Source organism: Mchenga conophoros, linkage group LG20, assembly GCF_057382185.1.
Source record: "Mchenga conophoros isolate Kocher_MC1m ecotype Shallow Benthic linkage group LG20, M_conophoros_male_GT1.1, whole genome shotgun sequence".
Taxonomy (NCBI): Eukaryota; Metazoa; Chordata; class Actinopteri; order Cichliformes; family Cichlidae; genus Mchenga; species Mchenga conophoros.
Genome location: NC_140545.1, coordinates 19,311,211 through 19,421,891, shown reverse-complemented (window position 1 = coordinate 19,421,891; position 110,681 = coordinate 19,311,211). Strand labels below are relative to the sequence as shown.

Here is a 110,681-nt window from a genome sequence, read left to right as displayed (position 1 = left end):
TGTTATAAGTCTACTTCACGATCTTCTGAAGAGTCCTGAGTGTTTGGTGACTTCTGACTGACTTTTAAGTTTAAACAATACTCTGGCACGGAAAAGGTTACGGCTTTCTTTGGACTTTTATACCCCTGAAAAAATGCTTCCTCTCTCTCACAGAATCTGTTGATTTCGGAGCCTTGAACTGGTTCAAAGGCCTTGACTGTCTTACTCGCCACATATTGACAAAAATATTCGTACTGATTTATTTTAGTATTATTATCGATATTACAATATTTCTGAGACTGTAATAGCTCGTTTTTAAGCCTCCCAGTTATCAGTATTGTGATCACACTATTGCTTTAATATTATTGAGACTACACAACACATTCATCCCTTACCTCCACATATCCAGCTGAACAGGATTACTATACTCTGTGTAGATTTACACATTCTTTCGTGGAACATTGAAATAACTGTGTTGTGTAGTTTTTTAACATATCTACTGGATCATTACTAACTGTATGTTTAGTTTTACTTGTAGAGTTGTTGGTAAGACCAGACAAGGAGCTCGAACAATTTCATTTTATGGTTCCCAAAACAAAACAAGCCGAAAAACAATGAAAATAATGTCAAAAACGTTTAGAAACAACTGTGTGGAAACGGTAAGAGTGTGCAGATCATCCAGCAGAGGGCACCATTATATCAAAAAATCGTTCAAATGTGACTTAAAGCTTTATTAAATGAAGCATGTCTATTAAAGTATAGTTACTACTTTTGGTGGTGGCTGTAAATGCTGCACTTGAAGCACAGTCCTTACCAGTTAGAGCATTTTAAAGATGTCGAGGTGAAATATTGAGGACAATTTTTTCAAACTTGCTAAATGTGTCATTTATAGAAGAGAAATAACAGCTTTTGAAAAACTTTACGTTGATCTGAATTCTGAGAAAGCTACAAAAATCCAGCTGGAAAATGAACAGTGCAACAGATTTCACAGAATCTGGCGGAAAAAAAACAAACTAAATTCATTGTGGTTGGAATCTGTTTTAATCAAGATTTGCATGGATTCATGCACATTCTCCACTTCCTGGTATCAAACAACAAACATTTTACAGTGCTCAGGATGACTTCATTTACATGCAACAATTTTGTCTTTTTCTTTAAAAAAAAAAAAAAGCTTCAAATTCATATTTTGAATGATCACTCCCCCCCCCCCCCCCCCCCCCTAAACCTCTCTGATATAAAAAGCTTACATTTAGATATGATAAAAACAACTGAGTCACTGACTCAAAGCAAATAACTGTAAAATATGATACAAATTCATTTCCAGTGTAACTAAATTGTCTGCTAAGCACCTCAATAACAGAAGTCACAGCTGCATAGAGCTGCAATAACAGAGTCACTGGATGCATCTGTCACACTGCTTGTGAGCTATCCTATTGCAGCTGTGTAAAGTAACAAACTAGAATCGTTAAATGCAGTAAAGTTATGAATCTAAAGTTATTGTTTTTTACAAATGTTGTAAATCTTTAATTCGGGAACAAATTCACCCCTTTTGAATATGGTTCTCTGGCATGCAGCCTGACCCTGCAAAATAGTCACATGTAAATTTAAAAAAAAAAATCTTCAAAACATTTAATGTGATTTATGGGCGTCGGATGTGCTGATTAGGTGCATTGTGTTACAGCTGGATAAAGCCAGACTGGCCTATGCTATGCAAAGCTAACCCTGTTCAGATAGGCAATTGCTCTTCTCATCCAAACTTGCTGGACACTCCATAAGACGGCGAGCGCATTTCCCAAAATGTTTCCTTTTAAGTGCATGCACAGCTGGTAGGGGGGTTATATCATCACAAAGATCTGTATAGACTGAAGTTGTACCAAAATCTGAGCCAGCTCATCATCGACGGGCTGCGGTATGAAGTGATTTAAAGCTGCAGGACAAATGCTAAACAATTCATTAATTATCTCATCTGCAAAGTTGTCTGCCTTCCTTCAACCACCCTTTGTTTTACATTCCTAACTGTAGGGATATTAAGTTATCGCCAAAGAAACTATCGTCCTGTGCAACTTTTCTGCCTGTTTTTTTTCCCTTCTTTTCCTCTGCCTGTAAAGAATTCCCACTGGGATAAATCAAACAATTCACATTCTTTTTTTTTTTTTTTTCAATCCTTTATTTGTTTCCTTACTGTATATACATATATGTAGGTATATAATTTGTGCTCACATAGGGCATTTTGTATGTGATATTCATATTAGGCCTAATGGAGGTTAAAACATAAAGTTCATTAATTTCTTCCAGTAAACCCTTTGTCCATCTTCTCAAAAACCTTTCTGAGACAACTGTAAACTCAAGTGCCTTTTTCTCTTTTCCCACTGATTTATCAAAGTCCCCTCCACCAGAGTATGGACCAAAGACATCAACCGTCCCCAACTACCCAGCCCTCTTTCTCCCTCTCTCACTGAATGGCACACTTTCCATTTACTACAAATAAACAGTTTGCAATACTGAGTGTGTATGCTTTGTTTTTTGTTTTTTTTGTTTTTTTTTATTTATAGAGTTGCATTATAGAGTTTTCCATTACTCTGTCTAACCAGACCAGGACCTTGTGGCTTAGATTTCATGACTTCATAAGAAAAAGAAAAAACCATACCCAAGGATATCATGGTGTACATCTAACACCCTTCACATGCTACAAGCTGTTAATCCCTTAAATATGTACCATTAAATCTACAAGAGTGACAAAAGTTGAAGAATAATGTTCCCTACTCCTTTGTTGGTAAATATGGACAGAACGGATGGCAAACAGATAAATGACATCTCCATGCAGTACCAGAAACATCAGGTAGAGGGAACCATTACATTCAGAATAAATAGACATGATTTGGGAAGGTTTGAGAGTCATTGTGTGATAACTGAGAGCCGTGAACTGAGTATCCTGAGCTGATATCTGAAGGGCACTTATGCCGAATTAGTGAGAGGGTAACTTAAAGAGAGAGTTTTAAAAAGCTGCACGTCTCCTGGCTTCCTTCAGACAATGTTATTCACTTTCTCCTCTTGCCTTAGCAGTGCAGGTTTTTCTCCTTCAATTTCATCAACACTTTGTCTGCAGTAAAGGTATTTCCTTATCTACAAAAATTGGGGTTAAAGGTATGAAGATTGTGTTGCGAGACCACATGGCTGGTTCCAAATTATTCAGATTTCCTGTGTAATATACTAAAGATTATTTTTTTTAAACAAGTCAAAGGTTTCCACGCAAATGTTGTTAGGATGCCTGGGTCGTTGACCCAGGGTTTTTGAGTGTATGATATTATTCATATTTTCTAGTTTTTTGGTTTCTTTGAGTTCTGTCTCATGGTTTATGTCTCTGTCTTCTTTAGTTGCTCTGTCTCCCCTATCACCTGCATCCCCTTGTCTAGTTCGCGTCTATGTGTATCCTTAGTTCCTATATCCCCGTGTCCACTCAGTGTTTGTGTCTGCCCTGGTCCCACGTCTCTGTTCCCTCTGTAGTGCCTACATGTGAGGCTGTGTCTTTGTTCAGTCTGTGTTATGTGTTTCCTGTTTTACTTTGAAGGTCTCTGTCTTTTCTCAGTGTGTTCAGGTTACGCTTCTTTGGTCTCGTCAGTTCTGATTTGTCCCAGCTGTGTTTCCCTCCTGTTACTCATTCCCTGATTGCTCCCTCTGTGTATTTAAGCCCTGTGTTTCTCTGTGTCCGTGTCGCGATCTACCGTTTATTTTGCTGTGTGTTTTGTCTGTCCACTGGTGTAAGTTTATTTTGAGTTTTTTCAAGTTATGTCATGTTGCGTTCAGAATTAAAGCCTTTTTTGAGTTCACGTCTGTCTCCGGAGTCTGCACCTTGGGTCCTATTCCTGCCTGCACACAGCCCCACCTAACAGAAGATCGCGACCAGAACATGGACCCTGCAGACTCTTTTTCCTTTGAGTTCAACGGCGAGATGGAGCGGCTGGTGCGCCTGCTTGACCGCATTGCTCAGGCCAATGATTTGAGGACCATGGCAGTTGGGCTAAGTTCTGTGGATGCCATCATTCGGAGCAACCCTCGGCTTACTCAGTTTTCTATGGACACAGTGCTGGGCAGCTCCATAGCACACACTCACCACCTGCCTCGTCGCTACCTCAGACTGCCTCTCCCTCCTCACACCAGCCAGGACCTTGTTCGCCTGCCTTTTTCCTGGCGGCCATGTGGTCGGATGAGGAGGAGGTCTCCGTATCTCTACCAGTTTCACTTCCCTCATCTAGAAGGAAGCGACGCCATCGTCACTCCTCTCCTCTGTCATCCGTTCAGCCTTCTGCCACGTCAGCTGGAGGGCCCGAGGAGCCCGTTCAGCCTTCTGCCACGTCAGCTGGAGGGCCCGAGGAGCCCGTTCAGCCTTCTGCCACGTCAGCTGGAGGGCCCGAGGAGCCCGTTCAGTCACCTGTCTCCGCTGGAGGGCCCGAGGAGCCCGTTCAGCCACCTGTCTCCGCTGGAGGGCCCGAGGAGCCCGTTCAGCCTCCTGTCTCCGCTGGAGGGCCCGAGGGGGGGCCCGTTCAGCCTCCTGTCTCCGCTGGAGGGTCCGAGGGGGGGCCCGTTCAGCCTCCTGTCTCCGCTGGAGGCTCCGAGGGGCCCGTTCGGCCTCCTGTCTCCGCTGGAGGGTCCGAGGGGGGGCCCGTTCGGCCACCTGTTTCCGCTGGAGGGTCCGAGGGGCCCGTTCAGCCACCTGTCTCCGCTGGAGGGCCCGAGGAGCCCGTTCAGCCACCTGTCTCCGCTGGAGGGCCCGAGGAGCCCGTTCAGCCACCTGTCTCCGCTGGAGGGCCCGAGGAGCCCGTTCAGCCTTCTGCCACGTCAGCTGGAGGGCCCGAGGAGCCCGTTCAGCCTTCTGCCACGTCAGCTGGAGGGCCCGAGGAGCCCGTTCAGCCTTCTGCCACGTCAGCTGGAGGGCCCGAGGAGCCCGTTCAGCCACCTGTCTCCGCTGGAGGGCCCGAGGAGCCCGTTCAGCCTCCTGTCTCCGCTGGAGGGCCCGAGGAGCCCGTTCAGCCTCCTGTCTCCGCTGGAGGGTCCGAGGGGGGGCCCGTTCAGCCTCCTGTCTCCGCTGGAGGGTCCGAGGGGGGGCCCGTTCGGCCTCCTGTCTCCGCTGGAGGCTCCGAGGGGCCCGTTCGGCCTCCTGTCTCCGCTGGAGGGTCCGGGGGGCCCGTTCGGCCACCTGTCTCCGCTGGAGGGTCCGGGGGGCCCGTTCGGCCACCTGTCTCCGCTGGAGGGCCCGAGGAGCCCGTTCAGCCACCTGTCTCCGCTGGAGGGCCCGAGGAGCCCGTTCAGCCTTCTGCCACGTCAGCTGGAGGGCCCGAGGAGCCCGTTCAGCCTTCTGCCACGTCAGCTGGAGGGCCCGAGGAGCCTGTTCAGCCTTCTGCCTCTGCAACGCCTGGTCCAGCTTCTGCCTCTGCAACGCCTGGTCCAGCTTCTGCCTCTGCAACGCCTGGTCCAGCTTCTGCCTCTGCAACGCCTGGTCCAGCTTCTGCCTCTGCAACGCCTGGTCCAGCTTCTGCCTCTGCAGCAGCCTCTGTTCCTGCTTCGCCTCAGCCTGGTCCGGTTTCGGCCTCTGCAGCTCCGCCTGGTCCAGCCTCCGAGTGTTCAGCTTCGTCTGCTCCAGAGGTCTCCATGCTGTCTGTTCCTGCTCGGCCTGCACGGCCTGCTCGTCCTGCTCGGCCTGCACGTCCTGCTCGTCCCGTCCGGCCTGCACGGCCTGCTCGTCCTGCACGTCCTCTCCGGCCGATGACTGGACATCATTGCTGTCATGGACGGCCCCCTGAACTACGTCGCCGTCGGTGCCTCCCGCCCGGCCGGCCTCCTGATCTGCCCGCCCGGCCGGCCTCCTGATCTGCTCGGTCGCCGTCGGTGTCTCCCGCCCGGCCGGCCTCCTGATCTGCTCCGTTGCCACCGGTGCCTCCCGCCTGGCCGGCCTCCTGAACTGTTTTCTGGGCTCTTGGGCCGTCAGCCTCCGGGCCGCCCCCCTGAACTGCCCGGGTTTGGACTATTGTGCTGTCAGCCTCCGGGCCGGCCCCCTGAACTTTTTGTGAACTGTTTTTCCTGGCTGCCTGTGCCTGTCATGAGCCTGTTTTTTGTTCTGTTGCTTTCCGGGCTCCAGTGTTTGCACTTTTTTTTTTTTTTTTTTTTGTTTCTGGCTCAATGTGTTTCATTTGTTTCGAGCCCTCCATCCTGTTTCCCCCGCCGCCCACCCTGGTTGGGTTGTTTTTGTCTTTTTTATTTTTTTTATTTTGAGGTTTTGGTTTGGGCTGTCTGGAAGCCAGCCCTTAAGGGGGGGGGGGGTACTGTTAGGATGCCTGGGTCGTTGACCCAGGGTTTTTGAGTGTATGATATTATTCATATTTTCTAGTTTTTTGGTTTCTTTGAGTTCTGTCTCATGGTTTATGTCTCTGTCTTCTTTAGTTGCTCTGTCTCCCCTATCACCTGCATCCCCTTGTCTAGTTCGCGTCTATGTGTATCCTTAGTTCCTATATCCCCGTGTCCACTCAGTGTTTGTGTCTGCCCTGGTCCCACGTCTCTGTTCCCTCTGTAGTGCCTACATGTGAGGCTGTGTCTTTGTTCAGTCTGTGTTATGTGTTTCCTGTTTTACTTTGAAGGTCTCTGTCTTTTCTCAGTGTGTTCAGGTTACGCTTCTTTGGTCTCGTCAGTTCTGATTTGTCCCAGCTGTGTTTCCCTCCTGTTACTCATTCCCTGATTGCTCCCTCTGTGTATTTAAGCCCTGTGTTTCTCTGTGTCCGTGTCGCGATCTACCGTTTATTTTGCTGTGTGTTTTGTCTGTCCACTGGTGTAAGTTTATTTTGAGTTTTTTCAAGTTATGTCATGTTGCGTTCAGAATTAAAGCCTTTTTTGAGTTCACGTCTGTCTCCGGAGTCTGCACCTTGGGTCCTATTCCTGCCTGCACACAGCCCCACCTAACAGAAGATCGCGACCAGAACATGGACCCTGCAGACTCTTTTTCCTTTGAGTTCAACGGCGAGATGGAGCGGCTGGTGCGCCTGCTTGACCGCATTGCTCAGGCCAATGATTTGAGGACCATGGCAGTTGGGCTAAGTTCTGTGGATGCCATCATTCGGAGCAACCCTCGGCTTACTCAGTTTTCTATGGACACAGTGCTGGGCAGCTCCATAGCACACACTCACCACCTGCCTCGTCGCTACCTCAGACTGCCTCTCCCTCCTCACACCAGCCAGGACCTTGTTCGCCTGCCTTTTTCCTGGCGGCCATGTGGTCGGATGAGGAGGAGGTCTCCGTATCTCTACCAGTTTCACTTCCCTCATCTAGAAGGAAGCGACGCCATCGTCACTCCTCTCCTCTGTCATCCGTTCAGCCTTCTGCCACGTCAGCTGGAGGGCCCGAGGAGCCCGTTCAGCCTTCTGCCACGTCAGCTGGAGGGCCCGAGGAGCCCGTTCAGCCTTCTGCCACGTCAGCTGGAGGGCCCGAGGAGCCCGTTCAGTCACCTGTCTCCGCTGGAGGGCCCGAGGAGCCCGTTCAGCCACCTGTCTCCGCTGGAGGGCCCGAGGAGCCCGTTCAGCCTCCTGTCTCCGCTGGAGGGCCCGAGGGGGGGCCCGTTCAGCCTCCTGTCTCCGCTGGAGGGTCCGAGGGGGGGCCCGTTCAGCCTCCTGTCTCCGCTGGAGGCTCCGAGGGGCCCGTTCGGCCTCCTGTCTCCGCTGGAGGGTCCGAGGGGGGGCCCGTTCGGCCACCTGTTTCCGCTGGAGGGTCCGAGGGGCCCGTTCAGCCACCTGTCTCCGCTGGAGGGCCCGAGGAGCCCGTTCAGCCACCTGTCTCCGCTGGAGGGCCCGAGGAGCCCGTTCAGCCACCTGTCTCCGCTGGAGGGCCCGAGGAGCCCGTTCAGCCTTCTGCCACGTCAGCTGGAGGGCCCGAGGAGCCCGTTCAGCCTTCTGCCACGTCAGCTGGAGGGCCCGAGGAGCCCGTTCAGCCTTCTGCCACGTCAGCTGGAGGGCCCGAGGAGCCCGTTCAGCCACCTGTCTCCGCTGGAGGGCCCGAGGAGCCCGTTCAGCCTCCTGTCTCCGCTGGAGGGCCCGAGGAGCCCGTTCAGCCTCCTGTCTCCGCTGGAGGGTCCGAGGGGGGGCCCGTTCAGCCTCCTGTCTCCGCTGGAGGGTCCGAGGGGGGGCCCGTTCGGCCTCCTGTCTCCGCTGGAGGCTCCGAGGGGCCCGTTCGGCCTCCTGTCTCCGCTGGAGGGTCCGGGGGGCCCGTTCGGCCACCTGTCTCCGCTGGAGGGTCCGGGGGGCCCGTTCGGCCACCTGTCTCCGCTGGAGGGCCCGAGGAGCCCGTTCAGCCACCTGTCTCCGCTGGAGGGCCCGAGGAGCCCGTTCAGCCTTCTGCCACGTCAGCTGGAGGGCCCGAGGAGCCCGTTCAGCCTTCTGCCACGTCAGCTGGAGGGCCCGAGGAGCCTGTTCAGCCTTCTGCCTCTGCAACGCCTGGTCCAGCTTCTGCCTCTGCAACGCCTGGTCCAGCTTCTGCCTCTGCAACGCCTGGTCCAGCTTCTGCCTCTGCAGCAGCCTCTGTTCCTGCTTCGCCTCAGCCTGGTCCGGTTTCGGCCTCTGCAGCTCCGCCTGGTCCAGCCTCCGAGTGTTCAGCTTCGTCTGCTCCAGAGGTCTCCATGCTGTCTGTTCCTGCTCGGCCTGCACGGCCTGCTCGTCCTGCTCGGCCTGCACGTCCTGCTCGTCCCGTCCGGCCTGCACGGCCTGCTCGTCCTGCACGTCCTCTCCGGCCGATGACTGGACATCATTGCTGTCATGGACGGCCCCCTGAACTACGTCGCCGTCGGTGCCTCCCGCCCGGCCGGCCTCCTGATCTGCCCGCCCGGCCGGCCTCCTGATCTGCTCGGTCGCCGTCGGTGTCTCCCGCCCGGCCGGCCTCCTGATCTGCTCCGTTGCCACCGGTGCCTCCCGCCTGGCCGGCCTCCTGAACTGTTTTCTGGGCTCTTGGGCCGTCAGCCTCCGGGCCGCCCCCCTGAACTGCCCGGGTTTGGACTATTGTGCTGTCCGCCTCCGGGCCGGCCCCCTGAACTTTTTGTGAACTGTTTTTCCTGGCTGCCTGTGCCTGTCATGAGCCTGTTTTTTGTTCTGTTGCTTTCCGGGCTCCAGTGTTTGCACTTTTTTTTTTTTTTTTTTTGTTTCTGGCTCAATGTGTTTCATTTGTTTCGAGCCCTCCATCCTGTTTCCCCCGCCGCCCACCCTGGTTGGGTTGTTTTTGTCTTTTTTATTTTTTTTATTTTGAGGTTTTGGTTTGGGCTGTCTGGAAGCCAGCCCTTAAGGGGGGGGGGGGGTACTGTTAGGATGCCTGGGTCGTTGACCCAGGGTTTTTGAGTGTATGATATTATTCATATTTTCTAGTTTTTTGGTTTCTTTGAGTTCTGTCTCATGGTTTATGTCTCTGTCTTCTTTAGTTGCTCTGTCTCCCCTATCACCTGCATCCCCTTGTCTAGTTCGCGTCTATGTGTATCCTTAGTTCCTATATCCCCGTGTCCACTCAGTGTTTGTGTCTGCCCTGGTCCCACGTCTCTGTTCCCTCTGTAGTGCCTACATGTGAGGCTGTGTCTTTGTTCAGTCTGTGTTATGTGTTTCCTGTTTTACTTTGAAGGTCTCTGTCTTTTCTCAGTGTGTTCAGGTTACGCTTCTTTGGTCTCGTCAGTTCTGATTTGTCCCAGCTGTGTTTCCCTCCTGTTACTCATTCCCTGATTGCTCCCTCTGTGTATTTAAGCCCTGTGTTTCTCTGTGTCAGTGTCGCGATCTACCGTTTATTTTGCTGTGTGTTTTGTCTGTCCACCGGTGTAAGTTTATTTTGAGTTTTTTCAAGTTATGTCATGTTGCGTTCAGAATTAAAGCCTTTTTTGAGTTCACGTCTGTCTCCGGAGTCTGCACCTTGGGTCCTATTCCTGCCTGCACACAGCCCCGCCTAACAAATGTAAGTGAAATAAAAATATTGTAGTAGTGAATGAGACATGCAGTAGCAACGATAGCATAATGCCAGAAATGGTATACACATTGCAACAGATTCAAAGGTGGATGGTGAAAAGAACAAACTAAATTAATTGTTAAATTTAAATGATTCTCTGAACATCCATGGATTATGGTTTCAATTTGTTTTAATCAAGATTTTCATGGATTCGTGCACATTCTCCACTTCCTGGTATCAAACAACAAACATTTTACAGTGCTCAGGATGACTTCATTTACATGCAACAATTTTGACTTTTTTTTTTTTTTTTTTTTTTTTAAACAAAAATCCGTCAAATTCATATTTTGAATGATCACTTTCCCTCCTGCAAACCTCTCTGATATAAAAAGCTTACATCAGACAGTCTCGGTTGTTGACAAGACACTTCACCTACCGCCTACTGGTGATGGCCAGAGGGGCCGATGGCGCGATATGTACCTACCCCAGGGCAGTTGTGGCTACAACTGTAGCTTGCCTCCACCAGTGTGTGAATGTGAGAGTGAATGAATAGTGGAATTTTACAGCGCTTTGAGGGCCCCGAAAAGCGCTATGTAAATGCAATACATTATTATTTTTATTATTATTATTATATTTTTGCATGCTGTAGCGCCATTTGTGGGAGCATTTCAAGTTACTATACATTATATCAATTCAACCGTTATAGCCCAAATTTTAATACTATGTATGCATTAAGTCCATAGAAACTATATAAATTGCAAAAAAGTGCAATAAACTACAAAAAAATTGAAAATTGTTTTTGTTTTTTTAAACATATATTTCTAGTTAGAGAAATTTAAAAGGCTTATCCCTCAAAACTGTAAATACAAAAAAGTTACACAAAATAGTTTCCAACAATGGGAAATTTATGTGTCTTAGTTTTATTTTTGAGATACACCAATTTTTATATACAGGAGGAAAAAACGAATAATGCAAATATGCAAAAAAACAAAACAAAAGAAAAACAGCATGTGCATCAAAATAAACTATTTCCAGCAGTGCAATTTGAGTTCTAAGCATCACAGAAACAATACAGTCAAAGTCAAACATAACTTTTAAAAACATCAGTATAGCAAAATGACCCAGAACCGTGACAACTGTGCTAAAATCACTGCGGAAACGAAGCCCGGTATTGTCACGGGAACATCCATTCATCCATCCATTTTCTTCCGCTTATCCGGTGCTGGGTCGAAGGGGCAGCAGCCCAAGCAGAGAAGCCCAGAGATCCCACTCCCCAGCCACCTCCTCCAGCTACACCAAGGTGTTCCCAGGCCAGCCGAGAGATATAATCTTTCCAGTATGTCTTGAGTCTGCCCTGGGGCCTCCTCCCGGTGGCACATGCCTGGTAAACCTCACCCAAGAGGCACGCAGGAGGCATCCTTATCAGATGCCCGAACCACCTCAACTGGCTGCTTTCGATGTGGAGGAGCAGCGGTTCTACTCTTAGGCCGAATGGCTGAACATTTCACCCTATCTCTAAGGGAGAGGACAGCCACGGTTCGGAGGAAACCCATTTCCACCATTTGTATCCGCGATCTCATTCTTTAGGTTACTACCCACAGCTTGTGACCATAGGTGAGGGTAGGGACGTAGATCGACCGGTAAATTGAGAGCTTCCCTTTTACACCCAGCTCTCTCTTCACCACAACAGACCGGTACAACATCCGCATCGCTGCAGCCGCTGCACCAATCGGTCTGTCGATCTCCCACTCCCTTCTCCCGTCACTCGTGAACAAAACCCCGAGACCTCCTCCACTTGGGGCAGGAACTCGTCCGGAGTGGGCACTCCACCCTTTTCTAGCTGAGGATCATGGAGGTGCTGATTCTCATTCCCACTGCTTCACACTCGGCTGTGAACCGTTCCAAGGCGAGCTGGAGGCCATCACCCGGAGAAGCTAACAGAACCACATCATCTGCAAAAAGCAGAGATGAGATCCTGAGACCACCAAAGTGAAAGCCTTCCGCCACTTGGCTATGCCTAGAAATTCTGTCCATAACAATTATGAACAGGATCGGTGACAAAGGGCAGCCCTGGTGGAGCCCATCACCCACCAGAAACGAGTCTGACTTATTGCCAGCTATGCTGACCAAGCTCTTGCAACGGTTGTATAAGGACTGAATGACCCATAGCAACGGGCCAGAAACCCCATACTCCCAGAGCACCCCCCACAGGACCCACCGAGGGACACAGTCAAATGCCTTCTCCAAGTCCACAAAACACATGTAGACTGGTTGGGCAAACTCTCATGCACCCTCATTGTAGAGACATGTCAACCAAGACAGCCCTACAACATCCAGAGCCTTCAGGAACTCAGGACGGACCTCATCCACCCCAGGGGCTCTGCCACCAAGGAGTTGTTTAACTGCCTCAATGATCTCGCCCCCAGAGATTGGCAGGTCATCCCCTTCGTCGTGTCACGGGAACATGCGTCAATTAATTTGGTGATTTATTAAATGTATAAATGATATTATACTTATAACATTATACTTATAACACTTATATTCTAATCTGCTGCTGAGTCTCTTATGCTGATGGAAATGCAGATAACACAGAACATGCAGGAACACCTGTTCAACCAATCATGTTCATTCCACTATGCATTCCTGAAGCGTTCATTTCTTTTACAACAGTGTTGTGTTTGGCTGGTATGTCTTTATTTTCTTTATTCCAGAGATTTTCACTTCTCTGGAATAGTTGGCACTAATAAGGATGATTTTCTGTAAAAGAGTATTTATATGACCAATTAATCAGACTCTTAGATGATGTTAGATTAGTTTGATGCTGCCAATGCTTTTATTTAACCATGCTGGGAAACACTGGGTTAACTTAGAGAGCTGAGAACCAGCTTTGTGTGACTGTTTATCCAGTTCCCAGTGTTAGGGTCAGTGATTCCAGATAACGGAAAGATATCCTGGATATGCTGACCTCACTCTGTAGTATGCAGGGCTCTGAGACAGCAGCTCGACTCTACATTACCCTCATGCTTAATATTCACAATGAAAATATTAGTCGAACATCGTGAAGTCTGTATGTGTTTCTAACAAGCTTTGTATAGTTAAACCTAACAGTTACTACATGATGGAAACAACAATGTTATCTGTTTTTATAAAGATTATGCGTGAATACACAGGGCACACTGATTATTGATTATTTATTTCCTCCCTCTTAAACATATTCTTATTGTTAGTTTAAATTCAGAATTGGCAACTGAAACAAAGTATGTCACATACGAACATCAGGAAATAAAGACCCAATAGATATATTCTCAGTAAATGAAGTCGGTGTTCAACCTGTGAGAGGTGACAGTCAGCGGGGGCTATGACAGTTGTGTACCGGGACCTGCACTTTGCTGGCGGTATAACAGCTTGAGCGCTATTTCAATAATTATTGAAATATTTATTTAATATAATTAATTTAAATTTAAATTAATTAATAAAATATTTATCAATTCATTCATTTTGTCACTCCTGGCCCTCCATAACGATAAGCGATGACAATATTTGCAAAACTATTTGAACAATCAAATAATGTGTTTGTACATTTGTACAAAACGTATTTGCTACTCAGATTATTTCTTTCAGTCGCTATTGAGACATTATGTATGTGATGCTTCAGGTAGGGTTCAGTGGCTGTTTTATGTTTGTTTTTACTGTAAGATTTGTGAAATGTGTATATTTTATCAAGTCATATTTGTGTTGGTAAAATCCCCTTGGAATATTTTCCCGCAAATAATCATTCTGATGGCTGACCTGAACCAGCTATAAAAGAAAGCATAAATAAATGGATTTAGCATTGAATTTGCCAATGTAAGCCAGTTAAGAGTTTCAATTACAGGAACTGGTACAGAATCACTGGTAAATGGTGGGAATGTGATGCAAAGAAAAAAAGGACTCCAGCAAAATATAAAAACTCCCAAAACAATAGCCAGAGTTTTGGTCGCCTTTCTCTCCTTGATACTGGCAGTTTGTCCACACTTTGTGTTCTGGATGCTTCTTGCTTGCCTCAAAGCAACAAAGAAAATCTTTAGGTAGATACAAAGCATTATGGTCACTGGCAGGTAAAATGATAACATGGGTCCAACAGTGCTGTACATTAGAACGTCAATCAAACATGATTCCTCACATTTTTCATTATTAAATCCAGCAATGGTGACACTAATTCCAATTATCCCAGAAACCCCCCAGCTCATCATGATCATGAACACAACAACACGATGGCTGATTTTAGTTTGATATGTCAGAGGCTGGCAAACAGCATGGTATCTGTCAATAGAAATACAGCAGAGGTTCAGGATGGAACATGTGCTCAGTGAAATATCAAAGGTCCCTCGCACTTTGCAAAACAAACCCTCATGATAAAGACATGAGCTGAGAGAGAATGCCATGCTGAGAGGAAATGCTATAATCCCAACGAGCAGGTCAGCCACAGCAAGAGAGAGGATGAGAGAATTAGTAGGAGTATGGAGCTGTTTGAAGTAAATCACAGAAATTATTACAAGGAGATTTCCACATATTGTTATAACAGACAATAATGCAAGGAATGCATACAAGAATACACACATAATGGAAGGGCTGTTTGTCAGCATGTATTTGGAGTCTTGTATTACATAACAGGGATGTAGATCATTTACAATGTTGGTCATGTTGATACTGACCTTTTGTTTCATAATTAAGCAGCTTAAACCAACAATATGATTTTTTCTGCTGCACTAACCTGGGACTTGACTTGATGTAGATTGTCCTTCAGTGCAGGTCAACTACTGATTGCTAAGAAGAGCGAGAGTCCAGACTGAGTTAAAAGAGGTTGTCAAAGAGGGAAACAGCATTGAGATTTGGTCAATTACACAAGCTCAAAGGATAACAAACAAAACTGGGAGCATCCAGAATACCCGAAGGACTCAATCAGGAGTCTCTTGTCAGAAAAGGTGACAAAAAATATATGAATGAAAAACAAGGTAACGTGTAAACAACGTACTGGAAGGATGAATCATAATTTATTCAAAAGCCATTCTCTCATGCAATTTTCTGGTAATTGTGGTGTTTTGGCATATTTTCTAAATATTAAAGCCATAACACAGGATTCACATTATTTTCATTTTCATCACAGAACTCACCAATAGATTCAAGCTTTGTAAATGGAAACAGGGCCATCTGCATAGAAACTGTTTATCACTGGATATAGGAAGATCCAGCGCATCATGCTGGTTTTGTAATGACTCTTCTTTGCCAGGGAAGTGAACTTACTCTACTACCTTATCCACCAATTGATCTGAAATTGGTGGATAAGGTAGTAGGGTAGATAATTGATGGATAATTCCTTCACTTTAAGGACTCAAAGGTTTTAAGTTTGATTTGTCACCTTCCTTACGTACTCTTTTGGTACAGGAAGTGCTGAATGAAAACAGACCAACCATCAACTAGGGTTAGGGTTAGGGCACAATTCAGTGTTGCTTAAAGAAATATCTAAATAACTGATCACTAATCAGTGCCAGTGTATTTAGATTTAAAAAATATTTAGATTTAATATCAATTTTATATTAGTAAATATTTCAATTTAACATTCAGTCATAACACTTGAATTCAGATGTAAATGTTTGTAAAATTTCCTGTGAAAAAAGGGTGTGTTGAAAACATAATAATCAGAGCCCCATATCCTAAAGATTTTTTTAAACTGTAATTGCTAAAGTTAAGACATATATGGGATGGGTGGGGTTGAGTTGATAATAAATCAGTGCTATCCAGTGACCAATAATAAAAGTTGTCATGTTAAATATAACAAGAAACTAACATCTAACCAGATTATTATGTTTGCAAAGATGGGAATTTCTGCAGAGTAATACTTTATCAAAGGCTGTGTGAATGAGGAAATGAAACCAAGTCAGTCAGCTGGATCAGCTGTAGCAGGACAGGAGGAGTCAGAGAGAAACTCAGAGTTTGTTGAAGATAACTTGCCAGCATGCAGCTTCACTACTCAGGTGACTGTCTCAGAGATCTAGGTACAGTGGGGCAAAAAAGTATTTAGTCAGCCACCGATTGTGCAAGTTCCCCCACTTAAAATGATGACAGAGGTCAGTAATTTGCACCAGAGGTACACTTCAACTGTGAGAGACAGAATGTGGAAAAAAAAATCCATGAATTCACATGGTAGGATTTGTAAAGAATTTATTCGTAAATCAGGATGGAAAATAAGTATTTGGTCAATAACAAAAATACGACTCAATACTTTGTAACATAACCTTTGTTGGCAATAACAGAGGTCAAACGTTTACTATAGGTCTTTACCAGTGTTGGGTAAGTTACTTTAAAATAGTAACTTAGTTACATTACTAGTTACTTCTCTCAAAAGTAACTCAGTTACTTCAAGTTACTCATTACTTTCAAAGTAACTAGTTACTAGGGAAAGTAACTTTGGTTTTACTCAGAATTCTCTTGTTAATGTGTTTCTTCCATAACTTTGCCAGTCTTCTAGCTTGCTTACTTGCCACAGTGCACTGTGCCACCTACCAATAGAAAGGAAAAGATAATGTGCATATTTCCACGAGAGAAATCCCACGCCTGGACCGTCATTGACTGCTGCCATGATTCTAGCCTACGTCACAGCGTCATGTGCGCCTTTTACATCCAACACAAAAACTGCAGTCGTGGTGCTTTCGATTGTACTCAGAACTCGGAAATTCTGCCTTCTGAATAGGAAGATGTAGGCAACACCAGACTGCAGATAAGCTGCATACAGGGCTGGACTGGGACAGAAAATTGTCCCGGGCATTTTGACTAGAGACTGGCCCACCATTATAGGAAAAATCATAAAGCCTTTGAATGAAAATAAACACTGTTGTGACAGTGATGTACACTGTTCTGATGGTATATATGCATCAATCTATCAATCGTTTGTTGTAAGATTCAGATAATTATTTTTTTAAAAGCTAGACATTTTAAATGAGAATAAGAAAGAAAAGTATTTCTTTGTGCCCCCCTTTCCCTGTTAATGCCCTACATGCCCCCCTGGCAACACTTTGCTAGACCCGCACCTGCACATTTACCAACTGTCAGCTACCTAAAAAAGGATCCTGGGGTTATTTGTCTCTCAGAAACAGTTCATAACTTCCCTTCAACTCATTCATGTCACCTAAAAGGTAAACCTGTTTCTCCATCACCTGTTCAGCTCTGATGATTCAGTAAGGACATCTCCTGGTTTCATCTTCATGTTTCCCTCTCACCAGATAACCAAACCATATCATGACCAGCAGCTTTTTTGCAGCTGTGGCTCCAGCAAACATCAGCTGATACTAGAAATTAATATTAAATAAATTCTAACAACAGCTGATCAAGCTTAAACGTGCTGCTGTTGTTTAGCGCGACATCCGCTGGTTTCCTCTTTCGGCGCAAAGTGAGCGATAAACAAACAAGAGAGCCGATCAGCTGATCATTGATCAGTTTTCATGATTGAAGCAGAAACTGGAGACGGAGGGGAGAGGATGAGAGAAGAAGAGGCAGCTGTGCAGCAAAGACAGAATAACTCCAGCTTTGTGCCTTTTTCATTGTAGCTGAATTACGGGACAAACTGTCCCTTTTCACCTCAATAAGAAACGCGTAATATTTTCTCTGAATACCAGACGGGACGGTTGGCAACTCTAATAACTTATGAACAAAATAAAGTTCAACATCATTAACATCATAGCACCCACCCAGCTTGTATAGAAACTCCGTCATGCTAGCTAGCACGCAGTACGGAAAAAGTCAGAATAACGAAAATAAACTCCACCTAAACTTGGTTTATATCTGACCCAGAGAGACTGCAGGTCATAACTTCTTACCTGAAGTTCAGTTCACACTTGGACCGGCGGCCGCCTCGGGTCTCTTTTCCTTCTGCGTCCCCTTTCCTTCATCCACCTGCTGGCTTCCACCACTTGCTAATGTTATTGAATCTGTGGAAGCTCCGCGATAGCCACCACACGAAGTAACGAGTAACGACCCTATCTAAATCCCAGTAACGACTAACGCGTTCCTGATTTTGGCATAATAACTAGTTACCGTGCTCGTTACCACAATAATAACGTAGTTACTGTAACGCGTTACTTAATAACGCGTTAGTCCCAACACTGGTCTTTACCAGGTTTGCACACACAGTAGCTGGTATCTTGTTTAAAAAAAATAATATTTTTATTAAATTGTTGGTAATCAGGTAACAAAGAAAATGATAAATTTAACAGTTACATATCAAAAACAATCACACTTTTAAAGAGTCGATTGTGCCGTTCGAAATATAGAATTAGGGTAGAGTTAGGGTTACAATTGTCACCTATGATGGCTCAAACCCCAAAAGTTAAAAAAAAAAAGTCTAAAATTAGATCAAAGTAAAATTCATTAACAAATAAGGAAATTTACTTTTTCATTTATTTGTTGAGGAAAATTACCCACTAGTGACTGACAAAGGTTTGTAAATCTCTCTCTATATATATTTTAAAACGTTCTCGCCACTCGCCATGCAGGTGGTCTTTATCCTTTAAGCCTGGATCTTCTACCAAAGGCTTGGGAGCTTGAGGGTCCTGCACAGGATCTTTGCTGTTCCTAGGACTGCGCTCTTTGGGACAGAGATCTTGGATGTTGTTCCTGCGATCTTTTGGAGCAACTCGCCCAGCCAGGGGTCACTGTCCCAAGTGCTCTGACTACCAGGGATCACTGTTGCCCCACTGTTGCCTTCACCCTCCACCACGTTGTTTCATCCTGGATAGTGGTTCTGACACTCACTAGTTCTCAGTCACCTTCCTTAGCATACAATCTCAGGGTACTGGATTTGGGGTAAAAACTTCCGTGCACGGTAAAAAGCTTTCTTATTTTGATGATAGTGGCTTCTACCTCTTTCTTTGGTCATCTTATTATCTAAGCAGGGTATCTGATAACCGGCAGGACGTAGGTGTTAATTGTGTTCTTTCCATTCAGCTGACTCCTCAGGACTTGCCGGACCCTCTGCAGGTATGTTGCAGCTTTCCTAGCAGCCTTTTCATGATTTGCCTTTGTGATTGGATTTGCCTTCCAATAGCACAATGCCCTTTGTTGTGACTACTTTCCCTCTAATTTTTTTTTTAATTTTTTTTTTGCCTGTCCCGTTTGGCTCTTTTGCCATCAGAATTGTTGTCTAAAGGCAAAGAAAGATGCCCAACGGATTTACTTTACCAAATTGACCATGGGGGAAAGAAGGGGAGAAAGAAAGAGGGAAATAGAAACAGCTGAGAAGAGGGACGGGGGAGAAGGGCAAAAGACAAAAACCAACAGAATGAGCAGAAAAAAGAAGAAGAAAAAAAATGCATATATCAATCACCTGGATCACCTGCTGAGAAAGAAAAAAGAAAACAAGCAGAAGAGAACAAGAGTAATAGAATAAACAACATCACAATGATATATGGGAATATGACAGTAAATACTAAATATTAAACATTATTGTGCAGCACATAATATCAACAGAACACAGTGTGCTTTGAGGTAGGAGCCAAAAAGGGTGTAGTTTTTGGGTGTGATCACCCGTGTGTACACCTGTGAGCATGGACACACTTGTTTTTTTTTTTTTTTAAAGGTTCCTTCATGCAATGATCTGCTAGAGGGTGTGTCCTCCAGGGCATGAAGCAGGTATGGAGGAGATCAAAACTCCAGACATCCAGAGGCCCCCAGAACACAAGAGACCAAGGAAGACCAACAGAGGGGCAGCCACGCCACTGTACCAGAAAGAGCTGAGGAGAGTCCCAGATGAGGGCTCACTCAGCAGCCGCGGAGCAGAAGCCAGGGGGAGTTGCAGTGACGCGCCCGTGAGCTCCGCCGGCAGCCAGCCGTGCCTGAGTGACCGAGCCCCAGGCCGAGAGGCCGGGGGCACCCCACCTCCGAAGTGGCCCGAGCGAGCCCCGGGCTCCAGGCCCCGATAAGCGGCCGCCAAGGAGTGAGCCGGTGTGTACCTGGACGTCCATCCCCGGACACAAAGAACCACCAACGCACCGATGTCTGAGGGAGTCCGCCACTGGCAGGGGAAGTGGTGGTAGGGGGAGATAGGCCTCCAAACCTTGGAGGGCCTAAGATGTCCCCAGAGAGGTGGCGCCTGACACCCAACCTGACATATAGACACAGAAATACAGGCACACACATATACAAACATCCATTCCCACCCTCATGCTCTCATATGCACTTACTCCACACTCAACCAACGTGGAGACAGACATAAAGAGACGCTGTACACACGATCACACTCTACAAACTCTACTCTACTCTACAAACAGGGTCTAGGTACCCTTGCCCCTGGAGGGGGGAACTGCACCCAGACCCAGGTGGTGTTACCCTTTTCCCTGCGGTGGGGGGAGGCAGACCACCCCGACTCCGCAGCAGCAGGGAGGCTCCACACTCCAGACCGCAGTCGGACGGCCAACTCCTCCTCCTAGCCCCCCCGCTCCAGCAGGTCGCAGAGAATGGGGGTGAGAGAAGACTCCAAACCTCCCTCCACCCGCTCATTGTAGTGTTGATGCATGTGTGTTCTAAGGTGCATTTAAAACCCAGGAGGGCATGGAGCTACCTGCCAGAGAGCAGCAGGTAAGCGCATGGTCCCTCCTGCTAGCCCTCAATGTCTACGTGTATTTAACATTGAGAGGTGGGCAACGACGCCAGGGGTGGGGTGTACACCCTGATGGTACTTTGGATTCCGTGTATCGAGCCCACCCCCAAGATCCTATATGTATGTGTAATGAGAGTGTGAGTAATGTGAATGTCTAAGTTGTGGGATAAAATTGAGGCAGAGGCAGCCAGAAGGGGACAGGGGGGGGTGGCCTCCTCTGCACCCTGGTGACATACCCCTACTCCAAGGTCCTGCATGTGTGGGTGGTTGTGGTGGAGCGGGTATGGTATCTCATTGATACCATACAATTACACTCCGATATCATTGCGATAAGTGCTCGTGGTTGTGTATCATTTGTTTGATATCACATTCACTCCTTAATGTCATGAGGTTAGCTTCTAGAATGAAAATGTCATGGTCCGCGGCCCGGCGTCCAAGGTGCTGATGGGATGCCCACTCCCGTGGGCGTGGCTGCTAACTCCACACCTGCATCCCATCCCAGGCGATCACCAGGTGGACTATTTAATCCTGCCCAGCCTGCTGCTCCACGCCAGTCCGTAGTCGTCCTTCAGCGGTAACGTACACCTGCGGGAAAGCCCTTATGCAAACCTATCCGTGTGAACTAACACTAACTCTGCCCTGTGTACTCAGATCACAGCTCGGCGTGTTTGAGCCACCAGCCTGTCCACCTGCCTGTCCGGAAATTTGGATCACGTCAGCCCCAGCTGCCTCGACCTTTCTGGAGCTTCTCCCCACGGACCCTCACCCCTCCCTCCGGTTCCCTCGGCCCCGCTATCATCCCTCCCACAGTCCCGCTCTCGGTGTTCCAGCGCGACTCGCCTCCCGGTCCCTCGGTTTCTCTGGTTCCGTGCGTTTTTTCCCTTCTACCCTCCCGGGACACCGTCAGTTATAATAAAGTTTATTTTTTGTTCTCTCGTACCACTGTGTGTGTGTTCTGCTCCTGGGTCCAGCTTGTGCGTGGAACTTCGGTTCATGAAAGAAAATTTTCATCAAACAAATTGAATGACATATAATGATTAAAAAAACAAAACAAAACTGCATGACATCTGAAGCAAATATCACAAATTTTAAAAAATGAAGCAAATATGTTTCTGGATCCAGGAGCAAAATGCATGCATATTATGAATTTAGTTCCTGACAGCCCTGTTTGGTTTTCTGTTTATTTTTGGATGCCTCATTTCATGAGCTGTCTAAAAGAATAGTGTACTTTCTAAACATATGTTATCAGCCAATTTGTAAATAACAGATTAGATCGTGTTACAGTATTAGCTAAGGTGAGAGCACAGATTGAGCTCAGATAAAAGCACTATAAAGTTAGCCTTGCAGATCTCTAAGGGAGAGGACAGCCACGGTTCGCAGGAAACCCATTTCCACCGTTTGTATCCGCGATCTCATTCTTTAGGTCACTACCCACCAGAGATGGGCAGTAACGCGTTACTTGTAACGCATTACTGTAATCTGATTACTTTTTTCAAGTAACGAGTAAAGTAAGGGATTACTATTGCAAAAACGGTAATTAGATTACCGTTACTTTCCCGTAGTAACGCTGCATTACTGCGTTACTAAAACCGTGATTTTTTGCGAGAATGTCTCACGACAGTGACGTAAGCGAGTGCGCCGTTAGTGACAACAGCTGTCTGCAGATCAACAATGGATCATATATCGATTGTGGGAGACAGTATGAGCGTGCAGCGTTTAAAGCGTGGAAGTACTGACCTTTGAGTTTGATTCCATAAAAAGTGACAAAAACATTAGCGTCCATCGTGCTTGGGAAGAAAACTTCTTTTTACAGCGAAAAAAACCCTAAACTTCCAATCAAGCACCGAGTGCGCAACGACGTAATGGGGAAATTCACAGAGAAACTTGCGGATTCTTCAACTGACCGCGGCACACCTGCACCAGGGTAAGCCTCAACCTACCACAGTCCTGCTTTACAGGTGAAAATAGAGCAACAGGACCGCTAGTCTTTGACTTTATTTATTTTCTGCTGTGTTTTACTTGCATCTATTTGAAAGAGTGAGTGTAAACACGAAAAATATTTAATTTTATGTGCTGGAATGTGTAGAAAATAGGTTTAAATGTTAAACTAATTTATTCAAGTCAGAGAATGTTGCATATGATTACATTTTTGCTTAAATTTTTGCTGAAAGATCTATCGCTTTATCACCTCTTCAGGTTGCAAATCGTGTTTTTAAAAAGTAACTAAGTAACTAAGTAATTAATTACTTTTGAAAATAAGTAATCAGTAAAGTAACAGGATTACTTTTTTGGAGTAGTAATCAGTAATTAGTTACTGATTACTTTTTTCAAGTAACTTGACCAACACTGCTACCCACAGCTCGTGACCATAGGTGAGGGTAGGGACGTAGATCGACCGGTAAATTGAGAGCTTCACTTTTACACCCAGCTCTCTCTTCACCACAACAGACCGGTACAACATCCGCATCGCTGCAGCCGCTGCACCAATCGGTCTGTCGATCTCCCACTCCCTTCTCCCGTCACTCGTGAACAAAACCCCGAGACCTCCTCCACTTGGGGCAGGAACTCGTCCGGAGTGGGCACTCCACCCTTTTCTAGCTGAGGATCATGGAGGTGCTGATTCTCATTCTCACTGCTTCACACTCGGCTGTGAACCATTCCAAGGCGAGCTGGAGGCCATCACCCGGAGAAGCTAACAGAACCACATCATCTGCAAAAAGCAGAGATGAGATCCTGAGACCACCAAAGTGAAAGCCTTCCGCCACTTGGCTATGCCTAGAAATTCTGTCCATAAAAATTATGAACAGGATCGGTGACAAAGGGCAGCCCTGGTGGAGCCCATCACCCACCAGAAACGAGTCCGACTTATTGCCAGCTATGCTGACCAAGCTCTTGCAATGGTTGTATAAGGACTGAATGACCCGTAGCAACGGGCCAGAAACCCCATACTCCCAGAGCACCCCCCACAGGACCCACCGAGGGACACAGTCAAATGCCTTCTCCAAGTCCACAAAACACATGTAGACTGGTTGGGCAAACTCTCATGCACCCTCAAGTATCGTTGAGAGGATAAAGAGCTGATCCAATGTTCCACGACCAGGACGAAAACCGCATTGTTCCTCCTGCATCCGAGGTTCAACTAACGGACAGACTCTCCTCTCCAGCACCCTGGCATAGACTTTCCCAGGGAGGCTGAGGAGTGTGATTCCCCTGTAGTTGGAACACACCCTCTGGTCCCTTTCTTAAAGATGGGGACCACCACCCCGGACTGCCAGTCCAGGGGTACTGAACCTGATCGCCACACAACATTGCAGAGACATGTCAACCAAGACAGCCCTACAACATCCAGAGCCTTCAGGAACTCGGGGCAGACCTCATCCACCCCAGGGGCTCTGCCACCAAGGAGTTGTTTAACTGCCTCAGTGATCTCGCCCCCAGAGATTGGCAGGTCATCCCCTTCGTCCTGTCACAGGAACATGCGTTAATTAATTTGGTGATTTATTAAATGTATAAATGATATTATACTTATAACATTATACTTATAACACTTATATTCTAATCTGCTGCTGAGTCTCTTATGCTGATGGAAATGCAGATAACACAGAACATGCAGGAACACCTGTTCAACCAATCATGTTCATTCCACTGAAGCGTTCATTTCTTTTACAACAGTGTTGTGTTTGGCTGGTATGTCTTTATTTTCTTTATTCCAGAGATTTTCACTTCTCTGGAATAGTTGGCACTAATAAGGATTATTTTCTGTAAAAGATTATTTATATGACCAATTAATCAGACTCGTAGATGATGTTAGATTAGTTTGATGCTGCCAACGCTTTTATTTAACCATGCTGGGAAACACTGGGTTAACTTAGAGAGCTGAGAACCAGCTTTGTGTGACTGTTTATCCAGTTCCCAGTGTTAGGGTCAGTGATTCCAGATAACGGAAAGATATCCTGGATATGCTGACCTCACTCTGTAGTATGCAGGGCTCTGAGACAGCAGCTCGACTGTACATTACACTCATGCTTAATATTCACAATGAAAATATTAGTCAAACATCGTGAAGTCTGTATGTGTTTCTAACAAGCTTTGTATAGTTAAACCTAACAGTTACTACATGATGGAAACAACAATGTTATCTGTTTTTATAAAGATTATGCGTGAATACACAGGGCACACTGATTATTGACTATTTATTTCCTCCCCCTTAAACATATTCTTATTGTTAGTTTAAATTCAGAATTGGCAACTGAAACAAAGTATGTCACATACGAACATCAGGAAATAAAGACCCAATAGATATATTCTCAGTAAATGTCTGTGTTCAACCTGTGAGAGGTGACAGTCAGCGGGGGCTATGACAGTTGTGTACCGGGACCTGCACTTTGCTGGCGGTATAACAGCTTGAGCGCTATTTCAATAATTATTGAAATATTTATTTAATATAATTAATTTAAATTTAAATTAATTAATAAAATATTTATTCATTCATTCATTTTGTCACTCCTGGCCCTCCATAACGATAAGCGATGACAATATTTGCAAAACTATTTGAACAATCAAACAATGTGTTTGTACATTTGTACAAAACGTATTTGCTACTCAGATTATTTCTTTCAGTTGCTATTGAGACATTATGTGTGTGATGCTTCAGGTAGGGTTCAGTGGCTGTTTTATGTTTGTTTTTACTGTAAGATTTGTGAAATGTGTATATTTTATCAAGTCATATTTGTGTTGGTAAAATCCCCTTGGAATATTTTCCCGCAAATAATCATTCTGATGGCTGACCTGAACCAGCTATAAAAGAAAGCATAAATAAATGGATTTAGCATTGAATTTGCCAATGCAAGCCAGTTAAGAGTTTCAATTACAGGAACTGGTACAGAATCACTGGTAAATGGTGGGAATGTGATGCAAAGAAAAAAAGGACTCCAGCAAAATATAAAAACTCCCAAAACAATAGCCAGAGTTTTGGTCGCCTTTCTCTCCTTGATACTGGCAGTTTGTCCACACTTTGTGTTCTGGATGCTTCTTGCTTGCCTCAAAGCAACAAAGAAAATCTTTAGGTAGATACAAAGCATTATGGTCACTGGCAGGTAAAATGATAACATGGGTCCAACAGTGCTTTCCATTAGAACGTCAATCAAACATGATTCCTCACATTTTTCATTATTAAATCCAGCAATGGTGACACTAATTCCAATTATCCCAGAAACCCCCCAGCTCATCAGGATCATGAACACAACAACACGATGGCTGATTTTAGTTTGATATGTCAGAGGCTGGCAAACAGCATGGTATCTGTCAATAGAAATACAGCAGAGGTTCAGGATGGAACATGTGCTCAGTGAAATATCAAAGGTCCCTCGCACTTTGCAAAACAAACCCTCATGATAAAGACATGAGCTGAGAGAGAATGCCATGCTGAGAGGAAATGCTATAATCCCAACGAGCAGGTCAGCCACAGCAAGAGAGAGGATGAGAGAATTAGTAGGAGTATGGAGCTGTTTGAAGTAAATCACAGAAATTATTACAAGGAGATTTCCACATATTGTTATAACAGACAATAATGCAAGGAATGCATACAAGAATACACACATAATGGAAGGGCTGTTTGTCAGCATGTATTTGGAGTCTTGTATTACATAACAGGGATGTAGATCATTTACAATGTTGGTCATGTTCATACTGACCTTTTGTTTCATAATTAAGCAGCTTAAACCAACAATATGATTTTTTCTGCTGCACTAACCTGGGACTTGACTTGATGTAGATTGTCCTTCAGTGCAGGTCAACTACTGATTGCTAAGAAGAGCGAGAGTCCAGACTGAGTTAAAAGAGGTTGTCAAAGAGGGAAACAGCATTGAGATTTGGTCAATTACACAAGCTCAAAGGATAACAAACAAAACTGGGAGCATCCAGAATACCCGAAGGACTCAATCAGGAGTCTCTTGTCAGAAAAGGTGACAAAAAATATATGAATGAAAAACAAGGTAACGTGTAAACAACGTACTGGAAGGATGAATCATAATTTATTCAAAAGCCATTCTCTCATGCAATTTCCTGGTAATTGTGGTGTTTTGGCATATTTTCTAAATATTAAAGCCATAACACAGGATTCACATTATTTTCATTTTCATCACAGAACTCACCAATAGATTCAAGCTTTGTAAATGGAAACAGGGCCATCTGCATAGAAACTGTTTATCACTGGATATAGGAAGATCCAGAGCATCATGCTGGTTTTGTAATGACTCTTCTTTGCCAGGGAAGTGAACTTACTCTACTACCTTATCCACCAATTGATCTGAAATTGGTGGATAAGGTAGTAGGGTAGATAATTGATGGATAATTCCTTCACTTTAAGGACTCAAAGGTTTTAAGTTTGATTTGTCACCTTCCTTACGTACTATTTTGGTACAGGAAGTGCTGAATGAAAACAGACCAACCATCAACTAGGGTTAGGGTTAGGGCACAATTCAGTGTTGCTTAAAGAAATATCTAAATAACTGATCACTAATCAGTGCCAGTGTATTTAGATTTAAAAAATATTTAGATATAATATCAATTTTATATTAGTAAATATTTCAATTTAACATTCAGTCATAACACTTGAATTCAGATGTAAATGTTTGTAAAATTTCCTTTGGAAAAAGGGTGTGTTGAAAACATAATAATCAGAGCCCCATATCCTAAAGATTTTTTTAAACTGTAATTGCTAAAGTTAAGACATATATGGGATGGGTGGGGTTGAGTTGATAATAAATCAGTGCTATCCAGTGACCAATAATAAAAGTTGTCATGTTAAATATAACAAGAAACTAACATCTAACCAGATTATTATGTTTGCAAAGATGGGAATTTCTGCAGAGTAATACTTTATCAAAGGCTGTGTGAATGAGGAAATGAAACCAAGTCAGTCAGCTGGAACAGCTGTAGCAGGACAGGAGGAGTCAGAGAGAAACTCAGAGTTTGTTGAAGATAACTTGCCAGCATGCAGCTTCACTACTCAGGTGACTGTCTCAGAGATCTAGGTAACCCTCTTTGTCGAACAGAAAACCCAGTCGCCCCTATCTTTCACTAAGTCTCCTGTTTAAAAATAATAATATTTTTATTAAATTGTTGGTAATCAGGCAACAAAGAAAATAATAAATTTAACAGTTACATATCAAAAACAATCACACTTTTAAAGAGTCGATTGTGCCGTTCGAACTATAGAATTAGGGTAGAGTTAGGGTTACAATTGTCACCTATGATGGCTCAAACCCCAAAAGTAAAAAAAAAAAAAAAAAGTCTAAAATTAGATCAAAGTAAAATTCATTAACAAATAAGGAAATTTACTTTTTCATTTATTTCTTGAGGAAAATTACCCACTAGTGAGTGACAAAGGTTTGTAAATCTCTCTCTATATATATTTTAAAAAGTTCTCGCCACTCGCCATGCAGGTGGTCTTTATCCTTTAAGCCTGGATCTTCTACCAAAGGCTTGGGAGCTTGAGGGTCCTGCACAGGATCTTTGCTGTTCCTAGGACTGCGCTCTTTGGGACAGAGATCTTGGATGTTGTTCCTGCGATCTTTTGGAGCAACTCGCCCAGCCATGGGTCACTGTCCCAAGTGCTCTGACTACCAGGGATCACTGTTGCCCCACTGTTGCCTTCACCCTCCACCACGTTGTTTCATCCTGGATAGTGGTTCTGACACTCACTAGTTCTCAGTCACCTTCCTTAGCATACAATCTCAGGGTACTGGATTTGGGGTAAAAACTTCCGTGCACGGTAAAAAGCTTTCTTATTTTGATGATAGTGGCTTCTACCTCTTTCTTTGGTCATCTTATTATCTAAGCAGGGTATCTGATAACCGGCAGGACGTAGGTGTTAATTGTGTTCTTTCCATTCAGCTGACTCCTCAGGACTTGCCGGACCCTCTGCAGGTATGTTGCAGCTTTCCTAGCAGCCTTTTCATGATTTGCCTTTGTGATTGGATTTGCCTTCCAATAGCACAATGCCCTTTGTTGTGACTACTTTCCCTCTCATTGATACCATACAATTACACTCCGATATCATTGCTATAAGTGCTCGTGGTTGTGTATCACTTGTTTGATATCACATTCACTCCTTAATGTCATGAGGTTAGCTTCTAGAATGAAAATTTTCATCAAACAAATTGAATGACAAATAATGATTAAAAAACAAAACAAAACTGCATGACATCTGAAGCAAATATCACAAATTTTAAAAAATGAAGCAAATATGTTTCTGGATCCAGGAGCTAAATGCATGCATATTATGAATTTAGTTCCTGACAGCCCTGTTTGGTTTTCTGTTTGTTTTTGGATGCCTCATTTCATGAGCTGTCTAAAAGAATAGTGTACTTTCTAAACATATGTTATCAGCCAATTTGTAAATAACAGATTAGATCGTGTTACAGTATTAGCTAAGGTGAGAGCACAGATTGAGCTCAGATAAAAGCACTATACAGGGAGTGCAGAATTATTAGGCAAGTTGTATTTTTGAGGAATAATTCTATTATTGAACAACAACCATGTTCTCAATGAACCCAAAAAACTCATTAATATCAAAGCTGAATGTTTTTGGAAGTAGTTTTTAGTTTGTTTTTAGTTTTAGCTATTTTAGGGGGATATCTGTGTCCGCAGGTGACTATTACTGTGCATAATTATTAGGCAACTTAACAAAAAACAAATATATACCCATTTCAATTATTTATTTTTAACAGTGAAACCAATATAACATCTCCACATTCACAAATATACATCTCTGACATTCAAAAACAAAACAAAAACAAATCAGCGACCAATATAGCCACCTTTCTTTGCAAGGACACTCAAAAGCCTGCCATCCATGGATCCTGTCTGTGTTTTGATCTGTTCACCATCAACATTGCGTGCAGCAGCAACCACAGCCTCCCAGACACTGTTCAGAGAGGTGTACTGTTTTCCCTCCTTGTAAATCTCACATTTGATGATGGACCACAGGTTCTCAATGGGGTTCAGATCAGGTGAACAAGGTGGCCATGTCATTAGTTTTTCTTCTTTTATACCCTTTCTTGCCAGCCACGCTGTGGAGTACTTGGACGCGTGTGATGGAGCATTGTCCTGCATGAAAATCACGTTTTTCTTGAAGGATGCAGACTTCTTCCTGTACCACTGCTTGAAGAAGGTGTCTTCCAGAAACTGGCAGTAGGACTGGGAGTTGAGCTTGACTCCATCCTCAACCCAAAAAGGCCCCACAAGCTCATCTTTGATGATACCAGCCCAAACCAGTACTCCACCTCCACCTTGCTGGCGTCTGAGTCGGACTGGAGCTCTCTGCCCTTTACCAATCCAGCCACGGGCCCATCCATCTGGCCCATCAAGACTCACTCTCATTTCATCAGTCCATAAAACCTTGGTAGTAGGCTTCCGAGCCTATACAGCTTGGAGTAAGACAACATGCATGAAGAGGATGATGTGGACAAAATACTCATTTGCCTAATAATTCTGCACTCCCTGTAAAGTTAGCCTTGCAGATCTTTATTTATTTTAGCACCACTGGCAAGAGTTTCTAAATTAATCTTACTGACACCAACCATTAGTATGACACTGCAGGCGTGTTTTTGATTTTGATATTCTGTAACAGAGGCGCACAAAGCACTTTGTGAATAGACAAACAGACTGGCCACACAGTAAACACCTGTCAGCCAGTTTGAGATACTGAACAAGGACCATGAGGCACTGTCTGCCTTAACAAGGACAATCAACATAGTTTTTTACACATTCAACAAATGTATCAACCTACATTCGTCTCAGCGAAACCAGACAGACAGGTGTGTGACTCACACAAAGCAATGAAGGAAGTTTATTTTCTCATGTGGTGCTGTAGTCTGTATGTGAAGGTGTGCTCTTGTATTGTTCCAGGGATTTCTTGATCCATGTTTGAGGTACTGAGTCATAGGTTTTCTTGTAGTGAATCCAGACTACAGTTTGTCAGTTTGATCTATCTACTAGTAGCAGGTGTTCTGCCCCTCTGATGTTTCTGTCAATTCCTTTCTGTGCCCGTTTCATGTATTGAGCCATGTGCCTGTTAATCATAGTCACTATGTTGCTTGACAAGGGCTTCCATACTAAGGCAGGTTATTGGCCAGTAGATGGCTGGTAGTTGGATGGGACCAATGCCTTCTGGCGATCCTTGGGGACCAGGACTGTCCGGCATTTGGTTAGCCACTCTGGATGTGTCTTCTCCCTTACCAGCAGGTTCATTTGTGCCACCAGACACTGGTGCCTCTTTAGCTTGTAAGTGCGAATCATGTCAGGGAATGGTTCTGTCCAACTCTTCATACAATATTGGCGACTCTGTCTTGGATGTCTGCCACTGCGATGGTTATTGGATACTATTCAGAGAGTTTGCTCTAGTCTGCTCTTAGATCTACTAGCCACTGAGCAGTGTCGCTATTAGTGGTGTGCGGATCGATGTTGAAATATCAATTCTTCCGATACCAGTAATTTATGTTCTAGAATCGATTCTCATATTAAAATATTGATATTTTAGTACTTTGGGAAAAATTTGTAGTTTTTTATTAACAGGAACACAGTGGAAAGAAACTGTATCATTCGGATCGTCTAAATTGGAAGGAACTACTTCCTGGCCAGGGGCCTTTCATAGTCATATGCAAAATATGGCTGTATAAATGTGTCGCAGCCCCTGGCCAGTGTTGCCAACTCCTCAGTAAGGAAAATCACTATTGGCTATCCTAAAAATCTCTAGAAGTCGCTATAGCATAATCGCCTAATTTGCATAATTGGTCATGCTAATGCAATTGTAACCCACGTTGTAGGAGAGAAAAAAAGAAGAGACATAAAGTGAGTAAAAAAACGTCCTAAATGCATTTAGAATTTATTTAGAACTACAAATTAAATTTCTTTCAGCGATTATTGTTTTTTTTAATGTCCCAATTCTAACCCTGCTCCTTTATCTGGGCTTGGACCGGCAAAAGTGACCCGAAATAGGCACTCTGGTGGAGTTACTTTGTGCGTGTGTGTGTGTGTGTGTGTGTGTGTGTGTATTAGAGATGGACTGATCCGATATTACGTATCGGTATCGGTCCGATACTGACCTAAATTACTGGATCGGATATCGGAGAAAAATAAAAAATGTAATCCGATCCATTAAATATCACGAAAGCACCTCACAAAACTTGCAACACACCATAACTCACCTCAGAACGTTAGCACGTCGGAGCAGTATGCATCACGTGATAGAGCGGCTGTGGCATGCGGGACCTGTCGGTGGTCTGGATAGCATTTGGAGCTTCGCTAGCAACCCGGCATTTCATCTCCGACAAAGTTATCCCGAGAGAGCGCGTGTGTGTGTTTAAGTAGTTTTAAACCTTGTGAGCCACAAAACAACATAACAGTAAAAGAAGAATTGATTGCGTTACAGTCATTGCGGGAGCAGAGGTTTCACTCATGCACGATCATTTGCAGTTTGGACGCATAGGTGGGAACATTTCCTGCCCTGATAGCAGCTGGGGGAGGACTATCCTCTGCCCGTGAGCGCTTTGGCACGGGCGAGGTGCCCACGGCAGCACCCACTGCTTGTTGAGAAGAGCAATACATACTTTCACGTCAAAAGTTGTCATAAATAAGTCTCCAATAACACCAGAAAAAGTCACCAGATTTGATTTCATTTTGTAATTTTGCAAACAGGTTTTAATCAGGTTCGTACAGTTTTTGGGTTCGGGGACCTTAGTTTTACTGCAACTTAGTATAGTATGGTACTGTAACATGTAGCTGACTTCACTAATGAACTGAATGAATCAAAACATGTAATAATCACAACCTACAGTTTTGAGATTTTCTTTTTTTTATTATTTTCTTGTAATATTACATTTTTGCTTCATTTCTATTTTTTCCTAAAATTATTATAAATAATAGCTCTAGTAATATACAACATGATTTAAAATAAATAGTTTAATATGTGATATCGCAAATGCAAACTCATGTGTTAATTATGTCTCAAAAGCCTTCAATTAAAGGTGTGATTATATAGTGTGAGTGTTGCTGGGCCCTGAGTTAATATGTTACCAAACAACAAAACACAAATATATTCTCCTTCCCCAGATCATCTGAGGTGTTCAACATGGGGCCTCACTCTTTTCCAGCAATAAGAAAACTAAAAAAACAAACCAATTAATGGCCATTTAATGATCTGAATAAAGTGAGATTATACCCACAGAGTCCAATTAACATGAAAAAAGGAAAACAGACAAGGGAATACATTCTGTGTATTTACAGGAACACATCAGAAGTTCACTTCATCCACTTTATGATGTTAGTTACACAGATATCTAAACAAATAACTGTCAGATGAGTACCACAACTTTGGAACTTTTATAGCACTGGTAATATGTATAATAATACATAATACATAATAATTCACATAAACTTACCACAAAACATAAACCATGTTTGGCTCATTGTTTCTTTTCTGCAACAATGGTTCTTGGCAATAAATTTTATACAACTGGAAAGCCCATTTATTTGCTTTTTACCAATGAACAATAAAATGTGAAATTTTTCATCAAACAAATTGAATGACAAATAATGATTAAAAAAAAAAACCTGCATGACATCCTAAGAAAATATCACAAACTAATAAAATAAAGCAGATATGTTTCTGGATCCAGGAGCTAAATTCATGCATATTATGGGAGAAATTTTCAGATTTGGCACCCCTGTTTGGTTTTCTGTTTGTAAACACCAGTCAGCCAATTTGAGGTACTGAACGAAGACCATGAAGCACTGTCTGCCTCAACAAGGACAATCATCAACACATTGAAGTTTATCAAGTGTATGATCTACATTTCTCTCAAAGAAACCAGACAGACAGGTTTGTGACTCAGAAAAAGCAATCAAGGAAATTGGTTTCTCATTTGATGCTGTAGTCTGTATGTGAAGGTGTGCTGCAAAATGATTATGCTCTCCTGACAAGAGGCTTTACAGACGGCAACAACGGCAAAAGGTAATCAACTTAATGTAGAATTTCCATTACTCAGTGTCTTTTATATTGTATTATTATTCCTCATATCTTCAGACCAATTTTAAAAAAGTATCCTAGAATGTTTACCGACATATCTAATATCTAGCTATTTTGCATTTACTGCTATTCAATAAGCAGTATTGAATAGCATACTGCTATTCAATACTGCTAAAAACAAACAAATAATTAACTTTGCAAGCAAACAGCAATAAATTAAATATTTTGAATGTTTGCTATCTGTTATCGTATGACAGCTGAGACAAGCTTACAACTCCTGCTACCCCGAATAGGGTATGTTGAGGAAGACGGATGGATTAATGGATGGATGACTGGAGATAATACACTTTTCAATTCAGGAACAAACATCAATAACATCAATAACAGATCTGAGACAGTCTCAGAGGTACACATGCGCATTAACTTATTAGTTTCCTTTTAAAATAAATTATAAGACAAAAATCTTATTAGTAAGGTTGAACTCTTGGGGTATAATGCTGCTAAGAACTGTGAAACATTTATCGAGTTCATGATCCAGAACAACTAATAAACATAGGCACATTTCAGCAAACCAAACGCCATCTTCACCTAAACTTAGATTAATCTCATTGTTATGTTTTTATGTCTGTGTCATTTCTCTAACTTAACGAAATTCTACTCACACTGTGCTGCTAAAGTCAAAAGTGAGTGTTTAAATTCTTTACCACTGCTGTACATATAAACTTTATTTTAATGCACTTAGTATGTATTGCACAACACAGTGTCTTTGTTTCAAAGTCTGACATAATTAGGGATGGGTATCGAAACCCGGTTCTTGTTGAGAACCGGTTCCCACTGTTTCAATTCCTTGAAATTGTTTGCCATTTTTGCAAATGATTCCCTTATCGATTCCAGTTACCGCGAATGATGTCACCACGTTGCGGAGCGTCATTTACCTGTCAGGAAACACGGCGCCTAAGCAGCTCAAACGCTCAAATGTTTTGTTATACTTTATGAGAACAGGGCAACTTGCAATACTTGCAAAGTAGATATTTCATTTAAGGGAGGAAACACTATGAATATGCAAAAGCATTTGCTCGCGATGACCTTAAATGAATATCATGTTTTTAACCCTTTCAGGCTCAAATTAAGTTTTTTGTTGCTAATGCACAACCAAGTCCTGCAGTGGTACTTCTGAGTAAAACAAACTCATAAAATATGTATGTGGGGTAATCAGATTGTTAGTTTTTAACTGTTGCAAATCGGCAACGCCTGCCTCGAGACGGTTAATTCCGCCCCGGACTCGTGAATCACAACCCAGCAGCAGCGGTGACGTTGCACGTCCTCTCCCGTTAATGCAGCAGGTAAATAATCAACTAACAGTGCATATTATGTTAGCGCGATCTGCCTTATTACAAAACCTGCCATTACTGTGTGTTGCATTTAGGTGACCATGATGAGAGAGAGCCTCTCTCATCATGGTCAGAGTCTGGCTGGCTCAGATGCTGGCAGTTCTCGCTGCAGTCTACGGGTAGTGTCTCCTTTCAGGCCAGGATAGACGAATGTCACCGAGCAGTGACTAAGTTTGAGGTAAAAGGCTTGCACTGTTAGGAGTTGGGTTCTGGTTATGTGGTGTTTTTGTCTGTATGTGTTTTTTGGTGCCTCCCTTTTTGTATAGGTAGGCGGGGCAGTGAGTCACTGAACCTGGCACACCTGTTAATCATCAGATGCAGTAGCGGTTTTTGATACGGGCAACACAGGCGGTTGCCTCCCAGTCAACACACATATGTGGGGCCTAAATAGGGAGCAGCAGGGCTAATATTTGGGGCCCACTTGGGAAACCCAACTAGGGTCCAGCTAATTTTGTCCTCAGTTTCCATGGTGGCCCCAAATGTGTTTTCCTAGATGGGTTTATGCTGGGTCCGAGATAAGCCCCAAATCAGGCCCAGCCAACAAATGAGTATGGGGCCCAGATGGGTAGAAGCGGGTCTGATGGTTGGGGCCCACTTGGGCTACCCACCTGGCACCCAGCTACTTTTGTCCTCAGTTTCCATGATGTCCCCAAATGTGTTTTCCCAGATGGGTTAATGATGGGTCCCAAATCAGCCCCAGACAACAAATGAGTATGGGGCCCAGATGGATAGAAGCAGGTCTGATACTTGGGGCCCACTTGGGTTACCAACCTGGGACACAGCTATTTTTGTCTTCAGTTTCCATGGTGGCCCCAAGTGTGTTTGTCCAGATGGATAATGAAAGTAAGCTATAATTTAAATCACCTGTACAACAAAGCCAGTTTATCTTTTTTTCCCCTACAGTTTATAGGAAAAACAAATGCAGCAAACCACAGCTTCTCACTCATTCACCAATCCATTGGTCCTGAAAGAAATAAAATAAAATAAAAAATTAGTGCATTTTTACAAACAAAATCAGATTTGCGATAGTACTGGAGTTGTTTTGGAGGTTGTGCTGTTCAAGTTGTTTGACCTCCTACATTGAACTCTTTGAAGACCATGAGTATTCATGGAAACAGAAAAGCTATTTACAAAAGGATTTACCAAGTAGGCACTCAAAAATACATACATGAGGTGATCAGGGGAAGTGGAGACACATGAGGACACAGCTGACTAGAATGAAACATAATGACATTAAAGGGGAGAGTAAGACTAAACACGTAGTACAAAGAAACACAAGACCTTTCAAAGTAAAATAGGAGCCATGGGGACACGAGCCAACAGGGAATACTTAACACAGGGATGACTACATAAATGGATCTACTAAAATGGCCTGTATTTATATAGCGCTTTACTAGTCCCTAAGGACTCCAAAGCGCTTTACATATCCAGTCATCCACCCATTCACACACACATTCACACACTGGTGATGGCAAGCTACATTGTAGCCACAGCCACCCTGGGGCGCACTGACAGAGGCGAGGCTGCCGGACACTGGCGCCACCGGGCCCTCTGACCACCACCAGTAGGCAACGGGTGAAGTGTCTTGCCCAAGGACACAACGACCGAGACTGTCCAAGCCGGGGCTGGAACCGGCAACCTTCCGATTACAAGGCGAACTCCCAACTCTTAAGCCACGATCGCCCGTACTAAACAAGGACTAAAGAAACCTAGAAGCTAATACCAAAGAAAGAAACAATGAATATCAAAATACAAGGAAAACTCAGAACGCTGGGTCACACGACCCAATACCGTGACACAACTGTGATAAGAAAATTAAAACTATTTTCTTATCTAAGAACAGGAAAGATTATTGGCACTCGAAAATTCTCATACTGTATATAGACCATCAGTTTTTTGTTTTTTTGTTTTTTTGCTTAGTATTACAAGTTGTTGACTTTGACAATGTTTGAAGTTAAACATTTTTAAAACTCTGTTTGCATGCTAACAAATAAACATTGACAGGCTGGTATGATCCAAATACATTTAAACAAGTTGAGCAGCACATTATCTGGAAGGCAGAAAACCTTTTGCCTTCCTGTTGGCTCCCATTTACAGAAGGAATGCCAGCAGCATGACACCGTGAATAATGACTGATTTTATTAAAAGGACTTGTGTTCTTTTCTCTTTAGTTAGGATGACATTACGAAAGGTCTCGTTATGCATCGTTATTCTCCTAGTCATATGGAACTGTCTTAAGTATGAGAGACACAGAGAGTTTCTAAACGGCTTCTTTGAGGTAAGAATAAAAATGAATGAATGTATAATGATGAAAAAATACAGTGAAACAAATCATTTTCCTCCTGGATTTTCTTCCAGGAGTTAATGAGTGCAGAAGAATCCAGCATTCATCTAAGACAAAAAAGAGAAAGTGAGTAAAATTTTAGCAGTGTTACTACAACGTAACACATGTTTGTTGACTAATAATATAATTATATAATAATTGTATTTATTAAAAAAAAACATGCTTTGCAAAGTGCTTTGAAAAACTAGACGAGGGAGGATATTCAATGAACAAGCAGAACTGAATAGCAATAACAGTATCTGACCAAGTCCAGATTATCAGTGTTATCATTGCTTTATGGTTTGTTTGGGTTTTTCTTTTTTTTCCTTTTTTTTTACCTTTAGCTTCATCAAATTCCACTGAGTATGAGTTCCAAGCTGTTATAAGCGTCTCAAATCTGGAACAATTCCAGTCGATACTGAACACTCTCAGTTTTCCTTTATTGATCAACGCCACTGGTGAGATTACAAGCATTAATACAACAACAGGTAAAACATCCATTTATGTTGCATCTCCATTGCTTGCCAATCTTATTCACTCAAAGTGTCACATTGAACCATTGTGTTGTGTTCTTCTCAGTGTGTTCACCAAACATAACTGCAAACATAACTGGATACCAGTGCACATGTGAGGAGAGCTTTGCTTGGTCATATAACAAATGCATTGACTATGAGGCCTGTGATGCCATCGTTGGTGATACGTGTGGATGCATTAATGGACTTCCAGCAGATGGGCAATATTGCCAGTTAAAAACCAGGACCCAGGTAGGACTAGGCAAACATGTATCACATGTGATAGGTAAGTAAGTATGTAATGTAAATGTAAGTACATTTATCCAGCATATGTAGTTAGACTGAGGTTTCTACGTCTGTGTTCTGTGAAAGGATTTAATAATGTAATTTTTTTTAAAGTGTAAAGGATGTTGATTTGAATTCTATCCTAAAGCCATAACTTTGTATAAAAATGGTAAATGGCCTATATTTATATAGCGCTTTACTAGTCCCTAAGGACCCCAAAGCGCTTTACATATCCAGTCATCCACCCATTCACACACACACATTCACACACTGGTGATGGCAAGCTACATTGTAGCCACAGCCACCCTGGGGCGCACTGACAGAGGCGAGGCTGCCGGACACTGGCGCCACCGGGCCCTCTGACCATTTGTATGAAATTTGTTTCAAAGGTTCAGTTGCTGTAGTCGCAATTTTCTTGTTTACGAGAGATATTTAAAATTTATGAAATGTTTGAGAAATGTTTTCTCAGTGTCAACACTAGCTACACCAACAGCTATATCACTAAATGATATATCACATGTAATTTAATATACATGTGATATATGTATTTCACATGTATATTATATATATAAAGTTGCAACAGAAGTAGAAACATCTTAAATAAATGGGGTGCTTGTTTTTTGTCTCCTCTACAGTGCCAGTGGAGTATGATATAGACTTTAACTTGCTCTTGCCAGTATCCAGCCTGCCCCCAAATTTCATTGATCTGTTCAGAAACTATGTGGGAAATTTGTCATTCCCCAAAACCATCACTCAGTCTTTAATAATTGAAGACTTGAACTTCACCACATGTAAGAATTTTGTACTCGGACAGATTTAAATGTGTTCATACTCTGGTGCATGGTTTATGAGGTGTGTTTTGTCATTGTTTTGAATGACTTTAACAGGGTGCTATCCAAACTCCACCGGAGGAATGCAGTGTCAGTGTGAGGACCACTTTGGTTGGTCATGTGAAAAGTGTGGCCTATACGGTGTATGCAGTAATGTCACCTCACAAGCCTGTGGATGCATCAAAGGGGTTCCTCCTGATGGAGAGTTCTGTGAACCAAACGCAAGTAAGAAACTTGCAGCTGAAGAAATAGAAGCATTTTAGAAGCATATTAAAGAAACATTAACAGATCTAACATTGCGTTCAAAATCCTTACTGACATTGCTATGACATAACCAAAAGTTATGGACTTCCTCTGAGTGGGGGGTTCTGTCAACCAATCACAAGTAAGAACTGCAATTGTCTAGCTGTTGGATGAACAGACTACTTCCTTTATCAAATAGATGAATGAACTTTTCAACTGTCTGATTACCTAACATTGTGTTATGAGAGTGATTAGATGATTAGACATTAGATATGAATTGCTCTGTGGAAACACACTGCAATTAATTCTATACTCACTGTATTAAAGAAACATTAACACACCTAACACTGCATTCATTATCCTTGCTGACATTTCTATGACATAACCAAAGTCATGGTGTTTAGTTTCTGGCTTGAAATTTAAATAATTAAACATGTAATGTTTTTCCACAGGTGTCGCTCCTTGCCCAACACCACCTCCTGGTATGACAAACATCTTTGTTATTCATTTGAGGAAGCACAGTTCAATTCATTCTATACACACTGTATTAAATTATCTGATTGTTTGTGTTCAAAGACACAAATGATCTTGTTATGTTTCATTTGTATTTTGGGTGTGTTATCAAATATCAATATGTAAGAAATTATTTTTACAATGGAAAGTGTATACAATATGTTATTTAGAGAGAAAAACGTGGAGGCCATCAATTTGGCAACAAAGAAAACACTTTCAAAAGATATGGCTACTGTTGTGCTTTAGCTCAGCTGCTAATTTTCTAAAACTTACCAAGTAGCTTTTTAGGCATTGACCTAAACCCATGTGTTGGTAATGGATAAACCTGGACAAGTAACATACTTTAATAAGTAATGCATTCTTAAATGATAAAGGTATTTGAAAATCTGTAACATGCATGAGTCGAACTTGGGTCAGTTTTACATTTTCACGTAAATATAGTTTCCCATCATTGCAACAGTTGTATGTGATGGATTTCCCCTTTTCTCCTTCACAGCACCAGTGGACTTTGATATAGACCTTGAACTGCACATCCCAGCATCTAGTGTGCCCCAGAATTTCAGTGTTGTGCTCAGAAATATTCTGAGAAATTTCTCCTTCCCCAAAATCATCACTGGGTCTTTAACACTGAAAGACTTGAACTTCACCACATGTAAGGACCTGATCTTATTTGACTTCCAACACTCCAACACATTTAATGCTGTTCATATGGTGCTGTATGACTTGTGAACTGTGTTTTGTTATTCTTTTAAATGTCTTGAAAAGGGTGCTATCCAAACTCCACTGGAGGACTCCAGTGTCAGTGTGAAGACCAGTTTGCTTGGTCATGTGGCAAGTGTGATGAGTACAGCACATGCATTAATGTCACCTCACAAACCTGTAATTGCATAAAGGGATTTCCTCTGAGTGGGGAGTTCTGTCAACCAATCACAAGTAAGAACTGATATCATCTAGCTGTTGGATGAACAGACTACTGCCTTTATCAAATAAATGAATGAACTTTTCAACTGTCTGATTACCTAACATTGTGTTATGAGAGTGATTAGACATTAGATATGAATTGCTCTGTGGAAACACACTGCAATTAATTCTATACTCACTGTATTAAAGAAACATTAACACATCTAACACTGCATTCATTATCCTTGCTGACATTTCTATGACATAACCAAAGTCATGGTGTTTAGTTTCTGGCTTGAAATTGAAATAATTAAACATATAATGTTTTTCCACAGGCGTCGCTCCTTGCCCAACACCACCTCCTGGTATGACAAACATCTTTGTTATTCATTTGTGGAAGCACAGTTCAATTCATTCTATACACACTGTATTAAAGAAACATTGACAGATCTAACACTGCGTTCATTATTTGCAAATTCTTTAAATGTGACACACATTTATACATTCTTATTCTTTAAAAGAATACTGTACAGGATGTTCTAAATATCACCTCTATTGTTTCTTTGTATGCCTGAGATATAGTGTAAACTCTTAAAACATAAAAAATTTTATTTGAAGAAACACCAGACGAACTGAGCATCCCAGTCTCATGGCAGTTTGTGAAGTCATCACTACAGAATTATCTGATTGTTTCTGTTCAAAGACACAAATGATCTTGTTATGTTTCATTTGTATTTTGGGTGTGTTATTAATTATCAATATGTAAGAAATTATTTTTACAATGGAAAGTGTATACAATATTTTATTTAGAGAGAAAAACATGGAGGCCATCAATTTGGCAACAAAGAAAACACTTTCAAAAGATATGGCTACTGTTGTGCTTTAGCTCAGCCGCTGCTAATTTTCTAAAACTTACCAAGTAGCTTTTTAGGCATTGACCTAAACCCATGTGTTGGTAATGGATAAACCTGGACAAGTAACATACTTTAATAAGTAATGCATTCTTAAATGATAAAGGTATTTGAAAATCTGTAACATGCATGAGTCGAACTTGGGTCAGTTTTACATTTTCACGTAAATATAGTTTCCCATCATTGCAACAGTTGTATGTGATGGATTTCCCCTTTTCTCCTTCACAGCACCAGTGGACTTTGATATAGACCTTGAACTGCACATCCCAGCATCTAGTGTGCCCCAGAATTTCAGTGTTGTGCTCAGAAATATTCTGAGAAATTTCTCCTTCCCCAAAATCATCACTGGGTCTTTAACACTGAAAGACTTGAACTTCACCACATGTAAGGACCTGATCTTATTTGACTTCCAACACTCCAACACATTTAATGCTGTTCATATGGTGCTGTATGACTTGTGAACTGTGTTTTGTTATTCTTTTAAATGTCTTGAAAAGGGTGCTATCCAAACTCCACTGGAGGACTCCAGTGTCAGTGTGAAGACCAGTTTGCTTGGTCATGTGGCAAGTGTGATGAGTACGGCGCATGCAGTAATGTTACCTCACAAACCTGTGATTGCATAAAGGGATTTCCTCCTGATGGAGAATTCTGTGAACCAGTCACAAGTAAGGACCTTGTCGTTTTTATAACAAGATGTATTTTTTTTATTCACTTTAAATTCATCAAGTTTGCGTCATGAGTGTTCTCCGTGTCACTAAAACAATATAAGGAATTCTTGAATGTTTCTCCACAGATATCATTCCCTGTCCACCAATGCCAAACACAACAACACCAGATCCTACAACTACAACACCAATGCTAAACACAACAACACCAGATCCTACAACTACAACACCAATGCCAAACACAACAACACCAGATCCTACAACTACAACACCAATGCCAAACACAACAACACCAGATCCTACAACTACAACACCAATGCCAAACACAACAACACCAGATCCTACTACTACAACACCAATGCTAAACACAACAACACCAGATCCTACAACTACAACACCAATGCCAAACACAACAACACCAGATCCTACAACTACAACACCAATGCCAAACACAACAACACCAGATCCTACTACTACAACACCAATGCTAAACACAACAACACCAGACCCTACTATAACAACACCAATGCTAAACACAACAACACCAGATCCTACTACAACAACACCAATGCTAAACACAACAACACTGATTCCAAACACAACTACACCAGATCCTACTACAACAAAACCATTACCAACAACTGCACCAACACCAATTCTAACCAATACAACAATTCTGATGCCAAATACAACCACACCAACGACAGACACAACAACAACACGGGTTTCGAGTACTACAAGAGTGCCAACTACTACAACCACAGCGATGTCAACTACAACAACAACAGCAAACACAACTACTACAATAACACCAACTACTGCTTCTGTTACAACAGATCAATTGACCATAAATGTGGAATTTAGTGACACATACAATAATCCAAACAGTGTTTTTTTCAGAAATGTTAGCACTGCTGTAAGTCTCAATTAGCCCCATCTTTGTGTCATTCAATTTTCACATAATTCGCAGAATTCGTCAATATTTGTTTATGTATTTTTAGTTTTTTGCACTAAGTAATCCCAAAATACAAGAATTTGTATACACACCATCCACTGATACACATACAATAGTAATGCTAATCTACTCGGTCTTCTCCATTTGGCCACAGGTTCCCATCCACATCACATCTTATGTCATCTAGGGCAATACACCTAGGAAAGAATCTTCTGGCATGCCAGAATTGAAGGAGTTGAAAAATTGAAGGAGTAACACCTGTGTAGATGTTCATCTACAATGAGAATCAGCTGTGGCTGGTTAAACTGCATTTTTAGATTTACAGTTTTTTCTGATTGCTTAAGCACATTTTTTGTAACTATTGGCTAATTTTGCAAAACTCTTCACACAAATAAGAAAACCTGTCACCCAATAATCAAAACATTGTAGTTCTCTTGCAAAAGCAAACACAGCTAGATTAACTCTTCATACCTTCGTAAAAATGGTGTTTCCGTATCAAACAGTACACACAAGCCATCATCTACTAAGCACACAATGCGCCAACTGCACATTGATGGTATGAATACAAAACACATCTGGCTTTTGCTTTCTCTGTGCACAAGATAGGCTATGTCAGTTTGAGCTCATACTTCTGTCATAGATCCATAAGCATGGAGGGATCCAAACTTCAAGTACTGGGCCCTGTGCTTCGTACGTCGCTTACTACATCCAAGATCAAATGAAACATCCAAGACCAAATCATCGCGCTAACTCTGAGCTCGCTATTCCGGTTCCCCGAACACACCTGTTGTTGACGATTAGTATAGCTGGATGAAGTAATGTGAGATCACTGGGTGGCCCAACAGGGGCTACGCATCGATAGTAGAAACATTGATCGGCAACCCTTTGATTGGTCGGCGAAAATGTCGAAGGAGCGCGCTCGGTATTTTTCGGCAGCAGAGCAAGAACTCTTGAGTGAGGGATTTCAGGAGTTTCAGAGTTTAATTAAAACGCAAGGGAACACTGCAAAGGCTGCAAAAGCAAGGAGAGAGGGCTGGCAGAAAGTTGCTGACAAATCAAACTCGTAAGTAATTCAATAATAATGGAGTGGATTTATATAGCGCTTTTCAAGGTACCCAAAGCGCTTTACAATGCCACTATTCATTCACTCTCACATTCACACACTGGTGGAGGCAGCTACGGTTGTAGCCACAGCTGCCCTGGGGCAGACTGACAGAAGCCAGGCTGCCATATTGCGCCATCGGCCCCTCTGGCCAACACCAGTAGGCGGTAGGGTAGATTTATCATATCACACCATATTATCCAATATTATATTACATTATATTATATTATAATATGTTATATTATATCCCCTTTCACATGAGAGCCACAACAGGACCCACTAGAACATGGGAACAAGTAAAAGTGAAATATAAGAATATTCTACAGAATGGTAATATTTATCACTTATATTGCTTGTCGTCTCTTGGAAAGAGACCCTGGAATACTCTGTTTGTTTGTTCATAACAGCAACCAAGAAAAGGGCAGAGCAAAAAAAAAGACAGGTGGTGGTCCTGCACCCCCTCATCAACAAGTTGGTTAAGTGAATAATACCCTCACGGGAAAATCGATATCTCTCTATGAGCACACTGTCGCGCTGAGCTAAAGGATCCTGTCTGTCCCGCAATATACGCTGAATTCTGAGGACTCTCCTTATCAATCTTGCACCTTCCGCAATGGGTTGCTCGCGTAAACGGACAGGATATGACTGCGACAGACTTCCCAAATCCACCTTCGCTTTTATAGCCGTGGTCTCTCATCTTGATTACACGAAGTAATTTACAATTACTACTCTGAAATATGAATTACATCTGTAATAATCACATACATGTAATAGAATGTTAATAGTACATTTCCCTTTTTTAGGGAATGACCTGTATGTATCTGTGTGAAATCAATAAAAGGATCAAGTGCTGCATTATCTTTAGTTACATTGATGTTATTTATTTATGGTGAAACAGTGGTGGAATATCGCTGAATGACGCGGACATACCTGCGTGGCCGCGATCTAATCCTGTTTACATAAAGTAAACCTGCTCCCCAGCAGGTTTACGCTTACGGCTCTGTTGCTATGACAGCAAGTCCCGGATGGGCTTCGGGGAACCGAACGATCCAGGATCACGCGAAATCGTCAACAATCTCATCCAGCTAACTCACTTAGCGCGGTACGAAGAACAGGCCCCTGGTGTTTATTCAAACACATCAAAACAAACACAAGTGTTTATTTCCAAGTATAGGATTATTTGCAATCGCCATAATGACTATATGGGTTACTTGGTCTGCAGTGAACATGCTTCCTCTGCCCCAGCATCTGGTCATCTAGCAATTCTGTAAAGTAACAATTTCAGTATTTTTACATCAATGGTATTGGTGTGTTTCTCATTGGCATATGGCAGTGCTACAAATCTTTGTGCGAAGTGACTGTACTAACCGATTCTCATTTCAAGATGTCCTTATAGTGCTTGCTACAGTGTAGCGGCTCGAGTTAGGCTGGACCCGTTGGCCAGCTACCCTCAGGGTCATTCCACGGTTGATTACATGGTCCACTATTGTAGCTCTGATGTCATCAGCAATTCTATTTCTTACTCTTCCTACCCTTCCTCTCCCCCTCCTCATCTTCCTCTCCCCCCTCCTCATCTTCCTCTCCCCCCTCCTCATCTTCCTCTTGCTCCTCCTTGTCCTTGTCATCCTCTTCATCCTACTTCTTCACCTCCACGTCCTCTTCCTCGGCTTCCTCTACTTCTCACTCTTTCTGCTCCCTCCATTGTACTCCGCACACACAGCTTACCTGTATTATAGTGCTTAGGCTGATTGCAAAGTGAACTAATTATCTAAAAAAGTTTTCACATGTGAAAGTGTGCCAGACAGTTGGCAAATTAGTGTTAATGATAGCCATACATGTGTATACTTTTGCTAGGAGTGTGTTGGAAATTTGGTAATTGAGTGTTGTGCAGTGAATTGTGCCTACAGTTTTGCAAAGTGTGTGTTACAAAATTGCAAACTGAGTGCAAAGCAGTTTTTGTGCTTTTAGTTTTGCAAACTCAGTGAGTGGTTTTGCTATAAGTCTGAATAGTTTTAGAGATTGTGCTACAGGAATCACAGTTAGGGTTTAAGCATTCAGAAAAAACTGTAAAATATGTTTCAATAAAATATTGCTGTTGAATTTTGCTGTCTTATTCAGTTTTGCATTATGTTATTGTTTTGGCCATAAGTTTAACAGTTTTGAAAACAGTATGTAAGTACATGCAAAATGTCCTGTACGTACAAAGATTTTTGGCAGTTGTTGTGTCTGAGTGAGAAAATAATTCATGAAATTTGAGAGATGTAGTCATTGAATGCATTTTGTGCCAAAACAATGATAACTGATCCTCAGTTTAGCCCACATAGACTTCTGTTGTGCTCACTGTGTGAGGAGTTTTGCAAAAGTGACCTAAGTATTGAGAAATGTGTCCTAGTGTCTGTAAAAAACTGTAAACCCAGTCCACTTAGTCTGTCATTCTCTAGTCTATAAGAGCCTAGCATCAGAATGGGAAAGAAAAGTAATTTATGTAACTTTGAACGTGGCATGGTTATTGGGGCAAGACAGATTTGTCTAAGAATTAAGAAAATGCTGATCTACTCACATCTTCCTGCACAACTAGCTCCAGGGTTTACAGATAATGGTTTGAAAAAAATATATATATATTCACTATATTGCCAAAAGTATTCTGCCTTCACACACATATGAACTTGAGTGATATTTCCCTCTTAATATAATATCGACCAACTCTTTACAGCTATAATAGCTTCAGATCTTCTGGGAATACTTTCCACAATGCTTAGGAGTTTGTTTATGGTCATTTTGGACCATTCTTTCTGCAGCACATTTTTGAGATCAGACACTGAAACTGGAAAAGGAGGTTTGGCTCAAAGTCTCCGCTCTAATTCATCCCAAAGGTGTTCTATCAGGTTGAAGTCAGGACTCGATGCAAGCCTGTCAAATATTTCCACACTAGACTTGTTCATCCATGTCTTTATAGACCTTGCTTTTTGCACTGGCGTACAACATGTTGGAAAAGTAAGGGGTCATCCTGAAACTATTTCTACTAAGTTGGGATCATGAAATTGCATAAAATGTCTTGGTATGCTGAAGCATTAAGAGTTCCTTTTACTAGAACTAAGGGTCTAAGCCTTCCTTCTAAATAAAACTACCCCACACCAAAATCCTATCTACACTTGGCACAATATATTCAGTTAGGTACCAGTTACCCCTGTACAGGAAGTCTCGACCGGATCTGTGTGTTACTGATCCTAGGGATATTATGCTAATAGGTTATCAGAAACTGATCTAAGGCCAAGTCCACACTTTTCATTTAAAAATGCATATTTTTCTCTCCGTTTTGGCCTTCCGTCCACACTGAGACGGTGTTTTTGGTCAAGGTAAACTGAGCTTTTTGAAAACGCTCTCCAAGGTGGATACATTTAAAAACGCCGTTTATGCGTCGCAGTGTGGGCTGCGAAAACGGAGGCTTTTGAAAACGATGACGCATTTTAGTCATATGATGCAGTCATGTGACCGATTCAACTAAGATGGTGGACGGCATTGTACAGCAGTTGTTTGTTTGCTCTCAATTTTGACAGCCCTATTACAGTTTTTTCTGATTGCTTAAGCACATTTTTTGTAACTATTGGCTAATTTTGCAAAACTCTTCACACAAATAAGAAAACCTGTCACCCAATAATCAAAACATTGTAGTTCTCTTGCAAAAGCAAACACAGCTAGATTAACTCTTCACACCTTCGTAAAAATGGTGTTTCCGTATCAAACAGTACACACAAGCCATCATCTACTAAGCACACAATGCGCCAACTGCACACTGATGGTATGAATACAAAACACATCTGGCTTTTGCTTTCTCTGTGCACAAGGTAGGCTATGTCAGTTTGAGCTCATACTTCTGTCATAGATCCATAAGCATAGAGGGATCCAAACTTCAAGTACTGGTGTTTATTCAAACACATCAAAACAAACACAAGTGTTTATTTCCAAGTATAGGATTATTTGCAATCGCCATAATGACTATATGGGTTACTTGGTCTGCAGTGAACATGCTTCCTCTGCCCCCAGCATCTGGTCATCTAGCAAAAAAATAATTTCCCCCAGGGATCAATAAAGTATTCTGATTCTGATTCTGATACTGTAAAGTAACAATTTCAGTATTTTTACGTCAATGGTATTGGTGTGTTTCTCATTGGCATATGGCAGTGCTACAAATCTTTGTGCGAAGTGACTGTACTAACCGATTCTCATTTCAAGATGTCCTTATGGTACTTGCTACAGTGTAGCGGCTCGAGTTAGGCTGGACCCGTTGGCCAGCTACCCTCAGGGTCATTCCACGGTTGATTACATGGTCCACTATTGTAGCTCTGATGTCATCAGCAATTCTATTTCTTACTCTTCCTACCCTTCCTCTCCCCCCTCCTCGTCTTCCTCTTGCTCCTCCTTGTCCTTGTCGTCCTCTTCATCCTACTTCTTCACCTCCACGTCCTCTTCCTCGGCCTCCTTTACTTCTCACTCTTTCTGCTCCCTCCATTGTACTCCGCACACACAGCTTACCTGTATTATAGTGCTTAGGCTGATTGCAAAGTGAACTAATTATCTAAAAAAGTTTTCACATGTGAAAGTGTGCCAGACAGTTGGCAAATTAGTGTTAATGATAGCCATACATGTGTATACTTTTGCTAGGAGTGTGTTGGAAATTTGGTAATTGAGTGTTGTGTAGTTAATTGTGCCTACAGTTTTGCAAAGTGTGTGTTACAAAATTGCAAACTGAGTGCAAAGCAGTTTTTGTGCTTTTAGTTTTGCAAACTCAGTGAGTGGTTTTGCTGTAAGTCTGAATAGTTTTAGAGATTGTGCTACAGGAATCACAGTTAGGGTTTAAGCATTCAGAAAAAACTGTAAAGAATAATATAAGTTTCTACATGCTCCAGAAACCTTCAGATAAAACTCAGCACTTTTCCTCGACATTTTGCCGCAACATTTCAAAGAGCCGTAAAGTAAATAAACGGCAGACGTTTCATGCATACGCAGTACAGGAACGTAGCTTTTTCAGTGTGGATGAAAACAACTGAAAATGATAGTGTGGACGCGGAGTGTTTCTAGACATAAACACCGTTTTCAAATTTATCCAGATTAGTGTAGACGTAGCCTAAGCTGGTGGTGAGGAAATTCACATAAATCTAGATGAGGCAACCCAGGAGCAATCATAAAGGTAGGCACATTCAACTGCCACATCTATAAAATCAGTTTTCCTGAGTCATCTATGGACTTGGTGAATAGCAAGGTTAAACTTTAGTGCCCAGGAAAATAGGTCCCAGAGATCTGTTAATTTTAAGAGCTAGAACAACCTGTAAGAAGCATTATGAGATGTGATATTCATACCCTAGTTTTACTTTTGATGCTTCACAAAGAGTTAAAAGAAAAAAAAGGATTGTCCACAATATTAGACTTTAAATGGAGATTGGCATTTGCTTTGCCATGCTTAATCCTTCAGTGCTCCTCACTTTAAAAACAAAGCAGATGGAACATTTTGAGGAAGAGTTTGCTCTCTAAATGGTTCATCTGCTTGTGACAAAATCCGGAGAGCAGTTCTTTATTAAGAGAAACATCACTTTATACGCTTTCACAAACTTTACTCTCCCCTTTCCCTAGTCCTGTTGAAATCACTTTTGACCCAAATGACACCAGTTGCACCATGCTTAAATCCTTTTTTTACTGTTCATCGTGACCTTTGTACAAAAACACCTCCTATTCATGATACTATTGCACTTCATTCATTCAGAATCATTACAGAATGATTACTTCCACTTATTTTGTTACATTTATAATCCTGAATTTTAAGAAAATAACCATAGCGCAAACAAATTTTATATATTCCAGAACTCCATACTTTACCAATAATTATACGGCTAAAGATTCAGCACCTTATTTAGACCGACTCAGGCGGATGAGGCTTTGAGGATTTCAGTCTCTTCAACAGTCAGTCGTATACAGTTTTTCTGGCAACCACCAGAGCAAGATCGTATACAGAGAAGCGTTATTAATCACTCCAGTGCTCTTGAGTCTACTGGCAGCATGCTTTACACCACCACATCCTACACTTTGCATTGCAATTGATGATGTAAGGCTTGGCCATGGAAACCCATTCCATGAAGCTCTCTACACATTATTCTTGAGCTAACCTGGAGGCCACATGAAGATTAGACAGATTTGTCTAAGTATCTGACAAGTCATTGGCTGTAACAATTGACTCTGCTGAAACTTGGCAACATCTGAGCACTATTTTATATTACCCATCACATAAAATCCCCACTGATTGTTTGCCACTAATAATTGTCTCTAGAATATTCAGTACTAAGAAAGGTTCACAGCTGTACCATTCTAGAATTCACTGAGAATGACCCATTTTTTCACAAATGCTAGAGTTCAAATTCAGATTTTATTTGTCACATACACAGTTCAACATGTAGGGAAATGCTTGCGCCCAAGATTTAAGTGGGGGAGTGAAAACCTTTGGCAATATTGTGTATCTAGTGAGCGACAGTTCTCTGTAATAAATAAATAAATAAATAAATAAATAAATGAATGAATTTTAAAAATGCATTGCTAATATCAAAGCTCAGAGGAAAGTGCCCTAACTGCTTTGAGCAGATAGGAGGGAAACAGCAACTCAAATAACCACTTGTTGCAACTAAGCAGTGCTGGGGAGTAACGGAATACATGTACCAGCGTTACGTATTTGAAATACAGAATATGAGTAACTGTATTCCATTACAGTTACCATTTAAAATGATGATATTCAGAATACGGTTACAAATAAAGGAATTACACAGCGGTCTTTTCCTGTTTCATATGTTAGGCAATGCCCTCTCTATTTTTGGTAATTCCACGCCAGTGGAAACCCAAACAAAAATGCATTAAGAGGATCTAATGCCTGGGTCTCAATCTTGCAGCCCATGTCACCCCTACTTGCGGCCTGCATAATGACATGAAGAAATATTTTTCAAAATTATTATTCAAAAAATTATTTAACCCACTGGGGTCGACGGACACGCCGGCACGTCAAAATCGCATGACCAATTTAAGATGAAACAGCAACAAGATGCAGCAACCCAGAGTCTCCTTTTCAACCAATACCAATACTTTGTTCAAAAACTTAATGTGTTATTGTATTTCAAATTATAGCTTCATAATGATTACAGGACATCAGACTACTTGTTCTCATTGTTTAGTTATAAGAATAATCACATAGAAATTAAAAAACCTGAAGTTGTGTGTTAATTGACGCTATTTGAACACGTATATCTTTTCATTTTACATGTATATACTTGCCTGGATATTTCAACAAAAACATTCAACATTCACACTTTCACTCATTCACAGAAGTGCTCTGCCACACTACAAAGGCAATCAGGCAGCTAACTGGGGAAAGGGTAGTGTGCCGTGACTTATGAGATGAAATCTCTGAACACATTTTAATCACCACTATATCACTGTGATTGTGATCACTGTGATCTACATGTGTTTTGAAACTGGGTTTTTGGCGACCTGGTATATGTCAGTGTTTCTGTCTGTAGAGCACACAAAAAGGTTCAGACATTTTTCATTGTGCATGGTTGAGGTTTATTTTTTCCAAAGGAAAAAAGGTCTACATATTCAACTTGAACGATAAAAGCAAAGTATCGATCCAATTTCCTTTCCTTCCTTAAACAGCTCCATTTCCTTCCAATTCACCTCTGTGTCAATTTCAAGATCCTGCTTCTTACTTTCAAAGAGCTTCATAACCTCGCTCCTCCATATTTATCTGATCTTCTCCATATGTATGCCTGACTACAGACCTGTTGGGTCTAACACTTAAACGCCGCTGGCTCAGAGACCAATCATTTGTGTACGACCACAGTGCTTTTTGTCTTTTACTTGCTGCAAGGGGAGCCTGAGCTCTTCATCTGATCTCAGCCAACTCCAAACTCTGGGACCCCTCTCACAGTCCTTTTATTAACATCAGTATTTACACAAACATCTCATTAATCATGCGACAGATAAGACACCCACCTGTGAACATGGGACGTGTGTGTCTGCGATGTGTGAGCATGTGATGTCACCAATATCCTCAGTCACCCCATATATGGCGTAACATTTTAACGAACCAGTGTTTAGAAAACAGAGCTGAGCATTCTTGCTAAAGATCTAATCACCTTGCTAAAGATCTAATCATCTTGCACAATGACAACCATATTGATGCACAATTCTCTAACAGGACTTTTAGTTGCTCTGCCCCAAGACTTTAGATGCACTTCCACCAGCTCTTCAAACTACAAACTCTCTCTGTACTTTTAAAACACGTCTCAAAACCCATCTATTCAGAACTCCATACCCTTTTATACTTGTTTATATACTTTCATGCTTGTTTTTTTTTTACCTTATGTTTAAATTTTGTTTTGCTATACTTTATTATATTGTATTGTTGTATTATTGTAAGGTGACCTTGGGGGTCTTAAAGGCACCTATAAATAAAATGTATTATTATTATTATTATTATTATTATTGTTATTGTTATTATTAATAATAAGGCAAGGCAAGGCAAGGCAAGTTTATCTGTATAGCAGAATTCAACAACAATGTGATTCAAAGTGCTTTACAGAGACATTAGAAACAAAAACAAATAAAAAGCATGATTTAAAATTGATTAAAACAAGCAAACAAACAAACTAATTAACAAACAAACAAAACAGTATATAAAATCAAAACAGATAAAATCAGAACAATAGATAAAATCAGTAGTTAAATGTAAGTTTTGAAATTTAAGCTTAAAAGTTTTCTTCTACAACATCAGCTGTAACTGCTGCTACTTCACTGATGAACAGTTTAAGCACACCATCAACACGGAAAATAAATTATCAATAATCCATTTTAATAGCAGAAGTCTGTATGCCAACTTCAACAATATAAAGGAATATCTAAATGAGTTGGCAAATCCATTTGGAATTATTGCCATTTCTGAAACATGGATCAATGCGGAGAAAGGAATGGACTTTGGACTGGAGGGATATGAAGTGAATTTTGTAAATAGAAGGAACAAGAGTGGAGGGGGAGTAGCTGTGTATGTGGATAAAAACCTAAACTACAAGGTGGTAGAAAGTATGACAACTGTAATTGATAATTTACTAGAATGTATAACAATTGAAATTTATAAGGAAAAAGAAAAAAATGTAATAATTAGCTGTATATATAGAACACCTGGCTCTAGTATTCAAGTATTTAATGACTTCATAGAGGAAATATTCTCTAAAACAGATCAAAAAGTTATGTTTATCTGTGGTGATTTTAATATTGACCTGTTGAATCCAAAAAAGCATAAAATGACCGACGAATTCCTAAACACTATGTACAGTTTGAGTTTACATCCTAAAATAACCAGGCCTAGCAGAATTACACCACATTGTGCCACCTTACTTGACAATATTTTCACTAACAATATGGAAAACAACATTGTGAGCGGATTATTAATTAATGACATCAGTGATCACCTACCAGTTTATGCAGTTTATGACACTAATTATAAGAAAAATCAGCATGAAGAACAACTGAGATACAGACGTGTAAGGACAGAAGAAACTATGTGTCAAGAACCGAAGTTCAACACACAAGCTGGACCCAGGAGCAGAACACACACACAGCGGTACGAGAGAAAAAATAAACTTTATTATAACTGAGAGTGTCCCGGGAGAGTAGAAGGGAGAAAACGCACGGAACCAGAGAAACCGAGGGACCGGGAGAAGAATCGCGCAGGAAACGCCGAGAGCGGGACCGTGGGAGGCTGAAACAGAAAAAGAAAAAAGGATTATTGGGGTGCGGGTAAACCGGCAGCATACGAGGGGAGGTAGTGTACGCGTCTTACGATGATAGCGGGGCCAAGGGAACCGGAGGGAGGGGTGAGGGTCCGTGGGGAGAAGCTCCAGAAAGGGCGAGGCGGCTGGGGTTGATCGTGATCCAAATTCTGGACAGGCAGGTGGACAGGCTGGTGACTCAAAACACGCCGAGCAGTGATCGCTGAAGGACGATTACGGACTGGCGTGGAGCAGCAGGCTGGGCAGGATTAAATGGTCCACCTGGTGATCGCCTGGGATGGGATGCAGGTGTGGAGTCAGCGGCCACGCCCACGGGAGTGGGCATCCCATCAGCACCTCAGACGCCGGGCCGCGGACCATGACACTATGACTGCATTTAAGAACGATCTATTAAATCAGGACTGGGACAATGTGTACAAAGAAGCTGATATTGATATTGCATATGGCATATTTTTAAGAATATTCATGGAGTTGCACGATAAAAACTGTCCAACAATAAAATACAACAGAAAGCACAAATATTCAGATAGACCATGGCTCACTAAGGGTTTACAAAATGCATGTAAAAAGAAAAATACACTCTATAGGGAATACCTAAAACAAAGAACAAAAGATGCTGAAAATAAATATAAAAAATACAAAAATAAGTTGACCAATATTATACGTGTATGTAGAAAGGAGTATTATAGTAAAATATTGAACAACAATAAACATAATATGAAAGGAATATGGGATGTTTTAAACGGTATCATTAAAAATAATTCTGGACAACAAAGTTATCCACAATACTTTATCGATAATGGCAATATTATGGAAAACACTGCTGATAAGGTCAACAGCTTTAATCATTATTTTGTAAATATTGGACCAAAACTGGCAGAACAAATTCCTGAGTCACTGCCATCAGTAGAATGTAGTGAAAACCTGATTGATAGGAACCCTAACTCAATGTTCCTCACATCAGTGGAGGAAAAAGAAATAATTGACATTGTACACATGTGTAAATATAAAACGTCTACTGATTGTAATGATATTGACATGAAAATCGTCAAGAAGGTCATTGAAGGAATTGTAGGACCTCTAACATATATTTGCAACTTATCATTTCAGACGGGAAAAGTGCCAAACAAAATGAAAATAGCTAAAGTTGTGCCGCTGTATAAAACCGGGGATAGACGCCACTTCACAAATTACAGGCCTGTTTCTTTACTACCACAATTCTCCAAAATCCTAGAAAACCTGTTTAATAAACGATTAGACAAATTCTTAGATAAATATAAATTACTCTCTGACAGTCAATATGGATTCAGATCAAAAAGATCAACATCTCTGGCATTAATCGAATCAATTGAGGAGATTACGAATGCTATAGATCAGAAACAGTATGCAGCTGGAGTATTTCTGGATCTCAAGAAAGCATTCGACACAATCAATCATGACATATTAATTAATAAACTGGAACGGTATGGGATTAGGGGGGTTGTACTGCAATGGGTGAAAAATTATTTAAGTGACCGGAAACAATTTGTGAAGCTGGGTGTCCATTCCTCATCATGCTTGGACATTGCTTGTGGTGTTCCACAAGGCTCTGTACTGGGTCCAAAATTATTTATTATTTATATAAATGATATTTGTAAGGCATCTGATATATTAAAATTTGTATTATTTGCAGATGACACAACTATTTTTTGTTCTGGGGGGAATCTAAAGGAGCTGCTGGATACAATTACTTCAGAAATGTGCAAAATTAAAAAATGGTTTAACAGGAACAAACTATCGCTAAATCTAAGTAAAACTAAAATTATCTTATTTGGGAATTCCCTTAGAAATGCACAAGTGCAGATTCATGTAGATGGTGTGGAAATTGAAAGAGTACTTGAACATAAGTTTCTTGGTGTGATTATAGATGATAAATTAAACTGGAAGTCTCATATAAATCATATACATAACAAAATTTCAAGAAGTGTCTCAATCTTGAGTAAAGTAAAACACATTCTGGACCACAAATCACTCCACATTCTCTATTGTTCCCTGATTGCACCGTATTTGAATTACTGTGCAGAGGTTTGGGGCAATACTTACAAATGTTCGCTATCATCAATCTTTATATTACAAAAAAGGGCCATAAGGATAATCCATAAAACTGGTTACAGAGATCATACAAATCCACTATTCTTAAAATCAAAAATTCTAAAATTCACAGATCTGGTTCATTTTCTCACAGCACAAATTATATATAAAGCAATAAATAACCTGCTTCCTGACAATATTCTAAAAATGTTTTCTAAAAGGGAACGGGGATACAATTTGAGGGGGGAATTAAATTTAAAACATCCTCGTATCCGTACAACATTAAAAAATTTTTGCATCTCTGTGTGTGGAGTGAAGCTGTGGAACAGACTAAGTAAAGATATGAAGCAATGTCCAAGCATGGCGCAGTTTAAAAAGCGGTTTAAGGATACGGTTTTTACAGGGTACAGGGAAAAGGTAGAGATTTGATAGGGCGTTCTTGTCTAATATTTTCATGTGTGTGCGCATGCACGGGTTTGTTGGTATGGGTATATAAAAAAACACCCAGCACGCCCCTGCGGGCGGTTTATCCTTCAAGCTCGGGTCCTCTACCAGAGGCCTGGGAGCTTGAGGGTCCTGCGCAGTATCTTAGCTGTTCCCAGGACTGCACTCTTCTGGACAGAGATCTCCGATGTTTTTCCCGGGATCTGCTGGAGCCACTCGCCTAGCTTGGGAGTCACCGCACCTAGTGCTCCGATTACCACGGGGACCACCGTTACCTTCACCCTCCACATCCTCTCGAGCTCTTCTCTGAGCCCTTGGTATTTCTCCAGCTTCTCGTGTTCCTTCTTCCTGATATTGCTGTCATTCGGAACCGCTACATCGATCACTACGGCCGTCTTCTTCTGTTTGTCTACCACCACTATGTCCGGGTGGTTAGCCACCACCATTTTGTCCGTCTGTATCTGGAAGTCCCACAGGATCTTAGCTCGGTCATTCTCCACCACCCTTGGGGACATCTCCCATTTTGACCTCGGGACTTCTAGGTTATACTCGGCACAGATGTTCCTGTACACTATGCCGGCCACTTGGTTATGGCGTTCCATGTATGCCTTGCCTGCTAGCATCTTGCACCCTGCTGTTATGTGCTGGATTGTCTCTGGGGCATCTTTACACAGCCTGCACCTGGGGTCTTGCCTGGTGTGATAGACCCCAGCCTCTATGGATCTTGTACTCAGAGCTTGTTCTTGTGCTGCCATGATTAGTGCCTCTGTGCTGTCTTTCAGTCCAGCTTTGTCCAGCCACTGGTAGGATTTCTGGATATCAGCCACCTCCTCTATCTGCCGGTGGTACATACCGTGCAGGGGCCTGTCCTTCCATGATGGTTCCTCGTCTCCCTCCTCTTTCTTGGGTTTCTGCTGCCTGAGGTATTCACTGAGCACTCGGTCAGTTGGGGCCATCTTCCCAATGTATTCTTGGATGTTCCTTGTCTCATCCTGGACTGTGGTGCTGACACTCACCAGTCCCCGGCCCCCTTCCTTCCGCTTAGCGTACAGCCTCAGGGTGCTGGACTTGGGGTGAAACCCTCCATGCATGGTAAGGAGCTTTCTTGTCTTATATATATATATATATATATATATATATATATATATATATATATATAATTGTAGGCTGTGTATCCTTGAGGTGTTAATGGGGTTATTGAAAATGTGTATATGTGCGTATGTGTGTATATACGTATTAGGGGTGCAACGATACACAAAATTCACGGTTCGGTTCGGTTCGATACTTTGGTGTCACGGTTCGATATTTTTTCGATACAAAAAAAAATGCTCATGCCTTTTTAATTTGTCATTTATTAAAATTATAAATATATATTTTAACACAAAAGTACAGTTTTTAAATTTAACCCTAACCCTTGTGCGTGTTGTTTTTTAGCTCGTCATATTGCAGCCACAGAAATTCTTTTGTCCATGAAACCATAAAGCTGCACTTTCTTTTTGCCTTATAGTCTGATTTGTCATAACTTCTCCGTTTTGTGGTAAGCTTTTCTTTGGCTGTCACTTCTTCACCCTGACCTGTCTTATTTGGCTCAGCAGAACTAAAATATATATCTGTCTGTGAAGGTTCTCAATCATCCAGGTCATTGTAGTGAAATATATATCCTGCCGCACTCACATAAGCTCAGCGATTCTCTGCGCGATCAACCTCTCACATGTTTAAGCTGCGGGAGATTTCACTTGTCATGTTTGCATAGTAAGCTAACAATTAATAAGACGATGTCAGAGGAATTGGTGCACAAATTATCATCACTCACAGATCAGTGCTGTCGCTCTCTATACACAGTTCGCGCGATTGCAAAGTGAAAGCAAAAAAACAAGCGCAAATTCAAACACGATTTCAATATGTCACATATTGACAGTGGCTCACCCAATGACATAATTACCCAGCTACATTTCTGAAAGAATGCAAAAGCATTGACATATATTTTTCCTTCCTACAATAGCCCGACGGGCAGGGGAGAGATAGCCCCGGGACATCGGGCTAGCGATATTGCGAGCCCTGTATCTGATTGAGGAATCACTCATCTTTGGAAAAGAGAGTTTATTACAGAGAAATGTCTCTTTCCAAAATAAAAGCTATACTATCCGCTTCTTCTGGGCTATATTCTCAGCAGCATATTAAACATATCAGGTCTCCATAAGGAGAATCCTGTGCTAACAGCTGTCTAAATGACTCGGCTAAAGTTTGTAGCATGCATGCTTGTTGTTTTTGTCTTTGCACTAGGATGATGTCGGTGTAAATGTGCAGTCATATTCGTTGTGTTCCCACTAGTGCTTTCAGGTTAATCTCGTTGAAATAACCTTAACGCCACAACACGGCAAATCTCCGTTAACGAGCTACCCTATACAGAGGGGCTAGACGGCCAACACGTTAACGAGCTAACTGCGCTAACACACTAGCTCCCACCCATGTAATTGAGCATTGCATGGCACATCCAACATACTGTTTTACTTTAGTCCATGACTCGCTTACCTTCAGGGTCATACGTCACATGAAAACCAAAGTAATTCCAAACGCCAGATCTGAATGAGGGTGGGGAGGTCCACTTCTGTCTCGCTAGCTTGCCCTGCGCTCTTCCTTCTGACGATGCTGTCTGTGTTGAGTGCTCAGTGAATCTGCGTTCGACTACTCCGCCTAGGCTGCACTCTCGAGCCTAGGCGGAGTAGTCAAATGCAGATTCACTGAGTGCTCAACACAGACAGCATCGTCAGAAGGAAAGTTGATAAAATAAATTACAAATTTTGTATTGTTCTTTTTTTTTCTCCCCTTTGGTTTTCTTTCTTTCTCTCCCCCTCTTTCTTTCATTCTTTCCCCCTGTCCTATCCCACAGTCATGTCTGTCCCGTTTGCAACTGAAAATAAAATAAATTCATAATTATAATAAAGGTCAATCAAATGGACCAATATGATGATCCACTTAAAATAAATCCTCTTGGCATCTTTCTTGGCCTCAAGACAACAATTCTGATGGCTATAGATCCAAACGGGACACAAAAAAAAAAAAAATTGAAAAAAATTTTATTGTTCGATACATATGCGTACCGAACCGAAAGCACTGTATCGAACGGTTCAATATCGATACGAATATCGTTGCACCCCTAATACGTATGTATGGATAGATAGAAACATATATGTGTATATATTTAAAAATTAAAAATTACACATAACATATAATGTAATTGCAAGGAGGTATTTCTGTAGTCTATTGATACTAGATAGTGGAAAAGGGGTGGGATTAAATAAGCTTATGCTTCTTCCTGCTCCTTTTTGAACATGGACGTTATTTGGAGTTGTGGTTGCTCGTTTTCCTTTTGTTTGCTTTGTTCATTTGTCTCTTTTAATTCTATTTTTTTTATACTTTTTCAACATGTTCAAAATAAAGATTCAATCAATCAATCAATCAATCAAAGTGTGGATTTGGTGCTTTATTAAAATGTAGCTGAGAATAGGTGAGTCTTCAACCTGGATTTAAATAAACTGAGTGTTTCAGCTGATCTGAGGCTTTCTGGGAGTTTGTTCCAGATATAAGGAGAATAAAAGCTGAATGCAGCTTCTCCGTGTCTGGTTCTGACTCTGGGAACTGATAAAAGACCAGATCCAGATGACCTGAGGGATCTGGAAGGTTCATACTGGGTCAGGAGGTCACTGATGTATTTTGGTCCTAAACCATTCAGAGCTTTATAGGCCAGCATCAGAACTTTAAAGTCTATCCTCTGACGGACAGGCAGCCAGTGTAAAGACCTCAGCGCTGGACTGATGTGGTCCACTTTTTTGGTCTTAGTGAGGACTCGAGCAGCAGAGTTCTGAATGAGCTGTCTGACGGATTTTTTAGGTAGACCTGTAAAGATGCTGTTACAGTAATCAAGCCTACTAAAGATGAATGCATGGACTAGTTTTTCCAGGTCCTGTTGAGACATCAGATCTTTTATCCTTGAAATATTCTTGAGGTGATAGTAAGCTGATTTTGTTATTGTCTTAATGTGTTTTTCTAAGTTTAGGTCTGCATCCATAACTACACCCAAATTTCTCGCCTGGTTTGTGGTTTTTAGGTGTATAGATTGAAGTTCTCTGGTGACCTGTAATCGTTTTTCTTTGGCGCCAAAGACTATTACCTCAGTTTTGTTTTTCTTTAGCTGGAGAAAATTGTGGCACAACCAGTCATTAATTTCCTCAATGCATTTACCAAGAGCCTGTACAGGGCCTCAGTCTCCTGGCGACATTGTGATATATATTTGTGTGTTATCTGCATAGCTGTGGTAGTTTATTTTGTTGTTCTTTATAATCTGTGCCAGTGGGAGCATGTAAATGTTAAACAGAAGGGGTCCCAAGATGGAACCTTGGGGAACTCCACATGTGATACTTGTCTGCTCAGATGTGAAGTTACCTATTGATACAAAGTATTTCCTGTTTTCTAAGTATGTTTTGAACCAGTTTAGTACAGTTCCTGAAAGACCTGCCCAGTTCTCCAGTCATTTGAGTAATATGTTGTGGTCATAATAATAATAATAATAATAATAATAATAATAATAATAATAATAACTTGATTTTACCAAATGGTAAACTACTAACTCGTAAATTGAAGAAAAATGTGAGGTTTTTGGAGAATTCTTTTTAAGTTAAGTATAGTGCAAAGCTATTTAGGGGATTGGATTCCAAGTGCTAGTAGACTGAAAATATAAAACTATGACTCAACTATCATTGACTTATCTGTAGGTGTGAGAGTGAAAATGTACATTACATGCCAGAAATGTTAGCGTTTCCAATCCTTTTCCATATTATAGTAGTGGAAGCACCATCGCTGAATATAATGTCACTGCTGCTACTACAGTCATCCAAACACTAAACAATGGAATTTTTGACCAGCTAGCAAAAATCTACTCTATGATATCAGATGGTAAGCACTTGTCTACATTTGTGATTTTATTCAATTTTACATATATGTTTAATGTCATATCAAAAAACACATGAGATCAGATGATTGTTTAATCATTTTTTTATATTTATGTTCATTTTTATAGAGCCACGTTTTCTGGATTTTAAAATTGAAGGTAGTGGATTTTGGGAGGATAAAGTCAATGTAACATGTGGCCATCCACCATTGGATCTCTTTGGTACTGACTGGAGAGCAGAGTGGAGACGTGATGGCAATGTCATAGTTGCAGATGGAGTACATACCATTTCAAAAAACAACAGTCACTCAGTCTTATCTGTGTCACAGTTCATTCGTGCTGACAGTGGTAAGAAGCAAACAACTGCATTCCATGGGGAAATTCACAAATCATATACATTTAAAATGCGAGTGCAGTCTCAGCATTTTTTAGTGATTCAGCAAGTGCAATTACAACATTCTGATTGGCTTAAGGGTAAAACTTGTTTGGTTCAGAAAAAAACATCACATGTATCTTTTATCATAACTCTTTTACGTGGCCTATCGACACAATTTAAAATCTGGTATATAGTTTGAAGTCCGCACTTCTGACCCAAGTTGAAATGGAGTCGCTGGGTCGCTGCAACCCCAGAGGGTTAAGGAAAACGTTGTTACTGCAATGGAGCAATCAATATTAGTGCAGAAGGACTGAAATCATTTGATTTAAATAGTTAAACCATTGCTGTTGCACAAGCCTTTCTCAAGAGAAAGAAATACCAAATTACAAGTGCCAGTGTAAATGTGTACTTGTGTGAACACAGATGTCAACTAATTCATATTAGAAATCCTATTTAAATTTGGAAATAAGTGGTTGCTGAGCTCTTAATAATATAACAGTAAAATAAAATGTTGCTAGACAGAGAATGGTATTCTTGAAACAAAATGGAGCAAAAACTCATTATCAGCTACATTATTGCTTTTTTGTAGGAAACACTGAATCTGCATAGGAGAACCAGCCATATTACAACTGTATAATACAGAAATAAGTGACACTGTCAACCCATATATTATTTTTTTTGTTTGGCAACACTATTTTATTTATGTATATAATAATTTACTTTCATTCCAGGAAATTATGAATGCAGGCTCATACGGGAAAAGGATGAATCATTTTATCGCCAACGATCCAATGGAGCCTTCACACTCAAAGAGAAACCCTTGATCAGAGTGGACCCAATTCAAAAATTTTTGAATTGTAGTGGTCAAAATGTGCCACTAAGCTGCACTGTCAACAATGACTACAATATTAATTTCACAAACGTGAATATTAGCGGTAAATCTGAAACAAAGAATCAACAAAATGCAAATCAGCTATTGGGAAATAATTTCTCTGCTCATCTTGCAATACTTACGTTATTTACTAATATGAGACAAAACTTTTTAAAAACTAGTCTGATTAATATTACATCAGATCTGAATGTTTAGCTTGTATTGCTATTCATATTGACTTTGTTGTTTCTGCGATTTATCCAAAGGTAAAAAAAGCATTTCCTATCAATATAAAACTGATAGCTGTACAGACAAAGAGCAGGATACAATTACCTGTCAATCAACTACCTATCCTGAATTCAAAGAAACAATAACACTCAGGTTTTACAAAGGAAGTGAGTATTAACACATTATAAAGCAATTTATTAAATTCAGGTTAAAAATTATCTACATTTAATAAGGTCTTTTTTTTGTTTTTGTTTTATTAGATCCTCAAATGTGTGATGATAAAGAATTTGGAAAGGCAGTTAGTGACTCCAGAGCCAGAATACCCTGTGCAAACAATGAGGAAGGAGAAAAGAGTGCATTGTGCAACATCACAACATATACTGAAATACGAGACACCTGCATACTGCAACCCATTAAGGAGCTGCTTGACCAATCTGAGGTGACTTATATAAACTGCCATGTTCTTTTTAGTTCTTTGTATTGTGGAAAATGTACCTTAGAGATAAATCACAATATTACATATTTTAAAGAGTTTAGAAAGTTCACCTAAGTGAAGCCACAAAAATATTACACAAACCTCTCTTTAAGTTACTCTTTTAATTAAAGTTAATTTGCTATGTGTTTTAATTGACAACTGTGACAATAAATTTCAAAACTAGATTATATCAAATGGTAAGATAGGCTCTTAAATGACTAATTTTTTCTACTCTACATTTCAATTTTGCTGATGATGGAAATGACCATGTAATGTAATGTAAAATATAAATGGTTCTCAACACAATCCTGTTGATTCTATTCTGGGCTATAATGGAAGATGAATCCACCTCTCAAATTATTACAGCTCCTTCAACCAGTTTCCAAATGGATGGTATCCTGTTAGACAGCAAAACGATCATGGTCTTAGGATTAAGTGGTGTTTTTATTTCTTGGTGAACATACTTGAGTTTTAGTTGACTTTAGTTTTCTAGTGTTAGTTTCAAGTTCCAGGGCTCTATGTACTACAAAGTAAGTTAAATATATACAGGGATTCTTTCCATTATTTGGATTCAATTGCCCTAACGTCAAACATCACAACTACTAAGTTAACTAAGTTTCAGCTATAAAATTAGAGATATAATTCTCCTCTTTCAAGGAACATTTGAATTCTCTCTCTAGCCCAAAATGGTTAAAGCATTACAGTGATGTGAACTGCACATGTTAACTAGTATCTAGAAGAAGCTGATTTTTCTGTCTGTGTTCAGACAACAGTACCTTCTGAATGCGTTGTGCTAACATGATACTTAAAATATCACCATAAAGCTTGTCTTCTCTTCCTTCCGAAAGCATCAGAGCTGGGGCAGGTGCTGTGCCAATGGTGAAAAAAAAGAGTTAAATAAATGTTTAAATTTGCATAACGCAGTTTTAGTTATTATTCTTTCAGCTGGAACCTTGATGTTGTTTAATAGTCTGAGAATAAGTAAAATACAAATACAAAATGTAGGAAATGTAATATTCCCTAATTTAAAGTAACCAATTTATATTGTCCACAAGTACAAATAGATGCCCCTAAATTGTACGTGCTTTGGAGTTTGTATGTGCTTTTCGAGTTTTGGGAGCTGAAAGAGCCGGTTCTCTAAAAGGAGCCGGAAATCCCATCACTACAGAAAACCCTGGTTCACCCCAAAGTTACCCGGATAAGACAAAGTTCTGCTTCATAGTACAAACCTCAGAAAGTTAAAAAGAAAAAAAAAGATAAAAAAGGATAACCACTGCACCAAAAAACCCCGCACAACAGAAATTAAAGTAAGCTGCAATGAGTCAATGCTTATCAAGTCCTTTAACTTTGTGCAATACATGTTTTACAGTTTTATACCATTTGTGATGACAGACAAACTGTTAATACAATTTGTGATGACAGACAAACTGTTAATACAAAATAAACTTGTCACCCATTTAATAAAAATAAAACTTGTCAAATAAATAACCACAAAGTAAGCAGGTAGTTTAAGTTTATAAAGTATGCACAAAAAAACACTTTTTCAATAAATAACCACAAAGTAAGTAAGTAGTGTTTCTTTGTTTTGCCACTACAGCACTATTTACAATTTGTGATCAGAAGACATGGAAGGCACAAATGAAACACGGTATTAGCGATGGTAAATTTGATTCTTTTTACTGAATCGAGTTTTAATGAGTCACTTACCAAAGTGAATCGGTTTTTTAGTCATTTGATTCACTGTGTCAGTTGACCAGAGAGTGCAAAAAATGTACATTTTCAATCAAACTTAATTTGTTTCCCTTTTCATGTAAATCCTACTGCTAAGATGAATGATTCTAAAAGAAAACAACAATTTTATAGAGCAAAAAAGAGCAAAAACATTTCTAAAATTAAGCAATTTCCTATCAAAGTTGCTTAATAAACATTTATTTTATTTTATTTTATTTTATTAGTATTTTCCTTAAATGTGTTAAATATATATTTTCTCATCTAAATGTCCACTGAGCTGTGAGCCAGGGGGCGGTAATGCGCCTTAACATTGGTTGCCAACCAAGAAGAAGAAGAAGCTGTGAGCCAGGAGGGAGGGGGTGAGCGAGTCCTAAGTGATTCGCTTAGGCAGAGCGATGCTACTGTGAACCGAGGAGCTATTTTCTTGATGTGAGCTTCTACTCAGGGTTTTTTCTTCCAGTTCAGAGCAGAAGTTTTTTTGTTACGATACTGGATGTTGTGTTTTTCTCCACAATTTTAATTATAAGCTAGATACATTGCTGCTAAAAGCAACAGGGATGAGTCAGTGAGTCAGTTGGGCTTGTGAATCATGATTCATGAGTCAGTAAAGTGATTCTCGAGTATTGAACGATTCATTCATGATTCGCGCATCACTACACGGTATTCACTGTTCGGTTTATAACTGCAGGCAGATTAAGGTTAAAAGACTGTAGTAAACGTAAGCCAGATTCTGTGAGGATTTCTACAAACAAAAACCTTTGAGATAGGAATTAGTAAATAGGAAGCCCAAGTTTGTCATTCTAACTTAAACATTGAGTTAAATTGTGAAACTAAATACTTTTTCTCTTCAACTCTTGCAGGTCTTGACTGCCACTACACTGCCAGCATTTTTGCAACAGCTCAGCAATGTTACTAATGGGAATTCTGAGCAAGTGGTTAACTCACCTAAAAATATTGATGCTGTTGTTCAAATCCTCAGAAATGTAGCCAACAGAATAGAATTATTCAATATCTCAATCAATGAAAACTCAATGAAGGTACATGCTAGTTTACTGAAGTTTGAGTATTCTAAATAATACATGCTTTTTTTTAATTTTGTATTTGTTTATTCAATCTAATACTTTTTTTTTACTGTAGGATATCCTGATAACTGCAGGTGTTCTCACCACAGATCAGGCAAGGGACTCATGGAACTTTCTGAACAAAAACAATGAAAGTATCTCGTATAGCATCTCTAACCCTGACGGTGTTAGTTCATCATTATTGCAGTCTCTTGAAATAATAACAAAACACCTTGCCAGTTTCAATAATTCTGGTATTGACACGCCTTTTATCATCTTGAACAGAACTATATACACAAACCCTATCATTGGTGATTTTAATTCTTCAGTGGTGATAGAAATACCACAGAATGAGGGTAAAAATAAGTCAATCACAGTGATAACATTTGCCTCGCTGAATAATGTACTCCCTGCAAGAGAAATAGACAATTCATCGATTAAGGTCATCGGTGGCAGGGTTGTACTTGTTCAGTCCAGTGGCCAAATCAATAATATCTCTTTGACATTTGATATTTTAAATGATACACTGAGAGATCCAAAATGTGTCTTCTGGAACTTCAGTCTCCTTAATGGTCTCGGAGGATGGGATGATGAGGGCTGTGAAGTGGTAAATACAAATGAAACTGGAACTGTCACCTGCAACTGCAACCACCTGACCTCATTCTCTATCCTGATGTCACCAAACAGTCCAATTAGCCCAATTTTGGACTATATAACCTACATCGGAGTTGGCATTTCCATGGGTTCCTTGGTCATATGTCTCATCATTGAAGGCCTCATATGGAGAAAAATAAGAACGAATGAAACCTCTTACCTGCGTCATGTTTCCATAGTTAACATTGCTGTGTCCCTCCTGATTGCAGATATTTGGTTTATAATTGGAGCAGCCATTTCAGATGCAAATCATAAAAACCACTCAGCATGCACTGCAACTACCTTTTTTATCCATTTGTTCTACCTAGCTCTGTTCTTCTGGATGTTTGCCTCAGCTTTGTTGCTGCTCTACCGTACAACTAATGTCTTTGGTGGGGGTTTGTCTAAAGCATCTATGCTGGCCATTGGATTTTCTCTAGGCTACGGAGCTCCTCTAATCATAGCAACAGTAACTATAGCTGCAACTGCACCAGACAACAAATATATCAGAGAAAATGTAATCTGCTGGCTCAACTGGGATGAGTCCAAAGCTCTACTGGCGTTTGTGATTCCTGCACTTTCAATAGTGCTGATAAATCTCATTATCCTGGTTGTGGTTTTGTACAAAATTATAAGGAGAAGGGTTGGAACAACTGCTGCACAAGCAGGTGAAAAGAGCGTTTTACTGGTTATTGTCAAGAGCTTGGCTGTGCTTACACCATTTTTTGGAATAACTTGGGGTTTGGGAGCTGGACTTCTGGTGCATCCAAGAGACATAGGAATCAATATTGCATTCGCACTCTTCAATTCGCTACAGGTAAGAAGTAATAAACTTTTTACCTTTTTATACCATAATAGCAGAATCTTTAATCACTGAATCCTTGATAACGGACATTACTCTGTCTTTTAAAAAAGGGCTTCTTTATTTTGGTGTTTGGAACACTGCTGGATGGTAAGGTATGTACAGCTCAATTTTAAGTCAAGTTAATGAATAAGTGCTTATTGTTGAATTACTTTAAATTAATGTTAAATGATATAATTTGGTTTAACCAACAAAGTGCTTAATGTCTACAAACCTTTACTGACAAAGGAATATGAATTGTAACTAGAAAGTGCATTTTCTGAAGAAACTGCAGTGTGAATGCTTGAATCTGAATGTATGCACTGAAATGAATTAATTGCTGAATTTTGAGTTAAAAATATTGAATGAGATTAAAAAACAACAACAAAAAAAACCGAATTTAACCTGAAAACAAAGGTGCTGAACTGCTAAAAGCTGAAGGTTACACAGAAGGAGGAGTTGGAAAAAAACTGAAAATGTTTTAAATGTAAATTAGAAAACCCTAAGAAATGAGAAAAGAACATTTAGAGTCAGAAAACATCTGAATGAATATTAAAAGGTCATATTCTTTGAATCACTGAATGACTCAAATGTGATCCCTCCACTTTGATCCACACAGTTTAAAAAGTTTAAATGCCTGAGCTTTGAAAGATACGGTGTTGGAAAGAGAACAATAATGGGGACAATTTGAGGGTAAAATGATGGCTGTAACACTGTGGACACAGCAGCAGTTGAAAGAGAAGTGCTTAAGATGAATCTTGGTACAGTGGCAGGCAGAGCTCGTTAAGCAGGCAGGTGTGAGCCTGGTTGCTATAGTGACCGCACCCAATGGCTCCATACACACGTACACAGACATGCGCCTCACTTTTGCTGCTTAAAATGAACAGAAAAGTCAGGCCGAAACAAATCGCTCCCAAATGAAAAGTAAAAGTCGTATTGACAAAATTCTTTCACCGTGAGCGACAGCAATGTCTAGTCTACCTAATTCTCAGTTTTCATGCCTGTGGAGCTTATTATATGGACGTGGTGACAGTGGAAAGACACCATGCTCTTCTGATTTTCAAACGAACCTTCTGAGCCATTTTAACATTAGAGTCTATGGAAGAGTTGGAGGGAGGAGGCTGTGCATTGGTGACATTTATGAAAGAACCATAACACCTAGTACAATAGTAAACACATTGGAAGAAAGAGGACAGCGATGGCTACGTTTTGAGGGTAAAATCATACCTGTAGAGCAAACGCTGCGGACACAGCAGCAGTTTTAAAAAAGATTTTAAGATTAATTTTTTTGCTCCTCTCACTCTAGCAGTTGAGCTGCCTCACTCTAGCCCCAACATTCCGTCCCATACACACCCATTATAAACTCTGAAACGGGTGAAAAAACATCATGAAACTTAAACTGGAACTGAAGAAAAAGTATAATAGATATTGAAAAGATAAATACAAGTTGAATAGTTGAATGTCTTGTCTTCGTTTTAAAGTTTGAATGGTGGCTCTATGTCAATGTATGTGGAAGTAGTAAGAGTTTAAAAATGAGTAAGTTGAATGAGAATTTGAAGGGTCTCCCCATTGAAATACATGGGAAATTTTTGTTGAATAAAGTTGAATAAAATTAAAAATATAAATGTTAAAAATGAGAAAAATACAAGCAATCATGTCCAAAAGAATAGGAATCTAATGGTGTTTGAATGGTTTTTCTAAGTTGAACGGTTTTGAAGGAGTAGGCTTTCAAAAAACGTACGGAATAGATAATAAAATATAAGAATAAAGATTAGAAGAACAATACTGTGAATGCTTTTCAAGCATTCACACTAATAATACTACACTAAAATCCTCTTGTCAAGTCAAACTTCTGCCTTTTAGTGCCATTTCATGGTTTCTCTGTAAATCCATATAAATGACTAATTCAGACTTGATGGTGAAAGTAGCAAACAGCAGGTGGGCCCACACTTCAATAAATAACAGTTATATGTATGTGTTCGTATCCCACACAAGCACACAAAAAAGCAAGATAAACATCACCATAGACTTACAAAAAGATTCCTTTTAGTGTTTGGCTGGGCATCATGAATTAATTTACTTTTACAGCTAACTTGTGCAACTTCCATTGTAGTGTAACATTTGAGATTTCACTTACCAGGTGCGGTCAGCAATATCATCATATGCACGACCGTCCAGAAGTGGGACAGGGGTAAGAACAGTTTTCGTGTTCCTTTTTTCTTTCCTTATTTTTGGATCTCAGCCAACTTGTTTTTTGTTTTGTTTTGTTTTTTCAAATATTGCATGATTTGTTTTTTGTATTGTATTTTAGAGCACAAGTGCTGGAAACTCATCGTCAAGTGGACTTCGATTTTTAAGGAACTGGAGACGTGGAAGAGGTAAATAACAATTAAAAAATTAACATAAAGATGCAGGAAAAGCTGTGTGTTGTTAGGTGTGCTTGTACCTTAATCAGGCAGTCCAACACAGAAAACAATTGGATGGGTTGCACATTAACACAAATTAATTTTTTTAATTTTATTTATTCATACAATTATTTTACTTCTTACTTCAGTGTCTACTGTGTATTATTTTTTGCCACAGATTAACTATACTGCTCTGTTTTTTTTAGATGGCTACAACATGACATCCATGACAACATGACAACATTATTAATAGCTTATATAATATTTAATCCCAGAAGAATTTGGCTTGGTTTTTAAGGAAAACAAATAAAGAAAAATATGTGTGATCACCAAAATATTTTTGAATGGCATAATAAATTTTGGAATTGTAATCAAACTTTTAAAAAAAATTATGTCATCGTTTTCATCTTTGATTTTGATTTGCATGCATGATTATCAACACAGCACAGAGCATAGATTTGTAGTTATACTAATAGATTTTTATCAATCTATAGATGTTTTTAAAGAAAAGAGTTGAGTGTTCTTATATTCTAAAGAGTGAGTAGATTTGATGTCTGATGTAAACATAAGTAAAACATTGTACTCGCAATATACACAGAAATACAATCTACCTTTGTTTAAAAAAACGTTTTTGTGTTGGGGACATCTACTCAAAATCTTGCCGTTTCATTCTGTGTCAGTATGTATCATGGCACACAGTCCCACAAAGATCCACATGAAAACTGTTAATTGAGCTGTAACAATTTCATTCATTTGTAATTCAATAATTTCTGGTAATCTTTTATTTTGTGCATTTTGTGAAGTAGCCATGTGTTGTAAAGATGAAACAGATGTCAGGGAACTGTTGCACATTAGGTAGATCTTAATGCTGAAATTTCTCATACTCATGTTAATTTTACCCATATTTATTTTTTTCTTTGCAGAACAGATAACTGTTATTCTAATTAGCACCTTCATAATCTTTACTGGCTACTCAAAGATTAACTAAGTATGCTTTCTGTGCGCCTTTTGTGCATTTAATGTGGTATGTTTTTGGATAGCTTTGACATGCCTTAATTTTGATCCTGATTAATAATGTATACAACTAGCTTTCTATTACTTTCTATTACTAATTATGTCCTGAATTTGTTAAACTTTTATTCAGAATTTGGTGATTTAAATCTTTTAAAAATACCAATCTTGTGTCAAACTCCAGCTTCACACACCCTGTTAATCTTGCAGATTTGTTTGAAGTATCCTAAAATCCAAATTCCTAAAACAAATAAATAAATAAATAAATAAATAAATAAATAAATAAATAAATAAATAAATAAATAAAATAAAATAAAATAATAAAAACCTGAATTGGAATGACACACAGACGAAGTTCCTAATAGTGGTGTGCGGATCGATATTGAAATATCGATTCTTCCGATACCAGTAATTTATGTTCTAGAATCGATTCTCATATTAAAATATCGATATTTTAGTACTTTGGGGTAAATTTGTAGTGTTTCATTAACAGGAACAGTGGAAATAAACTATATCATTCGGATCGTCTAAATTGGAAGGAACTACTTCCTCTTACGCCTTTGTCATTTGTGAAATACGGCTGGATAAATGTGTAGCAGCCTCTGGCATGCACACTCACAGCAATGGCTGAGCATAAACGGAGTCATGTGTGGATGTATTTTACCTCCACAAACAGCTAAGACGCGGTTTGCGATACATGTGGCAAGACAGTGAGGTGTTGTGACAGCACCATTAACCTCGTCAAACACCTGAGAGTAAATCATAGAATATGATGAGCTTATGTTGAGGCGAACTGAAGAGGAGTAGAGGGACAGACTCAAGCGCAGAACACAAACTCCTTTCGAACAAGAGTGAATTTATTTACAGTGATCTGCCACAGTGCAATATATATACAAAGGTGTTTGGGGGAAAGGGCCAGGGTTCCAGGGTCCAGGAGTGAAAGGGGCCGGAGTCCAGGGGAGGGGGTTTCCACACACAAACAGCTCCTCTTTTCTCCACCACTCTTCTTGCTCAGTCACAGTTGCACAGGGAACGGGTCCGGTGCCGATCTGCGATGCGTTTGTTGTTCTCTTTTGTGCGTAGTAGGGCCGCTTGAGTGGCCCGCCAAACTCGACAACACCTGTGTAAATTCATTTCTTTTGAATTAATCCCTTCTTCTGAAAAAGAACCTCTCCTGGTTTAAATGGCACTTTGGATTTCCTTACTTTCTGTTCCGCTCCCAACCCCAAATAGATGCTGACAAGCTGACACAGTAACATGGAAGAGGAAAAGAAGTTGGAAGGAAAAAAAAATAAACCTAATGCCTAACAATGAAAAATGTAAAATAAGATCAATAATAATAATAATGATAATAACGGTAAAAGATGAAGCAACACGTTTTTAGTTTCTTGTTTATTCCAAATGATCATCCAGATGTATGTGACATGTGATGACAAACACCATGTTTGTCATCACATGCTTAAACTCATCATATATTTTTACATATGCTGAACAGGCAGTCAGACATGCTGTCACTGTGGGGTAGATAACTGCATGAACACCATACGGCAGGGGTCTCAAACTCCAGTCCTCGAGGGCCGCCGTCCTGCAACTTTTCCATGTGTCCCTGTTGCACAACCCGTTCTCACTCCCGACGCGTAACACACCTAGTAGGTCATTAGCAAGACTATAGAACTTGACTGCATGCTGAGTTGGAAATTCAGCCATTTGATTCATGTTACAGCAGCTCATGAGTGAATGAACATGGTGCAATAAAAGTATTTTTAGAAGTATATGTTTCCAAATACATGCATTTACTTACTCGATGTTACAATATTTCTGAGAGCTCGTTTTTAAGCCTCCCAGTTATCAGTTTTGTGATCACACTATTGCTTTAACATTATTGAGACTACACAACACATTCATCCCTGACCTCCTCATATCCAGCTGAACAGGATTACTATACTGTGTAGATTTACAAATTCTTTCGTGGAACATCGAAATCCATTGTGTTGTGTAGATTTAACATATCTCCTGGATCATTACTAACTGTATGTTTGGTTTTACTTGTAGAGTTGTTGTAAGACCAGACAAGGAGCTCGAAAAATTTTATGGTTCCCAAAACAAAACAAGCCAAAAAAAAAACCAATGAAAATAATGACATAAACCTTTAAAAACAACTGTGTGGAAACGGTAAGAGTATGCAGATCATCCAGCAGAGGGCACCATTATATCAAAAAATCGTTCAAATGTGACTTAAAGATTTATTAACCCTCTCAGGCTCAAATTAAGTTTTTGTTGCTAATGTACAAAAGAATACCTCCAGTGGTACTTCTGAGGGGGAAAAAAAAAACTCATAAAATATGTATGTGGGGTAATCAGGTTGTTTAGCTTTTACTTGTTGCAAATCTGCAACGCCTGCCTTGACAGGGTTAAATTAAACACATCTATTAAAGTATAGTTACTACTTTTCAAAGGTGGTGGCTGTAAATGCTGCACTTGAAGCACAGTCCTTACCAGTTAGGGCTTTTTAAAGAGCTCGAGGTGAAATATTGAGGACATTTTTTTCCCCCAAAAATGTTACATGTGTCATTTATAGAAGAGAAATAACAGCTTTTGAAAAATTAAAAATCGATCTGAATTCTGAGAAACCTAAAAAAATAAAAATAAAAATCCAGCTGTAAAATGAACAGTGCAACAGATTTCACAGAAGCTGGTGAAACAAACAAACTAAATTCATTGTGGTTGGAATCTGTTTTAATCAAGATTTGCATGGATTCATGCACATTCTCCACTTCCTGGTATCAAACAACAAACATTTTACAGTTGTTACACCCCAGCCCAGGGAAAACTGGCGTGCAACAGAAGAAAAATAAAAATAAGGAGAAATGCCCCCACACTCCCTGCTCTCAAGGAAGACGAACCAACAAAAAACAGCTACCACGGATTTCACAACAGCCTGTCAATTTATCAAGTCCCAAAAGGTAGCAGGCGTCAGGGTGAGCATGGCCAAAACAACAAACAAAAACTCTAGAAATGAAATGCAGCTGGCTTACCTTCACAGAAAACCCCAAACGAAAATTACAGGTGTCTTACCTGCCTCCCTAACCAAAAACAGGAGAAAAGGTTCCCAAAGAAAAATGGCTTCTCACCCCTACAGCTACCAAGTAAGACAAAGTATCGACAACTATTTACAACAAACTATTTACAACACAGGGGGAGATCGCAACAATCCATCCATCCATTCGCTACCGCTTATCCTTTTCAGGGTCGCGGGGGGTGCTGGAGCCAATCCCAGCTGTCATAGGGCGAGAGGCAGGGTACACCCTGGACAGGTCGCCAGTCTGTCGCAAGGCTAACACACAAGGACAGACAACCATTCACACCTAGTGGCAATTTGGATTATCCGATTAACCTATCCCCACAAACTGCAAGTCTTTGGACGGTGGGAGGAAACCGGAGTACCCGGAGGGAACCCACGCAGACACAGGGAAAACATGCAAACTCCACACAGAAAGACCCGGCCTGATGGTGGAATTGAACTCAGGACCTTCTTGCTGTGCGGCAACAGTGCTAACCACCGTGCCACCGTGCTGCCCACAACAGCAACAATGACAAACTGAAATATAGGGCTTAAATACATAGAGGGAGCTATCAGGGAATGGACAACAGGAGGGAAACACAGCTGGGGCAAATCAGAACTGACGAGACAAGGAAGCGTAACTGAACACACTGAGATAAGACAGACCTTCAAAGTAAAGCAGGAAACACATAACAGTCACGCCTAAACAAAACACTGACAACATTGGATTGTAACACAGTGCTCAAGATGACTTCATTTACATGCAACAATTTTGTTTTTTTCTTTTAAAGAAAAAAAAAAGGTTCAAATTCATATTCTGAATGATCACTTTCCCCCCTGTAAACCTCTCTGATATAAAAAGCATTTAGATATGGAAAAAAACAACTGAGTCACTGACTCAAAGCAAATAACTATAAAATATGATACAAAATAAGCAGCCCGAGCATCTTCAGGTCATGGTGTTGCTCACAGTCCTATCACAGAGGGAAGCACAGCAGCACCCGTGGATGGAAGGAGAGTGCATTCAGTCCACTCAGACGGACTATCTCATGTCCGAATCAGGGACTTTCCAGTTCAACTGGAAGCCTTTGTCGTAGACTTCGTAGAGCACCTTCGTCACGTAATGATTCCCTCCTTCCTGATACAGCTCCAGGTACTTCCTGTAAAGCTTCAGGGCCGTGCATGAGTCCTCCGTGCTGTCGTGGGTTTCTCCCTGGATGTTGAGGCCTGTGGACATGAAAAAAAAGGTCAGGAATGATTAAAATGAAAGTGTTCAGCTTCAGATTACAGTGTGGATATGAGGAATTAACACGTACGCTTTAGTGCATGAACTCAAAAAAGCCTCTAAATACTTTGTTGTTCAGATTTAATTCCAAGATGAGTTTGATGACAACTAAAACATCATGAACTATACTGACTTAATACTGAATACTTAACTTAATACTGACAGTAATATGAGCGGATTATCCAGTTTACATATTTAAATCCTAATCCCTCTCACTGTAATAATGTGATTTAATTCGATTACAGACTCATATTTGGATTAGATTTTTGTTTTTTTTATTTCTACTAACTTACCAAGAAAATACCAAGCAAGGAATTTCGTGTCGATAACTTGATCTTTGGGAACCTTAAGAAACAGAAAATAAAAAACATTAAAATCAAAGCACATCTATAAAAAAACATCTCTAAACTATATGAACTAATTTGAAATATATAACAGATGAAATAACGTACCACTAAATTAATGACACGAAAGTCATTCTGCAGGCCGTGGCCGACGAAGCGAACTCCTGCATTGATGAGGAAGCGTAGCTTCAGGTAGGTCGACTTCAGCGTGGTCACGTGCTTAGAGGATACTGTGGTCTCCAGGTTCGATTCCAGAGTATTTTGTCAAATAGTCGACCACCTGGAAGAACAAATTGACAAGTTAGCGGGTGGATCCTTGAAACATTATATATTCATTCTTTCAGGTCATCGTGGTCTTTTCTCTCTGCAGCTTCTCACCTGCTCCTGAGTGGAGATGTAGTCATCGATGAAGGGGACCCCCTCGTTGGGCCCCTGACCCCTCACACAGGTGATCCTGGCCACAGACATCTGACTGGGCGTGATGGTCGATTTGGTGCCGTCGCTATGCAGCACTGCTTCCTCCTGCAAACGCACACATTCAGGGGTCAAATTTGTTTTAAATACTTGAGTCAGATTAGCTGAACTACTGAAAATATGTATTAGGAATATTTAAAATTGTTTTTGATCCTATATTATAATTAATGATGGTATCATAGCCAGACTTACCTCACTGAGCTTTACAAACTCAGCGTCCAGCCCCACCAGGTCACCAGCCTGCGGCATCTCACTGACTGTGAGTGGGATGAAAGTGGCGTCTGTCTTGCTCTGCTTCTCAGTCCGATATAAGTCAGATTTGACTTCAGACTGATTGTGCTGACACTCACTGCAGAGGTCGTATTTGGTGTGGTAGTTTCTCTTGGCGTAACACAGGATGGCTGGCACTTTCCAGCTCACATCAAACTGTGCAGCCTCAGTCTGAAAACAAAAGGAGAAACATTTTTAAATGACTGCACACATTAAAGTTAGCATGAATAAACAAGCAGGAATCTTATCTAGGATCCTTACCTGCTCAATCGGCTCAATGAGGAAGTCATTGAAGAGGTACCACTGCTGGCGAGAGACTCCCTGAAATAATAAAATCATTTTGAATGTTAAAAATGAAACTTTTTGTAGTCAGCAGATGTCAAATTTTCTTATCTAAGCGTCGCTCACCTCTTTTCTTTGATGGTAGGTCTCACCCACTTTGATGTGTGCGACCATATTACCACCCGCGCCAGCGTCCAGGATGTGCGGCACTGTGGCCACCAAGTCATACAGAGAAGCTCCCTCCGCCTGTTCAGCAGCACTTAACTAGTAACAGAAAGTGCAAATAATTGTAAGATAAACTTTTTCATTTCACAAAATTCATGTGTTACAGAAACAAAAACACTAAAACCAACCTATAGTTCAATATCTACAGATTAGTGTAATAATGTTTTAAAAATATTGCTCCTGGAAATATGGTTTTAATCTTGAAGTGAAATTTTAACTTGGTGATGAAAAGTTACTCAATTATTTCTTCAAGTGCAAAGATCAGCTGAAAATCTAAAGTCCTCACCTCCTCGCCCTCAGGCCAGCTGCTGATCTCCAGTCTCTGACTTTTGCTGAGGGACATCTTGAGAGTGGCGGGGATCCACACGTGACGCTGATCCTGATCTGTCTTCTGCATGGATTTGTTGAAGGTGTACTATAAAAACAGAAACATGGGCAATCATGTAAATAATGAACAGATAAATCAGTTTCTTTGTTTCTTTTAACTGTATTTAAACACGGTGAATCAGTGGCTTACCTCGGCCTGAACCTTCCAGAATTCGGCCTCTTTGCTGCTGTTCACCTCACAGTTTATCACCAAAACATCTGGGAGACATCGAATGTTGCGTGTCTGCACCTACAGTGTAACACAAAGAAATGATTACCCTGCACAACAGGTAACAATCAACCATAAATGAATTGTCATTATGAGTGAATGAAAGCTGTAACTCACTGTGGGCTGATACTTGTCACAGTTTCCACACCATGTGTGAGATCTCTGCTGCAGGCAGATGCTTTTCTTCAGGATCTCAGCAAAGTCGTGCTCCTTTATTCTTTCTCCTGAAGTGTCAAAGTACAATGAATATCAGTGTATACATCAAATCAAGCAGATATTTCCCTCTGCTCATTCAAAAACTAAATTAATTCAAACCATTATGTAATCATTAATAGTTCAAGTTTCAAAGACAGAGTAATTCACAGTCACAGATATCCATGCTCTCAGTGCTCTCAGACTCACCTTGAGAGTCAGGGTAATGCATGTTGAACAGCAACATGAGGGAGGAGTAGACTGTTTCTATGCCACAGAGACACGGGCTGCGGTTCTCAACTTCAGAACAAAACAGCTCTCTAATGACAGAGTCGCCAGAGGAGCCCAGAGAACTGCAACACAAACACAAATCACAGTTTCAGAAACCAGAAGGAAAACTCTGCATTTATAAACAAACATAATGATAAGACTGGGACAGTGTCCAGTAAGAATGCAGGTCAACAACGATGTGTTTTACCTGCTCCTGGTCGTCCTGTAGGCCCGTGGATCCTCCTGCTCCTGTGTCTCCTGGAAGAGCTGGTAGAGGATGAAGTGATTCCATCTCTGGATTAAGCGACCTAGCTTGACTGTTCCTGTCGTCTCCTCATAGTTTGAGAGGATCAGGCCCATCTCTTTGGCTTCAGGGACGTTTCGAAGTGCTCTGAGGAAGTTGCTGGCCTTAAGGAAGAAGACATTAGAGGTTACTTTGGGCAGTCACAACAAAATGAGATTTCAAAGTAAGAGCCTTGTAATCCCCAACAGATTGAAAACAAAGAAAGAAAGAAACTTACCTGACATGGATCTCCTTGTGACAAATCCAACATGTGGAAGAGGAAGCCGAGTTCACAAGCCAAACAAAACTCCTTGTGGCACAAATGATTCTGAACAAGGCAGCGAACTGGCTCCAGGAAGTATAACACCTAAGATGCAAACATAAAAGACCCATGGAACATTTGACAAATTGTCTCATATTAAAAATTAAATGTACACATTGTGAATCTTCAGCTTCTTACCTGGATCATGCAGTTACAGTAGGCGTTGGGAATCTGCGGCTCCAGGCCAGCAAACAACGTCCTGTTGTAATGTTTGAAGTCAAAATCTTCCCGTCCACGTTTAGAGTATTTAATTGTCACCTGAAGCACAACAAACACATCTTCGTCACATGTTTGGGAAATCAAAGCTTGTAGCAACACTCTAGAAATTGTTACATCTTAAAATTAACTGTATCTCTATGAACACCAGGGTGAAACGTAGCAAGTCCAACCTTTCTGTACTTTTCGGGAACAATGTGAAGGAGCGGCTCTTCATCACTCTCTGTTGGAGATTCAGGGATGTGGTTGTAATAACCAGGTGACCCTTCTTTATTTGCAGGGACCTGCAAACAACAAACAGGAAAAAAAACTTAAAATACACCATGTGGAGATGGGTTTAACTTTTTTTGTAAATTTATTACAATATTGTAAAAATTACAGTTTAAAAGAGCAATAAGTTTTTTACATACCTGGTTACAGGGGCAGGCAGAAGGATTTTCCACATAACTGTTGAAGCCAACAGTTTCAATAGTTTGTGGGATTTCTGGGTCCATCCCAGGAACCCACCTGTTGAAAAGAAACATGTTTTAGATGGAAACCTTTAATGGGAACTACGTGAGACTCTAACCATTTATATCAACTGGGGAAGACTCGACATTATCTTACAAACTTTTATTGAATCTGAAAACAATATGTATGAACGCTCTAATGCAAACTCTTCAGTCTCGTTAGTGATTGTGTTACCTTGAGCTGGGTGTAGCCTGGGCAGTGGGGATGGGAGAGCAGGGCTGCAGGTTATGATTCCAGGCCAGCTGAGGCTGTGCATCCACAACGCAGGGCTCTCTGGAGTAGACGTTAAACATAACGTCCCGAGTATCGGACCAGAGACGCACACACCCCCCCGAATCTCCAAAGGCTAAGGCTTGTTTGCTGGATGAGACCTCAAAACTTGTGAGAAAGTGGCCGTTTGTGTTGACGTGGAAAATATCCGCCATGTTGGCGAGGCCAGTGGGCTCACAGAACTGACACTCACCTGGAAAAAGACACAGAATGCAGGCAGTTATAGCAAAGCCACAAATCACACAAAGATTTTGTATGTCACATTTATTGGCCAAAGATAGTAAGACTATGCTACAGAAAACTGGACTAAAGAATCCTGAAGCCAGCTTCATACCTGTCTGTGAGATGATTGCGAGCCGTGACGTGTAGGTAGGAATGAAGCGCACAAAGAATGGATCCACATGCACCCAAAGGGGGGTTGCAGCTCGCATCATGCGGAGGTCATACACCATCAGGAAACGTTCATTCAGCCCTCGGCTGGAGAACCCACTCACAGCCAAAAGGTTTCCATGAACATCAAAGTCTGACAGGCCGCCAGGAAATGCGTCAAACTTTTGTGTCCTAAATGTGCGCAAGTCTCGAAGGGTCACCTGTTATCAGCAGAGGGTCAGTGTTAGAGAGATATAAACCAAACCTCATCAAACTGATCCAATCAGGGGATACTTACTTTGCCAGAAGAATGCCCAAAGACGAAGAAACGATTGGTCTGACGCATTATTGTCACTCCAGGTGCCTCCACTGTGAACTGAAAGGACAATCAAGACAGCAGACAGTCAGACACTCGCTGTGAAGTCAGTTGTATGATGTGCCAGTGGTGTAAGCATAGATAGTTGTGGATTTTGATAAACATAAGCCTGGTGTCTTACTTTTTGAGTTTCTTGAAGTGTGTTCATGTCAATTTCAACCACATAGTTTTGTAATCCCCCCATGAGCAGCATGTTATCAGTCATGAGGAGACTGTGCATATCAGCTCCTTCTTCCATCCTGCAAAGCACCAAAAATGGCCATTAATTCAATAACATAAAGAATAATTTCACAGCTTCAGCTCATCAACAGTCAATGTAACACTTACCGATAATCAAACATGACGAGGCCTCCACGAGTGTAACATCTGAGGTTGCACTCAGAAAGGAACAGCACGCCTGTTTCCAAACTCTGTATGTGTCTGATGGCATCAGTTGCGTGCACTTGGAAAGAAGAGTAGTGTGCCATCGTAGGTCCAAGGAAGGATTTTACATGACCCTAAGAGAAGGGCACAAATATTATTACAGAGTGCAACGTTTAAGGTGAATGTAGAAGAAACAAACTCTGCTGAAGCATCATTTTGGCTCTTACCGTGTAGTTTCCCATCCAGAGCATTTCCCGCTGCAGGTCAAAATGTGTTGCAGTGACGGGGATGCCAGCTTCTGAAACTTTACTGTGCAGCTCAGAAAAAATCCCCTTCCTTACGTGCACAGGTTTAGGAACGGTCACAGCCAGCTCCTGTGTGTACACTCCCACGTCTTGGTGGAGGTTTGGATTCAGATATGAGTTCATGGAGGGCTCCAGTCCCCCAGGAGTCCACTGAGGAGACCAGTGAGGAGTCCAGTGAAGAGAGTTCATAGTCCTGTGATGGTTGGCCCAGTATTCACCTAATCTTGTGCTGAGAGCTTCAAAAATCTTCTTCAGCTAAATCAGCCTGCAGAGGAACTGGAACTTCTGTAAATAGTAGTACTTGCAGGTTTAATCCCAATCTCTTGAAATGCAGAAAACTGGAGTCCAGATCTAAAGTCTGATGGATAGAGCCACGTATTTAACCTCCACTGGGATTCAAGGCGGTCCTAAGAGTCGTTGACTGTCCCTGCATTAAACGTTAGGCTCACAGGTTTCAGGGTCTGAATCAAGGTGGGTGTGGCTGAGTTTACATGAATACAGGTGTGAATTCTTTAGGAGACGTGGGCATCTTATCATCATTAAGCCCACATTAAGGTGTCAGAGGGGGGTCGACCCAGTTTTTGCCTGAGCGTATTGTTTCTGAATTGCACCAAGATAATGAGTTTGATCAGACTGGGAGGACCTCGTTTAGCACGCTTAATCCACACCTTGATTAACAGCCGTCGTCAACAGGTCGTCAAAAGCACCAAATTCCTTGGTGTCCGAGATGCACCAGATGTTGAGTTTGATTCTTCTGAGCTTCTCCAACAAATTTGCTGCATGTTGGACAACAGTTATGTTACACATATTGTAACAAACTAACCATGATTTAATCAATTAAATGGTCCTTTAGCGTGACTGTTGTTAAAATTCACTGGATTAATGTCAGAGTTCAGTCTTGATCCTGTGTATCCAGGTAGTTGTTGTTCTGAAGTGGTGATCAAAAAGTTGTGGAAATGGATCCATATAGATGAAAAAGATTATCATCAGTGGTGAATTCAACATTTCAGTAACAATTAAAATAAAAATTTACTGGATTAATCTCAGAGTTCAACATTGATTAAATGAAATTAAAGTTTTAAACTTTACAGGCTTTATTTTCTCATCCACTTAATGAAAAATACAACTTTTGGTTTAGTCCTAGCTGAAACCATATAATCCAAATTTGATGCTCTCATTGGTTGAGTCAGTTTAATTGAAGCTAATAGTTGACTGTTGATTAAAGATAGTTTCAGCTATTGTCTGTTATCTGTTTCCGTGGTATTGATTAATCTTGGAATGGTGATTGTTTGGTTTTAATTAACAAAGGACCATCAGCACTTATCCAAACTGCATTTGTGTGAATAAAATAAATGACAACCAACATTCAAAAACACAAAAATGAGCACTTTTATTGATTTCATCATGTTCCTGTTTCCATCAGTTTATTCAACAAACTAGTTATAACAAGTTTATGATCTTACAATAAAGACACTTAAGTCATTTTCCTCAGCCTGTGCTTTTCTGGGTCAACTTCCTGTTTCGTGTTTGACCCACTCACCTGTGTCACAGCAATAGAACATGAAAATTTAAGCTTTTTAACTTTTTTAGTAAAGAATTTAACTCATCGGGCGAGGAAATAAACCCTGTGTAGCCTTAATTCAGCTTTTAACATGTTTAGTGTTACTAACAAAGAAAAGATCCACAGACATGATTTGGGCCGAAACAAAAGAAAAAGTCTTTTATGGGGCAGGCTCGTTGGAGACCAGGCGGGGCTCATTTAACCCTTCTGATTCACACCTTGATACCAGCTTGAAACCTGTGACCCTAAAAAACAAAGACAAGCTCAACGACTCTCAGGACCACACTAACCATAAAATTAAACAACAGTTTGTCCCATTTTTGGAAAACATCTTTTGCTCCTGGAGTAAAATAAAACAAATACTATAAAGATTAGTTTCATGTGGTTTGAGCGACTTCCTGTATCTGTCCTTGTGACAGCAGAGTTAGAGAAAGTGTGCAGCAGATTAGTTTGAGTTTCAAACACAATTTGTCTAAATGTTGAAAAAGCCTGAATATTTAAATACTGTTTAAGTCTTCTTTGATCTTTTATTTCACAGTCTGACTTACACTGCAGCTGCCATCTTGTTGCCCTCCAGGAAAAATATAATACATAAATTTGTATTACATGAACATTGCCAAGTCATTTACTGGCTAATAACTTATATTTATCAATTACATTTAGTACATTTAGGACCTCTGAAGGGTAATATCCTCTAGTGTCTCAAAAATGTTTTTACTTGCTGGTTTGACACAACCTGAGCTGTGATCTGATGAATGTTAACATTCAGTTCAACCTTTGTCCCATTTATCTACATTATATTTCATCCATATGCACAATGAAACAAATTGTTTATACATTTCTCATTTTACTCAGCTTTTCAATCAGGTCCCAATCAGATATTCTTTCATTGATGTTTTGAATATGAGAGAGGGATCGAAATAATAATGATCGAAAGGTTGCGCTCCCTCTCTGTCTCTCTGTTTCTGCTCATCAGGAATAATTCTGATCAGTTATGGAACATCAAAACTGAGCTGAACTTGTCGGTCTTGCATTCACTGTAATGTACGGTTATGTTGGTTGTTGCTGTAGTTTCCCTGCTTTGTTGTTCTCTTCTTGCATGTTTTTCCCCTGGCAGGTGATCCAGTTAATTTTAGTGTCTTTTCTCTCTGTTCCATCTATTTTCTTTCCATCTCCTTTGTGGAGCCTCTTCCCAACTTCTCTCGTCTTTCTCTTCCTTGTCCACCGATCTAAAACATGTTTCTTTTCAACAGGTGGGCTTCTGGGATGGACCCAGAAATCCCACAAACTATTGAAACTGTTGGCTTCAACAGTTTTGTGGAGAATCCTTCCGCCTGCCCCTGTAACCAGGTATGTAAAAAAACTTGTTGCTCTTTTAAACTGTAATTTTTACAATATTGTAATAAATTTACAAAAAAAGTTAAACCCATCTCCACGTGGTGTATTTTAAGTTTTTTTTTCCTGTTTGTTGTTTGCAGGTCCCTGCAAATAAAGAAGAGTCACCTGGTTATTACAACCACATCCCTGAATCTCTAACAGAGAGTGATGAAGAGCCGCTCCTTCACACTGTTCCCGAAAAGTACAGAAAGGTTGGACTTGTTATGTTTCACCCTGGTGTTCATAGAGATACAGTTAAATATGATATGTAACAATTTCTAGAGTGTTGCTACAAGCTTTGATTTCCCAAACATGTGACGAAGATGTGTTTGTTGTGCTTCAGGTGACAATTAAATACTCTAAACGTGGACGGGAAGATTTTGACTTCAAACATTACAATAGGACGTTGTTTGCTGGCCTGGAGCCGCAGATTCCCAACGCCTACTGTAACTGCATGATCCAGGTAAGAAGCTGAAGATTCACAATGTGTACATTTAATTTTTAATATGAGACAATTTGTCAAATGTTCCATGGGTCTTTTATGTTTGCATCTTAGGTGTTATACTTCCTGGAGCCAGTTCGCTGCCTTGTTCAGAATCATTTGTGCCACAAAGAGTTTTGTTTGGCTTGTGAACTCGGCTTCCTCTTCCACATGTTGGATTTGTCACAAGGAGATCCATGTCAGGTAAGTTTCTTTCTTTCTTTGTTTTCAATCTGTTGGGGATTGCAAGGCTCTTACTTTGAAATCTCATTTTGTTGTGACTGCCCAAAGTAACCTCTAATGTCTTCTTCCTTAATGTGACCCTGACCAAATGCTACAGCAGCTGGACCCACAACAACAACCTGAAAATGTCAACAGTGCTGCAGGAAAACGATCTCATGCAGCGGAGACGGAGAGCGTTAAATCCAAGGCCCGTTTCACTACACGGGGGAGATTTCCAGACAGCTTCAGCTGACAGAGCTGTGACGAGACGCCCATTAAGCCCGGAGGAAAAGTGAGGCCGAGCAAGACAATGCTGACCTTAACAACTCTGCATTAAAACTGTGCAGGACAGTGACGGACCAACACGGATGATCGGGTAGCAAAAAGGGCGTGCCAGAGACAGGAGGAGTAACTGAGGTCAGGAGGCACCTCGGAATGAACAAAAGCACCAGGAGAAAATAAGCTGAAGGCACAGGTGTCGGGGCTTGGCCAGGAGCTGACCTCTGAGAAGAGCCGAACAGCAGAGCTGTAGAAGGCCGTGGAGCAAAGCAAGGGAAACATCAATGGACTTCAATCTGACTTGTACGGAAAAGACTCTGAGGTTTCTGCCCTCAGTAAGAGCTCAAGGCATCAGAGCAGGAACTGAGCATGGCTCAGAAGGAGCTGGCTGATAATCGAACCCATCAGGCTTGGAGTCCCAGACACAGGACTTGAAATCAGGCCGGAGCTTGCTGGAGCAGGAGGTCGCAAAAGCTCCAACAGCAGGAGCAAGCCCTGAAGGAGCTACAGAAGCAAAAGGGTCAAGTTAAGGAGGAGCGGAACAAGGAGAAGATGCAGGACACTGGAGAAAAGCACTGCCTCAATTGGGGCCAGAACCAGTATGGACAGAACTTTGAGCAGCAGCACCAACGGATGCAAACGGACTGAAAAGGAGGAGGGCAGGACCCCAGGGCACGCTTCAGGCCGTGGTTTACCCAGAACACCAGAACAGGAAAGTGATGAACACAAACACCCACACAAACACACACATCCACATGCACTGACTCAGAATGAAGTGAAACACACATATGCACTCGTTGATTGAGTGAGAAATGACACACACACACGTGCACAAATCGAAATGCTGATTCAATTCACTGAGAAATGACACACACATTCACAAGCTTGTGCAATGAAGAGTGATACACACACACACGCTGATGCAATGAACTGGACTTTGGTTTTGCACAACACTGGTCACTATATTCTTCATTTCCGGTTAATACTTGTACAGCTGCTGTTATTGTGTATATATTTATTTATATTTAGATTTCTTCATACATTCTTATATAGTTCTATATTGTGTATTGTGTATTTTGTTGTACAGTTATTTTATTTTCAACTTTAATTTATATATTTATCTTTATCTTATTCTTCCCAGTTAAATTTACCCTTCATTCTAATTTGTGTTGTACAGTTATTTCATTTTTAACCTTAATTTATATTTTATTCCTTCCTAGTTAAATTTACCCTTTTTAATTTTTCATATTTATTTCCTATCTTATTCATAGCCTTTTCCTTTTTTGTTCTCTTTAGGTCACGAGCAGTTGTCCAAGCATTTCACTACATATCGTACTGTGTATGACTGTGTACGTGACAAATAAAATTTGAATTTGAATTTGAATTTGAATTTGAAGAATGCTTTCCTAACAAAAGCTGCACACAAACATCCAAATACGGAGTCGGTTACAACAACAAGAACCCATTGATTGTTTATTGGTTAAATGCATTTCATGCCACCCAGAGGGCATTTGTGTAGATTTAGGGGACAAGGTCTAAAGCAGTTGGGTTGTGAAAACAATGTCTGTGCGTGATGTCTGTTTATGGCTTAAGGCCTCCACTGAATTGTTTACTGTGCTTCACACAGCCTGATAAGGAGCAGTGGTACAGAGTGAAAATGATGAATTAACGGGGTGAGTTTTATTTTGGAGAGAATATGAAAAGGTTGTGTTGATTTGACTCAGTTGTTTACGTTTCTGCCAAAGCAAAGCATTTGTGTGCAACCAGTGTCCACTATTGAATTAAGTCAATCCAACATGTTTTTGTCAGTGCAAAAAGGAGTTACGGTACCTGTATGCTTACACAATATTGTCCCGGGAGGGAGAAAAACTTTCTGGTGAAGTTTTGGTTGATCTTTGGGTTTTGTTTGACACTAGGTTGATTCTATCAGTGAGGTTTGGATTGTTCTCTTTCTCTAAGAGAGAGAAGGATGGTTTTATGCTTGGACATGTTTGCAATGGGCCCCAGTATTTGTTACTATATGAGTATTTTATTGTTTACGTTTGTTTTTGCTTTTGTTACAGTGCACTGAGATAAGAACATCAGAGAGGTGTGATCCACCGGTGGTGATATTTTGGTATTTTGTGAGTTCCTGATTTAACAAATCAGCTCTTTAATCCAGGCCTGAGAGATTGAACTTTAAAGCGCTATAAAATATTCTTACTGAAAACAGTCGCAAAGTATTTTTCTCCATGATTATAATGGGCTTGGGAGAAATTCACTTATATGGGACACTGATCGAATGAGAAGTCCTGAGCTTAAAAGGATTGCAGCGAGTCAATCCAGTCCAAAGAAGGAAAAAACAAACAAGGAACTGTTTCCTTTAAAATGATGACGTCATCTTGCTGGTGATGGAGCCTCGAATAGGTTGCGCGTGAGACTCCATTATCAGCAATATCTGGTATGAATGTGTGTGGATGTATGCATGTGACTGGACTGGACTGACGACTAAAAGTTTTAACTGACTTGGTACTGAGACAAAAACGGTACTGACTTTAGGATTAGTAGATGTCCACAGACAATTCACCCAGCCTGTAAAAGAAGGGTGGATGTTTTGTCTTGCTTTGTTTTGTTTTTGCAAGGACAGAGGGTTGACAGAGACTAAGGGGGCTAATGCTGTAGCTTCACAGGAGTGTGAACTGCAGACTTAACCCTTTGGTTGCTAAAGTGAAGAAAAGGTTTGATTCCACTCATGACTGAGCATGTTATTATTAACCATGGCGGGCCACTGTAAAGAGTCAATCAACTTTTATAGAGGTAAAAAAAAACAAAAAAAAAAACCTCCATTGAGGTCTATGAATAACAGGGGAATGATAGACTTGCCACACTCAAAATGGAGATATGTAATGATAAACACTGGTCCCCGCCTTTTGGGTGCTTTCTTGAAATAGTCAGCAATTTAAAAGTAAGATAGAACCGACAGGGGCATGTGCTGAGGGGTGGTGCTGCACAAGAACAAGAGCAAGATAAAGAAAAATATTCTGTTTAACTTTGAGAAATTCAAATTCAAATGTACCATTACACTTAGGGGATCAATATAAAGTTCGATATATGCTAATTTCGTATGAAGTACATGACTGGTGACTGTTCTGTCCTGAGCTTTTGTTTTTACAGCACCCACTTGACCACACCAACAGTTTCTCACCACCTAAAAGGAGTACTTGCAAAGAATAGAGAATGGGGAGGAATATCATCAAAACTGGGAAAGGTAAGCCCCAAAGGGGGTGATAACGCCATAACTTTCACTTATGGTCAAATTCTTAAAATGTGTCCCCGAACTTGAAAAATTCTTCAAACATTTAGAGACAGAGTGGAGGTTTAGATAAACATAATGTCACACACCACATAAGGATGGAGCACTTGAATCGATAAGATGGTGCATTGACACGCAGTAAAATGTGGATCATGTTGATTATGTTTATTCCAGTGTGCAGAGCAAGGTTATTATTATTAAAGAAAAAAAATGAAATAATGAAAACTACAAGTGAAAAAACATTTGCGTTAACGGAAATAAAATCAAAACAAAAAAGGAAAACTAACTAAAACTGTAATGAATGTTCACAAAACTAACTAAAATTGACTGGATTTATAGCAAAATGTGTTTAGTTTCATTGATGTGCGCGTGCCCTGCAATAGAAGTCAAGGCAGTACGTTAGTCGAGTCGTCTGTGTTGCTGCTCCGTCCACGCGCAGAATCATGTCAGGAAAAGTCAGGAGAAAGCTCCAGAGTCCAATTTGGGATTACTTTGAATATGACTGTTTTTTAGATATAGCAAGTGGCTTGTAGTGGAAAGAGACACAATGTCCTCCTGAGGCCCAGGGAAAGAAGAAAAAAAAAAAGGAAAAGTATTTTCATTTTTTCTTTTTCTTTTTTCTTTAAGATAAATCAAGTGTTGGGACGGTAAAAAAAACACATTACAAAAACAAAATTGTTTTTAACTAATTTTATTTAAATTTTACAACATGTGCACTACAGTGCACAAGGGGAGTTCATTGATCATGAATGTGAAACTAATAACATTCAAGAGCTATTTAAGAAAATTAAAAGCTCCACTGAAATTTTTGTAAGCAGGATATTAAAACGTATTTATATAACAATATCATAAAAATGTAGATCAGGGATCAACTTAGTAGTCACTGACACTTCACTAGCTGTAAGCCATTGGTTCAGGAACAAGTTATTGCACTGGGCTTTCTATTTCACAAAAGTCAATTCATTTATGATATCTGAGGAAGTACTGTGATTTTTTATTTGGAACAAAGGAACATTTGGCACTTCCCACATCTCACATATGTTTTACTGTTGCACCCAACCATTCTACAACTGAAATGCCTTGGACTGTTAACCATTTCAGGCAAGTGGAGTGAACCATATTTTGCTACACTTGGGGCTTCCTTTTCTTGATTTTTGGAGAGAACTCTTCATTACTGGTATTATTCAGGTCTTGTTCACATGTTTGTCCCAGGTTTCTCAGCCAAGAGGAGCTTGAACTCCAGATACTGTGAGTTATTTTCGCACATTGAGATCACTGATAACTTTTAGCAACGACGTGATCTTGTAGAAACAATTAGGTGTCATGGATTCAGCTATAAATGCAACTCTTATTTTTTACTTTACTGGAAAACATTTCTGCATTTTACCCATATTTTATTTTTAACTCAAAATCAAAAATTCCAGATTCTCCTACATGTTGGTTTTGGACCAGATAGGACGACAGATTTCAGGTGGCCCTGTGTTTTTCTCTATTACATCTGCCACTGCATCTCGATAATCTTTGTGTGGCTCCTCCTGGGTTCTCACCCTCTCCTATCTGGCTCACATGACTCTCATCTTCTGAAGAATCTATGTCTGAATCTTGCTCAATTATTCTGTTAAGAATTCTCTCCGCCTTTGTTAAAGAGTTGTTTACTAGGAAAAAGTGAAATAAATATAAGTACAAAGTCCTGACGTGCACTAGAGTACACAGTAATAAATTAGTCATTTCCTCTGTGAAACTAAATAAGCTTAATTCTTAAAGACCCCTCAAATTATTTACTAGATGTTTATTTTTGAAAATTAATAAAAATCTGAGTTTAACAAAACATTTTAAATGTAAATATCAAGCTTACCTTTCTTTCTTCCAGAAAATGTGCTTGTGGGCATGCCAGCCATTTTGAAAAACAATTGGCAAGGCCACACCCCCACACATGTGATATAATTTTAAAGGTACTGTTGTCCTGTTTAAGAAACATCAGGACTTAGATGAGTGGCAAGAAGAGTATGAGAGCTACAAGCAAAAACTAAATGTGTACTACAGTGCGCAAAAATGAAGTACTGGGTCATCAGGGGGTTGAAGTGCACCTTGAAGTGCACTTGAAAAGCTCACACAAGAAGGTTAACTTAGCTTATCTTGAAGAGCTCATCAGGGGGAGCACACTCCCCCTCCTTGAAGAGCTCCCCCACTCAACCCGCATCCCCAGAAAACAGCTAACACCAGGTAAGGCAGCGTGATGCATCCCAAGACAACAGGACTGGGACATCTAAATAACTGTGTGAGTCAATCGCCTTCAAAAAGTTTATCAATTCACTTGAACCAAAATTAGGCGCACCCGGTGCTGCAAGAGTTAATAGTCTCAATACCCAAGGATAAGCAGAAGAGCATGACTGATATGATGGAACTGGGATTTGGTTACACTTAATTTTTGCAAGACACTACTAAAACTATAACTGGCGCTAATCAGAACTAAGCTGAAAACTAACGATTTTCAGAAAAAAAAAACTAGACTAAACTAGCAAAGAATTGGTAAAAACTAATTACAACTGGTATAAAATTGAAAATCTGGAGTCGAAACTAAATAAAAATAAAAACTAATGAACATTGCAAAACAATTAAAACCCTGGTGCAGAAATTGGCAAATCTGACCAGGAAACGTTATAAAATGGATTGTCGGAACAGTCACCGTTAAAGTTACCTTTGACAGTCCAGACTAAGATGGCGTTGAACATCTTCAGGGCGGAAAAGGGTTGGTGTGACCAAGGTGTGGTTTGGCTTGTTGTACGTATATTTCGAGATCATATGGCTCTGGGTGGACCAGTTACCAGGGCATGGAAGGAGGACAGACTCATTAAATGAGGAGAAGGAATTTTCTGGGATTGGAGATCCTCTGGGTGAGTGGTTGACTGAAAGCATGCATAAAACATAAGCTATCTGTTGTTATTGATTGGTAATAGATTGATAATTGGCCACCTTTACAGCTGTATTGACTTGTTGTGGACGTAGTTTACTTCATGGTTAAGCACTCTAATTAACAGGTTGAAAATAGTGACATTAAAGGAAGAGTATGCAGCGCCACCCTGTCAGACCCCAGTGATGGTGGGGCTCAGGGATGAATCCGGTGAGCTGGATTCATGGTTGATTCAAAACTAAGTTTCCCCTGCTGTGGTCAGTGAGGGGAAAACAGGGGAAATAAAATTTAAAAGAGGCATTTATAAACGTTTATGTGTCAAGTTAAACGGGATAAAGGGGGTGTTCTACTGTTATTTTAGCATCAGCATTATTATTGCATCAGAATCATATAACAAGCATTGCATTAAACATTTATTGAAGCTTTTGACATTGTACTAACATTTGTGTTCCAGTGATTGTTATAACCGCAGGTTAATCTTCTATTCTTAATCGTATATTCACAGGTGTCAGGATAATCATATGATCTTCTATTGCAGGTGTAACCATGATCATTTTCAGACATATTGCAGTTTGTTGCTCATTATAGAGTTGTGCTCAAGTTAATAAGGGTTAAAAGCTACAGTCAACGCGATGTTTGGCTGATCTATGGCGTGGAGTGACTTCGAGCATAGAAGGCCGCACGCGCTTACATAACACTGATATCATGTTATTCTTTGTGATCTTTTATTCAATTATATCTTTAAGTTAAGTTTTAAGTAGTGGTAGTTAATTAAACGACATTCTTTTAAGATTATATACTTGAGTCAGAGCGTTACACGCAGATCAACTTAACAACCTGGGAGACCTTGTAGCTGCAATATTGTGTCTCCATAAGGGACAGTAGGTGGAAGCAAACACATGATTTTTGGGGGGCAAATGTGAGAGTTAAAAATGGCTAATTTCTTTTTTGATGTCTTTTCTCAATATGAGTGGTTTTAATAATTTTCAGACACACCTTGCAAATGTGCTTATAATGAGTTGGCACTCGGCCTTTTGAAGGTCATAAGCTTCGTTCGGCGTGATGGTCCGGACTGATAAAGTGTAGGAAATGCCTTGAGTGCAGAGGGCTAAATGCAAACACGCTTACACACACATAGGATATGATTAGAATAAGTCCCTGGGACATTCTGAATATTCTAAACCAAATCTGAATCACTAGAAGGTCAGTAGATAACAACATTAGATTATTAGGGTTAGGAAGAGAGGTGTTTTGGTTTTCTGTCTCTTACAGAGAAAGGAACAGACACCAGACGAGGTCACAGAGATGCGAGGATCCTTCGCAGCAGAGACAGACACAGTGACTGCCGAGACACCAACTGGGTCCAAGTGTCATGGCGTTTGGGCTCCAGCTAGTCACCTCAAAAGGATGGATCCCATAAACACAGCAATAACCATGAAGGGGTTGGCGGAAATCCAGGAACACCAGACCAACGAGGTTCGAGAGGCTCTTGGGGAAAAAGGGGGACGCGTTCCTGTTCCTTTTTCTGGAGGATATACAGGAGACACAGGACCCGAGGATACACAGATCGTTGTTTGAAATCGGGGCAGAATAATCCCCTGATCTGTGCCACGACTGAAGGGTTGTCTAACCCCTGAGGTTGAAGAAAGAAGAGCAGAGGATCACCCAACTGGAAGACACTGGTAGCTGCAGCAATAAAATAAAGGCTAAAAGCTCCTTGGACAGAGGTTCTAGTCTGAATACGTCTGAAGGGTATAAGGTAGCACCAAATAAAGCTGTGGGAGGACTGGGGAGTGTCATCTGTACCTGCTACTGTTGGAATAATAGTTTTTCTTACATCTGAACTGCGCAAACACAGAGGTCCTCTCACATATGGTTCGCCCATCAGGGGGACAAAGGACCTCGGGAGTGAGAAGAGATGAACCCGGACACACTGGATTACAGGGTGTTGGTGAGCTCATTATTCTAACGAGCTCATCAGGGGGAGTGTTAGATTATAATATTATTTTATGCCATGTTATACCCCTAATTAAAGATTGTGAATTATTATGTAGTCTTAGTTGGCATTATTCTCCTGAATTAGAAGAAGCTGATAACTATTGCATTAGTTAAACTGATTTGTATTACATTAGACTGCTGATTTATTCTGGATGAATGATATTGTTTTATGATGTTATAAGAAATACTGTTTGCAGAAAGTCATCGCCTTATTTGTCTGATTAGAAGAGAACGGAACATGCTGGAGTTTTCTGCCCCATCTCAGCAGGAGCAGATAAACGGGGAGCCAAGGTCGTAGCTTAGGCGCCATGTGAGAGAAAAGCATGTGAATGTTTAGGCTTTTATGATAAGGTGGGGGCACCAGAGGCTATAAGAGTTTGATCAATGCTCCACCATTTTGAGATCTGAGGCTGTCTGCATACAGTGTCCATCTCCCACGCGTGTGACTATTAAAATCATCGTTTGACTTAACTCGGCTGGACCAGTGTTGTTATTGTGGTTTTTTCTCTTGTCTCCATCCCCAATTTTGAACTCGTAACAGGGCCCAGTCATGAAGAACTTTAATAATACTGTTAGCTTAAAGAAAACGACGTCTTCTCTGTGCAGTTAATGAATGGGATATTAATGAATTAATAAAAAATGTCATGTAGGCTATTACAAGTAAACTAGTGTGAAATAAGAGGACTGTTGATCAGCCTACGCTGTGGAAAGCTGTGACTCTGTCACTGACACGTGTGGCATGATGGATGCAGTCATGCTGGGAGAAGCTACGTGAGTGCAGAAACCTCTGATCACCAGACGATCACGTGGTCATCAGTTTTCAAACAGCTCATTGCAGTTTTATAAATCATCTTCAGAGGTTATTTGAACCTTGTATTTGCAGAGACCTGCAGACCTGAGGCAGTAATGCAGTGATAATGACCAGCACACAGTGTAAGTCATGCTCCAGCTGCCCTGAATCTACAGTGTTGATTATTCCCACCATGTCTCTATGTTTCTGATCCAGTGTGGACGAGCTCTTTATTCAGTCTGAACTGGTTTTAAAACTAAAATACAATTGATTTGTTATTCATAGATTTTCAGATTTACTCTTACACAAAAAAGTAAAACATTTTTGTTGCCAGATCACACGTATTTACTTCCAGTCCTGAACAGAAGGAAATCGTTTTGATGCCTAAATGACATTTTATGTTCAGTGACAACCTGGTGTGCTTGGGTCCATGAATGCAGTGGTGTCGTGAGTGGGCCCTGTTACAGTCGTCAGTGCCAGCATGAGGTGTCAGTGAATATATTTACACATTACTTCATTTAAAGTACGAGTTTGTGTCTCTGTCCACAGGCAGTCAACCCCGGCTGTGTCCTGGAGGATTTTGTGCGCTGGTATTCACCTCGGGATTACGTAGAAGAGGAAGTGGTCGATGAGAAGGGCAACACGATGGTGACGGGGACACTCAGTCCCAGGATGAAGATCCCAGGCAACATGTGGGTGGAGGCTTGGGAGACTGCCAGGGTCACACCTGCACGACGCAAAAAAATACTTTTTGATGACACCAAGGAGGCCGAGAAGGTCTGAAGCAGGTCGTTCGTTTTGCCGCATGCGTGTTTTTAAGCCAAACGTGTTTACTAAGTGGATCACAAAGTGTTTTCATGAATGGTTCTGCTGATTTTCAGGATCAGCTTCTGCCATGGGACCGTTTTGGCTCATGTATGTTGGAGAAGTCAGTTTAACACAGATCTGTGCTCACAGACATGTTGAAGCATTTTCACATGTTGATGAAAAAGGATCTGATGCTGTCACACACGATGTTTAACTGACACACAGCAGCTCTCTGTGGTGTGATGGTGTTAAATGAAGAACAACTTTAAACCAGCTTCTATTAATGATCCGGTCGGCTTTATGGGAAAGGGACAAACAGTAACTGGGGTTAGTTGTTTCCTCACCCAAAGAGGGTCCTGGATTTGGACCCGGGCAGGTCCCTGCCAAGCATTTGCATGTTCTTCCTGCACATATGAAAGCAGAGCTCGGAGCTCCAGTTTGCACCATCACTGAAAATGTTGCCTGTCTTTTAAAGACATTGTTTATCCAAAAAGAGAAAGTTAAAAATAATGCTCACTGATAGTCTTATGACAGATTTAAAGATCTGGGTATGACCGGTCCCTCTGTGAATAACCATCATAGAGAAAGGTCACCGTTTATCTGGAGTCTTCTTCAGAGGCAGCCTGTTGGCTGTGCAAAAATATTCTGTTGATCTGAAAGAGCAAAAAGAAAACAGAAGCCAGGAAGACTAAACTTTTTGGGGGTTTGTCTTTAGGTTCTGCACTACATGGCGATGCAGAAACCTGCAGACCTGGCCCGTCACCTCCTGCCCTGTATACTTCATGCAACTATTCTGAAGTTGAAGGAAGAAGGTAAGTCCTCACCGTTTGGTTGAAAAACACGTTTATATGAAATAAAATCAGGGAAAATAACTCTGAGCCCACAGCAGGTAAATTACAGTAAGACCGAAATACAAAAAACTAAAGATATTAAAATAAGTACTAAGAAAATGAAATGCAACCCGAGATGTTAATGCAGAAAAAAAACCAGAAGCTGCATCTTGGACGCTGCCAGCATAATGCACAGGCTTTTGACGGGGCTCGCACACAAACACAAAGCAGATGATGAAGCATCACCAAATATGTTTCTGTTGTGATATTTTGATACCATGGTAGCATTTACAGGATATTGTTTTTGATGATGTTATACAAAGGACCCTGTTTCTGCAATGCCCTTTGTTTGAACCTCATCTCCTCTTGCTGTGCAGAGCGTTCTCACTCCCGAGGCGTAACATGTCGACGTTTTGTCACGTCCCGCGGCGTTCCTGAGGAACGCGAAAGGAGACCTTCGGCGTTCTTATGGTACGCGGCGGGTTATGGCTGGAATCCAGTGCAATGACGCTCCCGCGGTAATAGACGTTCCAGCCCTGTATTCCAGCCCTAAACCTAACCTTATCCCTAGCCCTGACCATAACCTTATTCCTGACCTTAACCAGGACTTTAATGATGTTAAATAGCGTGTTTCTAAGCGATTTGAAGAAAAAGAGCGAACATGTGTAGGTTCAGTCCAGACGGTTCTCATATTTCCTCTTTTTCCGAGGTCGTCATTTAGGAACGTGGTGGGTAGCCGAAAACGTAATATGGTGACGATTTGTCACCTAGCGTAAAATGTTACGCTTTGGGAGTGAGAACGGGTTGTGCTGTGACCCCATGGGCGACTTCCCTTGGCCTGCTGGTCTGGAAAATCCAACAGTTCATCTATATGTAAAGAAGGCACTTAAACTGGAACAGGCATAGCTGCTTGATCCTGCCGTGGAACAATAGGACGGGGTGCAAGCTCTCATGCTCCCAGGACGTGGGGGTGCATTCCTGGAGTGCACACCAGGCTTGCAGCCTGCTAAGGATCACACACAATTGATTATGTGCCTCTGGGTATACATGGTTAAACATTTCCTAATGCAAATAACTACATGCAGTATTCTACCATGTGCAAACTTATATCACTAAAGGATTCTAACTGTCTAGTGTTTAACGGACCTTTCAAAGGTATGTTGAGATTATAGAAGGCCCCTTTCAGAGCTAGGGGGAACTTCCTTATATGGTTGTAACTTGAAACTTGTTGACACACAAACCCTTCTGCCTGTAAAAACTGCTGCACAAAGAATAAACTTTGAGTTAGTTTGGGATGACAATTTAGAACAGTCTCCGCGTCTTTTTGTTCTTCCAAACTGCTCCCGGTACTCCGGCCGGTGCCGTAATTAACCGTTGATCATGCTTGAGAATATTTTAATTGTTATAGGAGGATGAACTCTGATGATGAAAGCCCACGCCTCAGAGAAACCCGGAATGGAGTTTCTTACAGTTTCCAAACCAAAGAAGATAAGATGAAGCATACCTGCGCAGCGGTGGGTGATGAGGAGAGGCCGCAGCGTGTCTGTCTTAAAGTGCAAGTTTGTGACAGTTTAAAGCTTAACAAGCTAAGACGCCAAACATCCAGAGCACAAAGACAAGTCAGAGGGCTTTTTCAGACACACACTTCTAAACCGTCGTGCTCAACAGTGTCTCTGCTAAAACTGCGTCTGTGCTCTACCCCTGTAAAGTTGCCTATCGAGTGCTTAATGATAAGGTGCATGGTAGCTGCTTTCCTCTGCAGGTGGATGAAGCCACTGATAGTGACAAAGGAATGACTTCTCTGGTGTATGCCTTATACCAGGGGTGTCAAACTCAAATACACAGTGGGCCAAAATTCAAAACTGGAACAAGGTCGCGGGCTAACATTAATATTTATTGAAAAAAAAAATCTTCCTCCAGATTTAAGAATGAATCTCTTCTTATGGACTCAAACAAGTTTTGCTGAAAAACTGAATATGGAACAAGCAAAGTTTAATACTAAACAATATGTATATTAGTTGTATAATACCAGTAGGCCAGCTCTAATAATAATTTGGTATGGCTTCGCGGGCCAAATGTAATTAGGCTGCGGGCCAAATTTGGCCCGCGGGCCAGAGTTTGACACCTATGCCTTATACTGTCATCACTGCCACCCTGCTGCAACTGACTGAAGCATCCTGATGCCAGGCTGAGCATGCATGATGCATGATCCCGCGTGATCCCTTGCATGACCATCTGACTGTTCTTGGTGGAAGTGACTTGACAGAGCTATCGAGATGAAGTTCTCTAACCTGTACAACAACCTGGCCTGTGGCAGTTTGCGTGTCGCCTCCACATTGCCAGAGATCACTAGCATATCCAGACACTTCCTTGGCCAGCATTTAGTGTTGATGTCTCTCCCACTGAATATGCCTGGGTAATTTTGGGCTGGCATGTTCATTAGAGGCAACCAGAACCCATTGCAGCTGGATGCTGCATTTATCTATGAATGGAAAGAAATTGCTCAACAACAGATCTGCAGTCTGTGCTCAGACAGGTGACTGCTTGCACCTGTCTGAGGTAATACTGTCAAGCACCGTCATTATAACAGTCTTGTACTATACATACAGTGTATATATGTGTTTTGTTTCTTTCTTTCTTACTACTATTGTACATCAGTAAAGTGCAGGAGCCCATTTTTCCAACTAGATAAAAGTCTAATACAACCCAAGAAAACAGCTTAGCCATGAATCACACTTTGTAATATCTGTGTTTGGATATTACAAAGTGATTTTATTAAACAAAATGGCCTATTAAGGTTAAATATGAGCTAAATATGATATTGTAGTCCATTCGTAAGAGTGTTTTGAAGTGCTTATTTTACTAGGTGACCTCTGTGAGGCAAACATACAAAATGCTGTATGCTATCTGTGAGGCTCATATGCAATTTCTTAAATCCAAATCAAATCAAAACAAAGCTTTTTTTTTATGTAATGAAAGGTTCATTAAAACAATGTAAATATACATTTCAAAACAATTCATGGCAACAGTTGCCAAGTCATGATGATGTCATGGGCTCCATTCCCCAAATTCCACAGTTAGGTTTGATTTTGAACACTTCAAGACAAACTGCAGACAAAAAAACTAAGAAAAGCAGTCACAAAACTCAAGATGAGTGAAGAAGGCCAGCTGCCATACAAGTCGAGCTCAGTAAATAATGAACTCTGTTTGGAGGGACAATTTTGTGATGCAATCATCAAAGTGGAGGATGTTGAATTTCCGGTCCACAGGATCATCCTATGTAACTGTACGCCGTACTTCAGGTGAGTTGCTTACCTGATAATGTGAAGGACAGTTGACTGATTTATACCTGTGAAAAATGTAATTCATGGTCTTAGTTGGTGAAACAGTGCCAACCAAAAGGAACAGGTTGAATCATAAAACTTTTCTGATAGAAAGACTTTGTCACGGTCAACTGACAGATACACCCAAAACATAATGCAAACATTTGCAGATTTCATCATTACCTTCACAGAGCTCCAGATTCCACTTCAGTAAATGTGCCATTTAAAAAGCACTGTGAATCACTTGGTGATTGTGTGAAGTCTAATTGAAGTGTTTTATTAAGTTACATTAATATCTTCCCCACTGTTATTGAGACAGTAAGACACACCAGACTTCCTGATACTAAAAAGGTTGAACTGTGTTATACAGTTATACGCTGAGCAAAAGTTTTGAGTTGCCTCTCATTTTTTTATATTTTGCTTTGAAACAGATGATTTTTTAAAAGTCCACTTGAGCAATAGTTCTGTGTTTTTTTGAAGACTTCTAAAGGTTTCGTTTGGACATTTTTCACCCTTTTTAGTCCAGTGCTTGTACCCGATCATTTTCAGAGGAATGGTTTCCTCATCCTCATCAGAAATGGTTTCATGGTTCATGTAAAACCTGTTAAAACCAATAAATAAATGTTAAGAAAAAAAAAGAAAAGAAATGGTTGTGGAAGGGAAACAGAGACTGTAATTAAGCAACATGCACTGGAACTTCCATAAGGAAAGGAAACAGACTGAGGTATGCCAAATTACGCAATAACTAGACTAAATATCAGGGTAAACTGGCCCTATGGAGTTGATTTCAATATTTGTCATAGAGGTACAACAGTGAGTGTTTAGAGTTAACTTTAAAGCACGGTGGAGGCTCTGTCATGGTGTGGGACTGCATTGTGTTTGGCAATAGCTTCATAAACATGCTGCCAATGTAATAAAGACATTGAAAACCCAACAATCAAGTGCACTAAACATGTACAAACTCTGTTTTGGAGTTACTTGGAGTACTTGTGCATGACATAGTTTATTATCTTGTTGCCTCCACAACTACATGCAACTTTGAGCAGGTTGTTCTTGAGGAGGAGTTCCTGCAGCTAACTGTGGAGGAACTTGCTGACATCCTTGATAGAGAGGACCTCAATGTGCAGTTGGAGACCACTGTGTATGAAGCGCTTACAAAGTGGATTAGCCATGTACCTGTACAACGGAAACAACACCTCACCGCTCTGTTTGTCCAAGGTCTATGAACTTTCATTACTACATTTAGTTTGGACTTAAATCTTCAGCATTTAAGTCATAGATTGAGTCGATCCATCTGGGTATAAGGATGCTTTAATATCTTGAGATGTTGCTCTTTTCAGGTGTAGCCAAACCACATTTAAGAAATTCTCTTCAAGAGCATTAAAACCGTATCAGATCTCTACACACATACTATAGAATAAATTATATTTATTAAGTATAGTTGCTAGGGCTATGACTAAAAACTGTCCCTGTTGACGAAAAGGCTAATGGTGTCTGACTTTGGTCGCTCTCTTGCTAGCAATAAGAAAATTAAACAACATTAGGAGCATTATCCTAAAGAAGCTTGAGTTTACTAAAACTGATGTAGTTGAAATTCATAGTCACATTCTCTTCAGTCATCTCTCTATAGGTCCGACTGGGATTGATGACGTCAGACTACCTAAAGGACAATGTGCTGTCTAGTGAGCTGGTGGAGGCCAATTCTGAGTGCCTGTCCATGATAAGTAATGCCATCTTAGACATACATGATCTAGGAAGCAGACCCTTCATGTCTGCCTTGTATCACCCTCTTGCTCGTCCCCGCCTGCCTCATTCCATCCTGCTGGCCATTGGGGGGTGGAGTGGTGGTGAGCCAACTAACGGCATCGAGGCCTACGATTGCCGGGCTAACCGCTGGGTCAACGTAACGAACAACCTCGAGTGTCCTCGTGCTTATCATGGAGCCGCCTTCCTCAACGGGTACGTCTACTCCGTTGGTGGCTTCGACGGGGTGGAGCATTTCAACAGCGTCCGTAGGTTTGACCTGACCACTCACGCCTGGAATGAGGTGGCGCCCATGCACTCCCGCCGCTGCTATGTGAGCGTGACTGTGTTGAACGGGTTCATCTATGCCCTGGGAGGCCACGACGGGCATGTACGACTCAGCAGTGCAGAGCGCTATCAACCTGAAATCAACCAGTGGAGTCTTATTGCACCGATGCACGAACAGAGGAGCCACGCCAGCTGCACAACACTTAACAACTGGGTGGGTGAAGTAAAACAGTAGCAGAGAAATAGAGTAGGGTCTAAGGCACACAGGCCTAGAGACCTGTCAGCAACCTTTGGTAACAACCAGTTGCTAGGGGAAAATGTGTACTCCTCAGCTGGTTAGGCAGTGGTTGTATGAAAGACTCTACAGATTTCTACAGCAAATAGTTTGAGTATTTGCAGTAAGTCAGAGTACTCCATGCAAACCTCAACAGTCTGCTTACGACCAAAGGAAACACAAGGAGGCTTGTGGTGCAAAACCTTCCTGGTTACAATTTCACAGTAGTGACAGCCATCAACCTCCAGCAACCACTTGCCAACCAGTCAGGGAATACACATTTTTACAGTGAAGCGAGGTGCAAGATAGGTCACAAACTGGTTTCTATGTTCATGTTTTCAAATTTAAAAGTATAGTTTAAAAAGTTGAAAAATATACTAATATATATCTATTTTGTTTCTAACTGATCACAAGTGCATCTTTGCATTTATGTACAGTACTTTATTTGAGTTGACTTGTCAACTAAAATATAACAGATATTAAAAAAATTGTAAAACACACACATTTGTTAATTGTCATATTTTTCAGTTGGACACTTGGGTACTGAGTATCGGTCTTACTTCACAAATGATGTGGAAACATTTCACTTACAGGTAACATTGTTTCCAACTGAAATCTAAGAAATGTAAAAATTTTTAATGTCCCTTTTTTGTTTTCAGATTTACATTTGTGGTGGACTCAATGGCAACGAGTGTCTGCAGACAGCTGAATATTACAACCCAGAGAGCAACCAGTGGACGATGATCAGTCCCATGAACAGCCGCCGCAGCGGGATAGGTGTCATTGCATATGCGGATCATGTCTTTGCAGTAAGACCACAAAGTAGTGCTGACACTCACGTAACATACAAATCAAATCTGTAATGTGCTTTGATCAGCAAGGCTTAACACAGATTTGGCTGACACAGAATTTGGCTAACTTTGTTTTGTATTTATCAATGATCAGATTCCTATCCTGACCACAGGTTCAGAGAAGGCATTCTTACTCATTCTATGTATTAATTTAACTGATTAGTGATGTTTCTGCCTCTCTTTTTTTTTTCATGTGCCTCATTCCCAAAATGTTGTGTCTTTGATGATTTCACATTTCACTCAGTACAACAGAAATACTTATTCAAAACCAACATTGTCATCCTCATCGTTCCATAGAGGACATATGTTAGAGACAATTTCAAACTTATCCTGCAATACCTTTAGAAAAATGAGGGAATAAGCCAAGTGATTAGAACTCATCCCCTGGGGACGGTAGGCCTTTTAGCTGTAAATTTATCTTGCTATTTGCCTTAAAACCACTTATTTAGTTGTTTTGCAGCTGCACCCTTTGGTAAAAAGCAAAGATTTTAGTCTCACCTTCTGAGACACACTTCTTTATTTAGCTAGCTACCGTTTAGTATTTATTTTCTATTCAGACTAAGTCTCTATTCAAAAAAAGGAAAAGTTATCATCAGCAGAATGCAGTGACCTTACCCTGGTGCTGACCTCAGGGTCTTTGATCAGGCTTATAGGCACCAAGGCCTGTCAGGGCTACTTTAATCTGTTATAGGAAGAAAGGACTGGAACTCAATGTTCCTTTTTGGACTAAAGGCAAAAGAGCTGTGAAGACATTTATACTGAAAACACAAATACTTTTTGTTGAGGGCTATTCATCTTTGTTGATAATAGCGTGGTGTAATAGACAACAGCACTTTAATAGCTGTAGTTGAGGCTTGAGTGAAAAAAGGTCTCATACAGACTTCCACAACAGCTGGCTTCTACTTTATTTTACTTTCTCCTTTTAATTCAGAAGTCATTTTCACACACCACTGCACCCTGATCTTTTCTAGACATTCCCAACAAATGCGGGCCTGTGAAAATGCAAATACTGGGACGTTAATGGGCCTTTTTTAAACAACTTTTATGTGTAAACTCCATATAACAGCATGAGAATATGTCAGGTAGCTGTTCGCTTTATCCAGGTAAAACCCTAAACCAATCAGAGTATTTCCAGTAGTCAGATCACACCTAAGGTAAACAATTTCCTTGTATCTGCTACCTATTAAGGGCAACTTTGGACAATATTGCAACTTAATTCTTCCGTCACTTTCTGGAGTATCTGTGCAAAAGCAGCTAAAGACATATAGCAGGTGCATTTTCTTACAGGGGTACGGTGAAGCTGGTTACACTTACATTCAATCATTTGAGCCACGTATTTACTTTTAGGTTGGTGGCTTCGATGGAAACAACTATCTGCGCACCGCTGAGGCTTACAACCCGCATACCAACACGTGGAACCTCGTGTTCTCTATGCTGACCCCCCGCAGCAACTTTGGCATTGAGGTAATTGATGATCGCCTCTTTGTCGTCGGGGGTTTCAACGGCTTCACCACCACTTCGGACGTCGAGTACTACACCGCTTTAACCAATGAGTGGTATGAGGCGTGCGACATGGATATTTTCCGCACAGACTTGAGCTGCTGTGTGATGTCCGGACTTTCCAACCTGACTGAGTACACCTTTCCTCGTGACTTCCTGCCACTTGAAAATGTTCTGAAATTAGCAATGGAGTCAGCAGAGTCCACGTAAAATCTTTAAAGTGCAGTACTGCCATGTGTCAACATCTGAGTCTCCAACATGAAGGACTGAAATAAATCTTTAGAGCATTAAACTGCTGGTGAACTGGACATTTTATGTATGTATCTCAAAAACTTTCAGTAGGAGAGCCTGCACTGTAGATACTGGGTTTTATTAAGAGAATGCAATTGCAACAATAACAAATTGAAAAGATTTTTTCATTCCCTGTAATGTATGGCTGCTGAGCAGCCATACCAGACATGCACACAGGGTGACCAGATCACAATAAGCCGCATGTCGGACTTTTCAACTCTTGCTAGGTAAACACCATAAGAATAAAGGGAAGTTTTCACTCTCCCTTGTTATTTCAGCTGCGGTTCTGTCTGGTAACAGTCTATAGGTTTGAGTAAGGATGTATCCAATATTTTACAGTTGTACTAGCCAATACCCAATAAAGCAATTCTTACTTTTATACCAAACTAGTCAGTCTCAGCTTAGTCAATTTACTCTTTCACAGTAGAGCCTATTTTCTGAATAGTCTTCTGTCTAAACTCAAGATTAAAAAAAAAAAAAATCTTAAAATTAACTAAAAGCGAGGCTGTCTCTGCACTGCACAAACCAAACACAAAATGTCGGCATGTTAGCCAATATTATCGTGCACCCTTAATTATAACACTGGGCTAACCTGGCCAAATTACAAACAAAAATCAATCACAACCAACATGGACTGTAGTAGCCGTGGAAGGAGAGAGGAAGTCCTTTCCTATAGTCCATCTGACCATATTGGCTTTACTGGCCAATAAAAGCAGTCCACTCAGCCATGCTCTTCTTGTAAGATGATGTGAGATCTCTCTCATGGATTTTGTCCAAGAGAACCTCTGTCTGTATGACGGAAAGCAGAGTGGCTACACACTTTGGGTATGTAAGGTGAAGGGTGTAATAGTAGGCCATAAGGTATAAAGCACCCTCGGTAACCAAGTCTTTTGGAAATGTGGTTATTGGCACATCTCCTACCGCTAGGATGCAGTTGGATGGACTCACAATCAGGACTGGGCAGGAGAGAGGACGTTTCATCAGATAGGTATTAGGGTCTTCTTGGTCCTTTAACACATAACACAGACATACTTTTGTAAGGATGATGCACTTTTGTTTCAAACACATAACTAAAGCTAAATTACAACAAAAGTTGAGGTTCTGAGAAAACACATCTGAAATTGCTACTTTTAATTATTCTCGATGGAATTACTGTTCACATCTGTCTAGCCTTCCTGAAAAACAGAAAACCAAGGCTACATTTAATTAGGTATCATTGAGGTGATAAAAATGTGCTACCACGTAATGCATCCATGTTTGTATTTACTGGTCACAGAGATCTAACCTGTGAGAACCCTCATTCCAAAAATGTGTTTTAGGTGCCTTTTGAAGGCTTAGAACATATAATATGTGAATATAAAATACTTTGGCACTAATCAGAAGCATTTTTTAATACTGTTGTCCCAAAAAGAACAAAAACAAAAAACAACTACTACATTTTACACAACTCACCTCAAGGACATGCACCAGAGCCTCACTCGCATCCCGTGCCCTCTTTGGAGGAGCAGAGGTGGATGGGAACAGTGATGGCAGCACATGTAGGATCTCAAGAGCCTGTTCAGCTATACAGAAAAAAGAATCATCATCTCATTACCACACTTAAACAAAATCCTCAAGCATGTCCAGCAAAATCGCTGGACATGCTCGTAGGCAAGAAGTGAAGCAGCACATGGCGGGGAGAAATGAGGGGTGAGAACAGACACAATTTTGCACCGGAGGTTTTCGGGAAGCTTTTATTTTGGTATTTCCGTTGATTCGTACAATAAATTTGCATATTAGCCTAAACATTTAGGTTTAACATTTAACATTTAGATTTAAATATAATATTTAGATTTAATATTTAACATTTAGATTTAATATTTAACATTTGATGAAAAGTTACAAATATTTTACTAAATGTTGTAAAAAATTACTTGAAAAAACATGTTTTTGTAAGGTTTTGAGCTAAATGTGGAAAAATGTTGCCGTTAATTTCAGCATGTTTCAGTTTACAAACGGCGCCCCATAATTATCAGACTATTTTTGCCGATTACTGCTCACAATTTCTTTGTATTTTGACTTCAAACAACATTTTTTTTTGCGATTAAGTGTCAACAGAGATACAGAAAAGTGGTTACACCTAAAAAGCAAGGTCACTGAAGGCAGCGGTGTGGTTGTACAATGGTGCTGTAACCTTGTCCTGTCACCAGGGGGCGACGTCAAAATATCTGCTGTTGTCTTGTTGGCCCTTGGCTTACGGTGCATTCCAGATTGAGTCGGAAGTCATTTTCATCTGGAACTCCCCCTCAACTAGTATTTCCTTCTTGGAAAGTCAGAGCAGGCAGCCTCAACAATCCAAGATGGTGACAGAGAACATAAACATAATCTGCTCTGTCACTCACCTGTATTTGTGACTCATGATATAAGCCACATGCTAAGCACTTACCACATTCTATCAATGAACGTGCTGCAGCTAAAATAAATCCCATCTTACTTTGCTTTTCTGACTTTCCTGCTGGAATGCACAAACTCGGGAATGACGTCACTGCCAAAAAGGACCACAGACATCAGAACATTGACACAGCTGCCAGGTTGGAAAAGTGAAGCAACAAAACAAAAAAACTGTACTCCATTTACAGGCCACCAGGGGGCGACCCCTGCGTCTGTAAAAGACTTCTGGCCCTATAGAGGTCTCTGGGACCTCTGTGAACAGTTCCCTGATGTGTTCAAGGGTTCAGTTTCTCATTTCAGAACACAGCTGAAATGATCAAGACTCACTGAAGGGGTGTGAAATGTGTCTAAATCTAGGGAACAGAGGCCTGATCGACGATATGTTCTGCAGACTCGTGTCTTTGTTCATAAACAGAAAAATGAAGGTAAAACACAAAGGCTTCCTTCAGTTTGACCTCTCAAAGGTCAAGGTCAGTCCAGTCTAACATGTTTTACTTTAACATGAAACGCTGCTATGACCGAGTCTCAAACAACAGAAAATCCAGAGTCTGCTCATCAGCTAACGACTCTGTTTTATGCTGTCGGTGGGTTAAATATCATGAAACGCCTCATTCAGTCAGCTGCATGTTCTTTAGAACCAAACTGGCTGCTCGAACTGATGAATGATACCACACTGAGCTCTCTCCAAGGGAACGAATGAGCTCGATTCCCTAAAATATCAGCCAGCGAGTCCAAACACACTGATTTTTACTCACGGATAAAATGATGTTAACTTTTCTATCAACTTCTTTTGCTCGTTATCACCTTATTAACTGTTCGGGGGTGAGAATGAAGCCTTGTACAAACTCTGGGTAAAGTAGTGTTTAGAAACGAGAACACTGAACGGGAAGTTAAAACACGTCATAGACACCTCAGCTTCACTACTGGAACTTCAACATTATGCACTACACACTGTACAGTAATGCCACTGTTTTGCACATGTCTCAACTCTGTATATTTTTATATATTTTATTTTATTTTTACTCTATTTAATTTGTAAAAATGTGTATACACACACACACACACACACACAGAAAAACATTTAGTATACACATCCAGAAATGCATATACTATTATATATTGTACATATATTTATTAGTTTCAGATTAGCCATCCTTGTATTTTGCTTTGTTTACGTTATTGTATTTGCACAACTCTGTTGCTTGTGAAGCTCGCACACAAGAATTTCACTCACATGTACTGTACCAATGTACCTGCACATGTGATGTGACAATAAAAGTGATTTGATTTGATTTGATAAGAGAAAAAGGCGCAGCGGTGTTCCTTCTCCGAGTGGGGGGGCTTCTTCCGTCTCCAGGCGTCTTCAGGAGTTTTTAAGTTTCCTTGGTGTAGAGGCTAAGCCTACGCTTGAAGCCACTGAGGTGGTCGTTAACGGGGGTGACGCGATGTCACTGGTATGCATGAATGTTCACAGTCCAATAAATCCAGCAGTATGTATCTTGTCATTTTTGGTCTTTATTCCGTATCGACATAGCATAACAGCGCAACGGTCACAAACTGTTTGCCTTCTCAATGACACACCTGACGCCGATTACGTGCGTCTACCTTAAATACCTTTACATTACATAATCAAAACAGAAAAAGGTAACCTCTAGTGACCACATAAGGTATTAACCCAAGAATGGCTCCTACACCCTGGCCCCTAATTGAAATGGCTATCAGACATGGCAATTCTAATCACAAAGAAAATAAGGAGCCACTAATACAGTCTACTTTAGACCTATACATTCACATAAATAAACATAAGTAACACACTTTTAGATTACAGTCTCATGTAACAAGCAAAGTTTGGTTACAGGTCTTTCCAGAATATTAGTCTTTGTTTTTAAACGTGCAGATCGCACAAGTCCTTTTTTGTCACAAATGGCTTCCAGAACTCTTCCAAGTGGCCAGGAACCACGCGGTGCAGAAGAATCCATTATAATGACTATATCTCCAGGTTTTAGATTCTTCTTCTTTTGGTTCCATTTTTGTCTCTCCTGTAACAAAGGCAGGTATTCGCGTATCCATCGTTTCCAAAAAAGGTCTGAGATGTACTGAGCCTGTTTCCATCTTCTCTTCAGATACATATCCTGAAGGTCAAATAGTCCGGGTGGTAAAGATGGTTTTCCTTTCATCAGGAGGATGTGATTTGGTGTAAGTGGCTCTAGGTCTTTTGGATCATCAGAAAGCTTTGTGATGGGTCTGTCATTTAAAATTGCTTCAATTTCACATAGAACCGTATTTAAGCCATCGTCGTCCAACTGTTGTTGCTGAAGAACGGATCTCAGAATCTTTCTGATCATACGAATTATCCGTTCCCAAATTCCACCATGATGTGATGCTCCAGGCGGATTAAAACTCCATCTTATTCCAATGTGTCGCAAAGCATCCGCTATTTGGGTATGTTTCAGCGATTCAAGAGCCTCCCTTAACTCTCTGTCTGCTCCGACAAAGTTGGTTCCATTGTCCGATTGGATGTGAGCGACTTGACCTCTTCGACTCACAAAACGACGCAAAGCATTAATGCAGGCATCTGTGTTTAGAGAGCTAGCCACTTCCAAGTGCACTGCTCGGCTGGCTAAACAGGTGAAAATGACTCCATAGCGTTTAGCTGTACCTCGTCCTCTTTTCACTTCAATAGGTCCGAAGTAATCAACCCCGACATTGGTGAATGGTGGGTTATCTGGCAAGATTCTTTCCTTGAGTAAATCTGCCATCTTTTGCTCCAAGGCTTTTCCATGATATTTCCTGCAAAAATTACATTCTGCGATAACCTTCCTTACAGCTGAGTTGGCCTTTGTGATCCAGTATCTTCTCCTTAGTGTGGATAAGGTGTGGTTACGACCGCTATGACCAAGCTGTTGATGAATGTGCTTTAGGATGAGACTTGCTACATGTTGATCCTTTGCAAGAACAAAGGGATGCTTTATTTCTTCTGGTAAGGAGCCCTTTGTCAGTCGTCCCCCAACTCTTAAGAGGCCTTTATCGTCAAGATAAGGATCTAATCTATAAATTGAGCTGTGCCTGCTCACAGAACCTTTCCCACTTGACAACGTAGCAACCTCCTCTCCAAATCGTTGTTGCTGGCAAAATCTAATAATGGCAAGCTCAGCTTCCAGAAGATCCTTTGAAGATAGTCTGTACAGTTGCGTTTTCTTTACTTTCTCCTTTGTAGTACCTTTACAAATTGGGTTATCTGAGTAAGGTTGCGGTCTTTTTTTCTTATTTCTCATTGAACGAAGGATTTCCTTCAGTCTAAGGAACCAAGCAACAGCAACCTTGAGCCTTCTCCAGTCTGAGAAGTACACCATCAATTGACATGTAGCATCTAGCAAGTCTTTTACCTGAGTAACATTTACTGTGGCCTCACCTTTGACTTCAGGGTCCTCTGGTTCTAAGGAGCATTCCATTAAATTGGTTGGCCAATCACTTTCCGGCTTCTGCAGAAAGCTTGGTCCTTCGATCCAGCGGCTGCTATGAACAACGTTCCCAGCCTTGAGCCCTCTTGTAGCATCATCTGCTGGGTTTTTCTTCGAGCTTACATATCTCCATTGTGATTGTTTAGTTGCAGTTGTAATGAATGAGACTCTGTTTGCCACAAAGGTAAGGAATCATTTATCCTCATTCATTATATATTTTAATACAGATGTACTATCTGTCCAAAATATAGATTGCTCGAGTTTCATTCTTAACTGAGCCCTTAACATGAGATCCACTCGGACGGCAACTACAGCAGCTGTTAGTTCCAGACGTGGAATAGTGACAGGTTTTAGAGGTGTTACTCTTGCCTTGCCCATCAAGAACGCGACGTGGATGGATTTCCTATTATCTTGCATGCGCAGATATGACACGGTTCCATATCAAGATTCACCAGCATCTGAAAAATGGTGTAGCTGTGCATGTGAGAGAGGTCCAAACTCTCTTGGTTGTATACACCTTTTAACCTTGAAATGGGAAAGCATTTGCAAATCACTGAGCCAACCTTTCCACTTTTGCAACATGGTTTGGGGTATTGGTTCATCCCATCCCAGTTTCCTTTTGCAAAGCTCCTGCTGCATTCCTTTGGCAGGCAGCAGGACTGGTGCAAGAAATCCCAATGGATCGTAAATGGAACTTGATATTGATAACATTCCACGCCTAGTACAGGATTTTTGAGGGATATCCATTGTGAAGTTGAATGTATCAGTTTCCACGCACCACTGCAAGCCCAGAGCTCTTTCTACCGGAAGTTTGTCTCTGTC

At 40.9% G+C, this 110,681-nt stretch overlaps 4 protein-coding genes and 1 pseudogene across 5 annotated transcripts; 2 read left to right on the top strand and 3 right to left on the bottom strand.

Moving 5' to 3' along the window:
• Positions 1-13,649: 13,649 nt before the first annotated feature.
• Positions 13,650-14,636, bottom strand: LOC146550635 (trace amine-associated receptor 1-like). Its single transcript, XM_085259966.1, has one exon. It carries the CDS (start codon positions 14,634-14,636, stop codon positions 13,650-13,652), a length of 987 nt encoding a protein of 328 aa, XP_085116092.1.
• Positions 14,637-25,278: 10,642 nt separating this feature from the next.
• Positions 25,279-26,265, bottom strand: LOC146550634 (trace amine-associated receptor 1-like). The gene has a single exon (XM_085259963.1). The coding sequence runs from the start codon at positions 26,263-26,265 to the stop codon at positions 25,279-25,281; it is 987 nt and encodes a 328-aa protein (XP_085116089.1).
• A 10,844-nt stretch (positions 26,266-37,109) lies between these two features.
• Positions 37,110-71,374, top strand: LOC146550633 (uncharacterized). Its single transcript, XM_085259962.1, has 25 exons — positions 37,110-37,259; positions 37,340-37,391; positions 37,649-37,792; positions 37,884-38,102; positions 38,737-38,892; positions 38,989-39,156; positions 39,627-39,656; positions 40,184-40,339; positions 40,453-40,620; positions 40,923-40,952; positions 41,727-41,882; positions 41,996-42,163; positions 42,292-43,050; positions 61,331-61,346; positions 61,399-61,511; positions 61,636-61,854; positions 62,614-62,817; positions 63,020-63,148; positions 63,242-63,420; positions 66,048-66,224; positions 66,325-67,698; positions 67,797-67,838; positions 69,863-69,913; positions 70,034-70,100; positions 70,334-71,374. The coding sequence occupies exons 1-25, from the start codon at positions 37,110-37,112 to the stop codon at positions 70,363-70,365; spliced, it is 4,959 nt and encodes a 1,652-aa protein (XP_085116088.1). The 3' UTR covers positions 70,366-71,374.
• Positions 71,375-73,138: 1,764 nt separating this feature from the next.
• On the bottom strand, positions 73,139-81,339 carry LOC146550632 (PAN2-PAN3 deadenylation complex catalytic subunit PAN2-like; annotated as a pseudogene). Its single transcript, XR_014890167.1, has 22 exons — positions 81,073-81,339; positions 80,810-80,979; positions 80,604-80,721; positions 80,405-80,482; positions 80,072-80,327; positions 79,642-79,930; positions 79,368-79,464; positions 79,131-79,241; positions 78,880-78,999; positions 78,658-78,786; positions 78,345-78,544; positions 78,065-78,219; positions 77,792-77,895; positions 77,597-77,695; positions 77,366-77,494; positions 76,981-77,118; positions 76,834-76,893; positions 76,495-76,743; positions 76,207-76,350; positions 75,937-76,108; positions 75,778-75,829; positions 73,139-75,426 (listed from the first exon to the last, which is right to left on the bottom strand). The product of XR_014890167.1 is annotated as a PAN2-PAN3 deadenylation complex catalytic subunit PAN2-like (transcript).
• Positions 81,340-98,893: 17,554 nt separating this feature from the next.
• On the top strand, positions 98,894-104,098 carry LOC146550631 (uncharacterized). The gene is made up of 4 exons (XM_085260441.1): positions 98,894-99,000; positions 100,638-101,266; positions 101,986-102,135; positions 103,525-104,098. Exons 2-4 carry the CDS (start codon positions 100,667-100,669, stop codon positions 103,885-103,887), a joined length of 1,113 nt encoding a protein of 370 aa, XP_085116567.1. The 5' UTR covers positions 98,894-99,000; positions 100,638-100,666; the 3' UTR covers positions 103,888-104,098.
• The last annotated feature ends 6,583 nt before the right edge of the window (positions 104,099-110,681 follow it).

Coding starts and splice junctions, on each gene's coding strand:
- LOC146550631 (XM_085260441.1), top strand. CDS start 100,667: ATGACGTCAGACTACCTAAAGGACAATGTGCTGTCTAGTGAGCTGGTG. Junction 101,267..101,985: donor GCACAACACTTAACAACTGG/GTGGGTGAAGTA, acceptor TTTTGTTTTCAG/ATTTACATTTGTGGTGGACT. Junction 102,136..103,524: donor ATGCGGATCATGTCTTTGCA/GTAAGACCACAA, acceptor ATTTACTTTTAG/GTTGGTGGCTTCGATGGAAA.
- LOC146550634 (XM_085259963.1), bottom strand. CDS start 26,265: ATGAAACAAAAGGTCAGTATGAACATGACCAACATTGTAAATGATCTA.
- LOC146550633 (XM_085259962.1), top strand. CDS start 37,110: ATGACTGATTTTATTAAAAGGACTTGTGTTCTTTTCTCTTTAGTTAGG. Junction 38,893..38,988: donor AGACTTGAACTTCACCACAT/GTAAGAATTTTG, acceptor TGACTTTAACAG/GGTGCTATCCAAACTCCACC. Junction 39,657..40,183: donor TTGCCCAACACCACCTCCTG/GTATGACAAACA, acceptor TCTCCTTCACAG/CACCAGTGGACTTTGATATA.
- LOC146550635 (XM_085259966.1), bottom strand. CDS start 14,636: ATGAAACAAAAGGTCAGTATCAACATGACCAACATTGTAAATGATCTA.